Source organism: Biomphalaria glabrata, chromosome 11 (assembly GCF_947242115.1).
Source record: "Biomphalaria glabrata chromosome 11, xgBioGlab47.1, whole genome shotgun sequence".
Taxonomy (NCBI): domain Eukaryota; kingdom Metazoa; phylum Mollusca; class Gastropoda; family Planorbidae; genus Biomphalaria; species Biomphalaria glabrata.
The window spans coordinates 671,566-779,038 of NC_074721.1; the positions used below are offsets into that span (position 1 = coordinate 671,566).

General features: G+C 34.9%; 2 protein-coding genes, 1 long non-coding RNA gene and 1 pseudogene across 15 annotated transcripts; 2 read left to right on the top strand and 2 right to left on the bottom strand.

The window, feature by feature from the left end:
* Nucleotides 1-15,287: 15,287 nt before the first annotated feature.
* LOC129921745 (uncharacterized) lies at nt 15,288-36,737 on the top strand. 2 transcript variants are annotated; one of them, XR_008773705.1, is made up of 7 exons: nt 15,288-15,340; nt 23,330-23,429; nt 27,260-27,455; nt 28,854-29,009; nt 29,561-29,736; nt 30,492-30,622; nt 34,428-36,737. It is a non-coding gene; the product is annotated as an uncharacterized LOC129921745 (long non-coding RNA). The 2 variants fall into 2 exon arrangements; XR_008773706.1 differs by lacking the exon at nt 23,330-23,429 and having other exon boundaries at nt 15,314-15,340.
* Nucleotides 15,540-21,909, top strand: LOC129921744 (uncharacterized). The gene is made up of 2 exons (XM_056004384.1): nt 15,540-20,909; nt 21,724-21,909. The coding sequence occupies exon 1, from the start codon at nt 17,104-17,106 to the stop codon at nt 19,129-19,131; it is 2,028 nt and encodes a 675-aa protein (XP_055860359.1). The 5' UTR covers nt 15,540-17,103; the 3' UTR covers nt 19,132-20,909; nt 21,724-21,909.
* A 2,849-nt stretch (nt 36,738-39,586) lies between the features above and the next one.
* Nucleotides 39,587-69,853, bottom strand: LOC106077734 (metallo-beta-lactamase domain-containing protein 1-like; annotated as a pseudogene).
* Nucleotides 69,854-72,588: 2,735 nt separating this feature from the next.
* On the bottom strand, nt 72,589-91,302 carry LOC129921828 (kinesin-like protein KIF15). Of its 12 annotated transcripts, none has more exons than XR_008773809.1 (18): nt 91,060-91,285; nt 88,452-88,517; nt 87,160-87,187; nt 85,658-85,826; nt 84,180-84,256; nt 83,878-83,915; nt 83,555-83,733; nt 83,330-83,431; nt 83,126-83,233; nt 82,347-82,422; nt 82,145-82,225; nt 80,864-80,963; nt 79,929-79,991; nt 78,100-78,151; nt 77,190-77,299; nt 76,702-76,797; nt 75,226-75,334; nt 72,589-74,584 (listed from the first exon to the last, which is right to left on the bottom strand). XR_008773809.1 is itself a non-coding variant. In XM_056004906.1 (7 exons), exons 3-7 carry the CDS (start codon nt 87,174-87,176, stop codon nt 77,277-77,279), a joined length of 324 nt encoding a protein of 107 aa, XP_055860881.1. In that variant the 5' UTR covers nt 87,177-87,187; nt 88,452-88,517; nt 91,060-91,302; the 3' UTR covers nt 77,190-77,276. The 12 variants fall into 12 exon arrangements, 3 of the variants coding, with proteins under 3 accessions (XP_055860881.1, XP_055860882.1, XP_055860883.1); XR_008773804.1 differs by lacking the exon at nt 80,864-80,963 and adding an exon at nt 80,475-80,799 and having other exon boundaries at nt 82,959-83,233; nt 91,060-91,281; XR_008773802.1 differs by lacking the exon at nt 80,864-80,963 and adding an exon at nt 80,475-80,799 and having other exon boundaries at nt 91,060-91,278.
* Nucleotides 91,303-107,473: the final 16,171 nt, after the last annotated feature.

Sequence of the window (107,473 nt, forward strand, 5' to 3'; positions counted from 1 at the left end):
CAGTGCAAAGCCCTCAGCCCCCTGGATGACAAAGTGGTCATCCTCGAACCACGATGGACGAACTATATCTATATATCTCTTTGTGGAACAAGAAGTTAGATCGTAATAAATACAAGTGTATCTGAGATGTTGTATTTTGAACGTATTGAAAATTGTATATTTTAAGTAAGATTGGCCCTTCTATTTTTTTTACAGTATACTCTTATAAAGATTCAGTCTTTGTTATTATTCAAATAATCAATCACATTCCATGTTTGTAAAAGGTTAAGACTAATGGCCCTTCTACAGTCATTCGAAAGTACACACGACTTGTTTTGTTTGGTTATTAATTATAGTAGTTGGATTTCCTTTCAGAATTTGCGATCTATAGAGTAGAAAATGATCTGATCATCTGCTTCGTTAACGAACAATGTTGCCAGCACCAGTCTGAAAGTGTTTTTTTTACCCAAATTACGATACAAAACTGGGTTTGGATGGACTTAGAATAGCTAAGGACAATTATGAAATTGTAATATCTTTGTCGAGATATCAAACCAAGATTTCAGTGTCGGGAGCCTAACGGTTAACTGGTTACTCTTTATGTAGTATTATTCGGCAAAATAATGGACATTAGGTTCTTCAAGATATATAAAGAACGTATAAAACGTATATTTGGTTGTTTATAAAAACGTACTTTTAATTGTAGGTTTCAAAAATAATTAGAAGATAATGGATGTTTTAGATTTTTTATAATATACAATTGTAAAATATTTATCTAATTATTATGCCTATTTAATTCTAAAACTAAAACAAATATTTTTTATTATAAAAAATGCAAAAATTTTCTTTAGAAAATGTCAATAGAGTTCTCTATGTCACTCTGTTACGAAAATAATGTACGGAAAGGTCAACCTTCAAAGGTAGATAACTGTTGGAAAAAAGGTTTATCTATTTTTAATATGTATAAGTATTACTAGACTAACAATTTTAAACGTCAACCGTAAGAAAATATGACACATAAAATCTTTTTTTATTTTGCTTATTCTTTTAGAATAATATATAACGTCTTAGTTATTTAAAGTTACAGATTTAAAAAAAAATGTTTATGAAGTATAGCCGAAAAAGAAGATTAAGATTTATCATTCAAAAAGAAAATTTATTTAAAAGTAATTTATATAAACTTGAAATTTAAATTTTCATATAGGACGTGTGGCTTTGTCCGTTAAATGGTGGCTTTTGGAGCCAAAGGTACGAGGTTCAAATCTCTCTTTAAGCACAAACATATACAAATTTTTTTTGTCGAAAACAAAAAACAAAAATCTGTACAACGAAATCGTAAGTAAATAATGATAATTTTGTCTAAATATATATATTCTTAGAAGAAAAAACAATAGCAAGTAGAATGTACTGTTTTTTATTGTTCATATACATTTTCAAAAAATGTTATGTCTTAAAGTGAACAGATATCTAGAACTTTTTTTTTTTTAGGAAACCTCAGCTTTTTAGCTTTTGACTTCCGTTGTCTAGCTTAGTACATCCTAGGAATCCTTGGGCTTTTGCCTCTTTTCTTTGCCTCTTTTTTGGGCGTTGACTCTTTTTTGGGCTCTAGGCCTCTTTATTGGGCTTCTTTTTATTTTTTATTTTTTTTTAATTATTTTTTTTCTTCAAAGAAAACACACAAAGCATCATTCTAAATTACTAATAACGCAAGGAAAATTTCATAAAAAAAAACAAAACATTTTTATCAAAGTCATATTCCAGGATTTACAATATAATCGCGGAGTAGGCTGCATCGAAGATCCATAAAATGGTGACAGCAAGGAGTCCAGAAAATGATGACAGCAGAGGTTCAAAAAAATGATGACAGCAAAGGTCAAGAAAAAGGTGACAGCAAAGGTCCATAAAATGATGACAGCAAATGTCCAGAAATTGGTAAAAAAAACATTCACAAAATATTTTGAAAGTGTTCCTTAAAATAAGTATTGCCAAACTATATTTTAAATATTTTTTTTTAAGACTTATAATGGCTCACAGGTTGCTGAGGAAAAAAGAATAACGCTGGCAGAAGAAAAACGCCAGAGAAGAAAATCAAGTCAAACGACACTAGCTCCAGCTGGAATAACCTGCCAAGTGTGCGGCCGAACATTCCGGGCTTACATGGGTCTCACCAGCCACAAGAGGAGGCATGAAACCCCAGTGCAAAGCCCTCAGCCCCCTGGATGACAAAGTGGTCATCCTCGAACCACGATGGACGAACTATATCTATATATCTTTTTGTGGAACAAGAAGTTAGATCGTAATAAATACAAGTGTATCTGAGATGTTGTATTTTGAACGTATTGAAAATTGTATATTTTAAGTAAGATTGGCCCTTCTATTTCTTTTAAAGTATACTCTTATAAAGATTCAGTCTTTGTTATTATTCAAATAATCAATCACATTCCATGTTTGTAAAAAGTTAAGACTAATGGCCCTTCTACAGTCATTCGAAAGTACACACGACTTGTTTTGTTTGGTTATTAATTATAGTAGTTGGATTTCCTTTCAGAATTTGCGATCTATAGAGTAGAAAATGATCTGATCATCTGCTTCGTTAACGAACAATGTTGCCAGCACCAGTCTGAAAGTTCTTTTTCTACCCAAATTACGATACAAAACTGGGTTTGGATGGACTTAGAATAGCTAAGGACAATTATGAAATTGTAATATCTTTGTCGAGATATCAAACCAAGATTTCAGTGTCGGGAGCCTAACGGTTGACTGGTTACTCTTTATGTAGTATTATTCGGCAAAATAATGGACATTAGGTTCTTCAAGATATATAAAGAACGTATAAAACGTATATTTGGTTGTTTATAAAAACGTACTTTTAATTGTAGGTTTCAAAAATAATTAGAAGATAATGGATGTTTTAGATTTTTTATAATATACAATTGTAAAATATTTATCTAATTATTATGCCTATTTAATTCTAAAACTAAAACAAATATTTTTTTATTATAAAAAATGCAAAAATTTTCTTTAGAAAATGTCAATAGAGTTCTCTATGTCACTCTGTTACGAAAATAATGTACGGAAAGGTCAACCTTCAAAGGTAGATAACTGTTGGAAAAAAGGTTTATCTATTTTTAATATGTATAAGTATTACTAGACTAACAATTTTAAAGGTCAACCGTAAGAAAATATGACACATAAAACCGTTTTTTTTTTGTTTGGCTTATTCTTTTAGAAGAATCTATAACGTTATAGTTATTTAAAGTTACAGATTTAAAAAAAAATGTTTATGAAGTATAGCCGAAAAAGAAGATTAAGATTTATCATTCAAAAAGAAAATTTACTTGAAAGTAATTTATAAACGCTGAAATTTTAAATTTTCATATAGGACGTGTGGCTTTGTCCGTTAAATGTTGGCTTTTGGAGCCAAAGGTACGAGGTTCAAATCTCTTTGTAAGCATAAACATATACACATTTTTTTTGTCGAAAACAAAAAACAAAAATCTGTACAACGAAATCGTAAGTAAATAATGATAATTTTGTCTAAATATATATATATATATTCTTAGAAAAAAAAACAATAGCAAGTCCAATGTACTGTTTTTTATTGTTCATATACATTTTAAAAAAATGTTATGTCTTAAAGTGAACAGATATCTAGAACTTTTTTTTTTTTAGGAAACCTCAGCTTTTTAGCTTTTGACTTCAGTTGTCTAGCTTAGTACATCCTAGGAATCCTTGGGCTTTTGCCTCTTTTCTTTGCCTCTTTTTTGGGCGTTGCCTCTTTTTGGGGCTCTAGGCCTCTTTATTGGGCTTCTTTTTATTTTTTATTTTTTTTTTAATTATTTTTTTTCTTCAAAGAAAACACACAAAGCATCATTCTAAATTACTAATAACGCAAGGAAAATTTCATAAAAAAAAACAAAACATTTTTATCAAAGTCATATTCCAGGATTTACAATATAATCGCGGAGTAGGCTGCATCGAAGATCCATAAAATGGTGACAGCAAGGAGTCCAGAAAATGATGACAGCAGAGGTTCAAAAAAATGATGACAGCAAAGGTCAAGAAAAAGGTGACAGCAAAGGTCCATAAAATGATGACAGCAAATGTCCAGAAATTGGTAAAAAAAACATTCACAAAATATTTTGAAAGTGTTCCTTAAAATAAGTATTGCCAAACTATATTTTAAATATTTTTTTTAAGACTTATAATGGCTCACAGGTTGCTGAGGAAAAAAGAATAACGCTGGCAGAAGAAAAACGCCAGAGAAGAAAAGCAAGTCAAACGACACTAGCTCAGGCTGGAATAACCTGCCAAGTGTGCGGCCGAACATTCCGGGCTTACATAGGTCTCACCAGCCACAAGAGGAGGCATGAAACCCCAGTGCAAAGCCCTCAGCCCCCTGGATGACAAAGTGGTCATCCTCTAACCACGATGGACGAACTATATCTATATATCTTTTTGTGGAACAAGAAGTTAGATCGTAATAAATACAAGTGTATCTGAGATGTTGTATTTTGAACGTATTGAAAATTGTATATTTTAAGTAAGATTGGCCCTTCTATTTTTTTTAAAGTATACTCTTATAAAGATTCAGTCTTTGTTATTATTCAAATAATCAATCACATTCCATGTTTGTAAAAGGTTAAGACTAATGGCCCTTCTACAGTCATTTGAAAGTACACACGACTTGTTTTGTTTGGTTATTAATTATAGTAGTTGGATTTCCTTTCAGAATTTCCGATCTATAGAGTAGAAAATGATCTGATCATCTGCTTCGTTAACGAACAATGTTGCCAGCACCAGTCTGAAAGTGTTTTTATACCCAAACTACGATACAATACTGGGTTTGGATGGACTTAGAATAGCTAAGGACAATTATGAAATTGTAATATCTTTGTCGAGATATCAAACCAAGATTTCAGTGTCGGGAGCAAAACGGTTGACTGGTTACTCTTTATGTAGTGTCGTATAGCTAAATAATGGACATTAGGTTCTTCAAGATATATAAAGAACGTATAAAACGTATATTTGGTTGTTTATAAAAACGTACTTTTAATTGTAGGTTTCAAAAATAATTAGAAGATAATGGATGTTTTAGATTTTTTATAATATACAATTGTAAAATATTTATCTAATTATTATGCCTATTTAATTCTAAAACTAAAACAAATATTTTTTTATTATAAAAAATGCAAAAATTTTCTTTAGAAAATGTCAATAGAGTTCTCTATGTCACTCTGTTACGAAAATAATGTACGGAAAGGTCAACCTTCAAAGGTAGATAACTGTTGGAAAAAAGGTTTATCTATTTTTAATATGTATAAGTATTACTAGACTAACAATTTTAAAGGTCAACCGTAAGAAAATAAGACACATAAAACCGTTTTTTTTTTGTTTGGCTTATTCTATTAGAAGAATCCATAACGTTTTAGTTATTTAAAGTTACAGATTTAAAAAAAAATGTTTATGAAGTATAGCCGAAAAAGAAGATTAAGATTTATCATTCAAAAAGAAAATTTACTTGAAAGTAATTTATAAACGCTGAAATTTAAATTTTCATATAGGACGTGTGGCTTTGTCCGTTAAATGTTGGCTTTTGGAGCCAAAGGTACGAGGTTCAAATCTCTTTGTAAGCATAAACATATACACATTTTTTTTGTCGAAAACAAAAATCTGTACAATGAAATCGTAAGTAAATAATGATAATCTTGTCTAAATATATATATATATTCTTAGAAAAAAAAAACAATAGTAAGTCCAATGTATTGTTTTTTACTGTTCATATACATTTTCAAAAAATTATATGTCTTAAATTGAACAGATATCTAGAACTTTTTTTTTTTTTTCTTTTTTTTTTTTTTTTAGGAAACCTCAGCTTTTTAGCTTTTGACTTCAGTTGTCTAGCTTAGTACATCCTAGGAATCCTTGGGCTTTTGCCTCTTTTCTTTGCCTGTTTTTTGGGCGTTGCCTCTTTTTTGGGCTCTTGGCCTCTTTATTGGGCTTCTTTTTATTTTTTATTTTTTTTATTATTTTTTTTTCTTCAAAGAAAACACACAAAGCATCCTTCTAAATTAATAATAACGCAAGGAAAATTTCATTAAAGAATAAAACAACATTTTTATCAAAGAAGTCATATTCCAGGATTTACTTTTTTTTTTTTTTTTTTTTTTTTTTTTTTTTTAGGATACCTCAGCTTTTTAGCTTTTGACTTCAGCTGTCGAGCTGTTTACATCCTAGGAATCCTTGGGCCTTTGCCTATTTTCTTTGCCTCTTTTTTGGGCATTGCCTCTTTTTTGGGCTATTGGCCTCTTTATTGGGCTTTTTTTTTTTATTTTTTTTTTATGTTTATTTTTATTTTTTTTTATAAAAAAAAGGTGCATATTTTATTAGTAAGCGTACAAATTAAGTAGTTACATTTTAAAGTACAATGATTGCAAAACATAGCAATGCATATAGTTACATTTAGGTTGTCATAATATTTTAATGTTTTAAATTGCTTTATATATGGCGTTATTTTTTTTCCAATAGCATATAATGAATATTTTTTGAAATTTAAGGTCTTAAAATATATGTGGTGAGAATGTCAACAATAGGTAATTAAATAGAAACAATCAAAGAGTGAAAGTAGAAACTTAAATGATATTAAAACATTTTAAACATCGTAGTCACATTTTTATTCCACTTTGTCTACATTGCTTATGGTTGTTTCCTCTGTGCTTTGCTACATTACCCCAGTTCTTTATATTAACTTCTATCATTTTCTTTGCCTCTTTTTTTGGGCGTTGCTTCTTTTTTGGGCTCTTTGGGCCCTGAGCACCTGAAACAATCGGCCCCCCACGTGTTAGACATCCTCATATCCACGCCCTAAATTACTATGAATCTTCAGTCTCTAGATCTAAATAAAAATAATTAAATATTGTCTTGGTTTCAAGTGAGGCAACCCATAGAAATGTTTTGAAAAATATATGCTTAAACAACTTGTAGCAAAAGTCAATAACAGCCTAGACTCTCACCAATTTGCATACAAAGCAGCTAGAGGAACTGAGGATGCCATTCTTTTGCTTTTGGACCAGCTTTATAAGCATCTCGATATACCCAAAACGTATGCACGAGTCCTCTTCGTAGATTTCTCCTCGGCTTTCAATACCATACAGCCACATCTAATGATAAACAAACTGAGTAACTTAAATGTAAGCCCTTACTTTCAAGCATGGGTTCTAAGCTTTTTAACCCAACGGCCCCAGTATGTTAAAGTCAACAACACCAAATCGTCAACTCGAGTACTATGTACGGGTGCTCCACAAGGTTGTGTACTTTCTCCTGTGCTATACACTCTTTACACTAATGACATAAGAAGCATCTATAACTCAGTTAAACTCATTAAGATCGCTGATGATACTGCCATAGTCGGTCTTATTTCAGGAGACGAAACTCAGTATCGAAGCTCGATAGAAGAGTTTACAAACTGGTGCACCGACAACTTTCTAGAACTGAATGTAACAAAAACTAAAGAACTTATAATAGATTTTAGAAAGAAAAAACAAACTCTACGTAAACTGCAAATAAACACTACATCTATAGAACAAGTAAAGGCATATAAATATCTAGGCGTTATCATCAACAACAAGCTTTCATGGGAAGACCACCTTGGAACTCTGACAAAGAAAACAGCCCAGCGACTCTTTTTTCTAACAAACTCAACAGTTTTAAATTAAACAAGAAGTTCCTTGAGACATTTTACGGCGCGACAGTACAAAATCTGCTAACATACGGAATAAGTTGTTGGCAAGGCAACGCCTCATCTAAACTGTTGCAACGTCTAGAAAACATCATTAAAAAAGCATAAAAAATTACACTCACAACATTACCACATTTAAAGGAACTTTTTGAACAAACGTGCCTAAGACAAATCGAAAAAATTTTAGAACACAACGGCTACCCGCTCCATCAGAACTACGCCAGGTCGTCGCGAAGTGGGCGACTGCTGTCAATCAAAACAAGAACGGAGCGGTACAAAAACTCGTTCGTACCTCACTCGGTCAGACTCTATCACCGCCACTCATTGATCAGGGAATATGAAATGCATCAAGATACCTGTGTGTAGTCGCTGAATGAACTCTTTATGTTGTCTGTTGTATTTATGTGTATTTTTCTGTTGTGTTGTCTTTATATGAGAAACGAGTCCTTGTAATCACAACAAATTTCCGTAAGGATCAATAAAGCTGTCTTAGTCTTAGTCTTAGTCTTAGTCTTAGTCTTAGTCTTAGTCTAGAAATCATCCCAAACTTTCCCTGTCGTACAAGAAAAGCCGCAAATGTATACAATAAATATTTTAGCTTGAAACCTACCCAGCATAAGAAGTAACTCAAACTAATTTGCATGTTATACTAAGTACTTAAGTGTAGCAGCCCTGAGCACCTGAAAAAAACGGCCCCCCACGTGTTAGACTTCCTCATATCCACGCCCCAAATTACTAAGAATCTTCAGTCTCTAGAACTAAATAAAAATAATTAAATATTGTCTTGGATTCAAGAGAGGCAGCCCATAGAAATCATCCCACACTTTCCCTGCCGTACAAGAAAAGCCGCAAATGTATACAATAAATATTTTAGCTTGAAACCTACCCAGCATAAGAAGTAACTCAAACTAATTTGCATGGTATACTAAGTACTTAAGTGTAAGACAACTTAATTAATTGTATTTTTTTTTGTTATAAAATAAGATATAAACACTTATACATTTAACCACACGCACAATGTATAGTCTGATAGCGATTGTTCATTTATTTGTAAAGAAACAAAACTCATGAACAATTGTCATATTGCAATAACTTTCATTGATTAACTCCCCTAACAATTTTTTGTTAATTCTCCTTTTTTTTTTCTCTCTCTCTCCATTCCACCTTCCCTTAAAAAAAATAATTATAGGTTTGAATTGTGATATTCAACAAATTCTACAAAAGCACAAAAGACAACGTAAAAACAGCGATCTATACAATAATGCCACCATTATTAAACAAAGTGACCATTATGAAGGTTATGTCACAGAAGAGGTCAATTTCCACAATGCGACTACTTAACTGTGATATGTCTAAAAGAATTTCCTTACCCAAGGCTAACCAAAAAAACGTTTGCGTTTTTACATTTAAAAAAGTCAACACTGTGAAATCTTTAAGTATAACTCACCAGAGGCCCAATTTGTATGAACTAATGGTTTACAATACTAGAGATTGAAGAAAAGACTAGAGATTGAAGACAAGACTAGAGATTGAAGACAAGACTAGAGATTGAAGAAAAGACTAGAGATTGAAGACAAGACTAGAGATTGAAGAAAAGACTAGAGATTGAAGACAAGACTAGAGATTGAAGAAAAGACTAGAGATTGAAGAAAAGACTAGAGATTGAAGAAAAGACTAAAGATTGAAGACAAGACTAGAAATTGAAGAAAAGACTAGAGATTGAAAACTAGACTAGATATTGAAGAAAAGACTAGAGATTGAAGACAAGACTAGAGATTGAAGAAAAGACTAGAGATTGAAAACTAGACTAGAGATTGAAGAAAAGACTAGAGATTGAAAACTAGACTAGAGATTGAAGAAAAGACTAGAGATTGAAGACAAGACTAGAGATTGAAGAAAAGACTAGAGATTGAAAACTAGACTAGAGATTGAAGAAAAGACTAGAGATTGAAAACTAGACTAGAGATTGAAGAAAAGACTAGAGATTGAAGACAAGACTAGAGATTGAAGAAAAGACTAGAGATTGAAAACTAGACTAGAGATTGAAGAAAAGACTAGAGATTGAAGACAAGACTAGAGATTGAAGAAAAGACTAGAGATTGAAGACTACAGATCAAAGGTGTACTCCATTGCAGATGAGTAGAGATTGAAGACAAGACGAGCGTGAATGTGTTTCACAAACAAAACAAGTTTAAATAATATGAATAAATTGAAAACCTTCTTACGTAACTAATTCGAGACCCACAGACGCATTTTTATTGAGTGTTTTCACTTCTGAAATACCACAACAAGACGAACCAAGTAAGATTGACTGAGACAGCTCTCCGGATTAGTATAATCATAAAATTTAGTATATCCAACTTTGTCTTGTGACTACGAGTATTGATTTTAGAGGTAACTGCAAATATTATATAAGCGTTTACAAACAAATGGTGAATCACCTTGATTTGATGTAAATTTGAGAGAGAGAGGAGAGAGAGAGAGAGATACAAAGAGGGAGAAGGAGAGAATCTCGGGATCTAAGGGAGCCTCTGAGTCTACCCATCTCTAAAGAAAAATCTGTATATAATGAGTACATTAGCGCATGAGATTTTAAGTATGTTTTTTTTAAATGCCTCTATTCAGGTTACAACTTCATGGAACCTGGAAATTGGAGTGTGGGCGGAGGGTGGAAGGTGTAACCTGGACGCGGATCTCAAAAACGGCTCAAACGATTTTCCTAAAAATTTAACAGTTGATGTATGTCGCTGAGAAAAGAATTACTAGCTCGTTGGCCACACTAATGGATGGATTGGTCACAGCTTTAGAACAGATACCAACACAAGCGCTAGACAGACCTTAGAGTGAACCCCCCAGGGCATTAGACGCAGTGGAAGACCAAACAAGAAAGTGGCGACGTGGTGTACTAGATGAAGCCGAGGAGACAGGAAATAGCCATTGAAAACATTAGCAAGAGACCGTGGAGAGGGGCGTGTATTTACTGAGGCCGTATGTTCCATGAAGAGCGCAAATGAAAGTTGATGATGATAGCCACACGGGGGGAAACTCTTGTTTGACTCTTATCATTTTTCAAGATAAAAAAAATAAATGTAGAGCCGTTAGAGCCATTTTGAGATCCGAGTCCAGGTTCCATGAAGTTCTTACTGGAATAGAGGACTGGTATAAAAACAACGTATTTTACATTTTAGTCTAGTTTAAATTTTTCCTGTTTTTTTATTTTGTGCGCAATTTGATAAGCTGTAAAACAGAGGCATACTCATGGTCTCATGCATGGACTAAAGCACCTTCTCTGTCTCTGACTTGTTTAGTCCTAGAAAGCTAATATACTCTACATTTGTGATTCTCACCTAGGTTGACAATAAATTCACACTTTAAGCCCATGGAAACTCATCTACACCTAAAATAAAACAAATTTGATCTGATTAAAAAAGCTCCAAACAAGAGGGATTTTCGGCTGCTAATACTGTATAAATTAAAATCCGAAGTTGGGCGCGATAACAAGGCTGATCCTCTCTCCCTTGGAAGTCCCTTAAAGGAACGGTATGTGATGCTCTCCTTCATTCCATTTGGAACCCCAATGGCGGTTCTGCCTCACCTTCCCATTGGCCCATTCGTCTGCCTTAACACCAGAGCGACACGTTGAGGCTAAGAATAGTTTCCCACGGAATCCATGTGGGCCCATCCTTTGTCTCTTTCAAAACGGACGTATCAGTAAAAATGTTTGCTTCCAAAAGGGACGTATCAGAAACCTCATTAGTGCTGAGATTACTCCCTTAGAGCACGTGAACGGAAGCGGGGAGTGAGTTTTAAGGTCGCCTTGTGCCCGTACAAAGATAGAATGAATTATTGTCGCACATTAACCAGTTCTCTCTATCTCTCTCCCCCCCCCTCTCTCTCTCTCTCACTCTCTCATCCCTCTCCCAGTTGCCCTTTATGCATAACGCGACATGTTTTAAGAATGTGGTTGACTGTTTCTTCATCTTCCATGCAGTGGCGGCACCGTGTTTCGTAGTTTTCTCGGAGCCATCTGAAGTAGACACCAATTTGACAGTGGCCGACTCGGAACTGGACTATGGAGGTACATTCTACCCTGTTATGTTATGATTAAACTTTAATAACATTTATTTTTGTTTGTAATCAGAAAATGTTGCATTTGGTATAGAATTATTGGAGAATGCATGCTCTTTTCATATAACACACGTTTTACTTTGTAAAACCAAAAATTAATTTAATTCAATGGGGTCAAATTAACGATTTAGGAGAGAGAGAGAGAGAGAGGGATGAGTTAAAACGCTGGTAGTGTAATGCCTTGCAGGGGCGGACTGGCTATATGGGCATTCGGGCAAATGCCCGGTGGGCCGGAACCCAATTGGGCCGGTAGGGGCAGTGAAAGGGAAGCATTAATGCCACCAAGACTCGTATTAAATTGTAAAAAGATTATACGCGCTCTTTGCAAGATGGCTGCTCTCTGTTTACAAATACTCCTTCTTCCCTAGTGCTATTAGAGCATGGAGTGGGTTGCCTGAGCTAGCCAGGAAAACCAGTTAGCCTACTTGGCAGAATTTAAGTCATTTGTTAATATGCGTAATCATCTTCTTTCTTTTTTTGAAGTAACGCCTGTATTATATAAGATAAGATAAGATATAATATTCTTTTTGCTTTCATCCCGCTTATCTAAATGGTGGCTAGCCCTAATCACAATGTGCGTTAACATCAACTTAAGCTTGATCTTGAATGATTCTGTCAGTTGTGTTCAAGAAGTTGCTGCTGTCTATGGCTTGGTAAAAAATGCGTAGGTGTTTTATGCTCACAGCATAGCAAGATGGGGGCGTCTTAAATCTACTATGGAGAGCAAAGTCTCTATTACACTTTGACAAGTTTTGTCCTACAATGTGGTCATCAAGAAAGGATGCTCTAACAAAAATGAGATTCAGTTAATTTGATGTGCTCAATATGCTATACTCCCGAAAGGAAAAAGGTCATGAAGCTACAATTAGTGAGTAAAATTAGAAACACTCAACACCGTATTTGTCAGATAATCAAACTTAGCATAATGATTTTGAGGAGATGTATAATTCGATCTCCCTCATTTGGCATGTTGGGGGCCGGATTGCATAAAGATGGAATTATCTGTTTTTATGGCCTATTATAAAACAAGCACAACGACCAACCGCCTTTACTTAAAAGTCTGTATGATTTCAAGTAGAGTTATGTAAACACAGGGTGTTTTAAAAATAAGTTCAGAATCTCAGTTTTCACCGGATTATGGACCCATCCAAGGGAGATCATGCAGTTTACCCGATGCATTGCTTATCAGTAGTGTTCCATTCTAATGAAATTCGTCGAATTTCGGAAGCATTTAGTAGTTTTACATTATTTAAATCCTTAAAATTTCTCCCTAAACATTTTCTAATTCCCTCAATAGTAATATCTGTATTGTAAACCAACGAAAAAGCATTTATTGAAAATGTTTTAATTCTTGTGTTGTATTTAAAATACTTTTTAGCGCGCTAAAATGGACGGAATGTTAACGCGACATTAAAAGTGACGTAATTTTAATAGCAAAGTCTAGATAATTATAGTAACATACAAGACAGACTAGAACTGTCATGGAGGTCATCAGCACCACAGACCTACATATATATAAAGCGAACACCTCCCCGTAATTTTTATCCATTCTTATTTATTTCAAAAGTAACTGCTGAACTAATAAAATGGTATTACAAAGACTCCATTTTTCTACATTTTCCACCTATTCACTTTCGTTTTCCCTCATAAAATAAAGCATACCTGAAGGTCAAAGTTGACATGCAAGGAAATTTCATTCTCAAAACGTTTCCGGATAAACGAGAATAGGTCCGAACTTAAGGCGATTGTAAAGCACCAATGGACATCGGCCGAAAAAAAATCGCCTATTATGCTTCTAAATTGATGAGGAAATAGTTAGCTAGAATAGCTAAGGCTATTCATTCCGTTGAAAATAAAATATTATGGGGTGTTCGCTCAAAATGACCTTTTAACTGAAAACCTATTCAGCGAAACCCCTATTATAAGCTTAAAAAGCCATTAATAATAATTTAGTTACTGATTTAATCTGTTTTTCTTTTTATCTTATCTATTGTTATTGTTTGTAAACTGAAATATTAAAATAATAGGCCTATTTTTAACCTTAACCCAATGTCTTCGATTTCGAAGATTAAGGATTAGTGCAGTAGCCTACATGTTTCACATGTCTACGCCCAGTTGCGACCAGCATATTTTCCCGCATTTTCTTTCCGTCTAAAATGTTTGACTCGCACCTCTCTCTCCAACAGTCATATGCAGGCAGTTACTTTCCTCTATGCCAGTGAGGGTGAAACGAAGCATCATTTGATCTTAACAGCGCTTAGGCCTATACGGCTTATACGGGGGGGGGGGGGGGGGGGGACTCTGTTTTGCCGTCCTCCTTTTTTTTTTAACTGGCTGGTTAACCTCTTGTTACTAATTAATGATATTAATATGTGTATAGATTTTTAAAAGATCAGCATTCATTTTCACTGGGTTCCCCCACCATTCTGAGATTAGGATTTCAGAAGATTTCCAAGAGTTTTCCAGGAGAAAATATTCGATTTCAGGAGCGGAAAAAACGCTAACTATATATTTAGTAATAAATATAAGAATTTCCATATAATATACATGTATAAAATTACAAGATCTCTCCTGAGCCTTTCGTCTCTATGTCCGAAACCCAAGTTGTAGATCTACCTCCCATACATCATCAATCCATCGCATTCGGGATCTGCCTTTGGGTCAATCAGCGTGTGTGTGGGGGGGGGGGGAAGGTCGAGTTGATGTTGATTAAATAAAGTGCACTGAACATGTGTTCTTAAAAAAATAGTCACAGTAACGAGAGTTTATGAAATGGGGAGTAAAATGACGTGGACTAGCCTATAGGGAGGAGGCGAAATAGAATTTTGTAGTTTCTTTCTTTCTCTAAAAGAAAAATATTTGATCGCAAGTTTCGTAGGCTATATAGACATCAGTTCCAAGCAGAGAAAGGAGATGTGGAGCACGAGAAAAGTGAAAACAAATTTAGGCCTAATGTCACAAGGAGGACACTAGTTATAATGCTTCATGGAAGAAGTTAGATGATAGAACTATTTGAAGCATAATTTCCTATATTTTAACATGCTATTTCGCTATTTTTTTACGGCCTTTCGCTCATTATGACTCCCGCGAAAATTGCGTTCGCTGATTAGGTCCGACCCCTACCGCAAGTTGACTTGAATTATAAATTTAATAGCTGATATGGAAAAAAGATTCAAATTTAGTTTTATCGCCCAATAGCTGAGGAGTCCGCAGATGTTTTCATTTTTTAAATAAGTTTAACCATTGCGGAGTTAAAAATTCTAAACTAAAAACTGGCACAAAAGCGTTCGCCATTGGTCCTTTCCCATATATCTATATTATATCTAGACTAGACATGGAGATCTCTTTTAACACTACAAATAATGCGAATTTATTTTTTTAAAACCCGAGTTGATGTGTGTTTTATATAGGTTGCACCACTCGGTGTTTAGGAGTAACATCCCTTGTAACAGTTGTTGTCAACCAAGATCATGGATGGCATACCAGCTGATTTTGGTTTGTTTAGCTTTAGCTTATAGATCTAGAATCTATCTTTTTTTCACGCGCTGTCTCACGAAGATTTCAAATAATTATTAGATCTAGAACTTGTTGATGCAAATAAAGCAGCGTTCCTTTCAATGTGTCAGTTTATTTCTAGACTCCAAACTTAAACTTATTGTTTAGTAAATTAGTTCTAATACTAGTATATTATAGATCTACTTAGTTACTATAAGTATATTCCAGCACAGTCTACTCTACTGACTCTACCTCTAGCTATAAGTTACTAGAATCTAGTAGTAAACTCTAGTTTATCAAGTATATCTACTCTGACTATAGTCTATAACACGACTACTCAACTACTGTATTAACTAATAGTGTGTGTACACTGTATAGATCTACATCTAGTATTTATGTATTAATAAGTTACTGGATGCAGAATTCTATACTAGTGACTATATCTAGACTACATAAAACTAGATGTACATACATTAGATTTAGATCAGTTTGATTGATTTATTTTGTTAGCTTGATTAACATTCATATTTATAATTAGATCATGACTCTACTATATGTCTATAGTCTATATTAATAGAAAAATAGATCTAGATAGCTTTTTTTTTTTTTGGTTTAAGTTTAATGAGATGGGGTATTTCAATCTCATGAAATTAAAGCTGCTAATCATGCTGATTGCTATCATTATTATCATACTCATGCTTTATGAGTATGATTAAAATGCTGATTTGACAGAACATCATGATCATCATGCAGCCCAGAGTGCCCAGACCATTGCTATGTAGTCCTTTATTTAATTCTATGATGAATCTAGGCTACTTACATTTTATATAATTACTATTAAAAATATATTCTAATTCAATGTTTATCTAATTTATCTAATTACTAGATTGTCTAGGTCTACAATAGAATATCTACTTCAATGTTTATCTAATTACTTGATCTACAATACAATCTACTATCAAATATTACTCAAGAATTATTTAAGATTTTCCATTGGATTATTCACTTACGCACCCACATTCTTTTATCTGATATCATGCCAAGACAAAGAAAAAGAAAGCTTTCATCCTGTACAAATGTTGAAGACACTATTTTGTACAAATTCCTTTATGAAAATTTTAATTATTCTGAACTTTCACCAGATGACAATAATAAACTATGCTTAAAAGGACATGTCCTCCTAATTTATATGCAAAATCAGTCCTCCCAAACATCCACAGCAGAAATTGTTGCTTCAACTTTTGGATTCCCATTTAATCCATGTTTAATTTCAAAAGTTCATTATTTAACTGAATGCACCATTGCAAAGTATAAAAGTAATGTAACAAAATATTTGTCAGAAATTCAAAACATTTGCTATCAAATATTTTACCAGTTACCTAGCACAACTGCTCCTAACTCTGATTTAACTCCAACAAAAGCTATACAACCAACTGAAATAAATCCTGTTTCATCAAATTTAAGAAGCAATGATGAATTAACCCCTCGTAGAAGACATTTAAAAAGACGACTTTCTTTTGTGTCCCAGGCAAGAAGTGAAGACAAGAATAAATATAGGAAAAAAATATGTTTATTAAAATCTCAAATTAACTCTCAGCCTAACCTTATTAAAAATCTTAGACGGTCTGTTCACCGAAAAAAATGAGAGGATTAGTCACTTGTTAAAAAAATTGCACAAATATGAAATTGATTCTGGCAAACGTTTTTTAAAATGTAAAAAATGTATTTGGCAAACAAAAAAGCATCAAGAGATATTAAAGAAAATGAAATCATCATTTAATAAAGAATTGGCTGTGAAGGACGCTATCATAACATCTCTTCAAAGTGATAAACTACTTCTTGAAGATGAACTTAAAGAACTAAAAGAAAATAAAGCTAGGTCCCTTAAAAAAAATAATAAAACATATGATGTTATGACAAGGTTAATGTTTTTTAATTGTCTTTTATACCAGGCCCCAACCTCTTCCATCTCCCCTATAGTTAGTAGTTTATCACAGAGATTGGGTGTTCTTCTTGATTGCGTCCCTCACAGAACATCAGTAGACAACTTTGTAAGAGAACTTGGTGTTATTTCAGACCTACAAGCCGCTGAAGTTGCCATGAAAACACCACATCTAACTCTTGGGTTTGATTCCACAACCCAAGAGGGTGTACTTGTCAATTCAGTACATCTCACCACTCCAACTGATACTTTTGTTATAGCTTTAGATCAGTTGAGTGGTGGGAGGGCTGAGGACTATGAAAAACACTTAATTGAATCAATAAAAAATTTAGCATATGCTTACTCAGATTTTCATAAGATAGAGTTTTCCACTTGTCATAATGAAATTATCAAAAATATTTCCAACACTGTGTCAGACCGGGCATCAGTGAATCATGCTTCCATAGTTAAATTAAATGCATTATGGGGTAAAACCTTAAATGAACTTAATTGCCACCTGCACCCACTTGATAGTATTTCAAAAGGCTGCAGGTTGGCACTTAAGTCCCTGCAGACAGAAAGGAGCAGCCTTATTGGGAGTGACTGCATAGCAGGCAACATTGTCTTACAAATAGACAAACTCAGGTATCGAGATGGAAAGGGTGACCCCAAAAATTTTATTTCCTTTCTACTTAATGAAAATTTACCGAAGGGCCTTATTCCACGGTATAGGGGAAATCGTTTGCATGTGTTTTTCCATACTTGTGGAATATTGGTCCTTCATTATGACCAAATATTATCATTTTTAAAATCCCCTGCCCTTTCCTCTGGATCGCTGATAAGTTGCCTGCACAGTGACCTCAATAGTGAAACTGGGAAGAAACAACTTTTTGTTATGGGTATGGTAGGGAAACTGCTGACAAGCCCTTGGATGAAAAAATTTTACATTGCGCCTGGTGCGCAAGCTGTTTCTCATCTTGGGGCTGTCACAGTCATTAAAGAAGTTCTAGCCCAAGTAGATCAATGCCTTAGTAATCCCTTTAGTATTTTTACAAGAAACCTAGACTTCTTTGGTGAAATCCTTGATGTTAATGATCCCATACTGGAGGTTCTTTTGCTCTGCCCTCAAGATAAGGAAGTTGAAAACATGATAAAAGCTAGTCTGTCTTCTATTGCAGAAACTATCAATAGGCAGTATAAAAGGTATCTTAGTATGAATGTGTCTGATCTGATGAGCACCCAGACAGAATCTGCTAGGCTACATAACATGGATTCTGAAGAGGTGATTGGCATGTTTAGTGCAGCCAAGAAAAAAGCACCAAATGCAACGATGTGCTACATGTCCTCTAGAATCCGTTCCCTAAAGAACAGAACTGTAGCCTATCTAGATTCTCTGAGTGTCTCAGATATGACTGAAAGGGTGACTTGGGCCATTGGTGTCTCTCGCAGTAGGAGGCAGGCTAATCGAGTGAGGACGTCAGAGGTGACTAAGGAGATTGCTCTGAGGGCGGAGCAAAAAAACCAGGAGACAGAACAGAAAGAAAGAAAGAAAATTGAAAAACTTTTAAGACAAGACAATTACATTGACAAGATTAAGGAACTGATTACTAACGTGACTGAACAGACTTGGATGGATGTGCAGGAATTGTTATCTGGAAATGTTATTGACAGGTTGATCTGTCACTATTGGTACAGTGCAGGCCCTGTATTATATAGTGGCAGGGTAAAGGGACTGAAAAAAGGAATGAAAGATGTATATTTGGTAAAATATTGGCTGGATGATGAGGATGAGAGTAGAGGGGTTGACTATGACATGAGCAAGTATCAGCTTGCCTGTGACATACTGTTCAAAGACTTGACATTACTGTAGAATAGTATTTGTTAACATCAAGGATTTTTCCCTACCCATTGACAAAAATGTTCCAGTTTCACTTCTGTCTGACTAACAGGGATTCTTTATAATTGGGTGGTAAAACAATTCACATACTAATATAACACACTAATAAATCTGTTAGCTAATCATCAGTGACTAATACATTTCACTAAAATAAATACTTTTATAAAATTTTCAAACTGTAAAGTTTATGTCATTAATTTTAAACATATTCTATACTATTATAAAATTAACTAGAGGTAAACATAGTCTTAATACTTTTATACTATTTTTTTTTAAGCTTTGAAATATTTAAAATAAAATAGTACCTTAATAAAAAAAAATATGTAAATAAAACTATCCAATTATGAAGAATGATCATTATTTTTTTTTTTTTTTTGTTGTTGTTTTCAACAGAAAAGTAAATCCCCTATTTCTGTAAATTTGTAACAAAACATTTGTGTTGGGATTTTTTTTGATAATTTGATTATTATTCATTTTCTTCATGCAACTATAATTTTTAAAATTATAAAACCTACATATTGTTTAAATTTGTTTTCCCATTGCATCACATGTAATACTGCAAAGTTTAAAATTAATAATGCTACCTTATAAGTGTTTCTCTAGTCCTCCCAGTAGATCTGAAATAACACCAGTTGTTGTCTACTTGTACTTTACATTTTTTTTTATTGCGCTTTTTTTTCTAACACACTATTTTGTTTTATATCATCTAATTAAATAATTATCAAATTTAATAAAGCCAATTAACTATTTTTCTTAGCTATTTTTACTATACATGGTACATCATCACTTTTTATATACTGTTCCATTTTAAAATTGTATTGATGGTTCATAAACAATTAATTTAAATAATGTGTAATGTAAAGCCATAACTTAAAATTAAAATATTTAATAATTTTTATAAATAATAATATTATTAGTTTTATAAAGTTGTCTTCACTTCAAGTTTGTGACTGTAAAGATATGCAAACTTTCCTTTTTATATTCATGTGTACCATTCAATATTAAGTTTTTTCAAACACAAATCATCATATTTCCTATTAACCTTTTATCTCTCAAACATTTAACTATCATAAAAAAACAACACTTTTTTTCCAATCCATTTATCATTAACCCTTCATTAAATTACACATTTAACCCTTCATAAATTCCCACATGTGCCTTATACTTTCATGATGTCCTTCAACTACTTGCATGTAATCAGAGTTCCTTCGGCACCATTTACTTCATCGTCATCCATTACATAATAACTTGCATGTCATCAGAGTCACTACTGCACCAACAAATAAGCCACCATTGACTTCATCATCATTATGTGCTGCTTACTTGCATGATATCTGCTTTGCTACGCTTGTAACAAAAAGAAGCCACCATTTACTTTATCGTCATCCAGTACACACAAACTTGCATGTCATCAGAGTCACTACGGCATCAACAAATAAACCACCATTGACTTCATCATCATTCTATGCTGCTTACTTGCATGATATCTGCTTTTCTATGCTACTAACACACAGAAGCCACCATTCATTTTATCGTCATTCAGTACTGACTAATTTGCATGTCGAGTCCCTATGTCACTAACAAATAAACCACCATGGGCTTCATCATCAGTTGGTCGAACTTAATTTCTATGTTATCGCATTCATCTTCTACGTTATCAGCACAAATCCAGCAATCGTTTATGCCTTGCCATCTTACCATGCTATACTTAAAAATTAACATCATATTATCAATTTCCAAGAAAAATGTATGTAAGTAATTAATTTTTTTTCTATACAAAATGATTTTAAGTTTTTATTTTTTTTAAAATATACATGAATCTAAAGATAAATTTGTTTATCACATCTAAAGTTTTATCTTTATCTTGGTGTTGTTTTTAGATGTGCTATAAAAATGAGTGAGATGGTATGCTTCATTGATTTCATTGTTAGGCCTAAATTTAATTGCATCAGAATTTTTACATTTCTGAATGGTTAGACTTATTTCAATAATCTAAATATCATTGGAAGGATCTTGACAAGTAACATTTAATATAAAAAAAAATATTATAATGCCATGTTGAAATATAAAAAAAAATTATTTAAATTTTATGAAAATGAATATAATTTTATTCACTTTGATTTATTTTGTTCATTATGTTGGTAACAGTATATGGTTCTTAGTGGTGTGATAAAGATTAGCAAAGTGTCACGCATTTTCGTTCAATTTTAAGAAAACCTCACTTAGTGTTGAGTGAAAACGCGTTAAAAAAATTTGTAAAAAATTAACCGTTTGGCATATAGCAATATTCTATATATCATTGGAAAGCTCAGGATAAGTGCTTCACTTATCTGTTATCAACATTTTGTTAAAATAGAAAGATAAGAACATTTTATTACAAAAATAAATAATGAGAACCTCATATTGAGTTGGTTAAAATTAAAAAAAAAATATATATATAAATAAACTGTATTAAAAACATAAATACATTTATTAAGCACACCCTAAGCTTTATTTTGATATATAGATTATAGCAATGTGATAAAAAGTAGCGAAATGGTACACATTTTTGTTCATTTTTTTCAGAAAATCTTGTGCCATGGTTTCCCATTGCTTCAATGTTAAGTGAAAACGCGTCAAAATTGTGTGTATTTTTTTATCTATTGGACCCATAATAACATTCTATACCTCATTGGAAAGCTCAGAACAAGATCTTTAATAATTTATTATCCAAATTAAAAAAAAAAAAATTTCAACAATTTTGTCACATACCTAATACATCCTAATGCTCCCCTCCCCAAGCCATGAATTTTAGTATCCCATGCCTCCACATGCAACAAAATTTAAAAGCCCTACAATGGACAACATACATTTCATTTTGTTTTTAATAATTAGTTATGAGTCAGTGGTATTTGGTATATATATAATACAATTTAAAATTATTGGTCCTGACCACTAATGCATTCACTCATTAAATCAATAATTCTCACACTTGCAGTGGATGATAAAATACAAATATTTAACCTATTCTTTTTAAATGAAGCCTTAGACAACTAAGCTATTGTCTAGATAGAAACTGCAGTGATTAAAATTACCATAAAAATTTTATTTGCAATTTCTACAAGCTTATCTATATTTGAGAGCCAGCATTTTAAACTTTTTTTTTTTGTTTTGTTTTTAATATGTATGAAAGCATGTGTTTGTAAAAAAAACTTTTTTATGACTAGATGTAGATCTTCAAGTAGGCCTTTATTCTAAAGCAAAAATTTAAAGTCCTAAAAATTGTCACAGTGTCATGTTAAAAGTGTAAAGGTGCATGCGTTTGGTGGGTGGGGGTATAACACAGTTTGTAAAGATGGGTTATTCTAAATAAGGTGCCTCTCTATATCCAGATCTATGACAAAATAAAAATCAATAAGTGAGAGTTGACTAAGTAGCAAATAAAGAAATGATTGTAGTACTGGTTGTTCCACTGAATATACAAGGGCCAAAAAGTGTAGTGTTTTGGGGAGGGAGCGTTTCTTTAAAAATATTAAATGTGTGTTTGGGAGAATTTTAATGTAGGTAGATAAGACTACTACTGATGAACCTAAGAAGAGTTTGTGCATACTCCACAATATGGGTTTTCAGGCCATTTGATTGAATGATCAAAGAGACAAAAAATAAAGGTGGCTTATAAATCTGAGGGCTAGAAAATTGTGTTAGTTGTGGGGTAGCATTTTTTATGCAGGCTTTTTTATTGATGGATTCAAAAGTGTTGAAAGGGATATATACATGTAGCAACTATTTTAACAGTAGCGCAGCATGGGTATCAGATATAGCTATGTGTTTCTAGAATTTGAGGACAGCTGTTTCATAAGATTATCTACAATGGCCAAACTGATAGGCCTAACAAGTGTTTGTGTTTTTGTTTGTAAAAAATAATAGTTGTTAAGTAGTGAATACATTTTTTTTTTTTTTATTGTAATAGGGAAAAAATGAGCAGGCCAAATCTACACTTATTTTGTAGTTAGTTAAGCACCACTAGCGATCTACTGAGTAGTTCTATTAATTTCTTTTATATTCCAGCCATCTCCCCTCATTGTTAGCCATCCATTCTTGAAATTCTTTTGTTTTGATCTCTTGCTTTGTCACAAGATTATAAGAAGTTATTTGCTGCAACTGAACTAGATACTTTTATGTTTGTTTTTAGGTACTTCTTATGGTGAAGAGTGGTTCAGGCAAGACCAGTATGTGTTCCATAATACTTGCTAATACTATTGCAAGGGACACAAGAAGAATTGGTGTAACAAGTAAGTTCTACCTCGCACTCATGCACACTTAATACTAATGTTTTCATGGTTTGCCAAAAGTTAGGCCATAGAGGCAGTTAAAATTGTTCATATATCTTGTTAAATCAATTGCCTGGCTGGCAACTATTTCTTGCATAACTTAAAAAAAAAATCATTATTATTATTTTATTATTATTATAGATTTTATATAGCGCCACTTTCATGCTTATAGCATGCTCAGAGCGATTTTGGTCCAATCTCATTTGTGGACCAGTTGGGGGGGGGGGGGGGGGGGATCTAGGAGTTTGTTTTCCGTGCTGCCTTTAGGCACTCAGTAAACACAACTCTGCCCGAGTCGGGTGCTGAACCTCGAGCCCCCTTCTAGGTAGCCAAGCCAAATCCAAATTCAAGCGCACTTGGCCTCTCAACCATGCTTCCCACCCATTAAAACATATGACTATAACAATTTCACAGTTTTATCTCCTTTCGTCATCCTTTTTCTACTATAAAAGTAAAGATATACTGAGTAACTATATTACAAACAGTATACCTATGCTACATATATTAGGGGTGCACCGGATAGTACTTTTTGATATCTGGCCGGAGCCGGATATGACCGGATAGTAAAATTTGATATTTGGCCGGGGCCGGAGCCGAATACCTAAGTGTCTTGTAAATAGCTTGTATTGCTTAACATTTTATGAAACTGTTAAATAACATACCTATATTTGTTGGTATTATTTTTTTCCTTTTATTTACCTTATTGTTTTAAACTCTGTTACTGATTGATTTATTAAAGCTTAACAGTATTTATAAAAAAAAATAATCTGTGTAGCATGAGCGTCTCTCTGTGTATGTACGAGGCCACCAACTATAAAGGCTGTGTGTTGAAGGGTCAATGTAAAATATGTTAGTAAATATTTAACTAGTTACTAATGTAAATCTCTCATATGGCTTGTATGGTGGTTGGATGTATGTGTTCAAGAATTTCTGACCAACAACTGGTCATCAGACTTGTAATTTTAAGTCCAAAGACTGCTTCTGGTTATGGCTTCAAGGGCTTAATACTGATAGCTGTTAGTTAATAGTTGGAATCTGAAGCGTAGTAGGTCATATATTTATTAATCCATTTGCGGCAAACGATATTTTATTAACAGCAGGAACATCTATTATACCTACTCATAGCCAGAGCCTTAAATGTTGCAAAGCATAGATTTAATTGTAGTCTGTATGCCTATTATTGATATCTATGTTTAGATCTACTGTTATATAGATCTAAGAGAATTAGGAAAACCAACTATAGAAGAAAAAAAAATCACCCACACCCTCCTTACCAAAAAAAACACAACATAAATAGACTTTATGTTCGACTGATTGTAACAACTTGGTCAGATAGACGTAGTGAGCCTACACATGTAGTCCTAATGTATTGTGTATAGATGATTGTGTTGACATTTACACGTTTTTTTTTACCTTGGGCTAAGGCAATAGTGTTTAGTGTGCAGGCAACAAAAGATAACACATTGGCATGGTCAGTCAAGCATATAGATAAATTATATCTGTACCTTAGTTACAGAGGTCAAGTGTTTCTTTACGTTCCAGCATATTTTTTCTTTGTTTGCTAGATCTAATTGTGGTGCTTTAGATCAATTTATTTTCTGCGATGTTCAATTTTACTGTAAGGTTTTCCTTTATATATTAAGTCAATAGAATCAAACAATGAAATTAGTTTTCTTTCTAAAGGTTTTAATACAAGGGGGAAAAATACATACACACACATATACACATATTTGTTTTATTTTATTGTGCAACGAACGTGTGTTCAGCTCCCTAAATGACATTTCTCTCCAAGTAAACAAACTTAGTCTCATCATCTAGTCACCTCTAGACATTGTCAATATTTCTCAACAATCTGCGTTAATCCATTCTGGCTTAAGAATGGTCAATGTCTATCAATACATTGTCATGGATTAAACAAATAAGAAGTTGGGGGTGTTGAGTCTCTTGAGCCCTCCCTTTAAAGATACCCCTGGTCAGTGTCTGTTTGGCTTGTAGTCCAGCCTCCTAATTGAGACTTAAAGTAAACAAACTTATTGTCCCGGAAAATAGTATAAAAGGTGTGGATTGTGGTCAAGACCCTTGATTGACAACCTATCTCATAATAAACAAACTCATACCAGATTAACCTTATAGAGATTTGGCTTGTAGTCCCGCCCCTAATAAAAATTCTTCTCCAAGTAAACAAACTCAGTTCCCTCATAAGATGTGACCTCTGGAAAGTGTCAACACGTTGACATCTGGTTTGATGTGGTAAGCTGCCTATCTGTGAACTCAATGTTATGGACTAAACAAACAAAAAGAGGTGGGGGTTGCTCATCTCTACCTCTGGAGATATACCCCCACACATCTAGACAGATTATCAGCGTGTCGTAGTTAAGGAATATTACATGTTTACTAGACCACTCAAGGGTCAAGACAAGCTTTTAAAATGTGCCAGACATCGCTGCTATGTATGTAATGCGAATTTATAATGTAAAGTCTTATTTCTATTTAAATTAACATGCCTTGTCTTTGTACTAAAAAATATAGTCATAGTTTATAGTTTTAAAAACAGATTCTTTTATTTGAAACAAAAAAGTTAATGTATTTCAGAACTGACATTATTGAATCATGTCCACTTTATGAGTATTGGTTTATTTTTATTAACATGGAGATTTAGTTTAAACTTCTTGTTGGACATGGTTTATTAGCGTCGACTACCTTTATATTGTTAACCTTTCGCCTGTGTTGTTTCCATATTTAAGTGTTACCTCCATTTGGCTTATCTGGAAAACACTTAGCACGGAGGCGCATAACAATATTCATAGAAATACAGGTGTAGCTTTTACTATCCGGTAGTGATATCCGACCGGAGCCGGATAGTACCAGATAGTGAAAAAGTGCTGAATATTCAGCCGGAGCCGGAGCGACTATCCGGTGCACCCCTAATATATATACATTTTGAAGTAGGACTGAGAACTCCTGAAATCTTTTTGTTGTTGTTGACTCTATCTCCCTTCAACTACCTCCATTGATATCTAAGTTGTTGTTGACTCTATCTCTCTTCTACTACCTCCATTGATATCTAAGTTGTTGTTGACTCTCTCTTCTACTACCTCCATTGATATCTAAGTTGTTGTTGACTCTCTCTTCTACTACCTCCATTGATATCTAAGTTGTTGTTGACTCTAACTCTCTTCTACTACCTCCATTGATATCTAAGTTGTTGTTGACTCTATCTCTCTTCTACTACCTCCATTGATATCTAAGTTGTTGTTGACTCTATATCTCTTCTACTACCTCCATTGATATCTAAGTTGTTGTTGACTCTATCTCTCTTCAACTACCTCCATTGATATCTAAGTTGTTGTTGACTCTATCTCTCTTCTACTATCTCCATTGATATCTAAGTAGATTGCTTTGCAACCTTCTCCTCGGCCATCTTCTTTTTTTAATCCTTCAATCATTTTCTTCCCTTTAATTATTGACATTTTAAACTAAGAACCACCATCACAGTCTAAAGCCCATATCATTAGGTCTGGGTTGTGGCCACTCATGTTATGGGCTACCTATATATTTCTAATAATATTTATAATTAAAGTCTAGACTATACTTTAGTCTGACATTGATGTCTGCAGTTGGTCTATCAGGTTTGCAGACATCAATGTTAGTATGTGGGAGGAAATTGGCTAGGATCAGACAGACTGTGCGGTGCTGGTGAGACCAGCAAGCTTTGAACTTAAGTTTTGAAAAGTACCCTTCAGTTAATACAAAGACCATATTATCCTTATAATCTAATGTTTTTATTTCAGTTTCCTCTTCTGATGATTGGGAAATTACATTTGAAAGTATCACAGATCTCCAGTGGCTGGGAAGTGGAGCTCAGGGAGCTGTATTTCTTGGCAAACTCTGTAATGAAGAAGTAGCAGTCAAGAAGGTCAGAGATGTTAAAGAGACAGACATTTGGAACTTAAGGAAACTGAATCACCCAAACATTATAGCCTTCAAGTAGGTTCTATTCTAGTATTTTTGCATTTTCCATTGTCTTTTAACTCATTGACTGCAGTGTTTTTTTGTTTTGTTTTTGTAAAGATACTTTTTTAGAAAATGTTTTTTTTCCTAACATGACTAAAACACAAATTTGTAATATAAGTATATAAGTACTAGCAATAACAATTGACACCAGTACTAAATCTGTCAGACTTCTTTTTTTAATTTAAAACAATAAGTTTTAGACATTCCTGCTAAAAAACAAACATTATTGTTCACTGGATGTGATCAGTGACAGTTGGGTTTAAAGTCAATTTAAAATTTATCTTTTTAAAAATGTATGCAAAGTATAATTTTCATTATTAATTTTAAAAAATATCTCTAAGCTGTATATTTATCTCTGTACATCATCCTCACCTGTCCCTTAGTATATCTGTTTTTTTTTGTCTTTTGCCTTGAATAGAATCTTTTCAGTGACAGATCCATCCATTCTTTAATGTTGTCTTCCCATCACTTTCTCCTTCTGCCTCTTCCTTTTTCCTGGTGCTGTTCCTTGAAGAGAGAGTCTTTGCAAACCCTGAGAACCTTGTAATTGGTCATTAAGTTTTAGTACCCATTTTTTTGACTGTAGTCAGCAGGTCATTGTGAGTGTGATCCAGTTTTGAATCTTCTCATAGAAAATAGGTTTTTTTTATTGTGTTATACACCAAAGGAGGTGATGGGGTAGGCAGGGAATTAAATAAATTACTGTAGAGGATAGACACAAGACAATATTTTTCCTTCTGCATCAGTAAACATTGTCAGATGTAAAATGAGAATATTTTACTTTCTGAAGTTTTGAATAATTAAGCAGCAGTAAGGACTCTCATAAGATTGAAATCTTGATTAGATTGTATCACATTCTTAGCTGTATGGCTTGATAATTTTATTTGCGCAACTATACATGCTATCTTAATCTTCTAAATCTGTTTATTTGAATCTATCTCCAAACATCTCTATTATATTATGAAAGATGTCATAGTAATAGCAATAAGTTTCCTATGCTGAAAGCTAAGTTTATTTTATTACAAAAAAAAATTGTTATATTAATTGTCCTATGCAGGAACTTAAACATGCAGATTATATACTACAGTAGCTATGTTCCTTTGTCAGAGATTTTCATTCATACTTGAAAGTGCAAAGAGAAACATCCTTCTTGTTTTAGAAATTCTTTAAATTCTTTAATGATGTAGCGGTAAATTATTTTCTAAGTTTTACCTGAAACTGGGTTTTTCTCTTAGTGCAATTAGCTAGAACTAATATGTGTGTTTCTACCTACTTTTGGAATGCTGTCACTACCAACCTCTCAGCAATCATTTTGTGATTATGTTGAAAAAGAATTATCTCAAAAATTGTTTTGTTTTGTTTTGTCTGCAGTGTTCTTGTGGCATCCAATGATATTGTCAGGAACCAGCCGAGAGTGGAATGAAAAAAAAAAAAGCACTAAAATGTCATTTGCTGGCACTGTGACCTGAATGGCATCAGAAGTCATTTGAAATAAAATGTGCAGTGAAATGAAAAAGTAGACATTTGGTAAGTAGCCTGGTGCGATTTCTCCTGCCTAAAAAAAATAATTTACCTGTATTTTATGATATGACTTTATGGTCTTAGGTGTCCACACTCATAATCACAACAAATTTCCGTAAGGATCAATAAAGCAGTTTTAGTCTTAGTCTTAGTATTGATATGCAAGATATGATTCCTTAAGTTTACATCATTTTTTGTTGTTGCTGTAATTACTTTTTTTTTAGATAAAGATGTATATATAAAATCAATGAAATTGTTATAAAGCCAGTCAGAATAAACATTGTAATTGACATTTTAGAACTAAAAATGAGAAATAAGATGTTTAAGATGACCCAAAAATGATCTATTTAACCAGCAGACACAGCTGTACATTAGTTTTCATGTCTGAAATCTTTATCATGTGTGATACTTTTATGCAAACAAGGTTTACTACTATTAATTGACTAAAATATGTGCAATATTTACCACACATTATATAAATGAAATTTATAAAATCATCAACACACTCCTTAAAAAAAAAAGACCATCACCAAAGAATATCTTTCTCTTTTTTTCAGGAGTGCAAAGCTCAAAAATAGACCATCATTTAGACAAATTCTCATGCACCTTGAGATTGCCTCTGCTAAATTACTTTGGTTCAGTCGGGAGGACTTTTCTGAATCTCAATGAAGTCCTTAACTGAAAGACACAGATTCTGTCATTATCATCAAGATAGTCTAAGATAGGATCTGAGGTATTCTCACTTTCTAATTACAATATATGGATAAAAAACCTGCAAACAACAACACAGCCTATCGATAACGCTCTAACCTCTAGACCATTGGAATGTCCAAAAAACATTCTTTTGGTCCAGAGTCATTCGCCTATATGCAAATTACCACCCCAGTGGTCAATTGTCACTGGTTCGATCCTTGGTTGGCGCAGTCCCTTTTTTCGTCACATTTAATTCACTACTTTCTCTCATTTAAAAACTCGGTCTCATGTGCTGCTGTTTATTTATGTATGTATCATTAAATGTATCCAAATAAGTGTTTCCCAAATTTTTGTAATAACAAATTTTTGCACATAGGAAAAATTTAGCTTAACATTTATCTAATTTTTAAAGGTAGAATGTTCCTCACATGTAAAATATATATTTTGAAACACATTTTCTATTTTGTATTAGAATTTATGTTTAGCATAAACTTTGTTGTTATAATCAAAATATTGAAAAAAATGACTTTATGACTTTGGGTCCTTGAAGTGCATACCCGGTATCTTATTTAAATTAGACCCAGCAGTGGTAAGTTCAATGCTAACAAATGGATTTTGAACCCAAGAACCCAAGTTATGTGAAATAATTTTGGATCTTTTCACCTCTTCATTCATAAGTTTAAATACCCCCTAACCTGACCCTTACTTATTTATGATGTTGATGTTTTATTTTCTGTATGATTATTTTGTATCATGGCAAACATTCAATTTTAATAATGAATTTTTTTTTATCAGGTGAGAACAATTACTGACTATGTACAATAACAGTAGTAAGAGTATAATTCGTCCAATCATAAAAGTTCTAGAAAAGCTAGATCGACTTGGTAAAAAAAACTGACACATAGGTCAGAGTCTGAAGTCACCATGTAAGTAAATTTTCTTGTTGTGTGAGTGTATCTTTATTTCCACAATCTATAGCTCACACTCCACTACCATACCACCAGGGATCCTTGGCCATGTAGACATAAAAAGAAATGAAAAGATAGACTTACAAAAGGAAATAAAGAGGCGGACTTTTAGGCTAAAGGGAAATGACAAGGTAGACATAATGTCAAAGTAAGGGTCCTCAATTGAGGAACTGATAAGACTTGTAATTTACTACACTGTTAAGTAAATATTAACTAGCAATCATAAAGAAAATCTTTATCCATCCATCCATCCCAGTGGCGCTACAGCCCATGGAGGGCTCTGGCCTGCTTCAACACATCCTTCCATTCAGATCTCTTCTGGGCCTTTTGTCTCCATGCCCTGACCCCAAGCTGCTTCAGATCTGCTTCTACATCATCAATCCATCGCATTCGGGGTCTGCCTTTAAGTTGCCTGCCTTTTGGTTTTTGTCTGTAAACGATTTTCGCTCCTCTGTTATCTGACATTCTTTCAAGGTGACCTGCCCAACGTAGTCTGTTCTTTTTTATTTCTGTCACTATTGGTGGGTCTTAATACAATTGATATATCTCATGGTTAGTGCGTGTCCTCTACCCTGTTTCATCCTGTATGGCACCATAGATTTTCCCTAAGAATTTTCCTTTCCCAAGTATTAAGTAAATTTTCAGATGTTTTAGTCAGTGTCCAGGTCTCACTTCCATACATTGCTGCTGGTCTTATTATGGTTTTGTATATTATTTTCTTGGTTTTCCTTGAAATTGTTTTGCTCTTAAGTAAATGGTGGGTGCTATAAAATGCCCTGTTGCCTCCTGCTATTTTTTTCATTTATTTCTGTTAGTAGGTCATTTTTTAAATTAATAGTACTTCCTAGATATTTGAAAGTTTGGACGTTTTCAAATTTGTGGTCTTTGATTTTGATATGCTGTCCCTCTGTTTGATTGTCTCTTGTCATTGCGATGTACTTGGTTTTACTGTCATTGACCTCAAGTCCTACTGGTCGAGATGCTTCTTCTAGTTGTGTGAAGGCTCTAGCTATGTCAGAGGTTTCTTTACTCAATAAGGCAATGTCATCGGCATAAGCAAGGTATTGTAGAGGTTGGCTGTATATCGTCCCTGTTGGTTGTGGACCCGTGTTTTCTCTCCTGAAGTAGTTAGTGATAGTTCCCCTCATGTATATGTCTTTACTTCTTATAACTCTCTCCAGTGTCAAATTGAAAAGCATGCAGGAAAGTGCATCTCCTTGTCTTAATCCTCGTTTAATCCTAAATTCCTGTGAGTGTTCTCCTTGTATTATGATTTTGCTTTTTGAGTTGTTTGATGTCATAGATATAAGTCTTGTCAGCTTGTTGGGTATTCCAAAATCCTGTAGAGTGTCATATAGGTATTTCCTTCTGATACTGTCATAAGCCATTTTATAGTCTATAGTCTATATAGAGTTGGTGGATTGGTATGTTGTATTCATGGCATTTTTCTAGTATACATCTTAGTGTGAAGATGTGTTTGGTTGTGGATTTGTTGGGTCTGAAACCACATTGGTAGTAACCTAAGATTTCTTCTGAATATTTTCCAAGCCTCTTAGTTATAAGCCTAGACAGTATGTTATAAGCCACATTTAGTAGAGAGATTCCTTTGTAATTACAGCACTTTAGCTTGGATCCTTTTTTGTGTATTGGGGTTATAAGAGCCGTTTCCCATTCTGTTGGTATTACTTCTTCTTCCCAAATTCTTGATATTAGTCTGTGTATTTGGGAATCTAAGTGTTCTCCTCCATATTTAATTAGTTCTGCTGTGATTTGGTCCTCTCCTGGTGCTTTGTGATTCTTCATGGTCCTAATTATTTCTGATGTTTCAATGAGTGTTGGAGGGTTCACTAAGGGATCTGGTCCCTCATGTGGCAGTTCATATTCTCCATTGTCTGAATCTTCTGTGGTATTTAGGATCTCCTCAAAGTATTCAGTCCATCTTGCAATTACCCTGCTGTTTTCTGTAATAAGCTGACCATCTTTGTTCTCACACATGTGTGATCTAGCTTGAAATCCATTCTTTTCATTTTTAATTTTCGTATACATTCCTCTCATGTCTCCCTCCTTTGCTAGTTCCTCAATCTGAATAATCTTGGACTTTACCCATTCCTGTTTTTTCTTTCTCACAACTTTTGTGGCCCTTCTTCTTGCTTCATTGTATTGCTGTCTAGCGTTTCTGGTTTCTCTCTGTAGCATTATCATCAGAGCATTGTTTTTCTCTTCTATAATCATCATAAATTCTTTCCAGTCCATCATAGAAGGCTTCTTTTGTGTTATCATCTGCATCTTCAGTAGGGGCATGAACATTGATGAATAATATGTTGAAGAATTTTCCTTTATAATGTAGTGAGCAGAGTCTATCACTTACAGGTTTAAATCCAATGACATTACCTACCATTTCCTTTTTAACAGCAAAACCTGTACCTAAGTTGTTAGTGCTTCCACCACTATAAAATATAGTATACTCCTTGGTTCTGAGAATGTTTGAGTCTTTCCACCTGATTTCCTGTAGGGCTACAAGGGGTATCCTATATTTCTTAAACACTTCAGTAAGTTTGGCTAGCGCACCTGCTCTATAAAGGCTTTGCACGTTCCATGTCGCAAAACAAAAATCATGTCCTTTTCCAGGCCTAGGTCGTTTTCCATTGAGATCTGTCCGGGTTTTCTTGTGTATATTAGCTTTCATAAAAGCATTTTTTTATATGACAGAGTTGTTAGCCCTGTGAATAACTATCTAGGGAGCTGCCCCTTTCAGCTCTCTGGATAGCTGCCTTTATTTTCAGGTAAGGTGCCCTAGCCTTTGTGGATCCCTCCACTTCCTGCAAGGCAGCAGGTTTGATTTTGGTCCACCCCGGGTATTTTATTTCCCCGGTACCCACCATATCTGGAGGGCATTCCCCTATCCGCCACCTAGGGAGGCGCTCGATGGGAGATCAAAAAACTCCACATGAGAAGGGAAATCTTCACCAAATGGTATTAGGACGCACAGGCTGAGTTATGTACAGATAAATGGCCTGCCATTAGACCTATAAATGTTTGACTTATTAAATATGTATGTGACAAAATATAAAAATGGTATTCCTTTACCTATCCCTTAGTCTGTTGTATCATTGGGGCGCCAAGCAAGACTTTTCGACGTCTTTCTCCATTCCTCCCTGTCTTTTGCCTTCTTTAAAACCTATTTCAATGGTAGGCCTGTCCATTCTTTTATGTTGTCCTCCCATCGCTTTCTCTGTCTGCCTCTTCTTCTTTTTCCTGGTACTGTTCCCTGAAGGAAGGTCTTTGCAAGCCCCGTAGATCTTGTTATATGGCCATAGATTTTAAGCTTGCGTTTTTTTACAATAGTTAGCAGGTCATCATGGGGTCCGATCGCTGCAGTAACCCTGTCTCAAATCTCGTTGTTTGTGATGTGGTCTTTGAATGTGATAGCTAGGATCCTTCTGTCTCATCTCAGTTTCATTGCTAGGATCCTCCTCTCTAGCTCTGCAGTCAGCGTCCAAGACTCGCAAGCATATAAAAATGTGGCCATGACCAGGGAGCACATCAGTCTGATTTTGGTGCTGAGGGCTAAGCCCTTGTCTTTCCATATTATTTTAAGTTTTGAAAGTGCTGCTGTGGACTGTGCTATTAGGCCCAATAGTTTGGTATTCACAAAAAGAAAAAAAAAGAAATGAATTTTAGAATGTTATACATGTAGTTTTTTTTAAGAGATAGAGATGAGGTAACAAAAATAAAGACACTTTTTTTTCTCTTTTGACTTTAGGCCTGACTCTATAAAAAACACAGAAGGGAGCATGATAACCAGGTCTAAGCTGGTACCACCACCTCCTACGAAAATGCGTGCCAGGAAGTCTCGTCATCGTCACAAAAACAGCAGAGGGTCTATGAAAGACATTACCTCTCCGCTCAAATCTCAATCTACATATGAAGCTTCACTGGACACCCAAACATCAGAAAAACTAAACCCTGCAGGGCTTCATCCTACAGACCTATGCTAAGACATTAAACTTTTTGGGACCTGCCACTGCAATCAGGGAGTATCGAAGTGAAGATGAAGCTGATGGGCAAGAGACTAGGTTAACAACATAAAAAAACGTCAAGTTCGTTGTAGCAAAAACTCATCCACTTCTGCTGCTAGGCACTCGCCAATCTCAAAACATTCTCGTGTAAGTAAAAGCAGAACTCATCCTATCAAGACAATAACTTTAATGATGTTTGCTTTGGCTGTGATGGTGGCTGCAGTGATGCTACTTATAGCAGCAAATGCTCATCCCAGGTCAGTGTTGATGTGGAGAACACATTTGACCTATGCCCAGCCCAAAACAGAACTTGGAAACTATGAGTGAAAAATCCTCTCCGGATATTGACCTCTCATCCTGACCTGAAACCTTTATTTCAATGCTGACATAACAAACAGATGGTTTGGTTATTGTTGTATTTGAAAAACACAAATGTCTACCAAAATTGAGGCCCACTTTCTTCAATTCTTTACAAAGGTAACCTGCAGCATGTTAAAAGGATGAAGTTTGTGATAGGCTTCTTAAAAAGTTGGTTCCAATAAAAATTAAACTGAGTTAATTTATAAGTATCAATTTTAACCAGGTGTAATAGTTTGTATTTCAAATGTCTTATAAGTCCACTTGGGCATTATTTGTTTATTGGGAGCTCTGTTTGATTAGCCAGTGCCCTAGGAATTTAATCTCTTTCCTAAAAATGAGCATTTTAAAAAATTTCTTTAAAACTGAAAGATGACTCATTTTCAAAAGCTAATTGCATTCAAGGTTTGGGTGGCAGATTGGCTTAGCCAATACACAAGGAACTACTGCATCTTGGTAATAAGCTAATGCACAGGAAAATAGTATTTATTGACTATTGCTAACAACCAATATAATACTATATTTTCAGCCAGTGCATGTTTTCAAGAGGGGAAAAGTCCTCTTAAATAACTACAAACAATGATTTCATTGGCAGTTTTCTTTGCTTCTTTTCTCCTCATTTTCATCTTTGCTAATGACACATATATTTGTTTAATAACAATATTTTCTCAAATCTTTGAAATATAAACAATCATTTGAAACAAACATATCACATTTTTTTACAACTGTTTTGTTATGTATCTTAGAACATGGTAACCACTATTGGCATTCCCAGATAAGAATAAAAATAGATGCACATTTTTTTCATGTCTTTTTTTTGCATTCTTAAAAAGAATGTATGCAGCCAAAACAGTGTTACCCAACTTAGAGCCTGCAGGCCATATCTGACCCATGATGCAGTGCAGTTTGGCTTTTGAAGCTTCTGCTCATGGTGCAGAGACCAATTTCATTGGACTTGCCTTTTTTTATGTGGCTCATGACATGTAAAAGAAATTCAGCCTTCAGGCTGGAAAAGGTTGGGCAGCACTGACCTAAATCATCCCTTTTGAGTTTTGTCCACATCAATACATGATTTTATTTCCTGTCCAATTTTTCATAGACCTAAAAAACTTGTTGGATTTTTTAAATGTTGTTAGAACAGAAAGAAAAATAAGTTTTCTTTTTCAGGATGTGGTGAACTAGTATTTAAAAATAGTATTCATTCCTACAAAAAGATTAGTTTATTGAGACCTAAAATTGTTTTGTTGTTTTATTAGGTCAATTTTAAAAATGTCATCACCACCAACTTGAATTATTCTCAATATGAAAAACAAAGTGTGAATTATTTTCTCTAGAACTGTTCTTAAAGTTTACCAGTGACATTTGTATTAGATGTCCAGATGATACTTGTTTTTATTTGACCACATAAATTTGTCATTATTCCTTTCATTAGACAAACTCCAAACGTTTTGCTGGGTAAAACTTGCTTCATCAAAACATTGGTTTTGCTGGCTGGACTATCACCTTGATTCTACCTCTTATTGAAAAGAGTTCATCTTAGTTTATGCTTTCGTTTAACTTTTGCACTCTCAAATCTACTAAACGTTAATCATAGAAAAGTAATGAAACATTTTTGTTTTCTTAGCCATGTCTACTACCATTGTTAAAATAGATACAATTGTGAGGGAGTTTTAAAAATGTAATTAGCCACTCATTGAATGTCATTTTAGTGGAAAGGGGAGGGGGGGGGGGGGGGACAAAAAAGTGTTTTCTATGTTGTTGTTTTTTTTAGGCTTTATTTTAATTGACATTTATTTTCTTTTGTTATTCATTCTCTAAGTACCAGTATGAAGAAACCAAACAAGCTGCTGAGGGAACATCTGATTAATACTTTTTTATATATATATAAATTGTATTTGGTAGCATTTTTTTAGCTTTTTTTTTCTAAAGCAGGGGTTCTCAACCTGTGGGTCGCGACCCCCTTGGGGGTCGATTGACAATTTGCCAGGGGTCGCCAAAGACCATCGAAAAATGGATTGTTTCTGTCTATTCTTCTATTGCTGTATGTGTTTACCGGGGGGGGGGTGTCGCGGCAGAGTGGGGGATTGTAAAAAGGGGTCGCCGAGCATAAAAGGTTGAGAACCACTGTTCTAAAGCCTTTATTGTTGACTTAAGTTAAAATATTCTTTTATCTCAGATTTGTGATTAGTACATTAAAACAAAAACAATTTTGTAATATATATTATTATTCATCACTGTTACTAATCCATATTTTTTTTTTTACATTTAAACACCTTTTATATTGACAGAACTCTTTTGTGTTCTCCTGATTCCTACAATCATTCTAGTGGCAGCCATTTTATTTCTTGTCATTTGTAGAACTATGATTCAGTTGTTGTTGTTGTGAATTAGTTCTGCCAATGGTTATTTATGTATTTATATGGTTTAACATTTTTTAAAAATTATTGTAAAGACAATCTAAATAATGCCTGTCCTGTCAGGACTTTATTTATGATTAGATTTTTAAATGTCTAGGTAATGAAGTAAAATTTTAATTGCAATATGTGTGTGTATTAAAGAATAATTGTTATAAAAATGTTTGTAAAATGTTTTACATGTTTCGGATGTTTCTTCAGAGTTGAAGATAATTACTTCCTAGTCCAAACCTCCCGCAGGACGACGGGGGATGGAAGCGGGCAGGGTTTGAACCCTCGACCATCGATAAATCTGAACGACAGTCCAGCGTGCAAACCGCATGACCAGGCAGCCATCCTGTTATTGTTATCTTTTGCTTGATGATTATACATATTCTCGAAGTTCAGCCTAACAGACATACCATACACACTCAGTTTGTTCATAAAATAATAAACAATATGTATGATAAGTTAAAATAAAATATGAATTTAATAGAATAATATTTATACAATAATATCGAAAGGAATAATGTGAATGATAATTTTTCACAAATAAATATAAAGATAAAAAGTCATAAATTCATTGTAAGTAATAACTTTAAAAAGCATAAATAAAAGTAAGCACCAATATGTTGCTTGAAAACACTGACTTCAACATCACAGTTTCATATCGTATGCCAAAGATTCGTCTCTGTAATAAGTTCTGTATAAACTGCCAACGGACATCAATCATGATAGCAGCATACTAGAACTGTCATTAACTTCTGACCAACAATACAAAGATGACGACGACAATGTCCACGGTAATACCAAAAACCCACAGCATTGAATCAACGATGAAATAATTAACTGAAACCCTATAAAAATAACAGACAATTTCTAAAACTAGAAATACGAACAAATCCGTTTAAAGAATATCGTTACAGTATAAAATACAACTCACCCTAAACAGAGGTCAAATAGTCCTAACAAGAATTAATCCAAGGCAAAATGGTAAGGCTGACCAGTAGTATAAAACCAAGATTCCTTCAGGACCTCAAAAAGTACATCTTGTCTATCAATTACAATAAGGCGAAAAAGACCCCAAAATAAGAGCTGATCCATTACGTCACTCATGACAATGAGACAAGGAATAAAATGTTGCACAAAATATTAATACCATGAATGACGTAATCGCCTACAGAAGTAAGTGGCACTATTTGATAGTGTACATTTTTACAAATATACTCAACAACATTACTAACTGCGACAAGCTTAATTTGGGCAGTCTTAACTACATTGAATCACATATGTGTATGTACAAATGTACATAAGTGTTTATAGTGTATATGGTCTTATCAAGTAGATCTGTAATGAAACTTGTAGAAGGTAGATATCTCCACAAAAGCTATGTGTAGGTTCTCCTGGCTCCACTAACACAAATGTTATCAGTAGGTTCTACGTTTCTTCTTCATTCTCATTTTATGTTAAAGTGTTCAGACGACTAGACCAATACATGAGATGAACTGCGCAGTGGTTTCCAAATCAGGGAGCTCTCTGTATAGTTTTCTTTCTATTGAGGTGTTTTGGGGCCAGTGTCTAGTACGGGCCTCTTGGAGCAGTTTTGGAGGATATGGTCGGCATTATCTGGTGACACTCCACATGGGCAGATTTCACTGGTTCCAATTTTGAGCTTCTGGGCTCTATATTTTTATTCTAGACATTTGTATTGTGCTAGCATTTTAAACATTATTTTATTGTGCATTAATGTTTATGTAAGAAACATTTTCCTTATTACTGATTTTATTATGGATAAATATTTGTACAAAGTTAAAAGAATAAGATTGAACTGTAGGCATACAGTTGAATAATTATATCTAGGCCTATATAGGTCAAATTCAACACCCCCCCCCCCCCAATACAAAAGTTATGAAAAGTTTGTTTGGTTAACTATATTTTGAAATTCATGATAAAATTTTAGTTTAATAACTACTTTATTTTAGTTGAAAACTTTAGTGCAATCAAACTCATTTTGTTATAATAAAAATTAAACTATTTTGTTTTTAAAGCCATAATTCAAATAATATTCTCAGCCTGTACCCAATTCATAATTTGAAAAAACTGGAATTCTTAACATTCATAATCATTGGCTGTACAGATAAAAGCAACAAGGGTGAGGGTACCAATGCAGTATTTAATCACAGTAAGAGCACAAACAGCATTAAGTTACAAAATTTCAAATCTGGAATTAACAAAATTCACTGATCTTTATGAATGACAATTGAAGAAAGCCACAATACAAAGTTGACACTGTGAAAAGTCTTCTAAGAAAAAACTGTCATGCTGTGAAAACTCACTCTTTTTCATATTGGCTGAAAGAAAAAAAAAAGAAATAATTGTATTTAGCTTTTTTATTTTAAACATTAGAATACATTGAATACCAAAGCACGCTATAGCTGGAGTATATTAAATGAAGATGTGATGCTCTGTTGAGTTTATAAAAGTTTAGGGCTAGTAGCGGATTCTTTGTCCTCACATGAAATGTATCATGTAATGATAATGCAAAGAACAATCCACAAGTTGTAATTTGTACACTGTAATTTAAAGAAATTTAACAAGATTTTAAAAAAAAAAAGGTTTAAAAAAAAATACCGCAGGTTATAAGATGCTGTCTTTTCCAAACAGAATGAGACTTTGTAACCAAAAGTATGTTAAGAACTTACATAATAATTTGTATCAAATCAAATCATATACTATCAAATATCTTAGTTTATGAGAACTGATCTGGTTTTCGAAGTTGATTATAACAATGGAATCTCTAATTGCAGGGGAGCGGTTGCCCCACTAGCTACCCCCTAAGGCCACTACTGCTTTAACTGAATGTAACTGAATATAGCCAATAAGAATAATCTTCATTTACATGAAACATTTTATGAGACATCGCCAAATATTTATAAAGATATTTAAAATTAGTTTTAATTTATTTGCATTTTTATATGTATATATTGTGGACACACCTGATTTCTGTAAGCTACATCCTAATAGCATTTCCCAAGACAAAATTTTAAATGAATTTCTCTAAGACTGATAAATTTGAAGAAATTAAAGAGTTTACCAAAAATTAACCATTTGATATTGAACATTGTATAAACCCACTACGTCCTACCCCCGATTACCTTTATAATCTTAAGCAAAGAGAAGTAGGTCACATTTTTGTATTTAATATAAAAATACAAACTACAGCTAGAAAAATAGAGATTATAACTGAAAATAAGGTATAAAGATTCTTCCTTTTAATGAAAAATAAAATCAGTTTTCTCCAAAATGATTTGTAATTAACCTGGCAGTGGGTATAAAAAAATGGCGTCCCCCAAGGAGGAGTCCTATCCCCAACACTGTTCCTAATATTCATAAACGATCTAAATCAAAACCTACCAAGAAAAGTCAAAAGCAGTATGTATGCAGATGACCATGCCTTAATTAGCACAGAAGAATATGTAGGAACATCGAAATTTCGATTACAGGATGCTCTTGATATACTCAATAATTGGTCCAAAGACTGGGGCATGTCCATCAACACAAAAAAGACAACATATACCATATTCACACTTTCAACAAAACAACAAACAATAAAATTAACATTAGATAAGGAAGCTTTAGAAAAAAATGACAGCCCTACATATCTTGGAGTCACCTATGACCCGAGACTAACCTGGAAAAACCAAATAGATAAAACACAGAGTAAAGGCATCCAGAGACTATTCCTCTTGAAAAAGTTAGCTGGCACAGATTGGGGAGCTAATCACAACATCCTGAAAAAGACCTATACCAGTTATGTAAGACCTGTACTAGAATATGGTGCCTCAGCATGGGGCTCAGCAGCCCAAACCAACCTAAGAAAAATAGACAAGGTTCAAAATATTGGTTTGAGGATAATGACAGGAGCAATCAAAACAACACCCATAAGAGCTATGGAGGAAACCGCTGCCCTGATCTCTCTAGATGAAAGAAGAGAAATAAAAATCCTTTCCCAATTCACTAAATTGGAAACCTTGGAAAGGCACCCACTCAGAACAAAAATCCACAAAACTGGCACAAAAAAACGTCTCAGAAGAACCAATTTCATACTGGAATCTCTAAACCTAAAAAAGAAACACCAACTTGAAAAAATTACTCTGGAATCCTCAATACACTATAACGAATCTCCACCCTGGGACGAAAGCCCTCTTCCTACTATAAGGGACCATATTGAAAACATAAAAAGAAAATCTGATTACAGACCAACAGAGCTCAAGGAAATAGTGAACTGTTTTCTACATACCAATTACCCTAGCAATCAGTGGATAAGAGTTTACACGGATGGCTCATCCCATAAAGCCACCACAAATGGAGGAGCTGGAATACTTATCGAATGGCCAGATGGAGGGAAAACTAGAAAAATCCATTGCAACTGGAGAGCTCTCTAAAAGTTACAGAGCAGAAAGGGAAGCATTTAGCACTAGCTGCTACCATGCTAGCAAATCATCCAAGTTCCCCTCACAGTCAGATTGTCTTGCTAACCGATGCAAAAACAACCCTCCAAAGCTTGCAAAACTCTGATTCCTCTTATATTAAAAACCTCAGAACAGCACTTACAAAGCTCAACAACAACAGCAAAAAAACTGTTATTCAATGGATACTAGCCCATATACAACTAGAAGGAAATGAGAAGGCTGACACACTCGCCAAGAGTGGGAGAACAAACTCACAAGTAAACTCTGCACTCTATCCAGAAGAAATGAAGAAATTAATTGTAGATAAAATAAATGAGAAATGGACGAGCTCCCATCCAAATCACAAAAAAGATGACGCTTACTATAAGCTATCCCGACAAGACCAACGTCTAATCTTTCGACTCAGGACCGGACACAACAGAATGCGACAACACATGTACCGGAAGCTCAAAATTGGAACCAGCGAAATCTGCCCATGTGGAGTATCACCAGAAAATGCCGACCACCTCCTCCAAAACTGCTCTCTTTACCAAGAGGCCCGTATAAGACACTGGCCCCAAATCACCCCAATAGAAAGAAAACTATATGGAGAGCTCCCTGATTTGGAAACAATGCGCAGTTCATCTCATGTATTGGTCTAGTCATATGAACACTCCAACATAACAATGAGAACGATGAAGAAGAAGAAAAACCTAGCAATGAGACTGAATAAATATTTAATTTAAAAAGTTTCAGATATTGAAAAGGGGTTTTAGGAACATCTAATAAAAACAGTATAGGACTAAAACGTTCTGGACAGCAGAAGTGGCTAATGGGTTTAAATGTTGTTTTGTTTGTTTATTTATACAAAAAAATCTGTTATGTAAGGTCATCTGTTTCTGTGGCCAAAGGTTAACAAAGGTGTGGCCAGCACAACAAACAACCACCTTTACTTATCCTCAACTAATGCTAGGTACGCATTCAACTTGGGTTGACTCAGTGTCCTAGAAATCACAAAAATTAAAATCCATCTTCATCAGGACTTGAACCCATGACCCCTTGGTTCAGAAGTCAAGTCCTTTACCACTCAGCCACTATGTTATTTGTTCACCTTGGGTCAAAAAGGTGATAGCATGAGAAAAACCTCCAAGAAGAAGAGGAAGTGATAATTACTAAACTCAATTTAAGTCAGTTGTCTTTGGTACTCGGAGCAGTACACATGTATTGAAGTGGCCAGTTGTTACCCACTGTGATGGCTAAGTACGTGAGCAAACATGGCTCTCAGTGAGCTACCACTGTATGCTCTAGCGAGTGTACCTGAATGTACCTTCACGTGGTTTGGATGTGAGAAAGGCTTGCTAACCAGTTCAAAACCCACCACTGTTACCCCTATGGGTGGTGAAGGTCCCCTCATGGGTGCAGGTTAGGGTACTAATTGATTAATTTTTTAAATTGATTCTTGTGTTTTCAGGAAAAGAAATAATTGTGCAAATTTCAGCTTAAGATTGGGTGTCAGAGAAATATTGTGTACAAACTTTTGGCCAGACAGACAGAGTGAGTTGATATAAATTTGTAAATACTTACTATCAACCTTGACTTTATGTTACTAACTTCATTGCTTGTGTTTCTCAAGTTCTCTTCACTCCTAGCTATAACATAGAGATGTAGTTTTATTAGTCTTTTTCTAAGGCAACAAAAATTACAACATTTTAGCTTATTAAGCACTTTGCCTGTATTTCATCAAACAGGAAAAAGTAACAGTTTTTCATCAGCGTGTCATTATTCAAGAAGAAACCCAAAGGTGTCCAAATGGTTTTCCAGACTTTGAATTCGTCCTTCATTTCCATAAGAAGTCAACTTTTTTTCCAATTCACCCCAGAGATGGGCCAAACTGAAAGAAGCTGGAGCCTGGAGTTTAAAAAAAGGACAGTAATACAAGGTGGTCTGCAAGAGAGAAAACTACGTGGGCAGTTTCTTTGCAGCTTGACAAAATCATCAAGCTGTTGAAGAAACTTTCTGAATCAGCAACTATAGGATGGACACTAGAAGCAGCGCACAGAATGAAATCTCTTCAGCACTACTTCTCTTTATTAAGAGACATTTTCACTACTTCAATAGCTGTATCTTTGTATGAATCATCTGACTAGTGGTACTTTTCTTCAACACGTTCATGGTCTCCTTTGTTTTCAGTGCTCTTAAACTACCCTTTATACTAAGTTACTTCCTGAGAGTAACACAGCACTAGTCAGCGCTATGGAAGTTAATCCTTAAAATTGAGGATGACCCAGCATGGAAAGAGTTAATACTCTGTGTGGAATACATGCAACAGGGTCACTAACTGATATAACAATGTGAAAGGCGGGATTACATGAAAGTGACGTAACATTTAATTTATTTAAAAACAAATTTCAGACACTCAATTTGGGGGAATCTTCAAATTCTCCCCCCCCCCTTCCTCTCCTCACCCGAGCTATGCCACTGGCTTCAGGGCATTTTTCTTAACTTTTGGAAATTGAATTATCAGAAATTTATAAGTAGAGAGCTTATACAAGTTTGATAGGCGATATTATATAAAAAAAAAAGAGATACTTCATGAAACAAAGATTTTACATACACAACAACCTTGAGCTTTTTCTAAGTACCACTTGTTTTTCTGGTCTTGAACCTTTTTTCTTTTGCAACAAAAAAAAAAAAAAAAGAGTTTGTTTAGAAACATAAGAAAAAGATCATGTAAAATACAAACGGAAATAAAGGCCAACAAAACAAAATAAAATAATGAAACAAATCAAAATAGTAGGACAGGTTCAGTTCAAAATAATCAAAGAACCAGCATCACAGAGGCACAATAGTGTCTCATCTCAAAAACCAAAACAATGGTTTACAATAATATAATAAATGTCATAATCAAATGACAACATCCATGAGACACACTACTGTCTCATATCAAAACAAAAGATGTCTTTTACAAAAAATGGCTGCTTGGTTATTCATGGTCTATTGGCTGCCATCCCACGACTTCCTGCAGGAAAATTGAACTGTCTCTTGTAAAATATTAAATGTGCAAAGAAGTTAGATTAGATACTGATTTATCCATTCAAGATTTAAAAAAAAAAAAAAAAAAAATATTTCTTTCTAATTGTTTAGCTTTATTTATTTTCTTTCTGAATTCAGTAAGCTTAAATTGCTTTTTTTCCTTTTGTTGTTTCAGAGTGTAAGTAAATATAAACAAAAAGATACACCATACAAGTAATGCTAGAGCAGACCGACAATGTACAGAACATAAAGTATCAAAAAGACTGGAATATACCAGTCAGCTCTGCTTCATGTTATTTCACAAAGTTGAGAAACAAAATAATATATTTGATAAAATACTTTTAATTTTTAATCAACACTCACAGATCTATTTCAGTGCTGTCAGAGTCGCTCAAATGTTCACATTGTTTGTTTTGCTCTTTGACCTGTGCAAAAAACAACATATGTTATGTGCTAAGTTGAAGTAGAAGCAGAAAGCATTATCAGAGTCAGAATTGGAATATGTAATTTTTGTAAAATGTTTTACATCAGAGTTAAAGATAATTTACTTCCTAGTCCAGACCTCCAGCAGAATGATGGGGTATTATATGGGGTGTTCATTTTGCAGCTCAATGTATTTCTAAAATACCAACAGAAGCCATAATAATTTTTAAAAATAAATTTCAAAGAGAGTTTGTGTTTTCACATAAGATCAGAGGGAGCCCTCCACTAGATCCACCTATGCAGGTAAAAAAGAAATATCAATAGGTATAAACTATCAACAACCACAATTATATCTCCTTCTATACAAAGTAGATGTGTGCAGGAGAAAGTATTTTGTTTGGCTGACTGCTGAGGTATTATTATTGTTATTACATTCTTAATATTTATAATGGGGCTGAGTGGTTGAGAACTTGGTTTCCAAATCTGGGATCCTGGGTTCAAATCTGGGATTTTTATGGCGCCCCTGAGTCCAACCAACTCTAATGGGTACCTGACATTAGTTGGGGAAAGTAAAAGCTGTTGGTCATTTTGCTGGCCAAATAACCATCCATCCATCCCAGTGGCGCTACAGCCTGCTCATTAACCATTGGTTTAAGAAGTAGATGACCTAAGATCATCTACCCCATAGATCACAAGGTCTGAAAGGTAAACATTACTTTTTTGTTTTGGTAACTTTTTAATATTAATAACAGGGTTTGGTAGTCGAGCTCTTGGCTTCTGAACTGAGGGTATCTAGATTACCTGACATGTTTTTTTCAGTGAACTGATTGTTATGAGGATAAAGTTCAGTATGAGCCTAACCTAATGATTGTACTTTTCTGAATTACATTCTTATTGTTTAAAACTTATAGCATAAAATAATGTTTTTGTATCTTGAAAAGAATGCACACAAGACTAAGACTGCTTTATTGATCCTTACAGAAACTTCTTGTGATTACAAGGACTCTTTTCTCATATAAAGACAACACAACAAAAAAATACACATAATTACAACAGACACAACAAAAAGAGTTCATTCAGCGACTACACACATGTATCTTGGTGCATTTCATGTTCCCTGATCAATTAGTGGCGGTGATAGAGTCTGACTGAGTGAAGTACGAACAAGTTTTTGTACCGCTCCGTTCTTGTTTTGATTGACAGCAGTTGTCCACTTCGCGACGACCTGACGTAGTTCTGATGGAGCGGGTGGCCGTTGTCTTCCAAGATTTTTTTTATTTTTCTTAGGCACTTTAATAGGTGTAACAATAGGTGTTGGGCCCAGTACCTAGTGAATTTGTATGATGAATGCATGTATATATCGTTAAATACATCTATTCAAGCAGAACCTGACCCCTAATTGTGGTGTTTTTTCCCAGCTAAATTGTAGAATATGAAGGCCCCTTGAGATGCTGTGCTTCTGGCCTTGTAATGGCAGGGGTAACTGAGCATTGATCACACAATACAGATAATTAAATGATCATCTATTGTTGATGGTTGACCTTCTAACCAAGAAGCTGATGAATGGCCAAACTCTCATTCCTGACTTCTGGAAAAAATCCTTTCCTTTGATACAATTGAAATGGCCACTGGCTAAGCTTACTGATTATAGAAGCTGGTAATAAATAACACTAAAAGATGCCTTGATTAAAAACATGAATAAATATAGGTGCTTACAACTAGAATATGCATTCTTAAAAAAAAAAAAAATTTTGGTAAACTTTACTAACCCATATAACAGAAAACACATTAATGTGTTATATATATATTTAGAGAGAAAGAGAGATGTGATAGTCCCTATATATATAGATAGACAGATAGATATAACTTCATTTTGCTATGTAAAAAATGTGAGATGATTACAATGAACATAAATGTCAATTCTGGTTTTTAGATGTTCAAACTCTTTCCTGCAGGGTTCACTGTCGCCGCCTCTGTCTTCACTTTCCAATAACAAACCAACAGGAATGTCTTCCACTCACTAGAACACAGTTTCCACAGTTTTCCTAGGCAACTTCCTGACTAGACAACCCACACAAAGAACCTTGCTGAACCATTACTCTAGGGGGATCAAGCCAAGTTCTCGTCTAAAATATTATATTCTTCCTTTTCCACTTAGATGGAATTCCAGTTGCTCCAGTTCATATACAGTGATCTAATAGTGCACTGTTGCGCCTTGTGCATGCAGAATGACAACAATACATAATTTTGAAAACAAAATGGTGCGCTTGCTTTCAGAACAGAAAATGTAGCCTTTGCAAGCTGCAAAATATCATGAAATGGGATTTTCAATAGCTTTTCAAATTTTAAGATCTACATATGATAGACAGACAGACCACATTAAACTAATAGTATCCTTAAAACAAGGCTTTTTGATGCAGTAGTCATTTTGGCGCTAAGTATTGTAGACAGATATTTTATTACCTAATCCATGTGCTGCGCTATACTTGAAATAGTTGTTACTATATGTTTATTTATCCTTTAAATTGAAGACAGGAGTAATACAAGGCTGTCCCTACACAATAAAATCTGAAAGCAGTTCTTTGGCACAAAGACTTGGACAATAACAACTAAGAATACAGACAAGCTCCAGATATTTACCAATGAATGATGTTTATAATGATCTAGAAGAATAGGATAAGATAGTAAAATTCTTTTTAAAAATTTAAAAAAAAACTAACATGCTGATGGGTAATGTTAAAAGTGTTCAAAATAAGTTTCTGGCGTTGGTGCTTCTATCAAAATAAAAATCAAAGCACTCACTTTAAAAAATACCTTAATAAAAATCTACATATTTGACATGCACTTCTCATTATTGCTTTTATTACAAGAGAAATTAAGGTGTCAAGTGTCAATAAACTATACCTTTGTTGGCTCATTGTTTTTTCTCATTTTTCTTGTCACACAGCTGGATTTTCTGGTTGGTATTTATGTGATTGCTTTCTTCCACTAGTTGGGCATTTAGCTCCTCAAGAGCAGCAAGTTCCTGGCATTGAAACATAAAACTGATCAATGCAATACCAATTTTATAGAATGACATCAGTTCAATATATATATTATAAGATAAGATAAGATAATTTTATTGATCCAATCAAATGGAAATTCAGTTTGACTACAAATGACAACATCAGCATAACTACTGTACAATAACAGTATAGATGAGGAATTCGAACAACATTCACACACGAAACACATACACATTCCCAACCAGCGCTTTATGAATTTAAACTTCTATGTACTTCTCGATGACGACAGCTGATCTTGTAACACTCTGACCGAAAGTGGAATAAAGGAGTTTTAAAATCTTTCTGTTTTAGTTCTAATGGAAAGGAGACGACCACTTCTTTCAAGATATTATGTAACAGTGGTTTAATGGGTGCAGGTTGTCCTTAAGAAGCGAGAGTGTTTTGGAAAGGCATCTTTCATGAAAAAGCTCTTCAAGAGATGGTAGCTTTATTTGAGTGATGTTCGATGCTTTTTTAATTAGTCTATTTAGTCTAAGTCTTTGTGCCAATGAAGTGTTACCATACCAGCAGGTGATGGCAAAGTTAATTAGACTGCTGATGGTTGCTGTATAAAAAAGTGAAATAATGGTTTTGTCGATGTTAAATTTTATCTTTCTAAGGTAAAAGAGTCCCTGGTGAATTTTTGTGTAGAGGTTTTGACAGTGTTCACTCCATTTCAGTTTGTTGTTCTTAGTTGTTCCTAGATATTTATATTTTTGTATTTGTTCTATGGTTTGATTGTTCATCTGAATTTCTGCAATATGGCCTTTATTTTTCCTAAAGTCAATAATCATTTCTTTAGTTTTCTGAACATTTAAAATTAGAAACTTGTCTATACACCATTGGTAAAAGGTGTCAATTATTGAATGGTACAGATTTTCGTCACCTGAAATAAGGCCAATGATTGCTTTGTCGTCAGCAAATTTTATGATGGTAGTGTCAGCTGATAGGCTCTGAATGTCATTTGTGTATATGGTATACAATACTGGTGACAGGATGCACCCCTGCAGCGCTCCAGTGCTAAGCTCTCTTGTGCCTTACACATGCCATTCACATTTACATATTGTGGGCGTTTGATAAGAAAGTTTAGAATCCAAGCTTGTATGTTTTTGCTAACGTTCAGTTCAGATAGTTTTTGTATCATGCGATGTGGTTGGATGGTGTTGAATGCAGATGAAAAATCTACGAATAATACTCTGGCATAGTGTCTCTGAGTATCAAGATGATGGTATAGACCAGTGATGCTCAAACTACGGCCCGCGGGCCAGATCCGGGGGACGTGGTTTGGACTGGCCCGCCAAAACATCTACACAAAATGTAGGGAAAAAAAAGGTTGAAAAATGAATTTTTTTCTGTAAGGACTTTAGCTTTTTCTTCGATGGACTTCATTCTATTTTCTTGTACTATTCATGTTGATTTGTTTTCTATAAGAACACTAGTTGTTTTTTTTCGGCTACAAGAATTGACAGTTGTTTTAGAGTCTTGGACAATACCACAGCTGTATAGAGCTAGCCCTGTTTTTGACATCTCATGTGTGTAACACTGCACATCTTTTCTGCATCATTTTGGTTTGTGTACTTTTGACAGCAACATGATTGGTGCCGTATCGTATAACATTTGCACTTTAATGAAATGGGAGAGCTGAAGAAACGAAAATTGGATGTTGAAACTTTCAGGTAAAGTTGACAGATCTTTTTTTTTTGTTGGTGGAACATAATAAGCCAACATGTTTGATCTGTAAAATGTGTTTTTAGGAACATAGCATAAAAAGCATTCTAAAACAAACCATTACAAAAATATGGTGGCATTGTTGGTTTGAGTCACCAAGAAAAGATCGCAAAGTTACGTCTAGAGTTGAGTGATTGACAAAAATATTTACCAAGAAGTCAAGAAATGAGTATACTGTAATGGAGGCTACAGAGTTGCTCACATTAACAAGAGAAATGAAGCATAAAAAGGTGCTTGCTAGCGCTAGCAGTGATGGAATAAAATCGGCCTGAAAAAAAAATGAAGCTGTCAGCCTTTCTGGCATGACAATAGCAAAGTGAGTCGAGTAGACGGTGTTGGTGAAAATCTCTTCAAAACTAAATGACAGAGCAGCAGATTTTGAAATAATTACTATTGCGGCTGAGGAGTGACGCCAACTGGAACTGATTGACTAACAAATCCAGATTTCCAGCTTGAGAAATTTCGAACAATAAGGACAATAGATTTCTACGCCGTGTTGTCTACATAAGCCTTGCACATTTCCGAACAAAAATTGATGGTATGATCACAATGTTTACAAGCACTTATTTTAGTAGAAAACTTTTTCAGGTATAAGACAACTGAAACCCTTGTTACGTAACTTAATTATGGTGTAAGTAGGCCCATTGGAGCCACAAATTTGTAATATAACTATTTAAAATGGTTTATTCTCTATTTCATTTTTTGGTATCTTTTTGTTAATGTGGCCCGCGACACGAGTGTTAGAAATTAAAATGGCCCACAGGCCGTATAAGGTTGGGCAAAACTGGTATAGACAATTCAGCATGAATAGTATTGCATCTTCTATACTTCTTGACGGTTTGCAAGCGAACTGGTGCGGTCAAGACCTGTTTCGACTTCTTTCAGTAGATGTTTTAAAATCATTTTCTCCAGGCACTTCATTGGAATTGATGTAAGTGCTACTGGACGTAGGTCGATGTTGGAAACAATAATCTTCTTTTTAGGTACTGGAATTATTTCAGATGTCTTCCAAATGGAAGACATTTTGTGCATTTGCCAGGACTTGTTGAATATAGCACAAAAGATATAAGCCAGTTATTCCGCACATAGCTTTACAAGTTTGCCACTTACTTTGTCGGGTCCCGAGGCTTTGGCGGTGTTTACTTGTTTAAATATCTTTAGTCACTTCTTGTTTATTGAACAGTTCTTGAGACTGGTTTTTTATTACTGTTTTCAAATGATGCCAATAAATCATGGTGGTCTTTCTCAAGCAGTCAAATCGGCAGTAGAAATCATTTAATTCATTGACAAATTTGTTATTGTCAGCGACGCACATTGGTTTGCGCTTGGGTACGTAGCCAGTAATTTGTTTCAAGCCACTCCAACAAGCTTTAGAGTTATTTTTCTTGAAAGAGCTTTCAATTTTTTCCTTGAATCTCTCTTTTCCTTCAAATAATTTCTTTTTAAGGGCTCTTTTGGCTGAGATGAATTCAGAAGAACTGCTCTTGAACATTCTTTTTTTTGTATAGAATCGCTTCCTTTATTTCTTTGGTCATCCAGGGTCAATTATTACTGATTGTTTTAATTTTCTTCTTTGGTACAATCTTGTTTTCACAAAACTGGATATACGAATTAATGGTTATGGTAATTTCATCTATGTCAGGGCAGTTGTTTACAAACATGTCCCAATCTGTTTGCTCCAGACAACTTTGTGGCTGAAAAACAACGTCGTCAGACCATGACTGAATGGACTGTACTTCGGGTTTTGTTGTTTTTTAAAACTGGTTTGTACTTGGGTGTAAGATGGATCATTGTGTGGTCCAACCCTCCGAGAAATAACTATCGAGATGTGTAGGCCATTTTTATGTTGCTATAGCACATGTCCAAGGTTTTATTGAGCCTTGTAGGACAATTAAAATATTGACATGTTGTTTTTTTATAACAATAAGCTATAATGTCAGTAGTCATAGATTTGACAAAGACAAAGAAATAAATGTTATTTCTAGTTTACTAAATTCTTACATCTTTGAGGTTTTTTTTCTCTTCTTGAAGACTTTTAATCTTAGAACTCAACTCTGACTTCTCTGTGTAATGATTATCAAGTATTTTTTGAAGCCTGAAAGAAAAGAAAAGTTAACATTCCTAGTGAATCACAAGAGTTATAAAAATCTAGATCCGTCATCAACCTTTTTTTTTCACTCTTTTATATAATAAGCACACTTCTATCATGCAAACATTTTGGGAATTATGTAACAAGGATTCAACTGCCTTGTTTTCATTGATCCTTTACATAATGTTAAATAAAATACTTTACAATCAATATAGTAATATAGTATTGTCTCTGAACGATTATGTTGGAGTGTGGTTTTATATATGGTTACACATACCAGTGATGGGAACAGACTTTACAAAAATTTTAGGAAATTTTGGTCCTATTCCCCCTTCCCCCCCCCCTTTTTGTAAACTGGCCTGTAGCAGCAACTTAAAATAAGATGTTGCAGAAATTTAAAATATTTTCCTAGCATGTAACTAATGTTTTTATATATAGGTTATATAAGTTACTGCAGAGTTCAGCGACAATGAAAACATTTCCTTCTAGAGCTGACAATCCCTCAAGGCCAATCTACAATCAGTCCTCTTCAAAGTGAATTTGTTTCAACCTAAGTTCATCAAAAAATAATGAGAACACTCACTGAGCTTCAATACTTTCTTTCTCCTGGAGTAGATTCTTAAATTTGGCATCCAGCTCTATGTTTCTCTGCTGCTCCTGTTTCACCTCATGCTCTTTTTCTTTCAATGAACTTTCTAGAGACTTGACCCTGAGATCAAGAAAAAAATTGAAACTAAATAGAAACTTCTGATGCCTATGCAATAAACGTTTAGTTGACATTTCTGGCAAAGCCTATTACAGTTGAAATATAGGGTTGGGACGTACTGGTTTCATTTTAAACATTGTCAATCAAAAAAATGAATTAGAAATAAAGTGTTTAGTTGAATCATTAAGAAAACTGAAATGAAACTATCCAAAAGTGAATGTTGACTAAAAATTTTTTTTTCTTTTTTTTAAAGTTAAAAAAAAAAAACAGCTTCTGAGATCAACACAGATACACAAATAAGACAAAAGTCCTCAAGCATAAAAAAGACTATTAATGTTAAGGCATGATCGCAAAAGTCGAGAGAATTTCAACCACTCAGACATAAAGTCACATTTGCGGAGTTACTTTGAAATGACTTCATGCTGTCACATCTCACGAAACAGTATACATTTTTAAAAGGTCCTACTAAAAAGGTGAAGGATGCCTTTTATTTAAAATATTTTAATTTATTGAAGCAACGGTAAGAATCACATTTTGTGTGTGTGTGTGTTAATATTCAAACATGGAGTGATAACTTTAATGACATTCAAACTTTTATTTTGCTTCTAAAATTTTATTGACTGCCCCGTCCCCCTTTGTCAGGACCTTTAAGCCCCTCTCCCTTTCCCCAGTATGAGAAACACTGGAATTTAAATATAGAAATGTGGTGGTTGTACTTTTCTCAGCTCTCCTTCACCTACAAACTCTCTCTACTGATTGTCCATATCTTGTCAAAATATTTAACAAAAATCTCATTTTTCTATTGTTGCAGTTTCTTCTAGGACATTTTCATAGGCATTAAAAAGATCATGAGTTGGTCTCACTCTTGACTAAGGTGTATATGTTTATAGTAGGCTAGTGCTAATCTTTTTCTAGTATCTTCAACCTTTTCTACTAAAGCTGACAATAATTGGATCATCTGATAAGCTTTTTTTAAAAAAATAAAATTTTAATTTCACTTTTTATGTATTTCAAGCTAAGTCTGTCTGAATAAGTCAATAAATGAAAGCCTACATTTTTTTGATGAGTGTGCTAAGAGGATATAGACTGACTTTACCATTAAAAAAATATTTGCCAAAATGTTTTGCTTTATATATTATGATGTTCATTACATTGTTTTCATAATACATTCACTAAGTTAATTGTTTTTTTTTTTCCTTTTACTGTTTCAGAATAAGAGTAAATATTTAAAAAGCTTTGTTCTTGTTTTTTGCTAATTCTAGGATATTATTTTGTACATAACAATGTCTAACAGTGTCATCCATTGGTATTAGTAGGACATTGCAACTCTTAAGTTTAGTAAGTTATCTTATTTAGACATCCTATTATAATTTATGTCCAAAATGCACATTAGCTGGGGCAATGTAATTTTAAATCTTAAAGTAGACAATGTACAGAACAAATAGAGGGTAATAAAAAGGCTCTTTAATGAAGATATTGTTCTATTCATATAGAATTGAGAACCCTGTTTTATTTGTCTCACATTTTAAGTAAGAAAAAAACATATTCATATATTTGATAAAAACATGGTAAAAAAATAAGTAAATAAATATATTTTTCAAGACTCACAGATTGTCAGCTGTTATATCCAGTTCCTTTACTTCACGCATTCTCTTCCTAAGGTTTTCTTTAGTTCTTTTTTGCTCCTCTAGTTCAACCTGTCAAAACAAACAGCAACTACTACTCACGAATGAACTTAAGAAACAAAAAGTGTAATTTAGACTTTCTCTCCTAATTAAGAATAACATCTATAGTTGATTCAAGTGAAAGAATACAATGAGCCCTGCATTCTAAAGTTCAAGCATCAGAAAATGATGACAAAGTTTTTTTACAAGCGTGAAGGCAAAGAAAGATGGTTGGGACCTGGTCTTTCAAGATGGAAAAGTTTTTTTTGTGAGACATGGCGGTGTATTTGTCAGAGTGGCACTAAACGGACTTAATAAAGCGAGCCTGGGTGAGGAAGAGAGTACAGAAGATAATGAGGAGAACACAGAAACGATTCAAGACGTCGTCAAGAGTGGTGTAAGCGAAATATTTGATGGAGATTGTGAACTTATTAGAGATGAAAGTGACACAAGGACAGACATTCATTTTGTAGCTTGTTTGAAGCCAAATGAACAAACAGAATACAGAATGGAAGCCTTTTAGAAAAAAAAAAGTTTTGTGAATACAATGAATAGTTGAAAATCTGGGCAGAGACCAGTAACATTCTGTACAATCATAGCTCAAGTAGGAAGAAAACAATTTTTGTCATGGTACAGGAAATAATGTTAAGTGCCTTAATTCCAAGAATAAGTTAACTAGTCCAGTGGGCTAAAAGTGGAGTGTGTGAGTGAACGACTAGGTAAATAGGTCATTCTTTTAGATGACCTTGAAGAGATGTTTAGGTAAACATGCATGAGTAGTCAGGAATAGGTAGAAGACTAAGAATTATGTAGCAAGAAAGGCCAGGCAACACGAAGCTTCCTAGATGAGTCATTGTTCAGTGGTCATTATTCGACTAGTAGTTTATGTACTTCAGTTATTTGACAATATTGTAAGATAGCCAGCTATTTCATAAAAGTGAGTCATGTTAATTTTTTTATTGTTGGATAGCTTATTTGATTGAATCAAGTTTGAAGAAATTAAACTCAAGAAAGATATATTCTAATTAGATTTCTTCAGTGTGATTGAATAGAGACAATACTACTCTGCAAAAGAGCTCATGACAGTGAGGACAAATACAATATATGCTTGAATCTTACATCAAATTTTTCTATTGCAGATTCCAATAGATGAATATGGTTTGTGTTGTTATCAACTACTTCTTCAAATAAATTGTCAGCTCTTAAGTGGGTGCACTGCACTTGATAGGTCTCTTACAGCTGGCGGTATCTTTGGTGGGTTGACAGGAGTAGGTCTGTAAAGAAGCTCTTGGAAATGATTGATCAATCTCTTTCTTTTGTTCTCTTCATCTGTTATCAAGTCACCATTTTTGTCCTTTACTGGCCTCTCTGACATGGCAAATTTTCCAGATATATTTTTGATGACTGGTTACAGTTCTTTGGTACTGTTCTGAAGAGCTGCTTCTTTTGCTAGTGCTTCAATGTATTTTTGCCTGTCTGTTCTGATGCTATATGCTTGATACTCCTATCTATTTCAGCATATTCTTTTTTGTGCTTTTCCTTTTGCTGCTCTTGTTTTACTGTTGTTCATGCCTGCTTTCTTCTCTCTTCTTTCCTTGATCTTCTGAAGAGTTTCTGCTGAACTCCACTCCTTGTGGGTGTATGACTTGAGACCCAGTACTTGGCATGTGAAGGTCACTGTTTTTTTTTCAGTTTCTGCCATGTCTGTTCTACTGTCTCTTCTTCTAGGAGCTGGAACTTGTTTGATAAGGTGATCTTCAACTCTTCCTGTTTTGTGCAGTCTTTCAGTGCAATACTAGTGTAATGTTGAAACTTGTTTGATAAGGTGATCTTCAACTCTTCCTGTTTTGTGCAGTCTTTCAGTGCAATACTAGTGTAATGTTGAAACTTGTTTGATAAGGTGATTTTCAACTCTTCCTGTTTTGTGCAGTCTTTCAGTGCAATGGTTAATAATGTTGAAACTTGTTTGATAAGGTGATCTTCAACTCTTCCTGTTTTGTGCAGTCTTTCAGTGCAATACTAGTGTAATGTTGAAACTTGTTTGATAAGGTGATCTTCAACTCTTCCTGTTTTGTGCAGTCTTTCAGTGCAATGGTAGTGTAATGTTGAAACTTGTTTGATAAGGTGATCTTCAACTCTTCCTGTTTTGTGCAGTCTTTCAGTGCTATACTAGTGTAATGTTGAAACTTGTTTGATAAGGTGATCTTCAACTCTTCCTGTTTTAAGCAGTCTTTCAGTGCAATGGTATTGTAATGTTGAAATTGGCTGGCCTCACTTGTTCAAGTCTTCTTGACCTCCAGCTTTTAGCCTTCATTCCGAACCTGGTGAGTCAGGTACAGTGGCTACTAAGCTTGCCATATTTCCAACAAGCTGGGACAGAGCTGCGTGGCTATTTTACATTGGTCGTGGCCATGAAACCATAACCAAAAAAAAAAAAACAGTTCTTCTTGACCACCCAGGGCAACCACAATGAGGTGGGGGCTGGAATCACACTAACCAGAAGTGTGTATAAATTCCATAATCATATACTAAATATCTCTACCATTCTAAAAAAGTCTATAAAGTATATATTAAACACAGAATACAGCTAGAAACTAATCTAGATTACTACTACTAGACTACATTAGATAGTCTCCATGATAGAATGTAGAGACTCTGACCAAGTTAATAACTAAATTCAGAGTAGTTCTTATAGTATTGGATCTTCTTATAATTTTAGATCTTACCTAGATTCTAAAAATCTTTATCAATTTTTAGTATCATCTACTCTGTCACAATGTAAAGTCTAAATCTAGAGTAGATTTTCCAGATCTAGACATCTAGCGTAATCGTGACGCTAGTCTAGATGACTAGACCTAAATTAATGATAGAATGATTAGATCCTAAAATTTACTAGATTTAGTAATTAGTATAAAATTTAGATTAAATTATAATCTAATATTTGTTGATCTAGAACAGTGATGGCTAATGGGGTTGTTCCAAATTTCTTCTGAGTCACATGGTTGTGTTTACATCTCATGCTCTGCTTACTTTTGTTAATTAATAGTGGGAAGCTGAAGCGTTTTAGAACAATAATTGGTGGTTTTAATTAATTAATTAGTGTCAAACTATAATTTGTTAATAATAGGAGAACTTAGATGTTTATCTTTTTTTATAGTTTCAACTTAAAACAGATAGTTAAACATTTGACAGATGGTTCGGAAGCGTTGGCCTATATAATAAATTCTATAGTCTTCAGTACTGAGATCTAGATTTCTTGACTTACACATTTACAGTTATCTGCTCAGAGCATCTGGGTAATCAACCCTAGAAAATAGAAGACTTTTTTGCAGCTCTTGAGTCAGGTCGGCTTTAGTTTCTGAAGTAGTAGATGTTTAGATAATACAACATTCAACAGTTATCTTCATTACATATTAAACTTCTTGTTCGACATTGTTCATCAGCATTAACTGCCTTAATATTTTTGGCCTTACACCTGTGTTATTTCCTTATTATAGTGTTACCTCTGATTAGACTTATCTATACAAGACAAAGAGAAGAGGTGCCTAGAAATTAAGATGCAGTCCTTAATATAAGAATTACATTCTATAATTTAGCACATCATATGTGTAAGCTACCTCGAGTATTAAAAGAGGGTAAAGCTCTTCGCTCACATGAAAATCAATAAAAAAATCAAGAAAAAGAATTGAATGAAGGCCTACAAGCGAAAGGTCATAGAAAAACCTGTGATAGTAAGTGAATGTGTTTTGAGTGGCTGGTAGTGCAGTGTGTGTGCCTGTGTAAGAAATGACCAGTTGATCTTCATTGTAAATGGTTGAGTGAACAGCAAAGAAAGTGTGTAAGTCAGGACTGTGTGTAAAAGTGGATCAGACTCATAACAAGATGCTGGAGTAAAGGAGACGAATGGAAGACTAAAAAAATCAATGTGTTAATTGAGACTCTTGTTGTTATAGTCTATTACAAAACCTTTCACCTTTCACAAAGTAAAAGACCCTCTTCTTGAATTCATAGCAATGTAATAGATAGCCTATAGGGGTGCACCGGATAGTCGCTCAGGCTTCTGTCGAATATTTGGCCTTTTTTCCCCATTCTGCCATATTTGGCTCCGGTCGAATATCACTGCCAGGTAGTTGGCCGAATAGTAAAAAGTACACCTGTTTAATATGCACAAAGTGGACCTCCTTCCATCAATGTCTGTTATAGAATGTATTAATGTTAATATTAAAACATAATAATGTGCTTAAAAATAGAGCCTACATAAATATGTACCAAACATCAAATATGAAAATGACAATGCTGTAAACATATAAGACAGACTCATGCCAAAGGGAAGGACAAAACAACTTAAATGCACCTTAAACGTAGGTCCATGTCCTGGTATGATAAAGTCAGCCATCTCCAATATGGTATATCTTGATTGTACCTGGAGATGTGGTCGCTCACTTTTTTTTAGCCAAAGGGAGGGGGAGAAAAGGTCACCTTCACAATAAAATAAATCCCCTGTGAAACACAAAATTTAAAAAACATTAAACATCAGTTTGAAAATAAACACGAGGCCCAATGGCTGAACAGTAAAGCCCTTGGCTTCCGAACCAGGGGGCCACAGAAACATATGACCTTTACATCATCTTGCGTTTGATTGCAAGGTTGGAAAGGAAACTTTAACCATACTTTTTAAAGCTGGATAGTACAATCCTTCAACATGATTTTCTGTGTCAAGCAGAAGGTTGTACTTTTCTTACACCACCTAACAACAACAACAAAAAAACAACTAACCAACCACTGCTAATACTCCAAGATTACCCTTCTTCACCACCACCGACACATCATTTCCTGTATGACCAGGTGTTGGCCCTATTTCTACATCCTCATCTATGTTGAAGGGCATCCCCTGCAGGAAGAACAAATAAGACCTGCAGTATCAAGAATAAATAAAGAAAAGTTTATCCATAATGTGCAGTGACGCAGGGTAGGACTCAGAAAGATATTTGTAAAAAAGTAAACATGAGATATTCACTTAACTGATGGCTTCTTCAAGCTATTTCAAGATTGAAATGATGTTTTTATTCAAACAAAATGATTTGTATTTTTATTTATTAATAAATTAATTTGTTCTGATTTTTTATACTAAGTTCTATTTTTTTTTATACTAAGAAATTAGCACATAGAAAGGATCTGACATATACATTCATCATACTCCGGAACTTAAAGGAAAGGATAATGATGACATTCTAGGTAGTTCAGCACACAAAGATATTTAAAGAAATTAAACATTGTATGCAATTATTAATGACAAATGAAAAGTAGTTGATAAAACAAGCCAATTGCTTTATTTACTAACAAATGAATGAAATAGGGAAAAATTACTTAGCTCTATTTAAACAGTCAGTGTAACAATGAAGTTTTCTATTTCTTATCTTGTTTTACACAAAAATAACTCAAGGATATCAAAAGTAAACATCATCAATACAAATACATGAACATGTTCAAAACGCAAGCCAGTCAACAAACAAAACTTCAACTTCGGCATGTCAAAAACTAAAAATGTCTGAATCAGGCTACATCATAATGCCATGGTATAGCAGAAGAGGAATTTAAATGGAATGTGATGAGTTGGATAGTTCGATTCTGTTTAAGAATTGCCTTAATATTTGAGAACATTTATGAATGTTTGAGTGTTTAAGAATAAATTTGTAGAACAATCACATTTTCTATCTACATTAAGATGTCTGTCCAATCTTCCCATAGAAAAGTTACATTTAAGACCTGATTAGAATAATCTCTGAGTTTGACAAAGAGCTCTTCAAGTGGCCCAGCAACTGATGAACTTTTACTTCACCAGCTATATGGATATTAAGATAGCAAAGGGAAGCTTCGCTAGTTGCATTATTATGTCTACAAAATCTTTATCTATGCAACTGCTGCAATCGTAGGGGAGCAATAAAAAGAATTTAAACTGTGTCTGCACAAAACACTAAAAACAAACAAAAAATATTAGTCTGTAGATACCTCTTTCAACTCATGCAGTAAGTACTGATCATGTCGACAAATATCATAGCCTACACATTGGACAGCTCCAGAGAAGAGGTTGAGGTTGCCAATCTGTTCTATGTGTCCATTTAAGCAAATAACATAGTGGATGTCTTCAGGTTTCAAACCCTGGTCACTCAAAGCTGCAGAGCATACACAGATTCTAAATAGTAAAAAAAGATCTTAACTCTTATTTTATGTAAGTCAGATCTTATGTATGTGAATTATGTTGGAGAAAGTTATTTTAGGTTGTCAAAATGCAGGCCAGATGACTAGTCGCAAGAAAATGATGTACTGGAATCGTCTCATGAATGGCTTGGCCTCAAAGAGAAGAGTACTTGTCTTAAACTAAAGAGTACTTGGCCTAAAAAGAAAAGGGTACTTGGTCTCAAAGACAAATGCACTTGACCTTTAAAGAAAAAAAAGTATGTGGCCTCAAAGGGAAGAGTACAGTATTTAAATGTTTTAAAGTAGTAACAATATGAAGACAAATATAAATTGTGTCTAAACATCTGTTTTAGTTAAAAAAAACAACAACATTATTTGTACTGTGACAAGTGTTTTGAAGTTGATTCCTTCTCATGGTGCCCTATTGACTACTGATAAAACCATAAACAATGTATGGTCATGTTACAACATCATTTGTCCTTCATCTGGTGAATTAGAAAGGGGAAAGAATCGAGCAAGGAGTGGACAGAACTGACTATGTGACTGTCATTCTGAGTGCAGAGAGGGATGCAAGCAACTAGGAAACAGAAGAGATGGCTGCCTAGTTATTTTGTTATGTGTTTTAGAATGTCACCACTATGGTCCAAAGTTAGAACCAGACTGCTTCTATCCCTGCAAGAGGCTTTGGCTAGGACAGTATTTCTCAAACTGTGGGGAGTGACAATTTGAAAAAATGTGAAAAGGGGGCGGAAGAAAAACAGCGAGTCAATGAACATTTAATACCGATACATAAATTTGGATTCTATACATATTGTAAATATTTATGATAAATAAAATCAGAATATTGTTTTATAATAATATGTCTTCTTTTTCATTACATTCTAAAAGCCTTCATTGTAAAAGCCTACAGCGCTAAAAAATTCTCCAGCCAACTTAAGGCGGCACAAATAAAATTCTTGTTTTCAACCAGCAAATATTTGAGAAATACTTGGTTTGGAGATGAAAACTGATCTTAAAGGCTAAGCAAGAATTCTAGTCCCAAGAAGAAATAGGTAGGGTACCTAACTTTAGTTGGGAAAAGTAAAGGTAGTTGGTCATTGTGCTGGCCACATAATCATCTGCACAATAGATTGCAAGGTTCGAAACAGGAACTAGTGAAAGATTAAAGCATGTTAATCATTTTTTCCAATTATGGTCTAATACTTTAAGTGCCTTTCTTTCTGAGAAATAGTTCAAATAGACATTACATATCTGTCTGAATTAGCCAAAATGAAACACTAAACATCTGTAAAAATGTTAAGAAATGCATGAGTCCAAGTATCAGTATTATATAAGAAAAGATTTTACTGGATGAAAGACAGATTTATAGACAATTAGCAATACAAAGCTATTTAGATGGAAAATATTGGATCGAAGCAATCCTACATGTATTCAGTAGGTGACCAAAGAAGTTCAGATACAAATCTAGTCTGGCCTATATAAAGTTCGGATACAAATCTAGTCTGGCCTATATAAGGTTCGGACACAAATCTATTCACAAAGATGTGCAGATCATCTAGAGGTAAATATATCCTAAAAAAGGGAAAATAAAAAATGAAAGTAAAATTAAAGTTTACCTTTGAGAAGTAAGTCCCTTTCCCCAAGGGTTCCCGGTATTAACAATAATGTTGCGGTGGGGACCTTTTAGTAAGTGTGACAGTGCTACATGATCTAACAGTTCCTTCAAAGTAAATGATATATTAATTAACATCATTGTAGATTTTGAAAAAAAAAAAATATGTATACAGCAAATTTCATAATATTAAAGTAGGAGAATAAATTGGTCTAAAATTTTATAAATCAAAGGAATGAATATTTTCTTATTCATTGGTTGTTGTTTTTTTAAATGTTGCTCTAGTATAAAAAAAAAAAATATGTGTTACCACATCTTTTCAAACTGAATCAAATTATGAACTTTATTTATGATGAAGCCTTTTAAAAGTAGATTATAGAATACAATAGCACTAATTATCAATAATAACACCATTTGTATGCAATTATAATGATTTGACATCTAGCTTAATTACAATAGCTTATGTGAAGATTTTTTTTTTTTGGGGGGAGGGGTAAAAGGGAAAGAGGGGGGTCAAATCAAACCCAGAATAAATCATTGAAGTATTTAATCTATATCACATATAGATCTAGATCAACTAGGACAGAGAGAGAGAGAGAGAGAGAGTGCATGTAGGTCCCAATGGTATGTCAGAATATGTAAGGATAGATAACTGCCAACTTATTGAGCTGAGAAGCCATGGTCTCTAAATTAAAAGTTTTACCATCTATTGGCAAATACAGAATAGGTTTTAAAAAACAAAAAAACAGAACCTTTAAATCCAAGGGTTTCAGTAATATTTAAACATTAAAAAAATGTCAATGGGTTAAAAGTTATAAATGATTAATAGCATTAAGTCCTTAAGTATTCTTGAATAAAAAAAAATGATTTCAAGAAAACAAAGAAAAAAAATAAAGTCTATACCTTTTGAGTCCAGCTGGGTGTAACCTTCTGTTAGAACAATAATGTCAAACATTTTACAGTATTTCTATATTTATTTATACAGAATGATTTTAAAGTCAACAAGCTGATTCAAAGATCTGTAGGTAGAGAAAACAAAACGTTAATAAATAACAGCCATTTCAGAACAAAAACATTTTAGACCAGTCACTTGCAGAGTAAGACTCAGCCAAAAATTGGAGTAAACGTTAAAAATTATTTGAGTAGTTTATGCTATTTGGACACCTACAGGCCAAAATGTCAAAGTTTGACTTTGACAGCGCATTATTTGATAATTGTTTGACATAGAAACGAAAATGAAGTATCAAAATGTTCTTTAATTTATGAAGAAAAGGTTGTCTACTTATTTTTGTACCCCTATCCTATATTTTTTATTATATTTAAGGTCAAAGAGACCATGTGTCATTATTTAATTCGGACAGATTTGTCACAGTTTATTTGATTTCGGACACCATAATTTATTTCAGGCTTCAATAAACTCAGATTTTAATTTTATATTAATATTAATTAAATTCTAAGATACCCCATGCATTTACAATAAGACAATATAGATTTATTTATAATTTCAAAGTATTTTTGTCATACTAAAATCAGTATGACTGAATAGAGTTAAATGATGAAGATTGTAGCATATAATAATTTGTAGTTTATTTTATGTTTGCATGTTTTATTGAGAGCTTTACTTTAATTTGGACTTTTTATTTTATGTTGTGTGTATTAATTGTTCACTATTCTTATTAATATATAATTTTAAATTAGGTTTTATTTTTTTTAATTTTTTGTTTTGTGGTTTCTGAGCATGAACATGTTATTAATATTATTTACTTTCACCAAAAAAGTAAAAAAAAAAAAATTAAAGAAAAAAAAAAACAAAGATTTTTTTACAAGCTTAGAAAGATTTATATACAGCTGTATTCAAATTTATATATTTACAATTTCAATATTATCACAATTGGTGAAAATAAATAAAAATAAAATTAAAGTGACCATCTTTAACTTTTTAACAATAATATCACAATAACAATAATTATGAATGCTATAATATAGCATGAAATAATGAAAGTATTTAATATAGAAATGTAAAGAGTTAAATAAATATGTATGATAACATTTTTTGTTAAAGTTTAATGTGAATTAACGATATTGATCGAGGCAACAGGCGGAACACAGAAGGTTGAATTTTTCTAATCCTTCTTCTGCATTCTGAGGGACTGTTGTGCAACAAGTGTGCCACCACTGATCGCATTGTTCACATAGAACCTAAAGAGTGCCTTTGTTTCTTGTAAGGCAACCAGCAGGACAATCTTCATTTGTTTACATAGAACCTAAAGAGTGCTTTTGTTTCTTGTAAGGCAACCAGCAAGACAATCTTCATTTGTTTACATAGAACCTAAAGAGTGCTTTTGTTTCTTGTAAGGCAACCAGCAAGACAATCTTCATTTGTTTACATAGAACCTAAAGAGTGCTTTTGTTTCTTGTAAGGCAACCAGCAGGACAATCTTCATTTGTTTACATAGAACCTAAAGAGTGCTTTTGTTTCTTGTAAGGCAACCAGCAGGACAATCTTCATTTGTTTACATAGAACCTAAAGAGTGCTTTTGTTTCTTGTAAGGCAACCAGCAGGACAATCTTCATTCCCTACTCAACAAGGCTGTCAGAAATTTTATCACCACTTTCATTGTCACAGTTTTTCTGTTCAGCCTCCTTCAGTTTCTCTACTGTCTTCATTTGTCTTTCTTCTTGGCAAAACTTTTTTCTCCTTTTTCTTCCTTGCATCATCATCTTTCTTCTATTGTCTCTCTACCTTCTTCTTTTCTCTCAAGACTTTTCTTTGCAGTGCATCTTCATCTTTTTGTCTCATCTTAGTCTACCTTCCAACATATTTTAATCTTTTCTTGCTCATCTTTTTCTGTAATCTTGCGCTTAAAGGCTTGCCAAAATTCCTCGCTGCTTACAAGAATTGGGAGAGTTGGGGTTAATTTTTTTGGTTTAGCACTACTTTTGTCCTTGCTCTTAAAGGAGGGTATCTTTAAAATGTCCTCAGAGAGGGAAAGTTCACTAAATTTTTCAAATATAATTTTGTCATATGGTTTGGAAAACTCTGTGTTAGGAGATTAGCCAATATTGAAAAAAACTTCCATATGAGGTGGAAGGTAAAGGTGAATCAGGTGATGTTGCTGGTAGAGTTGAGAAACAAGAGCCAGATGGAAGAGGTGGGGTATCATGGGAGGTTGAAGGAAGATGTAGAATATCATTGGAAAAGGAAGCAAAAGGTGAGACATCATGAGTGATGGCAGGACTATGGGAGGCAGAATCAAAGAGTTGAGACATCGTGGGAGGTGGGAGAAATAGGTAGGGCATCATGGAGTGGGGAAGCAAGAGGTGAGACATCACAGGAGGTGGAAGGAAGAGTTTGCACAGCCAGTGAGGCAGATGACGATGTTTTAGTCTGTACAGTAAACTGGGACCCAATTTTCCAGCCTTGATTTAACTGTTTCTGGACTGAAAGGGTATATCCCTGCAGCCATAAAGCCTTGCTTGACTAACTCAATTTTAGCACATTTTTCCCATGTAGGCTTAAAAACCTTAGCAAATGTTTCTAAGGACACACCATCACCAGTTGATGCCACGTGCTATCTTAATGCATCCTTCCAAGCATTCTTAATGGCAGCAAAAAATGCCTGATCAAGGGGCTGCATCAGGCTTGGGGAAGAGGACAATTCAAAATGATTTGGTAATCAAAACAAAGTTGGGATGTTTCAATGAGGGAAGTGTGAGAGGTGTATAGCCCATCAATAATCAGAAGAATGGGTTTGGGGAGATGGCTAGCTAATGGGATGAAGGTATCATGGAGCAAGAGTAAAAAATGGGTGCCATTGGAAGAAATTTGAATCTGTGCTTCTGGAAAACCTTCTTAAAGATTTTTGGTTGGTATTCTTTTGTAAGGATAAAATTATCTTATAAATAGACTATATTTGATAAATATTTATTCAATTCAATTCTATTTAAAATAATCTGGAGTTAAATCTAAAAATTGAATTTAGAATCTGTAGTCTAGAATTAATTGATCTAGTCTATAATCAAAAAGAATTGTTTAAAAAATAAAAAGCAAAGAAGAGTGAAAAAAATATTATAGGCTAAGACTAGATTAGAAATAGGAAAAAAAATTATTTAGTAAATAGAAAAATCTCATAGACTATCAAAAGAAAATAGACTAGGTCTGGTCCATAGAAGCATAAAAAAAAATAATAATTTTGGCTATTTTTTTTGGTCATTTTTATTCTTGGAGAGTTGTCCGAAATAAATTTTCCATCGCTTTTTAAAATCTGAATCCCAACACCCCTTTAAGATTTTAGTGACACATCTTTGAAGCACAGTCAATGTAACAAGTGATGCTCTGTCTATAAATGAACATACTTATCAATTTTGAAAGTGCACAACATTTAACAGGAACCAAAAAAAAACTTTTAATCCGGAAGCTAGCTAACTTTATCCAGGTGACAGAAATAAAAATGGCTTACCATGCAACTTTAAAAATGATGTATACTGTCTGGAAAATATTGAAAACGAACAAAAGTGACATAGAATTGATTGAAAATGGACATGCACAGTGCACAAAACCATCACTTTTGCAAATAAATCGCATCAAAACGAGGTAAAATCAACAACACTTCAAGTTGTCCAAATTCATGTAATGTCCAGAATAAATAAACTACTCTATCTAAAGTTCAATAAGCACTACTAGATTTAAATATTGTAACATCTGTCTATATTTAGGCACAAATAAATACTCTGCACAATGCATCATTGAGAACTCAAAGAGCTTGAGAAGTCATGGCTCCAAATAATGTGTAAAGTAACTAATGACTAATAAATCACAGCCAATACTGTACCACTGACAACATGTAACAATGAATGTACAAATGCTTCAAAGTAGATAACCATACTGACGTACAAAACTCTACTGGCCTCTCCACCTCATCCCAGGCTCGAACTGGATTCAACTGTTCTGTACCACCTTTCACACTGGACTCACTGTACTGAACTTGACTTCGTCTCGTACTTGTGAAGTGTCCTCACTTTGAATCCAAACCAAACCATTTTGACTGTCACCTTCTCTCTTTACATAGGTTCCCTGAAAGCCTTCTCAAAACCGATACAGCTTCACTTGTCCTTTCTGGATGTCACCTAACCCATCCTATGTGACTGGCCTCAGCACTGTTTACAACACAAATCTATGCTGAATGGTTGCCAAGCACTCGCCACTGTTATCTGTGTCAGCTGATTACACACACACAATTCCCCTATCTGCATTGCCTCCACAGTTATAACAATATCAAGACTTCAAAATTAGATCTCTAGGCCAAAAGCATGTATACTATATAATATATATCATATATATATGTACTAGAGAGAATCGGCTGCCCAAATAAGTTAAGAAAACTAGTGTCAGCTTTTCGGGAAAATATGCAGGGCACCGTTCAGTTTGAAAGTTCTTCCTCCAGGCCATTCTCCATTAAGAGCGGTGTAAAACAAGGATGTGTACTGGCCCCTACACTATTTGGCATCTTCTTCTCAGTCGTACTATCCAGTGCTTTTAAATCCCTGGAAGACGGAATATACATCCATAGCAGATCCGATGGAAGGCTCTTTAACCTGGCACGTCTTAAAGCCAAAACGAAAAGGTGTCGTATCTTGATAAGGGAGCTGCTGTTTGCCGATGACGCGGCACTCGTATCTCACTCACAAGGAGGTCTACAGAAGCTAGTGAACGCCTTAGCAGCTGCTTGTCAAGAGTTTAGCCTTACTATAAGTCTCTCCAAGATCGAAATCCTGGCACAAGACGTCGCAGAAATACCTATAATACAAATTGGGAACCACACCCTTTCAGTGGTGCAGGAATTTACCTACTTGGGTTCAACAATTGTCAGTAACCTAGACTTAGACATCGAGCTGACAAAAAGGATAGGAAAAGCTACCACAGCATTGGCAAAACTCTCCAAGCGCGTTTGGGAAAATGGTAAATTGACCACAGCGACCAAAATCCTAGTCTACAACGCCTGTGTTGTGAGCACTCTCCTTTATGGCAGTGAAAGCTGGTCAACATACATGTACCAAGAGCACAGATTGAATAGTTTCCACTTGCGCTGCCTGAGACGCATAATGGGCATCTCTTGGAGGGACCATGTCTCCAATCAGGAAGTTTTGAGACTGGCCAATATGAACAGCATGTATGCTCTCCTGACACAAAGAAGATTACGCTGGCTCGGACATGTCACCCGCATGCCAGATGGTAGAATCCCGAAAGATATCTTATATGCTGAGCTTGTGGAAGGAGTCAGACCCAAGGGCCGCCCAAGACTAACATATAGAGATGTCTGCAAGCGAGACATGAGAGCCTCAGGCATCAGTGAAAGTATGTGGGAAAGCATAGCCAAAGACCGGAGTGCATGGAGACAGACTGTGCATGCTGGGACAACCCTTGCTGAGAACAAAAGAATTGAAGCGGCTTTAATCAAGAGGGAAAAAAAGAAAGCTGCCCTGTCTGCTAGCTCTAAATCAGAGGCATACACATGTACGAATTGTGGCAAAGTCTGACGTTCTAGAATTGGCTTGATTAGCCACACCAGATTCTGCCCCGTCTCAAGATTAAGCCAAAACCAGTGACTCACTTGGGCGCATCCATTGCCTTTCGAGACAAAAGGAGCCATATATATATATATGTCTAAAAAGACACTTCCTGGCATTGACGCCTTGATCTTAATATTTTTTTTCTTTTGCTTTAGAGGGAGATACTACTGACACCGTCAAGCCAGTAAACTTGTGACCTGATTACTGAAGCAATAGACAGCGTGGCGCTGTCACTTGCGTAACATTCTTTAAAAGGGTCCTTCGATGGGAAGTTTTACCACCTGATTGTGCATATCTAGTCCTGTTTACTAATACTTTGATATATAATTACTAAATTAGATAGACTTATATTAAGTTATTAGTTAATTTATATCATATCTAGATCTATACACAAAAACTTCAAAAAGCACTCACTCGGTGTCAGTCGCTCACTGCACTATCACTAAGTCTAAACCCCTGCTCTAGTCACGCCTAGTGTCACTGGCCTGGGCGTGACTGGGACACTGTCACTGGTCCTAATAACTAGAGTCTAACTAGACTAGTAACTTATTATTTAACTATTATTATATTATAAGTACTAAGACTACTAAGACTAAGTTTTAAGTAGACTCTACTGTAGTCGAGTATTAATTAACTGACTGAGTATACTATAAGTATAGATCATTAGAATATTAGATCTTTGATCTAGACTAGATTTCTGATTGATTTAGTCTTTTGACTCTTTTTTTATTTTTAGAATAGTCGATAGATCGATCTAGTATCTACTACTACTACTTACTACTAGGATCTACATTTGGAATCAATGATTCAATCTCGACTACCTTAGACGCCTTAGTAGACTTAGACTAGAGGGAGAGTAGACGCCTTAGACTTAGTAGGCCTACCTCCTAGCTAGCTCTAGCTGATTAGTTTTAGTTACCGCTGATTCTATTTTGGCTAAGATCTAAATCTAGACTGGGATCTAGTCTAGATCTATCTAGGATTAGAACCTATTATTATTCTTAATTTTTATTCTTAGATCTAGAATCTTAGATGACTGGTTCAGTGGTTGCCGCATCTAGAAACCATACTATGGAGTAGTCTCTAATTAAAAATCATGTAAAAATTGTAACAACGAAAAAATCTTATTTTGTTTAACAGAAGAGCTCATTACTACCCAGACGAAAACCGTGTCAAATAACCCCCTTTTTTTTCTCTCTCTGATGTTGATCCGAAACGAATACCCATGTTTCAAATGAAGAAAAAAAAGATTATATCTTTTATAATACAGGATAATGCAGTATTTCCTGTGGCTGCGCAGTCCCAGCTGTGACCTACTTATTTTGCCACATCCAGGGCAAGCATAACCATTGTCCGCAGGTGGTCGATTTAGATTTTCTTTTCGCCGTCTGCGTTTGTCCTAGGGAGCAGATTTTCATTTGGTCTCAAATGTGTATCCCGCGGCCTTCGTGAGTGACCTCCAGCTGTCTTCTTCTGAGGCCGCATGCAACCAGGTACTCTCTTCTATGTCAGACAAAGAAAGTTGACGCCTAAGCTGGTCTTTGACTTGTTTCCGTGGGGCGCTTCTGTTAAGTCGATCACCTTTTAGTTCACAAAAAAAAAAAAAGACTGCCTTTGGCATACGTTCGTCTCTCATTATTATAGCTTTTATATAGCGCTACTTTCATGCTTATAACATGCTCAGAGCGCGTTTGGTCCAATCTCATTTGTGGACCAGTGGGAGGAGGGGGTATCTAGGAGTTGGTTTTCCATGCTGCCTTTATGCGCTCAGTAAACACAACTCTGCCCGAGTCGGGTGTCGAACCTCGATCCCCCTTCTAGGTAGCCAAGCCAAGCCTCTCGACCACGCTTCCCACGGGATACGTGCCCTACCCAGCGCAACTGTCGCACCAAAAAAAGTCCCTCTATACTGTCCATACCGGCGTTCGCAAGGACATTGCTGTTTGTAGTGCGGTCTTGCCATCGTATATCCATGATGGAGCGCAAGCATCTTTGTTGGAAGCGCTCAAGAAGTCTTAGATGTTTCCTATATAGTGTCCATGTCTCAGATCCATACAGAAGGGTTGAGAGAACCACCAACTGGTAGACACTAATTTTTGTAGGCAGGCGGAGCGATCTGTTCCACCAAACTCTCGCCTGAAGGCGTCCAAAAGCGCTACTGGTCTTGGCGAGACGGTTCTCGACTTCCCTTGAAAGTGAGGCGTCATTTGACACTATACTACCTAGATATGTGAAGTGGTCTACCACATTAAGGGGCTGTCCGTTTACGGTGATCCTTGGGGCTGAGTAGGTTTTATTGGGCGACTTCTGGAACATGAATTCTGTTTTCCCGAGGTTAGGGTTAGGCGGCAGCGTATGTAAATTCGTTTACCGCGTTCTGGAGGTCATGTTTATTGTGAGCTAGCTGGGCGCAATCATCGGCATAGAGAAGCTCCGTTATGACCATCTCCTTTGTTTTTGTATGGAATAGTAGATGTCGAAGATTGAACACATTGCCGGTAGAACGAAGCCGGATATAGATGCCTTCGTGCAATCGCTGCCTCAATGGACCCATCATTATCGAAGGAATCGCTTGCAAATGTCCCCCAGAAAACTATGAGAGAGGAGCTCGACGACCTACCGACATCTGAGGAAATTGAGACAGCAATATCTAAACTAAAAAAAAAAAAAAACACAAGGCACCTGGCTCTGATGGACGCTGAAATATTTAAAATGGGTGGTGTCGCCCTAACCGAGAGGCTAACAGACTTGTTCGCTCTACGCTGGGAGAAGTGCGTGGTCCTACCTGAACTTCGAGACTCCGTAATCATATCCCAATACAAAAAGGGTGACAAGTCTATCTGCTCAAACCTTAAACTATCGAGGCATCACACTTCTGTGAGTAGCAGGAAAGATCTTTGCTCGAGTGTTGCTCGACCGACTAACCCACTCTTTAGTGGACTAGGTCTTATCTGAAAGCCAGTGTGACACAGAGGTGCCCTCTCTGATCACTTTCCAATAGAAAATGGCGTAAAGCAGGGCTGTCTACTTGCTCCTACTCTATTCGCTATCTTCTTTCTTAGTTATAATGCATTTATCACTTACTTGATCTATATTATTAAAATAGAATGGCACCCTCCTTCAAATTCTTTGGAGTGAAAATACAAATCTAAAACATAGAACATGTTATATCCTCATGTTTACTTTCACTAACAAGAAACGTACGTTTGTAGAATATACATTATGCTCAGTTGTTTCCCTTTATTCCCAGTTCCCACTTACTTCAAATTTAGCATATTCCACAGCCTTTAGGTCTAATATTATCTCTCCTTATTAATATTTGATACATTTAAAGTTTACTTGAAATTATATAATTATTTTCATTGGTCTAATCTAAATTTTGAACAAAGTTAAAGAAATGTTGAGCTTTTTTTTTTTCAATTATTTCAAATAATAAGTCAAATGTGATGAACAGAACAACCAGATCAATATGACACTGAGTCAGAACTAGAGAACTATAAGGTGTGGTTTGGTATTTAAAGTATAGAAGCCACTTGATGACCCTATTCATATATCCCAATAAAATTTGTGTGATGCTTCTTACTCTGTTGTAAATTCTGCCAAGTAAAAGAAAAATTGATGAAACTTGAAAACAAGATTAGAAAATAAATAACTTTATTTTCACTCATTAGAACATTTTGTTCAGTAAGGCATCAGTTGTGGTGTAATGACAAATGTTATGAAAAGTAACAGAAAAAAATCTTGTTAATCCATGAAAACAATAAAATATCAGCTAATATAAATCACATATTACAATATCACTAAGCTAATTTGAAGATCTAATAGTGCTAGGGGTCTTTAACAAAACAATTGATTGCTAGAATTATAAATAACAACTACTGCTCCTAGCATAGTCATTGTGGGGTCACATCTCTGTGGCTTAATGTTCACAATTACACCTTATTCTATTTAAGATATTGATTCTAACCAATGGCAGTTAAACTTGAGTACGGAATGTTTTTATGTAAACACTTCTGCAATTAAGTAAGTAAGTAAAGTTCCCCTTTCAGACCTTGTGGTCTATAGGGCAGATGATGTAAAGGTCATCTGATTCTGTGGCCTACAGTTAACGAGGGTATCATGTAGCCAGCACAATGACCAACCGCCTTTACTTTTCCTCAACTAATGCCAGGTACCCATTAGAGCTGGGTGGACTCAGAGGGCCCAAACTTCTGCAATCACATGATAGATAAATAGTTACACATCTACCCAGGCAGTGGCCTCGAAGCACTTCATTATGGCTCTCAGATTTGGCAGCTACATGCAAAGCATTTAAGGGTGCTAGAAGGATTGAACCAAAGGAGTCTGGGTTCAATTATGGGCATAAAATGGCAAGAATACACTAAATATAAATACAAACTGCCACAATGAAACAAAGATGACCCAAAGAAAAACTGAAAGACCAGACAGACAGTTATAATAGAGCTCATGGTCTGTGTTGATACATAAACAAAACTTCCAACTTCCTTAATAAACAGCAATAGAAATTATCTGATATGAATATTTACAAACACATTATACAAGTAGTTTAACATATAAGTTATTCAGAAAAATCAAAACACCAACAAAAAAAAAAAAGGATTCAAGACAATACATGAAGATCAAATAGCTATTTCTACTAATTCTTTATGTACAGTACATATTTACAATAGGACGGCTTATTTATGTATTAATACAGTTGTAGCTGTGTAAAATACAACCATGCCTAAATAGCCTACCTATAAATTTAACCTTGCGAGCTCCTACAAAAATGGTCATATTATTTTTCTTAATTTGTGTCAAAATAGGAGAAATATTTGAGCTTTATTTTTGTTCTTTCTAGAAAAAGATAAATGTGGATGCTCTTTCTCTTTGCTCAATTTAGGAAAAACTTGAGGCCTAGTTACATTATTTGTACATCAACAGAGATGACAAATTTATCCAAAAGTAGTCAATTTTATTTAAGGCCTCTAGTTCATAACTTATGAAAATTTAAACTACTAGAGTGAAACACCTCTTGTTCATTTTATTACAAGTATTGACATAAACATATTCCAATAAAGCATACTTTTAAGCAGAGGATATTCTATATATATATATTTTTTCATAAATATTAGATATAGAAGCACATGTAACAGACATTTTCAATTCCACAATTTTTATGAGAAACAAATGGCTAGTGAAATGAAAGACAATTTCCATAAACATCTTTTTAAATTCCATTGTAGAACTTATTGTAGTAGCTTGAACTTAAGAAAAATCTTAACAAAAATATCTCGACATATTTCTTTTACAAACTGTGTATAAACACAATTATTAGTCTAGAGTCAATGCCAATCTTGGGCATCAAACTAAAATATATGTTTATTCAAATACTGGTAGGATTCAACCAATCATTGACATGCTTACAAGTACTGTATCTCTTGTACTGGATTTTTTTAAGAAGAATGAAGTGGCTTTCATTTGAATTATAACCATTGATTGATATAAAAAAACAAACATTTACAAAAATAGTGATTCTTTAAAAGGATGTTATTAGTTCATTCACTTTTTTTTACTTCTCCAAGATTGTTCATTTATTTCTGGCATTTTTGTTTCTTTTATTAGAGTTCTTCCTGAAAAAATGTAGCAGTAAAATAGAATCAAAAAAATACTTAACAAATATTTTTAATGAAGATCTATGTACTTACTACTTTATCTATACTAATAGCTACTAAACTGTAACAAATAAATACATTTTATACATTCATTGCCCAGTTCACTTCAACACAGTGCTAGGAGTTAAAATCTAAAGTTGGATTTTATTCAATAATTAATTTGCTATGGAAACACAAAGAGTGTTTGATTCTGTTTTTGTGATCAGTGTCTTTATAATTGTCCATGTGATAGTAAATGTTAAAATTGTGACCCAGAGGGTGTTTATCTTTAAAATATTTATAATTTTCTTAATGTTTTCCTCAAATAAGTATCCAAGTATGGTTTGTGTTAAATGCCAATGATTGTACTTTTAAGGGCGTATTAAGTTTATTTTTAATGTTCAGATTACCAAACCAGGCAGATATTGAAAATTAAAATATTACAGATCTGAGCATAAAACACTGACAATATTTTTTGTAATGCATAATAAGGACATTGTTTTAGTAGTCTTAATTTTTGTTGTCCATTCTTTGGTGATATAATTGGGTGATATAATCTGTGTGTGTAGTGAAATATAAATATATAAAGTGTAAAGCATTACTATTCTGGGCATAATTACCTCTAAACGAGCCATTTTTTTCTGAACATGACTTTCTCTCTCCAGGCTCACCAATAGCACCTCCTTGCATAGGCACAGCACTCTGAAATTCAGCACCCATTTTATTGCACTACAAAAAAAAGATAAATAACAATAAAGTGTAAAATAATTGTGTTGATATGAAAACAAGAAGAATATGTTCTTACAAGTCAGTGGCATAAACTGCTTGGCTGCAAGGAGGCTTCAGTTCGAAACCCAACTAAGTTGTTTGCTGACCGCCTAAATCAGCACAGAAAACCTTAACACATATACCCCTCCCCCTACATTTCCACACAAAAAAAACCCTTAGAGCAATGATCATGTTCTAAGCATTAAAAAGATACTATGCAAAAATGTTAAAAATATATAGGATGTATATAGTCTATATCCTTTCAGTAATTTTGAGTACGAGAACAAACACATTCAATGATCCTAACCCTTATCAATAGTGCTAACATGGCCAAATTCAAATTTAACTTTCCATCAGGACAATCAGTAACAAATGTGGTATGGACTGAGCAATGCAACTCCTGTTTCCAAGCCTGTAACATACTTTTTACTTTTCCTGTTTTCTACATCAGGAATTCCACGTGTCTTTTAACCTCTTAGCATGACGTGAACATTAAATCAGGCAATGTCAACTGAGACTGACAATCATGACCATCTAACGACAGTCCAGAGCACAAAGCACACGATCTGACAGCCATCCAAGAAGCAACATAGACTCAACTGAAGGGAGTTGCCCAGAACAGACACTGTTAAAGCCCTATGCCCTTCTGGGAGTCAAAAGGAATAAGTCAAGTAAGTCAACATTGTGACCATCTAATGACAATTAGACAAGGTAGACATCCCTGTGTTAAAATGAATCATTAGAAAAAAGTAATAGATTATTAATACCTTAAAAATAGTGTTGAAATTAATACAAGTTACAAATTCTAAATTCTATTCAATCATTTCTTAAATGAACAGATGGCATTGTAAAGAAAAAAAAGGCTTATCTTATCTTATATAATACAGACGTTACTTCAAAAAAGAAGATGATTACGTCCTACGCATCATGCATTTAGTCATGCATATTAACCAATGACTTAAATGGTGGGAAGCGTGGTCAAGAGGCCAAGTGCGCTTGAACTTGGCTTGGCTACCTAGAAGGGGGCTCGAGGTTCGACACCCGACTCGGGCAGAGTTGTGTTTACTGAGCACCTAAAGGCAGCACGGAAAACCAGTTCCTAGATTTCCCTCCCCCCCCCCCCACCGGTCCACAAATGAGATTGGACCAAAAGTGCTCTGAGCATGCTATAAGCATGAAAGTAGCGCTATATAAAAGCTATAATAATAATAATAATAATAATAATAATGGCTTAATATAGGAGAAGGGAGTGTCTTAGTAATCCCTAGTTTGCTTGATGAATTGTAAAGTGAAGGGGGAAAACAATGCAAAATACAAAATATACTTACATTCCTGTCTTTTAAAACAGATGCATGTGTTTCCCTGGCAAGGTGAAGTTCCTCTTTTAATTGTGCTACTTCAAATAATAACTCAGCTACTTTTTTCTGATTGAAAATAAAACATGTATAGTTACAATAATTGCATGCAATATTTAAATGATATTGATCACAAGGTGGTGTAGCTGAGATATTCAGTTACGAGTGTTCAAAGGAAATACAATGACCATTAAAAGAATGATAAATTAGAATTTCTTAAACCTTGCAAGAATAACATATTAGTAAAAGGGTTAAGTAAACTTGACTCATAAAAACAGATTACAATCTAAACAAGTAAAATTAAACATAATCAATGCTGAGTCCTTAAATTGGTGAAGAATCATTGTATTAATTAAGAAAAAGGCAGGGTTTGTAAAAAAAAAAAAAGGCATAGGAATTTTTTTTTAATGTTACAGTTTCCTTAACAGTTACAACAGTTAGACAGTATCTTTGATACTTACATCTTTGCCAAAGATTGACCTCTCGAACTCTTCCATCTTGCGGCTATAGGCTGATTCAATATTCCTAATAACTTGAAAATTTGGCACTTAAGGAGCTTTCTGCTCACAAACTATTGAACACAAAAAAATTAGAATAATTTTATTCCAGAAAAGTCAAAATTATACAATTATTCTTGCTTGATCATTTGAATTTGGTAAAGACCAATGACCTTACAAACTACAGAGCTAAATAAATAAACACAGAAGAAGCTTTTTTATTTCATTAAGTTGTTTTATTTTGCAGTTTTCTTGTTTCAAAGTATTAAATAAAAAAAAAAAGTCATGATACTAAAAAAGAATTGAAATAAAGTAGCAAAGCTAATAGGTTAGAGCCATTAATGCATTTGTTTATGTTTTTGTCATGTTCAATTTTTTCCTTGACAGAATTTGTCCATTTTGAGATGATCTCACATAGTTGTAGTGGGTCAAAGTTATCTATCTTGTTTAGTGATGCTCATTTAATAAGACAACTATACAACTACAAGTGTCATAAGTTGTATTTTCTTTTGAACTTTTAAAGTGTTTAATTCATACAAGAAAAATAATGTGACTTCCCTTTCCTAGGTTTTTCAGATAGTTTTCCCCTCAAAAAAGCCTACTGCCTACAATGACAACTAGGTATGGATGGGCTACCTGGCTCCTTTTGACTTTTTTACTTATATAATTTACTTTTCATGAGCAAGCATAACAAATACCATATACATCTATTTACAAACCAAAGTAATAACCTTCTGACATTGTTAATGGCAAGGGACTATCATGAGAATCTGAGCTAGAAATTTCCTATTATCAGAATGCAATGTCAAACAACTAAGCAAATTTATTTCTGAAAGTTACAATAAAATATTTGTTAGTAATAGGGCAGTCTTACCTTCTGTGTGCTTCCACATAGCTTGTAAAACTTTGTTGTCTTTTTCAAATTTCTAGAAATCAAAATGAAAGTGTTTTTTTTTAACCAATTATAATTTTTTAAAATAAGGTTTATTGTACATCCACTTCCCTCATTAAAGAATTTTTAAAATTTGCCCTTCCATCTAGACCAGGGTGGGCAAATTATGGCCAGCAGGCCACATGCAGCCCGCCGGAGCATTTTATGCCCCCCGCTGACACCCAAAAACATTATATATGCCCACATAATGTGTAAAAATATAATGATTTTAAAAATCTATTTAAATTATTGAAACTTCTGATTCTTATGACAAAGACGCTAAAGAAACATTTCTTTATATGCCATTCTAATAAGTTTAAAGTAAAGGAGGATTTTTGTAATTGGTAATATGTCGAAACATTTAGTCAAAGACACAAACTCAGGCCATTTTTTTTATTCAGTACTATAAAGAACTAGTTGAAAGTGTTGGGTTGGCATGGAACAAGATGGCGAGTTTAACAACATGGTGTCCGAGCTTTGACTGAGAAAAACATGCACAAAGCTTTCCTAATAAAATAAAGAACAATATCCCAACCATAAACTCTTACCTCTACACTGGAAAGTTTGTGCAAAGCTGCATTGAATATTAGACATGTTATTGACCCAACTATCTCAGAGCTCAAAGTTATCAGAGCTAGGGGTCTTGATCACAGGCAGTTCAGAGAACTACTTGGATATTTGGAAACATATCATTCCCATGTTCGGTACTACAGTGTTATCCGCTAGCTTAGCATGTTCAAGGTAATGAGAAAAACTTGAGATCTCAAGGAAGAAATTGTTTTGTTCCTGTGACTTTGTAACTAATATTTCTAAGGAAGAGTGAAAGACAGCCTTTATGTTTGCCATCAACACTATCCCAATTGGTTATTTGCACATGAAATGTATGTGCATGTTAAATCTTTTCAAACAAAGTCATCCCATTTCTCCAGGCAAGCAAGTAAAGACAGGTTTTGACATTTGCTGAAATGTGAAACTATTTGAAAAGTACAAGACTTATTCTTTGATTGTGGAATTTGAAAGCAAATTTTAAGAAGTCAAGAACTTAGAAACAGTTTTCCCATTATTAGGGTCCACATACATCTTTGAAATATGATTGAAAATAAACAAATGTAAGCAGTCAAGAGGATAACAACCAGTAAGCTAGTTCCACAGTTCAGGAACATTATGCACAAATGTAAACAGTTAAATACTTCATATTGACAACAACTATAATATTAATGTCTTCGATTCCGAAGATCAAGGATGATTACAGTGTTTCACATGACTTCACAAACCCAGTTGCATCCTGAATATTTTCCCGCATTTCGTTCAGACAAAGCCATTGTGGTGAAATGTTATGATGTTGGAGGCCACTATGAAGAGATTATTAGTAAAATTAATTTAATTTACAACTCTTGTTGTAGCTTTTCAATAGGGAGAGTAAAAAAATTAAAGTAAATGTATATTACAGTACATATGTGAATTAAAAGATAGTATACATAGTTAGTTATCATTTTTTTCTAAGTTGTAAGTACACATATATACATATGTATATGTGTGGAACCCCATCCCCAATTTTTTTTATAATGCGGCCCTGGATGAAAAAAGGTTGCCCACTCCTGATCTAGACAAACATTGTTCCTTAAGGTACCCTTTCTTCAAAGTTAACTATTCAAAGCTTTAGAGGAAAATATTTTGTATTTGTTTTCATACTTATTTTTCTTGTTTTTTTCTGTGTTTAAAAACTACTGACATAGACTTTTTTTTTAGGATCATTCCCTCAAGAAATTCACCTGAAGAGTCATGTTCACTCTTTGCAGTTCTTCTTCTTTGGCTGTCAGCTGAGATTCATGATTCTGAGGAATAAAAATATTTTGTTTACTCCATTTGTAACTTAGTTTGAATATTTTCTATTTTTTAAACTTTTACTTCTGTATCAACCTTTATTATACTGCAATGTTCTGAACTTAGGGCTAGTCAAGCTTTCATTGTGTTTATTTCCTCCTGGTCGGGATGGCTGCCTGGTCGTGAGGTTTGCGCGCTGGACTGTCATTCGGATTTATCAATGGTCGAGGGTTCAAATCCTGCCCGCTCCCATCCCCCGTCGTCCTGCGGGAGGTTTGGACTAGGAAGTAAACTATCTTCAACTCTGAAGGAACATCCGAAACATGTAAAACATTTTACAAACATTTACCATCTTTTCTTTTAGTAACTGGTTCTAAAAATAAATCTGTCTGTATTTCCTGTTCAAACATCTCTGGGCTTATCACCAGGAGTTTCTCCTCAAGCTCTCGGAACTTACTTTCCAATAGTTTTTTCTCTATGTCTGTTTTACTAACCCGTTTGTCGTGACAGCGATTTCTCTTTAGAGATCAATTCATCCAGCTTATCTTTTAAAAGTTCTTCTTCAAGTTTCGGCTGGTCATTATTCTGTTGAACACATTTCTCTTGCTTCACTAGCTCCATGCTTTTCCTATCTTGACTGATTTCAAGCTTATCCATCGCACATTTTCTTATCTCATCTAAACCATTTGCAGTGTTCATGTCTGTCTGGATGTCAATGTCTCTTTTTTCAGTTGTTCAAGATAAATTGCTTTCCTCCTCCTCTTCTCCTTCACTGATGCAGTCTACTGCTGGGGGCTTGGAGCAGCTGTGGTCCTTAAACTTGATAAAAAAAAATTAAGCATTATCAATAGATAATTTTAAAGAAAACTCTTGTATTTGTTACCTAAAAAATTGAAAACAATGCAACATCTTTTAAGTTTGAGAGAGTGGTGTGAGACAATCATCACTTGAAATCATCTTTCTTTACATCTTGATCACGTGGACTTTAACCATTTTAACGTTTAAATAGAAAAGTTTACAAAGTGGGATTCTTTTAATAGGTAACGTAAATGGTGTTTGAAGCTTAAATGTTAAACAAATAAAAAAGTGTTGTCAGTAAAGTTCCCCTTAGTGAAATATAGGGTTATCTGTTTCTGTGACCCACAGTGTCACAAGGCCTGCATGATGACTAACAGCCTTTACTTTTCCTCACTTAATGTCAGGTACCAATTAAGGCGCCCAAAGATCCTGAAATGAAAAATTCCAGTCTTCACCAAGAGTTGAACCCGGGACCCCCAGCTTGGAGGGCCAGCATTTACCAGGCCTCCTAAAACAAATAAAACATGACATATAACATAAGCACAATAATTGCTGACAGAAAAAAGTGAACAAAATCTGATGAAACAAAGATAGGCTCTGACATTACCCTGGGTAACAATACAGGTCTACAGACCAAAATAACTCTACTGGCTTGGAAGCTTTTTTTTCTGGGGGGACCTGTATGGCACTGTCAGATGTTAGCTTAGTACCTGGTCAACGTTGGCAGTTCAGAACTCTATGATTTAAGAGCTTATGCTTCACCAAATGTTATTAACTTTATACTTAAGTACCCTAGTGCTGCTTTGATTTGTTACATGTCATTTTTTTATTTATCCATTTTAAAAGCTGCTGCGCAAACAAAGAACTCATTTTAAGTCTATTGTTATCCCATATGGGAGACAAACGTATGATAAAGACAGTCTTCTTTGGTGAGCTAAAAGGTAACAAAGGCACCCTACAAAAATGCTTCAAAGACCAGCTTAGGGGTCAACTTTCCTTAGCTGACATAGAACAGAGCACCTGGTTACATGCGGCCTCAGAACGAGACAGCTGGAGGTCGCTCACAAAGGCCGCAGGATACACATTTGAGACCAAAAGAAAATCTGCTGCCGAGGACAAACACAGACGGCAAAAAGAAAATCCAAATCGACCACCTGCAAACAATGGTTATGCTTGCCATGGATGTGGCAAAATATTTAGGTCACAGCTGGGGCTGAGGAGCCACGGGAAATACTGCATTCCTTACTAATCTTTGGACTTATTATATTAATAATAAGCCTTATTATTATCGTACAATACATAAATATTGGTTTTATATAAACTTTAAATGAAAAGTGCTAATTTATTATAGCTATCACTAACAAACCTCTAAGTGATTCATAAAGATCAACTTTTCCAGCAAGTTTTGATTTTCTTGTTGAAGTTTACTAATGACAGCATACAATTTCTGTTAATAAATAAAAATAGACAGTTTTTCACCGACCCCTAATTCAATTAAAAAAAAATGTATATACATGATATCTTATTTTCACTTTATGAGCACAGGTTTTTTTTCAAGTTCAACCAACCTTAAATGAATCCTCCTGTAAAAAGATTTTTTGATAATCTTTGAAAGAAATATTCAAATCCTCTATTTTTGTAGATCTGAAGTATAAAGGTAAAAATTGATTATGTAAAACATATTTAACTTACTAGCAGAGATTTAGACTTGTTAGAGTGCATGAGTTTGGCCTATTGTATAGTACACATATGGTCTTTTAATGAGCATATATATGTTTCAGAGAAGCAAAAAACAAAAGTTATATTTAATGTTAACATAAGTTTGTTTAATTTTTAGACAGATGGTCTAGGTCTAGTACGAGGCACAGGTTCAAATATTTCTTGCCATAATTATTTTCAACATCTGATGGAATTATTAACTTGGCATGTTCATCATTCACTAGCCTGTTATGATTTCACTTCAATAACCTTTTTGTTATTAAAAAAATGTTATGATTGGTAAAGAATTAAGGAGAAATGTATGTCCTTTTTAATAAAATTAAATAATCATTAAAGGACCAAAAGTTATTTTAGTTTCAGATAACAAAATAAGAAATTACTACTTGCATGATTTTTATTATCAAAGTTAAGAAACTATACTTTTTTTTTTCTTTTATCTCTATTGAAACATTTAAACTTACCAAACATTTCCTTTGTAAAATTTCACAGAATATAAGTAACTTTAGCAAAAACATAAAATTCAGCTAGAATCCATTTTGACTTTAGTTTTCTATCATAGACTATTTCATGAGCAATTATCAGAAATTAATATAACTTTCTTCTACTCCAAAAGAAAATGAAGAACTACTTTGAGCCGAGTGCTGTCAGTGTTGGTAGCTTTCTGTCTCTCTGATCCTGCCAGATCAATTAGATTTATCTGTGATATATTGCTTTTTTGGAAACCACCTACTTCCTCCTAGTAGATAAACACAGACAAAAATAAATGTCTATTTGTACATTAAGTGTACATGTTTTAATTAACATTAACATTTAATTGAAATAAAAACTATACCTTTGACTCTATTTTAGCTGTAAAAATAGCCTGAGAGTGCGACCCCTCTCTGTTCATGGAAGTAAGAGCTACTCTATGATTCAACCAGCCCTTGATTATTAACTGAAGACAACAAAGTATGTTCCATTCCTTTAAAACTCAATTCAGGCATATTATTATCAAGAAAAATCTTACAAAAAACAAAAATGTGTAAAACTAGAATTAACTCAATGATGGCTTTAATACCTAATAAGCATCTCTTGGGTTGCAGATAACTTGCTCAATGAGTCCATCTACAAAGACACCTTTGTTCATATTCTCACATAAGCAAATACCTTGTGAAGCTGTATCCAAAGATCAAAGATTTGCTCTTGATAGATTTCTAAAAAGGAGCAGTGACACAAAAACTGTTTTTTACTGCCATGCTGTGAAGAGAATTAAAAAAATGTTATGATTCGTGTTTTAAACAAAAGTGGGGCAGAAAAAAAAAGGAAACATTTAAATCTAATGGTTTCGTTACACCACATAAATGCCAAGATTTATATTTTTAATGATGAAAGAACACTTACCAAACATAGTAAAACTTTTTCCTGAGCCAGTCTGGCCACTAAGAAAGTGCAAAAGAAATAAAATGTTAACAATAGAGAGAGTGAAATGTAAGTGTACAAACCTCTACCACTGCCCCTGACAGAGTATTTGTATAAAAAAAAAATACTGTTACAAGTTAAAAACAAATCTGAAACAAAGGTGAGCTATAAAATTATTGAAGCTTAAGAGGAAAGAGCTAAGACTTGACAAACACGACTAGACAATAATGTATTTATCACTCCATCTTCTAAATACCTTCAATAAATTAGATTTCATGACTTACTAAGCTAATATGGATCCATTGTAGCCATTTAAACAATCTTCAATAATCTTTTTACCAACTAGTGAAAACACAGCTTCCTGGAAATGAAAAAGAAATGTTTTAATAATATCTTGAATTTTATCTTCAAATCTAAAAGATAAAATTAATAAGCAATTACCTAACCAATTGGATACAGGTACCCTAGAATCAATAGAAAGCTATCCAAAAATAGCTATCCACATATACACTTCATTCTTCAAAGCCATTATAAATGATGGTCTTAAGTGTCCTCCAGGTCTTTCCCGAAAATAAACACTTAAGGATAAATGTAAAATGTGGAAAGCATTGGTAAAATATAGAAGCCGAAATGGATGCAATCTCAATTTCTTTACACACAGTAAGAAACAAAGTCTATAACAGCTATCACTATCAGAGATTATTGTCTTAACAGACTCATCTAGCCCAAGAAATCTTGATAACCTATACAGTACAGTAGTTACCCTGAGGTTGTCAGTTGTAGTCAAACTGAATTTCCATTAGATTGGATCAATAAACATTATCTTATCTTATATAATGTTGAATTTTAACATCACTGTGACATTACAATAGATCCTTGGTAACATAGGCATCATGGGAAATGAATAGGCAAATTATCCATGGAAAAACCCAACAGACCATTTAATTGCCACACTCAAAACTCAATGTTAGCAAGCAATTGCTTGACCATACAAAAACAAGCTTTATCTAAACAGTATCAATTTCCTCCCCTTAAAACAGCTATCTACTTTCTTTCAACTTAGAACAGGACACAAAGCTTGACATTTTCACCATAACAGAATAAACCAGACCCACCAACCCCTCCGCAAACATTGCGCCCAGCCTCTTGAAACTGTCAATCATATCTTCTTTGAATGCTCCAATCTAATTCACCTTAGGCAGACAATATTACAACAACCTATCATAACCAACACTCAGTATGGCAGTGTGGAACAGCTAAAAAAAAAACAATCTAATTTTTCCTTGGCACAGATGGCAAAGGAGCTTACAGCTCAGCAACAAAAAGCTGGCTAGAAGAAGAAGGAAATCTTCAATTCTTCAAAACTAAACCTATTCTATTTGTCTACTGTAAATCATATCTCTTGTGTATATATAAATATACACATTTTCATCTCAAATCATACATGATTTTTTCCTGCTTGCAACACTGAATTATATAGATAGACATACTAAGACAGCGGCAGAAATTTTGATAGAATTTCTTGCAAATAAAAATTGAATAGAGTGAACATTTGTTTTTAATTGTATAAACTAAGTTGCTCTACTACTGCCTGGACCAAGCATTCACACAATTTAAATTTTTCACATTAAAAAGGAATATTAAAGGAAAAGTAGTTTCTAACATCAAAAACTTGGATAAAACATTCTAATTCATTTCTTTTGTTGTTTTTTTTTAAAGGTTAAAGGTTAAGGATAAAATTTCATTCTTTACTGTGACCAACCTGTGTGGTGTCAGCATCTGCTACATTGTCATAGTTGAAAATTGTGGGCTCTGGCTTTGTGTGAAGAATAATGGCATTGTCTACAGTGTTAACATCCAGAACTCGTTGTGCAAAGTCTTTTTCACTTGGATCAGGAGGGCGAACTCTTAGCAATATTTGAATTGAATCTCTTTGTAAAGATGTAGACAAAGAAAGCAGGTTTACAAATACTGAAACTTAACATATAACATATTAAGCTAAAAAAGGCAAGTGACTTAGTTACAAAGCACTTAGCTTCTAAACAGAGGGATCTTAGGTTCCAATCTGATTGATTTTGAATTTCAGGAATTTAAGGATGCACCTGAGTTCACTCATCTCTGATGGTTACCTGAAATTTTTTGGGTAAAGTAAAGGCAGTGGACCATTGTGCTAGCAGCATGACACCCTAATCAGCCATAGAAACAAATGACATGTACATCATCTGTTCCATGTATTGCAAGGTCTGAAACTAGGTACTATTGAAATGCTTAAAAAAATAAATTAAAAAAAAAAACATGACTCTTCAACACTAAATGACTAGCACTACAACCATGCATGTGTTGAGTTACTATTGATCTAAATGTTAAAATTGTAAAAACAAAAATGGTTTGAAAAAAAAAAGCTTAAACGAAGTGTAATTGTATCAATTAGTTTGGATCAGTCATGTAATCAAATTTCTAATAGATTATAATTATAACAAATTATAATAAGAAATTATAGTAATATTGAACAACAACAATAAATGTGTACGTTTAATAATATTTTTACCAATGTTTTTTTATAGAATTATTTCATGCTCTTAGCTTTCTCAGTATGCTATGACTCTTATCTGGACCAGGGTGGATGTTACTGTCATTGATTTTTAAAGGCATTTAAAAAAAAAGGGAATGACCTGAATTCAAACTAGTATCCAGGCTCATGCCTCCTTGGGCTGAGGTGCTAACCAGTCTGCTAGTGAGGTACTTATGACTGGAAGATTGTATGTTTGTTTCCATTTAGAGGGGCAACCTATAAAGGGGACATTCAATTTATACCACCACTTCAGTCAAGTAATGGAACAATTTCTTTCCTTCATTCAAGATATGAAACAAAATTATAAATTACCAATAGTTATTTTACTAAATTTGTTAAATTTTTTTTTTTTGTTGTATTATCAGGTAAAGAAATAATTGTGAAAAATTTCAGCTTAATCTGAGATCGGGTGTCAGACATAACATAAAGGCAGATAGAGAGTTGATATATAAGCTTTGTAAAAAGGTTCAACACCTAATGTATCTGGCATAAGTATCACTTATGTTATAAGAAATAAAAAAGTTAAGTAAATAAAGGTCAACAAAGATGATCAATTATGCTTAATGTTTTGTTATAAATTACAGGGTGATTTTTTTAAATACCGGTACATTAAAAATAATTTACAATTATGAAAAACAGTATGAAATATTGTGCTTTAAAGAAAATAATTAAATTAAATAAAAATGCTTAACCTGATTGATGGATCCATATATATTGCAGCTGTAAATTTTAAAAAATATTGTTGTAAACCTGGTGGTGACACAGATGGGGGTAGTGCTGTGTGTTTTTAGCCTACTCAAATCGCCACAGTCCAGCGCAGTACGAGCAGTCAACTGTGACCAGTGACAGTACACGCCAGTACAGCAAGGACCAGTGTAGTAAATATTACGGACGCAAGTCACGGGCGAAAGTGATCAACTGAAGTGGTCAAGAAGGTTCGAGGCCAGTAGAGACACTATATAAGAGCGAGTGTGTCAGAATCACTTCACGTTACCTCGCAATGTGACCAGACGAGGCGAAGTTAGAAACAGCACAGTGTGTGAAGTCAGGCGGAGCAAGGCTAGGTTTTTGGACAGTTAGTGTGATGTTGTTGCCAACTGTAAAGTATTTGTAATGTATTTGAAATTAAATTGCTACTGTTACTTTGGAGCCCTGATGAGTTGTGAGGTTCTTTGAGTTTGTTGTGTCGTGTGGTGCAGTTTGAAGGGAGCCTGAATAGTAGAAGGAGAGATACGTAACAATATATTGTTAATGTGTTGTTCTATCCAAAAACAAAAAATGTGTTCTATAAACATTGAAGTATAATTAAATACATACATATTTAAAACAAAGCTTAATCATTTTTATGTAACAGTACATCAGAGCTATTAGTATTCAGAGAAAAAAAGAAAAACAAAGATTATATTAAGCATCTATAGCTGTATCAATAAGTTTGGATCAGTCATGTAATTACATTTTCAAATATATCTACATCAGCGTTTCCTAAACTTTTAACATATGCATACCTAGCCCCCCCTAACTGAGATGACAGATCATCTGTTCCTGGTTGTTAATTTTAATCTGAGACACTGTGCCACATCTGTTCCTATTTTTTCAATTTAATGCTGAAAAAGTAACATTATATAAATTTTAATTTTGAAAAGGCAAGATATATTTCAGAACTTTTTCTTTTAAAACCGGATACACATTTGTAGCCTTTGAAAAAGTCAATTAGGAAATCAGAGTGCTTGTAATGCTCTCCATTATTCATTTGACTGTTAGAAAGTATTTCTCTTAAGGCCAGATATGGATCAAAATCTCTTCAACCCAAGTCTTGTCTCAAGGTTCCACAAAGGCAGCAACCATTTTTAGATTGGGTTGTGCCACATACATAGTGCCCAGACTCTGGTCATGAGCCCACTTACTACAAGTGGGCAAAGGCCGTGCTAACCACAGGTTATTTCTTCATATACCTATTTTGTAACTACAAAAGCTGTGTAAGTACCTCTATTCTGTGTCCTTAATTTGAAAAACGAAGTGTCGGACTTGCTGGGTTGTCAGGTCTCTCTTTCTGTTGGTGATATGAAATGATTATTTTATTATTGTAGACAAACAATATTAATTTTAATAAGACTTTTAATCTCATACACTAACTGTAACTAAATCTCCATAGTGACCTTAGACTACCTCTACTAAATCTCTAGGATATTCTATATTATAACAATATTAATTATAAAATGGTACTATAAATGTAGACCACTTCACATATCTAGGTAGTATTGTGTCAAATAACGCCTCACTTTCAAGGGAAGTTGATAACCGTCTCGCCAGGACCAGTAGCGCTTTTGGACGCCTTCAGGCGAGAATTTGGCGGAACAAATTGCTCTGCCTGCCTACAAATATCAATGTCTACCAGGCGGTGGTTCACTCCACCCTTCTGTATGACTCTGAGACATGGGCACTATACAGAAAACAACTAAGACTTCTTGAGCGCTTTCACCAAAGATGCTTGTGCTCCATCATGGACGATGTTAAGACTGCATTACAAACAGTGATGTCCTTGCAAACGCCAGTATAGACAGTATAGAGGGGCTTCTTATGGTCTGACAGTTACGCTGGGCAGAGCACGTATCCCGTATGGGAGACGAACGTTTGACAAAGGCAGTCTTTTTTAATGAAGTAAAAGGTGGTCAACGTAACAGAGGTGCTCCATGGAAACACTTCAAACACCAGCTTAAGTGTCAACTTTCCTTAGCTGACATAGAAGAGAGCACCTGGTTGCAGGCGGCCTCAGAACGAGACAGCTAGAGGTCACTCACGAAGGCCACGGGATACACATTTGAGACAAAAATAAAATCCGCTGCCAAGGACAAATGCAGATGGTAAAAAAAAAATCTAAATCAACCACCTGCAGACAATGGTTATGCTTGCCCTGGATGTGGCAAAATATGTAGGTCACAGCTGGGGTTGCACAGTCATGGGAAATACAAGCATTCCTCTCTAATCTTGGGACTCAAAGACAAGCCTTATAATGTATAATAAACTACTACTACTAACTACTTTTTAACTAGATCTAGATCTAGATCAAGTCAATCTATCTAGTTAGTTCTAGTAGTAGATATACTTAGATCTATACTATAGGATACCATTACTATAGGGGCTATATTTAATATTAGTATACTTAATATACTAGGCCTATGTGAATATTATTATCATATTTGTTGCTAATACTTTAGATCAGCGCTGAGAATAAAATGTATCCAAAATTTAATTTATATCACAATAGTGCTTTTTTTTTTAATTCATTTTGTTATAAAAAGTTACTTTTATTTTTTACTTTACATCAATAAAGTGCCTTAGCGACTTGTAATTGTGGTCTGTGCGCTGGTGTATGTTCAAGACTCAAAAGTGGCCGAGTTTTATTTTTGAAGTGTTAGGGGAACGAAACAATTACTTAAGTTTATATTTTTGCCACAGACATAAAGGCATATATGTCTGTGCTTTTTTTTTTTACCTGCAAAGTTTCTAAGGACAATATCAAAGTAACAGAACAATATTTGTTATGGGAGATTGCATACAATCAATTTAGGCCTATTTCGAAAATAAAATTTGTAATAAAGAAAATGCTTGATGACTGCTTGGTGGTTTGGCTTCCTAACCGATGAGTCTCGGGTTCGAATCTCTGTGAAGAGTTGGTTAGGAATTTCTGGATTTTTAGGGTGCTCCTGAGTCCATTCAGCTCTAATGGTGCCTGACATAAGTTAGCGAACGTAAAAGCGGTTGGTCGTTGTGCTAGCCACATGACATTCTAGTTAATGGTCATCAACTGCCTTATGGATAGCAAGGTCTAAAATAGGTGCTCTACTCTATATCTCTGTCTGTCTGTTAGGGGTAGACTGGGTATCAAAATCGGCCCAGGCATTTCAATACCATCCGGCCCATAAATTGTATATTATATGATGGACATCCAGATCTAGGTCTACCTGACGTCATAATCATTATGTTAAATTTGATAATGTATCGAAAGCTGTACACATGCATACAGTGAACACTGTGTCCTTATACTTATAAGGAATTAAGTCTTTATATTGCTTTTTAATCGCAAAGTGTATAGGCCCTAAAAGGATGAAGCTCTATGGATTTAGGCTATTACATTATTTCGGAAAATATGTTAGATTAAATTAATAGGCCTTAGTAGAGTTAAGATTATAAGAGTATATTTAAAAAAAAACAACTACTTCGCTCAGGGGCCACTTCCCCTGAAAAAAGAATATTATAAAACATTTAAAAATTTAATAGTGGCATCCATGCGGCCCTTATCTTATAAAATACAGACGTGATTTCAAAAAAAGATGCTTACTCTAGTCCTACCGGCTACCGGCCCATTTGGATACCGGCCCACCGGGCATTTGCACAAATGTCCATATAGCCAGACCGTCCCTGTTGTCTATCTATCTATCTATCAACACGTAACCTGACATTAGTTAGGGAAAGTAAAAGTGGTTGGTCGTTGTGCTGGCCACAAGACACTTTCGTTAACAGTAGGCCATAGCAACAGATGATCTTTACACTATCTGCCTTATAGATTGCAAGGTCAAAAAGGGAGTGCTTACTTTATTTATGGCTGTCTGGTGACGTGGTAAGAGCGCTGGGCTACTGTCTCGTTTGTACCGGGCTCAAACCCCGCCCGTTGCTTTACACAAGTTGTTCTGGCAAAGGTTTCTAGGATGTATTCATCTTCTATTCTGATGGAACATCCGAAACATATGAAAGGAAATTAAAATAAGTTAATACTCAAAGCCGACCATTGACTAAGAAAACTATTTTTAGAAAGATAAACTGCTCTAAATGACCTGAACTACTCTCCAGGAGTTCAATAGAGAACTCCTTAAGCCAGTGCTATGTGTACAACATTTCTATCCCATGGTCTCACTTGACTTGGTAGACAGGCCTGAGGGCATGCATGTTGATTTCCACGACATGTCTTTTTCATGTTCTATCTATCTATCTATCTATCTATCTATCTGTCTGTCTGTCTGTCTGTCTGTCTGTCTGTCTGTCTGTCTGTCTGCCTGCCTGTCTGTCTGTCTGTCTGTCTATCTATCTATCTATCTATCTATCCGTACCTCCGTCTGTTTGTAGGCCAGTATATTTCTATAAGCTCTCTCTCTCTCTCTCTCTTAGCAAGAGCTTTTCATGGGATATCAAATGTGGACATTTGGTTGTCCGGTTTTGTGTTATGCGCTCTGTTGTCTCACTCGTGCATAGTTTGAACCTCGCCCGCCACCCCACCAACGCCGTAGGATGTAATACACTTCATATTGAAAAGAACATCCGAAACTTGTAAAACATACACCTCTATACATTATATGTGTTTTGAAAGTCATTTACTGTCAGTTGTTACTGTCTATGCAAGATAGTTGATCCAGCACAGACAATTTAACGATTTCTTTAAAAAAATAGGCCTACTAAGTGGCCGTGGGGGATGAGTGGTCTCAGGTTCGAATCTCGGTGAAGGCTTGGTTTTTGAATTTCGGAATTTTTTAGGACACCTATTGTTCTGTTGTCACAGATTAATAATAAATTACTGTAGACGTTACTAATTAATAATGATAATAACGAGACTGTCTTTATCAAGGTAGACATATATAACTAACTTTTATTTCCGTCCGATTCTTTGCTTTCGCATAAAACATAAACAACAAACAATGACGTAATATCTTCTAATATTAGCACACCTATGAGTCCATCCAACTATAATAGGTACCTGACATTAGCTGGGATAAATTAAGGCTGTTGATCGTTTGTCAGCCACATGACACCCTCTTTCGTTAACCGTTTGTCAAAGAAAAATAATCTCTATATCATCTGCCATGTAGACCACAAAGTCTAAAAGTGGGTAGTTAATCCAATCGTTATAGAAGACCTCAACCTTGACCTGCTTCCTCACAACCTTTGACCCAGTTTAGACCAATAGATCGTCTCTGTTTTTGCCTTGGATAAAATCTCTTTCAATGACAAGCACGTCCATTCTTTGATGTTGCCTTCTTCTTTCTCCATCTGTTTCTTCTTTTTTTTTTACCTGGTACTTTTCCCTGAAGGAAGGCATTTACAAGCCCTGAGGATATTGTGATATGGCCATAGAGTTTTAGTTTGCGTTTTATTGAAAGTAGTTAGCAAGTTATCGTGGGGTCCATTCGCAGTGCTAATCCTGTCTCTAATCTCTTCATTTGTGATGAGGTCTTTGTATGTGATACCTAGGATCTTTTAGTAGCATCTCAATTCCATTGCTAGGATCCTTCCCTCTAGTTCTGCATTCAGAGTCCACCCAACTCTAATGACTTTAGTTGAGGGAAGTAGAGGCAGATCGTTTTGCTGGCCACATGACACTCTTGTAAACCGTTGGCTTAAGATATAGATGACCTGAACATCATCTTCCCTATAAACCGCATGGTCTGAAAGGGTAACTACTTTTTACTTTTTAGTAGTATGGCTGGTTAACTAAGTTATTATAGCGTCATGCTACAGCGTGTGGGTTCGATCCTCGTACTGCCTAATTATTTTTCTCTTTAGAATGCATGACATTTATAAAATTTCTGAATTTTTTTTTTATTTAAACAATAATTATTAACAGTTACTGTACAATGTGTCATCTAGACATCAATAGCAACATGATTTGAAACAAAATTATTCTAAAATTGAGACTCTCTTAAACATGCTGATCTTCTAACGATGGAGATTAGTTAAACACTGTAAATAGACAGGGTAAATAATCCACGAATTGTGGATTGATCCTAGTATCCTCCCTTTGCTACTACAATCCTTTTGGGGGGGGGGGGGGGAAATCATAGATATATGTATATTACATTTCTTTTTCTTATTAAAAAAAGAAACATTGCATTGGCATTACTACAATAATAAATTACTTTTTTTAAACAATTTAATAATGTGATTTGTTTCGTCGCTAAGCACAAGTGCTACTGAAGCAGTCAATTAAAATAAAAACTTCAATATACACATGATCAAGATTAAGATAAATGAAAAGTAATCTATCTATCTATCTATATATATATATATATATAATTCTCCTCTTTCCTCAACAGTTTAAAAGTAAAGGAAAGATCACTCTCTTATTTCTGCGGATATTCCACGAGAAAACAAGAGGGGGGGGGTTAACACGTTGTCACAAAATAGCAGAGCCGGACCGTTGAAATATCACTTTTTTTTTATTTCTACCTCACGTTAAAAAAAAAGGTGTGGGGGGGGAGGGAGTAATCTACTCTGTAGTAACTATCGAGGCGACACGGAGCACGCTCAAGAGTTTGGACACCATGGCAAGATCACTCTTTTATTTTTGCAAGTCGGACGGAGGGAGTTATCCTAGAGTCTAGAGGCAAAAAAAAAAAAAGAGAGGGGGAGGGACTTAACAAGTGTAGAGCCCTATGCGAAACGGATTTCGCGGGGCCAAGTTTGGGTAGGGATACGGATAGTAAGTGAAAATTAAGAGTTTGTATTAGAAAATAAATTCGTCTTTGCATTTTTATTCATTCTTTACTACGTACAGAATTACTTTACGAGCCTTGCGTGTAGCGAAGTCATATACAGTCTATCATAAAAATTCTATTTCCTACATAGATCACGCTCAATAGCAAGAATTACCAAATGTTTCAACCTATCTAAGAGAATTGTTGATCTCAAGTAATTCTTCATTAGTTTGAGGCGCGAGAAGCTTATTTCACTAGATTCCACAATAGCGGGTATTGCATAATGCCGTTTTTTTTATCGTGCGTAGGATTGGCTTTTTTCATATTGAATGACACCCCAAAATGACAATATTCGTCTATATATTACATGAGATTTGTATACGTTTTCAAAAGATTTTAATAATTTCAGGATATTTCCAGGACTTTTTCGTAGGTATATTTTGCAATTTCAGAATATTTCCAGGACCTCCTGTTAAATCGACAGGAGGCCGCGAGAAATCTGTTATAAGTTATAAAATGGTTTAATTTAATAATGTATACACCTAAAATTAGCGCGGGTCCTATAAAAGTGCGTGTCCCACCTTGGTCACATAGGTTGCAGTGGCTTAAGCTCGGCCCTGCAAAATATCGGCGTATGCTACGCCGCCGGTCGACTAGTAATAATGAAATCGGTAATTTAAATTATAATTACAACAGTAATAATGAACAACAATACCGCAACTATCAGATCACGTGATTCACAATGTTTGTAAAATGTTTTGTTTTACATGTTTCGGATGTTCCTTCAGAGTTGAAGATAGTTTACTTCCTAGTCCAAACCTCCCGCAGGACGACGGGGGATGGGAGCGGGCAGGGTTTGAACCCTCGACCGTCGATAAATCCGAACGACAGTCCAGCGCGCAAACCGCGAAACAGTGAAATTGTCATCTAGAACCAAATTACATTCTAAGCCATAGACATAGCAACACACAATATGAGAATAATGATGTCAATAATTTAATAAACGTATATATTAAAATAACAATATAACATTCTATAGTAGGATTTTGCTTCTGAAAAAGGCAGAATTAACTTTATGAATAAACCAATATTTTTTTTTTAAGTTTTTTTTTTTATTTTTTTAACAGATTTAGAATTTAACAGTTCAGCTAATTTTTCAACATTGGACCTGGAATAATATTTTCTTTTTTTACCAACCTTAGTCTGTGTTGTTTAAAATCCTTACACCCCAGCAGGTAATGAAAAGAAACACCTATTTTTGGTGTACACAATGGACACTTTCTATCTTTATGATTCGTCCTATTGCAACGGTCTAGTTCTATTGGAAGATGGTATTACAACTTCTAATCTTTAAAAAAAAGTAATTAAAACATGGTAATTTATTTCAAAAAGGTGGGCAGTCTTCAGAGACGGCGTTAGCATTGGACGGGGCCTGTGCGAGTGTCATTAGGGGCACGAATATTTGTAGGATGGGCTGAAGATGACGAAAGATTCTCTTTGTGGTGGGGCTCCAATCTCTTTCTCTCTTTTTCTCTCTTTCTCTTTCTCTCTCTATTTTTCTCTTTCCCTCTCTTTCTTTAAAATAATGATACACTCATTAGCCTAATAAAGCACTTAAGAACACTACATGCTGGATAGCCTACACCAGACTCTTTCATAACACACTCTCTAAAACACAGGCTACACACAACACAGTACGAACTTTCTTACCATGGGGACTAACTCTTCATACAAACACATACACATAAATACAATGTCAACAAGTCTATCTTTTTATCTCTTTCTTTCTCTCTCTCCCTCTCGTCGAGTATCATCGGGGCTCCAATCTCTCTTTCTCTCTCTCATTTTTTCTGTTTTCCTCTCTATATTTTTCTCTTTCCCTCTCATGTTAGCTTTACTGCTACTAATAATAATAAGGCTTGTTTTGGAGTCCGAAGATTAATGAGGAATGCAACATTTCTTGTGGCTATGCAGTCCCAGCCGTGACCTACTTATTTTACTACACCCAGGGCAAGCATAACCATTGTCCGCCGGTGGTCGATTAAGATGTTCTATACCTGCGACGCTAACTGTGACCTCCGTGTCGAAGGTGCCGCGCTAACACTAGACGCTGGGTACATGCACACTCTTTAATAACACACGTAACACACACAACAATAGGAGCTTTCTTACCAAGGAGAATAACTCTACACACAAACACATACACATCCACACAATGTCGACGTCTCTAATTTTTTCTTTCTCTCTTTGTGTTTCTCTTCCTCTCTCTCTCTCGTCGTTTGGTATGCTTTGATTCTAGTATCCTCCCTTTGTTTCTACAAAACTGTATTTAAAAAAAAATGAAGATAGCATTAGGGGCACGAATATTTGTACAATGGGGCTGAAGTTGACCAAAGATTCTCTTTGTGGCGGGGCTCTTTAGGCACTGGAAAACACTGAAAAAAATATCATAACAAAAACATAAAAAAAAACACCAAAAAAAAAATACCCCCCCCCCCCCAAATAACAACGATACAAAAAAACGGACAGAAGCGAGGCTCACTACCCGCTGTTCGCCTATCTGCTTCCGCTAACATTTCTACCAAGGCGCCACTTAAGGCCGTGGGGATTCGAAAATTAACTCGGTTGTCATTGAACCAGCTGTCTCTGTACCATTTGTCGTGGCGCCATTATTGACTTCCACCTATCCCTTGGTCTGTTAGCCCGTTGGGGCACCACTCATGATCGCTCAACCGTCTTCCTCCATCCCTGCCTATCCTTTGCTTTGAATAGAATCTCTTTCAAAGACAGGCCCCTTCCATTCTTTGAAGTTGTTTTCTAATCGCTTTCTCTGTCTGCCTCTTCTTTTTCCTGGTACTGTTCTCTGAAGAAAGGACTTTGCAAGTACTGAGGACTTGTGGTCAGCAGGCATTCATTAACCTATTATAATGACTTGAATTAATTTCCTTATTTCCGACCCAGTGCAGTCTTGCCAATGTTGGCATTATTTTGACGAGAAACTCGTGCGCTAATGGACACACGCGATGGCTGTGTTGAAGCACGGAGATACTTTTGGTCTGTATGACACGTTGCGGGGTTGACTGCAGACACTTGGTACTAGATTGACACGTGATATGACGTAATTATTTTCCTTTTTGAAGTAACGTTTATAATATGTAAGATAACTTTATTGATCCAATCAAATGGAAATTCAGTTTGACTACAATTGACACCCTCAGCGTAACTCCTGTACAATAACAATATAGATGCACATACGAACAACATTCACACACGAAAAACACATACACACTCATAACCATCCCTTTATAAATAGACTTCTATGAATTCTCGATGACAGAATGTTTTTTTTTTTATGTTAGTCATCCAGGGTCTATTATTACTGAATGTTTTAATTTTTTTTCTTTGTATAATTATAGTTTCCACAGAACTGGATGTACGAATTAACAGTTGTCGTAAGTTCATCTGTCTGGGCAGTTGTTTACAAACATGTCCTAATCTGTTTGCTCCAGACAACTTTGTGGCTGTAAAACAGCGTCGTCAGACCATGACTGGATGGACTGTACTTCGGGTTTTGTTGTTTTTAAAACCGGTTTGTACACGGGTGTAAGTGTGGTCCGACTCTTCGAGGGGAAATAACGATCGAGATGTGTAGGCCATTTTTATGTTGCTATAACACATGTCCAAGGTTTTATCTTGCCTTGTGGGACTTATTGGCACGAGTCGCCGTGGTCTATATTAAATCACGATGTTTTGCACTGAGCCGACTTCTGCACTGATCGCGAAGGACCCGCTCGGGAAAGACAGCCTTATGAATTCTCCGTGACTTGCGCCTTCTTCGATGTAGCGCAACCAGAAAAAAAAATCTCAAGCAGAGAAGATTACGTCATAAACCAGCGGTTCTCAATCTTCTATGCTCGGCGACCCCTTTTTACAATCTCCCACTCCAACACACACATACAGCAATAAAAGAGTAGACAATAACAATCCCTATTTTCGATGGTCTTAGGCGACCCCCTGGCAAATCGTCGATCGACCCCCCAAGGAGGGGGTCGCGACCCACAGGTTGAGAACCCCTGCCATAGACTATTGTGATGGTAGACTGGCAGATGTCTGTGGCGCGGGACGAAATGTGAGACTAACACGGAGCTGTTCGATGAGTCAACCGAACTGGACACTTACTAACAGTATAAATGTCAGTTGGTGGACACAGGGGAACGTGGGTGGGTGCGCTATGAGCTACCACCCCCAACTCCATTTTGTTTTATCCGCTCTAAAAACTCCAAGGGGGGATAAGTACCTGTGTGGTGAAGCACTTGGCTTCCAAGGGTTCTCAGCAAGAATTTCTAAAGACTGGTATTTTTAAGTTCGTGATAATTATGACGCCTGTGTCTACACTACTCTAATGCTACTAATGGGTACCTGGTGGGGAGGTTGGTCGCTGTGCTGGCCACATGGCACTATCGTTAAGCGTCGGCTATTGAAATAGACAGGGCCGGATTTAAAATATGTGTAGGCCCCGGGGCAGGATTTTGTTAAGGCACCTACACTTTTTCGAGAGAACGCATGTTGGCAACCATTGAGTAGTTAGGCATATTCAGTTTTAAAAAAAGATTTCTTTTGTTGTATTAGTTATTTTATCCATTTATTATAACATGCAGTTGATACAAGTTTAGACCTGACCTTGAACTCTGAGATCCAGCTAGGCGCCCACAATCTCGGGGACTTTAAACCAGTCGTGCAGACCGACCTCCGTCTCTATTTCGTAGGTTGACCCGCGCCCTCTTTTTTTTCCCACAGACACAAATGAAGAGCAACTACTGTAACATTAACAATATAGATGCAAATACGAACACCATTCACACACGGAACACATAGACACTAACAACCAGCGCTGTATAAGTTAGACTTCTATGTACTTCTCGATGACGACGGGTGACCTTTCGTGTTTGTAAATTATGGTACAGCTAGTGTTATGTATTATTGCTACTTTACTTTTTAGCCTTCTGAGTGATTTTGATCATTGTGCTACTCTAATCAAATGTGTTCTTTTTTTGGCAGTTGTTTTTCTCTGTCAGCTCGATCAAAATGGCGCCTCATTTGAACTTTATAGCGCCGGGGGGGGGGGATCTTTGTTACGCCCAAGAGAGGGAGTGGGGGGGGGGAGAGAGAGAAATATAATTTTTTAAAAATCTTTATGAGTATTCACTATTCACTGTGCACAGATAACGAACATAGTCAATATTTGATGGAATGATAATTTACGATGGGGGATTATTTACGAGGATGGCTGCCTGGTCGTGCGGTATGCGCGCTGGACTGTCGTTCGCACTTCTCGATGGTCCCGTGTTCAAACCCCGCCCGCTCCCGTCTTCCTGGCTAAGGTTTGGACTAGGAAGTAAATTATCTTCTACTCTGAAGGAACATCCGAAACATGTAAAACATTTTAGAATAATTGAGTGACATAAGTCATGTTATTACGCAACACTTTGCGATTTAATCATTGAATATGTCGTCACATCTGGGAAGCGTGGTCGAGAGGCTAAGTACGCTTGAAGTTATCTTGGCTTGGCTACCTATGAAGGGGGCTCGAGGTTCGACACCCGACTCGAGTAGGGTTGTGTTTACAAGCATGAAGGTAGCACTATATAAAAGCTACATTTATTATTATCTCTTCACACAACTTCCAATCTACACGGCCAACATAAATTCAACACACCTTGGCAAGTCTAGCGAATCACTCAGCAAAATATTGAACCTGGTCGAATCATTAGCTCACACCTTAAAGGTAGATCTCGTTCCTAGTTGAAAGGGACAACAAATTACAGGTACAATACCACAAACAGCCTCTGTGCCATGCTGAACAATCGTCCATCGGTAGCCAAGGACGCTAAGAGATGACGTAAACACAGTCTTTGACAACAGCACATAGGCAAAGAGACACTGTTGCTCTGATGTGCCGCGTAGTGCGCAGAGAATAAAACAACACAAATTAAACCCTAGCCGGCCAAGTCCTGATTATGTGATTGCTAAATATGTTTTGGGGCTCTATATAATAATAATAATTTTATTTATAAAGCGCTGTTAATTAACAAACAAAAAATGTAGGCTCAATGCGCTGTGATAACATTACAAACATAAAATGACAAACTAATCTAAAAAAGTTTTAAACAGATAAGTCTTAATGTTCTTCTTGAATGTAGTGTACCGAAGCAGGTTGTCTGAGATCAATGGGAAGTGAGTTCCAAATTTTTAGGTCGTGCACAGAAAAAGCCCGCAGACCGTAGCTTTTGAGGGTTATGGACGGCTAACCCTAATCCTAACATGTGTTGCCTATAGGCTAGATAAATCCGGCCCTGGTATAATACTAAGTTTTAGGCCCCCCCCCCCAACCTAAGACAAAGGTAGCGGTTGGCGCGAGATTGTACTTTTAAACCTAATTATTGCAATAAAAATGTCTTCAGGGCTGCTAACTCTGATCAAACTTCAATTTTGTATTGTTTATATATCTCTCTTTTGGATGACGAGTTTGGCGACCACTGGTTAGTAGATTGTGTGTATGTGTATTGAGGGGTCACGGGTCAGAGTAATTTAAGCGATCTATAGTTTCATAGCAACTAAACGTCAAAGTGTGTACCGTGTAGGTCTATCTAGTTCCGGATGTAACAAGCTATTTCACGCCTCGCATCCGGTCATCATTTAGATCTAATCAAATCAAGTTTTGGCACAGATGCCTATGATCATATGATGGGTCACTGTCGTGGTCAAGTGAACAGAGCTCAGTCACGTGTGGCGCATTCAAACGGTGCGCTCCTATTTATCTAGTTCTATCTGTGTCATCTCGTTTCCAGTGTCATCCAACTATTATAGATCTCATAGTGAGTCATACCATCTTAATCTTATTATCTAGTCAATATTTATTTGCTTGCCTTTGGCAACAAACTATTTTCTTTACTTTATGATATGGTAATAAATTTTGTCAAAGATTCTATAACTTTTATAATATGATAGACTAGATCTAGAATTCTAGATTGTCTAGAATCTAGATATCTTATCTAGATCTATTCTTATCTTATCTTATATAATACAGACGTTACTTCAAAAAAGAAGATGATTACGTCCTACGCGTCATGCATTTAGTCATGCATATTAACCAATGACTTAAATTCTGCCAAGTCACTGGTTTTCCTGGCTAGCTCAGGCTCTATAACTAGTATAATAACTAAACTAGAGTTACTAGTAATTTAATAGTAGGCTATAGCCTACTACTAGATCTATTAATAATTATTATCATCAGAGGCGGACTGGCTTTATGGGCATTTGTGCCGCGTAGTGCGCAGAGAATAAAACAACACAAATTAAACCCTAGCCGGCCAAGTCCTGATTATGTGATTGCTAAATATGTTTTGGGGCTCTATATAATAATAATAATTTTATTTATAAAGCGCTGTTAATTAACAAACAAAAAATGTAGGCTCAATGCGCTGTGATAACATTACAAACATAAAATGACAAACTAATCTAAAAAAGTTTTAAACAGATAAGTCTTAATGTTCTTCTTGAATGTAGTGTACCGAAGCAGGTTGTCTGAGATCAATGGGAAGTGAGTTCCAAATTTTTAGGTCGTGCACAGAAAAAGCCCGCAGACCGTAGCTTTTGAGGGTTATGGACGGCTAACCCTAATCCTAACATGTGTTGCCTATAGGCTAGATAAATCCGGCCCTGGTATAATACTAAGTTTTAGGCCCCCCCCCCAACCTAAGACAAAGGTAGCGGTTGGCGCGAGATTGTACTTTTAAACCTAATTATTGCAATAAAAATGTCTTCAGGGCTGCTAACTCTGATCAAACTTCAATTTTGTATTGTTTATATATCTCTCTTTTGGATGACGAGTTTGGCGACCACTGGTTAGTAGATTGTGTGTATGTGTATTGAGGGGTCACGGGTCAGAGTAATTTAAGCGATCTATAGTTTCATAGCAACTAAACGTCAAAGTGTGTACCGTGTAGGTCTATCTAGTTCCGGATGTAACAAGCTATTTCACGCCTCGCATCCGGTCATCATTTAGATCTAATCAAATCAAGTTTTGGCACAGATGCCTATGATCATATGATGGGTCACTGTCGTGGTCAAGTGAACAGAGCTCAGTCACGTGTGGCGCATTCAAACGGTGCGCTCCTATTTATCTAGTTCTATCTGTGTCATCTCGTTTCCAGTGTCATCCAACTATTATAGATCTCATAGTGAGTCATACCATCTTAATCTTATTATCTAGTCAATATTTATTTGCTTGCCTTTGGCAACAAACTATTTTCTTTACTTTATGATATGGTAATAAATTTTGTCAAAGATTCTATAACTTTTATAATATGATAGACTAGATCTAGAATTCTAGATTGTCTAGAATCTAGATATCTTATCTAGATCTATTCTTATCTTATCTTATATAATACAGACGTTACTTCAAAAAAGAAGATGATTACGTCCTACGCGTCATGCATTTAGTCATGCATATTAACCAATGACTTAAATTCTGCCAAGTCACTGGTTTTCCTGGCTAGCTCAGGCTCTATAACTAGTATAATAACTAAACTAGAGTTACTAGTAATTTAATAGTAGGCTATAGCCTACTACTAGATCTATTAATAATTATTATCATCAGAGGCGGACTGGCTTTATGGGCATTTGTGCCGCGTAGTGCGCAGAGAATAAAACAACACAAATTATACCCTAGCCGGCCAAGTCCTGATTATGTGATTGCTAAATATGTTTTGGGGCTCTATATAATAATAATAATTTTATTTATAAAGCGCTGTTAATTAACAAACAAAAAATGTAGGCTCAATGCGCTGTGATAACATTACAAACATAAAATGACAAACTAATCTAAAAAAGTTTTAAACAGATAAGTCTTAATGTTCTTCTTGAATGTAGTGTACCGAAGCAGGTTGTCTGAGATCAATGGGAAGTGAGTTCCAAATTTTTAGGTCGTGCACAGAAAAAGCCCGCAGACCGTAGCTTTTGAGGGTTATGGACGGCTAACCCTAATCCTAACATGTGTTGCCTATAGGCTAGATAAATCCGGCCCTGGTATAATACTAAGTTTTAGGCCCCCCCCCAACCTAAGACAAAGGTAGCGGTTGGCGCGAGATTGTACTTTTAAACCTAATTATTGCAATAAAAATGTCTTCAGGGCTGCTAACTCTGATCAAACTTCAATTTTGTATTGTTTATATATCTCTCTTTTGGATGACGAGTTTGGCGACCACTGGTTAGTAGATTGTGTGTATGTGTATTGAGGGGTCACGGGTCAGAGTAATTTAAGCGATCTATAGTTTCATAGCAACTAAACGTCAAAGTGTGTACCGTGTAGGTCTATCTAGTTCCGGATGTAACAAGCTATTTCACGCCTCGCATCCGGTCATCATTTAGATCTAATCAAATCAAGTTTTGGCACAGATGCCTATGATCATATGATGGGTCACTGTCGTGGTCAAGTGAACAGAGCTCAGTCACGTGTGGCGCATTCAAACGGTGCGCTCCTATTTATCTAGTTCTATCTGTGTCATCTCGTTTCCAGTGTCATCCAACTATTATAGATCTCATAGTGAGTCATACCATCTTAATCTTATTATCTAGTCAATATTTATTTGCTTGCCTTTGGCAACAAACTATTTTCTTTACTTTATGATATGGTAATAAATTTTGTCAAAGATTCTATAACTTTTATAATATGATAGACTAGATCTAGAATTCTAGATTGTCTAGAATCTAGATATCTTATCTAGATCTATTCTTATCTTATCTTATATAATACAGACGTTACTTCAAAAAAGAAGATGATTACGTCCTACGCGTCATGCATTTAGTCATGCATATTAACCAATGACTTAAATTCTGCCAAGTCACTGGTTTTCCTGGCTAGCTCAGGCTCTATAACTAGTATAATAACTAAACTAGAGTTACTAGTAATTTAATAGTAGGCTATAGCCTACTACTAGATCTATTAATAATTATTATCATCAGAGGCGGACTGGCTTTATGGGCATTTGTGCCGCGTAGTGCGCAGAGAATAAAACAACACAAATTATACCCTAGCCGGCCAAGTCCTGATTATGTGATTGCTAAATATGTTTTGGGGCTCTATATAATAATAATAATTTTATTTATAAAGCGCTGTTAATTAACAAACAAAAAATGTAGGCTCAATGCGCTGTGATAACATTACAAACATAAAATGACAAACTAATCTAAAAAAGTTTTAAACAGATAAGTCTTAATGTTCTTCTTGAATGTAGTGTACCGAAGCAGGTTGTCTGAGATCAATGGGAAGTGAGTTCCAAATTTTTAGGTCGTGCACAGAAAAAGCCCGCAGACCGTAGCTTTTGAGGGTTATGGACGGCTAACCCTAATCCTAACATGTGTTGCCTATAGGCTAGATAAATCCGGCCCTGGTATAATACTAAGTTTTAGGCCCCCCCCCAACCTAAGACAAAGGTAGCGGTTGGCGCGAGATTGTACTTTTAAACCTAATTATTGCAATAAAAATGTCTTCAGGGCTGCTAACTCTGATCAAACTTCAATTTTGTATTGTTTATATATCTCTCTTTTGGATGACGAGTTTGGCGACCACTGGTTAGTAGATTGTGTGTATGTGTATTGAGGGGTCACGGGTCAGAGTAATTTAAGCGATCTATAGTTTCATAGCAACTAAACGTCAAAGTGTGTACCGTGTAGGTCTATCTAGTTCCGGATGTAACAAGCTATTTCACGCCTCGCATCCGGTCATCATTTAGATCTAATCAAATCAAGTTTTGGCACAGATGCCTATGATCATATGATGGGTCACTGTCGTGGTCAAGTGAACAGAGCTCAGTCACGTGTGGCGCATTCAAACGGTGCGCTCCTATTTATCTAGTTCTATCTGTGTCATCTCGTTTCCAGTGTCATCCAACTATTATAGATCTCATAGTGAGTCATACCATCTTAATCTTATTATCTAGTCAATATTTATTTGCTTGCCTTTGGCAACAAACTATTTTCTTTACTTTATGATATGGTAATAAATTTTGTCAAAGATTCTATAACTTTTATAATATGATAGACTAGATCTAGAATTCTAGATTGTCTAGAATCTAGATATCTTATCTAGATCTATTCTTATCTTATCTTATATAATACAGACGTTACTTCAAAAAAGAAGATGATTACGTCCTACGCGTCATGCATTTAGTCATGCATATTAACCAATGACTTAAATTCTGCCAAGTCACTGGTTTTCCTGGCTAGCTCAGGCTCTATAACTAGTATAATAACTAAACTAGAGTTACTAGTAATTTAATAGTAGGCTATAGCCTACTACTAGATCTATTATCATCAGAGGCGGACTGGCTTTATGGGCATTTGGGCAAATGCCTGGTGGGCCGGTACCCAAATGGGCCGGTAGGGCCACCGAAATGCCTGATCGAAGTCACTATGGCACATATCAAGTTGTTAAAGGTTTTATAATATCCTTATTATGTTATTATTTTTTTTTTTATAAAAGGCCCTCCGAGCGTCGTGTTTAAACAAAAAGTCTTTCACAGACATTACAATGTAATACTCTTTTAACCAAACACATTTTCCGAAAATAAAATGTAGAATGTAGACAGTGCTACTAGTAGGCTTCATCTTTTTAGGGCCTACATCAGTGATTCCAAAAGTGGTCTATATAGACCCCCAGGGGTCTACAAAGACTTCCAAGGGGTCTACGAAAGTGAAAAAATTAATTCGGGGTCTATGAGATGTCCAAGGGGGTCTATGATAATGGATTTCATTTAAGCAGGTCGTGACTTTAATTTTCAATCCCATTAATGTAATTATTTCCTACACTAATATATGATTTGTAACTTAGTTAATCCTTTAAATATTTACCCTGCTATTCAAACGATCATTGTTGTATTTAATTTCAATACTTATTTAAAAAGCTTAATGTTGTCTACATGTAACTAATGTTTAACAAAAAGAAATGTAGACTGTACTGCGTTGATTATTTAAAACTGGGCTTCATTCCTTCCTTGTCAAATAAGCGGTTGCCTAAGTACCTTTTTATGGGGATATGAAACTAATTACTCTGTAGGATCATTTGAGACGCATCCGCCATGATAAAAAGTAAAAGGTTTGAAAAATTTTCGAATTCTAAAAGATAAAGTTCAGAATAGACCCACAAGATATCTTCAACATCATATAGAGAAGATGGTTGTTTGTGAGCGTCCTACAAATTCTCTCAACTTATAGCCAATTATGGAAAACACTATAGATAAAACATTGATTTTATCAACCGTTGACGTATTCTTAAAAACTTGTTTTACACAAACCTACACAAACCGACGATATTATTAAACGAATACTTTAAGCAAAAATACAGTTCAAGGGCACATCGGAGTACGAGTTATAAAAGCTTCTTATGTAATTCTTTGCAAACAGTATACAGTTTGAGATCAGCTGTATCGTAAGCTCTGACAGGGTGTAGTGTTGTGTGCTGCAAATTGCTCAAGGATCGCCGGCTCCTTATTTTCCCTTAAGGTTGACGGACGAAAACTTTCCCATGTTTAGGTATAGCTACAAGGCAGCAGAGGTTTGAATTCAGTTTTCCTTCTGCTAGGCTGGTTGCAAGTCAAGGCTAATGGGTTCCTCCTGCCAGAATCTTACTGGTTTAGGCTCCAGTTACTCGGCTTTGCCCCTTCTCCTGATATTAAAAATAATATTTGAGCCACACGTGAAGAATCAAGAAATAAACCAGAAAATGTTCATTACGAAAACTTTTACAATGGCAAATTAGTAAATTAATTAATATTTATGTTTCGGAGATTATTTCATAGAACAAAAAAAATCCCTATATGAAACAATATCAGTAGCAACACATTTCCAGTGTGTTTGTTGATTCCTGTAATTCATATTAATTGTTATTCGAATTGGTTTGAATGTGACTTTATCAATATAAAAGATAGATCTAACTTACAAAGTAGCTTTAAATTACATATTCTCTATTCGACTCACTACAGTTAGAAATACGTTTGAAAAAAATGGAATTGATGAATTTGCAATATAAGTTAACAGGGGGTCTACCGAAAACCAGAAAATATGGCAAGGGGTCTACGAGACAAAAAAGTTTGGGAAGCACTGGCCTACATAATTGCTGATTTAAAAAGACGCTATATTGCTAATTAAGATATAATAGAGTTCACTGTATGCATGCATATCGATACATTATCAAACTTAACAATGATTTTTAAGGACCGATACACCATCACATGATAGAGAATTTGTGGACCAAATTTTATAGAAATGCCCGGGCCGATTTTGACACCCAGTCAGCCCCTGATTATTATCTATAAATAATAGTTAATAGGCATTAATTAAGGCCTTTTATTTTTAGATAAAGTCACAAAGTAGAGTAATTAATAGGGGTGCACCGGATAGTCGCTCCGGCTTCTGCCGAATATCCGGCGTTTTTTACTATCCGGTGCTATTCGGCTCCGGTCGGATATCACTACCGGATAGTAAA

Bases quoted from the DNA above. Each gene is read 5' to 3' on its own strand.
- LOC129921744 (XM_056004384.1), top strand. From the start codon at position 17,104: ATGAAATCATCATTTAATAAAGAATTGGCTGTGAAGGACGCTATCATA.
- LOC129921828 (XM_056004906.1), bottom strand. The intron at 79,992-85,657 runs GTTGGTCACAGT...TTTATTCCTCAG, and splicing joins CAGATGCTGACACCACACAG to AATCATGAATCTCAGCTGAC. The intron at 77,300-78,099 runs GTAAGACTGCCC...TGTGTTCAATAG, and splicing joins TATGTGGAAGCACACAGAAG to TTTGTGAGCAGAAAGCTCCT.